This window comes from Eutrigla gurnardus (genome assembly GCF_963514095.1).
Source record: "Eutrigla gurnardus genome assembly, chromosome: 12".
Lineage (NCBI taxonomy): Eukaryota > Metazoa > Chordata > Actinopteri > Perciformes > Triglidae > Eutrigla > Eutrigla gurnardus.
Window position 1 is genome coordinate 13,106,422 of NC_139926.1, and position 144,179 is coordinate 13,250,600.

The window sequence follows — 144,179 nt, forward strand, 5'->3', positions numbered from 1 at the left end:
GCGTACGCAAGCTTTATAAATGAGGCCCCTGGTAATATTGAGCTTGAGTGGAGAGAAAGATACCTGCAGAACTTTGCTCTTGAATTAATGCTGTTTGTTTTTAACTGAGAGTATTACATGTTTTATATCAAATTAACATCTTACAATTATGACTTTGGAGATGATTTGAAAAAAGAGCTTGTTAAGTTTCGCCCCTCCCCCACTTTCAGTGCTCTCCTCGGCTCTGAACCCTCAACACAGACACTGGCGCTGTTTGTGTTTCCCTCTCTCACTATACTGTATGAATGATTCAGATCAGGGGCCTGTACTACAAAGCAGGATGTGTGCTTAGCAAGGTAACTTAGGTGGCATCCACACGAAAACGTTTTCTGTACGTAAACGCAGAAGTCTTGTGCGTTTCGCCCTGCCGTCCACATGGATCCGGCGTTTTTTGCGGCCTGAAACGACCTTTTTATAAACCAGCTCTCAGGGTGGAAAAGAAAAAAACGACACCTCTCCGTTTCGTGTTCGTTTTCATGTGGACGGCGAAAATGAAAACGCTGACGTCATCGCCCCGCCCTTCGCGTCTGACTTCTTCCCCCGCGACGTCTCGTAACAACATAATAACGGCGGCCTACGTGCTCGTAGCAGATATTCTGCTCGTCTGTATGACGGCGCTTCACGGCCACTGTATGGAGAAAAAAAACGGAGCCGAGAGAGGGGGGCAATATTCCGGGGGAAAAGTCGCAGATATGCTACTTTATTACGATGCTAACAAACAACCGCTAGCTAACTTATTGAACAATTGAAAGTAATTGTTGTACAATTTCATGAATGAAACCGTTAAAACAAAAGTAACCAAGCCGGTCACCAACAGGTGAGGGCACTGACGAATCCAAACGGCAAAACAAAACGTGCACTGTAATCACTCTCCTTTTGAGGAAAAGGAGTAAAGCCTACCACCAGTTGTATGAACATCACCGCAACGTCAGCTGTCTGCCGTCACAACACAGAATGAGGGGAGAGCACAAGAGGGAGACGCCCAGGATCTCCTGCCTTTTACACTGGAGCTGATTAAGCCAAGGTGTGGCTTAATCAGCTCCACGAGCAGCAGCCTTGGAGAACATTAGGGGGACATGACGGCTACGCCAAGCTGAATCTCTGACGCCTCCCACTGCTGCTCCGCCACACCCATCTTGGCGCAGGCGATCCACCAAACTGCCAAACTGACCGTGCGCAAGGCTGCGCGGGTCGAAACTTGCATTACGCCGGCTCCGCCACCCTGCGCCGCCCTGCGCTGCGCCACGAAACTAGGGCCCAAAGTCTGTCCTCTGCACTATTATTTTAACATGCTGCTCAGTTATTAACTATGCATTTTAGTTATTATCAGCGTTGGTTATTATTTAGAGGGTCTATTTTTAGCTATGACACTGCAAATGTTATGTATTCTGTACACTGTTTGACCTGGGTAACAAACTTCATTGCTTCATATCTTAACATGTTTGAATGACAATAAACTAAACTAAACAAAAAATATGTGAATATAACATGAAAACAATCCAACTTGATGGAACCTTGAGGTCTCCGGCAGCTAGCTTATTCATCGACAGTTAGCCCAAAACCTTCAACAATATATCAACAAAACATTTAACTTAATTTCCCACAAAACATGGGCAGCATGAGAAAACCCATTGCGAAAGTGGTCTCTTAAAGTTATAGTATATAAAATAAAATAGATTAGCCTCTGCATTCATGTAAGTAAAATCTGGTAAGTAAATATTTTAGGGGAAGCCACTTTTAAAGCACAATTATATCTCAAAATAACTCTCCTGGTCTCTACTCTATCCTCACACATAAATTATGTATACATATTCAAACAGGACATATGACCCCAGCAGGGATCTGTCATTATCTCCACCATGCAGGAGGTTGATGCGATCGGTTGTGCATCCGTGAGTGGGTGAGTGAGTATGCACCTCTGTGTCTGTCCACGACTACTGGTGCATAATTCTACAGCAAACTGCGTAATATTTTGGCCAGTTATGGCTGCACGCACCAGTAGCTAAAACAGCAGAGAGCGCCTGCTACAGTGGAAGTATAATTGTTTGCTGTGTGTTTGGCTAACAACTAACAGAATGGAAGGTGTGTTTGAGCAACAGCTAACACTGCTGTGTAGCTCTTGGCTGCTGCTGTTGGCTAACTGCTTGCAGCTAACAGAACTGTCAGTACACACAATGCTGTGCGGTGCTGAAACAACACTGCTGCTATATGGGCAGCTTGGTGAGTTAAATCTTGTTATTGTTGCGTTCATCGGCGCTTGAGTTTAAGTCAACTTTATTTGACGCTTTTCTGGCCATTGGTGTCTCGAGCGCTCACTGTCTCCTGCAGCCTATGTCATGTTTGTGTGTGACTCTCTTTGTGTAGTGCCAACACATGTCCTGTCTGTCACAGTGAGGCGACTCAGGTCTTTAGCTCCCAGAGATTCGCAGGCTGCCTCAGGTCAACTGGCTCGGGTAAATAAATCTGCTTAAATCCACACAGGAATCGGCTAACTGTGAAATGTATTTCAGAAAATTATTTGAAAAGGAAAATGATCAAATCTCTAGAATTAACCGCAAGAAATTAAAAAAAAAAATCAGCCGAACTGGTGCGTATTGGCATCCTCGATCTCTTTGACAAAGACCGTAGAAACACAAAGTTCCTTACTTGACCCCCAGATCCTGATCACGCTGACGGGCTTCACCACAGAGAAATAACTCAGAAATTTAAAAAAAGTGATTATGTCAAAACAGCATAATGTGATGATGACAATAAATTCATATGTTGCGAGAAAGACATCTGAATTATTGCTTTAACCGCATATTAAAAATACTTGATTTATGATGAATTTATTTATTTGTCCTGATGATGCTACTTTATTCTCAAAATATTCCAACTTTATTTTGAAAAATTCTGACTTAGTTCTTTCAAAATATGTGTACCTCATTACTTCCTGATGCCATCAAATCCCATGCACTGGACCCTTAAAGGCACTTCAGCAGGTTTGATTTAGACCAGTACAGGAACACAAACACACGTGTTCAGTTAAAGGACGGTGACTTTAACACTGACGGACTTCCACTGCCTGACAGATTGAAATGATGAGCAGATAAACAGTAATGTGTGACAAATTCAGCTTTAAATGAGTTTTCTCAGTGCACATGCGTGAATGGCCACAGGCACAACCATAATCATGTTGAGAGCAGGGAGTGTATTTAAGGATGCTGAGTGAATTTAATCTGTTTGGGCGTTTTTTGTCTTATTTTTTAGAGGGGTGGGGGTGGTGGATGATTTGAAACGGTTTAATTTAGGAAGCAGCTGCAGAGACAGACAGGACACGAGTATTGGTGTACTCTGTTTGTATTAATAAATAATTTATAATCCAGATTATGCTCTGTGGACATGGTGAGGGGGATAAAAGCTGCTGAAGAAACTGATGATATATGGAGCAAAATTGAGGAGATGGTGGCTTACCGATGGAGAAGGCGGTGGCACAAAAACACAGACAAACACAAATACAGGCAAACAAAGACAGACTTTCTACGAAATAAATAAAGCTTTTCATACAAAGTGGGCTTCTTTGTATAAAAGCGGTTGCCTTGGTTACAGGTGGCCGTGGTTAAGGACAGACGGCTCCAAACAGGTTGATAAGAGATGCTCAACATGAAGGCTAAATGGCATATTGGACATCTGATTTTAAGAACACTGTGGGGAAGATGTATTATCACTTGGTGGAAAAAGGTTTTTGGTCAGGCAGCCTTTTTACAGCAACTTTTAAACTTTTCAAGGCTTCTGTCTGCCATGTCTGTCCTCATTTGCTTGGCTTCTTGTCAGATTGCATTTCTAGTCTTCATCATTCACGCTTGCACTGATTGTTTTTTTTTTAACAGTGGATGAAGTACTCAGATGTTTTGATTAAGAAAAAGTGTAGAAATACTCTTACAAGTAAGTGTCTTTCTTTTTATTTGACTAATTTAAACCTGAGGAGGAACACATCAAAAATTAAATTTGTACATGGATGACACATTTAAAGTTCACACCTGTGTCCCGGTGAGTGATTACAGCTGTAAATAATATATTATATCTGATGACGATGATGAAACATTTGTTGCTGCTTATGGAATTGACTTTTCCATTCTTTTTTGGAAAATGTGCGTCTGAGACATAATGACACTGCCCAAAAGTTTTTTCTTTTTTTACGTACTGTTGGAAAACTTTCACTATAGACAGTAATAGTTGTGTTCCTTTTGTGGTCGACACATGGGGGAAAATATATTTTATGTTTAAAAAAATAATTAAAAAAATATGTTTTTGAATTGAAAACAGATAGATAGATAGATAGATAAGATAAAGATACGTTACATTCACATATTCAGAAGAACCATTCTTTACTCGTCATACAATAATAACCTACCCACTTGTTTTGAATACTTGTTAGTAATAAAGTGACCCACAATGAATAAGTAAAGTAATTACCGGTAATTCATTAAAAAAATAGAAATATACTGTTTTTCTAAACACCACTGCCATCTAGCGTTTGAATGTCCCCGTTACGTCTCGAACGTAACGTGGGGAGGCTTCCGTGACGTCACCACGTTTCTGTTGGACTCCGGTCTCCCTGGACTGCAACGGCTGGGAACTTAGCTAAACGGTCGAGCACAAGTTCAAACCAAATACTGGTCTTTAATAAGGTATGCGCGGGAGAACCATGCTTACATTTTGTTCATTTCCTTAATCACAAGTTATACAGTCGGGTATCTTCGAGCAGACATGCATACGTAGCAGCTAACGTTACACGAGCTAACTTGATTTGCTAATCACTACATGCTCCAGATATGTCTTCACGTCAGACTCTACTCAAACTATAGCCATTTAAAAACACGATTTGCTGAGAAGTTGATTACATATTTTGATTGAGCCTATAGTTACCAACCGTTTTAACTTGAAAAAAGAGATTTGTGCAGTTCGGCATATGAATGAATTTCGCAAAACGCTGTCATAATGAATAGTTTCGCTGTGCTTCACCGTGGTCACCGTCACTAACGTGTCAGCGTATCTGTTAACGCATCTGTTTGCTAACCACCTCAAAAGTGGTGTTAATCAGCAGTGGAAGTAGATTATTTACGTGTGGTGCCGGAATCCTGTCCCGGGAACCTGTATTTCCTATTAACTAATAACGTTCCGGTGCCAGGTCCAATCCGCCTGACTCACCTAACTTTGCTATTTTTACCTGCGGCAGTCTTGCAGCTGCTGTAATATGACCGCACTTGTACTGTCTGTAAATCTGTAAATTTAGAGTCAGCTGCAAATAAAACAAAGAAGAGACTGTAAACCACATTAATTAATTTGGAACGGCAGTAGTAAAATATCCAGCTATTAATCATTTCACTTGGTAATGATATGTGCACCGTATTAAACGACTCTTCTCATTCTGCTCTCTGCTCAGATCAGAGATGGCCCTCACACAAGTGTCCTCCAACAAGTGCGCCGGTGGCTTTCAGAAGGTTTTTGAACATGACAGGTGAGATCTTACCTGAGCCTTCAAGTGGGCTAAAAGCTCAAAAGTCCATATTTACAACCAGACCTTGCGTAACACACATGTGAAAGTGTGACTCCATGTGTGTTCTGTCCATGCAGCATGGAGCTAAAGTGTAAGATGAAGTTTGCCGTCTACCTGCCTCCCAAGGCTGAGACCGGCAAGTGCCCCGTCATGTACTGGCTCTCTGGTGAGTATGCATCTTAAAGTCTGAGCTTCACCTGCTGATACTGAACAGTATATAATTCAATATGATACAATTAATTTAAAGGAACATGGAAGGAGATGTCTACTGATACACTGACTCTCAACCCCAGGCCCACATGTTTCATGTTACATCTTAAAGGCCTTTCCAAGGAGTTTTTGGAAAAGGTTACATTTTCTGTGTTTTTCGCATCCATTAAAAAACGTTTGAGTGTTGTTTGACCACTCAGAGATATCGTATAAAAAAGACAAAAAACGCAAAGGTCTTATCGTTTCTCTTTAAATCCCATGAAAAAAACAATGTGTTGTTTCAACTCAATACTATATAACTTCCTCATGAACACATACAACGTATAACAATCATTTCACAATTATGTAGTTTTGTTTCTTGTTTTAAAAAAGCTCTGAAATTGTCTAACATAGCTCGTCACTGTAGCTTTTAATCAAACAAACAGGAGGAAATAATGAATTCACGATTGGTGCTCTAGTGAGTATTTGGTGGGATTGTGGGATGGAGTCCAAACAAACTGCAGTGTGTGTTTCCGCCATGAAGGAACATGTCATTAAAGTGTTTTTGATTGTTGTAAAAAAAAAAGGTTTAGTCAGATGAGATGATTGTTGCCCTTTTCTTTGTGTATTTAGCTCTCAGTTGACTCCAGACCATCATCAGTTTTCCATTCTGTTTTTCTGCAGGTCTGACGTGTACGGAGCAGAACTTCATCACCAAAGCTGGCAGTCAGGTCCCGGCCGCGGAGCACGGCATCATCATCGTCGCACCGGACACCAGCCCACGTATGAAAACACACACGCAGAGGAAAACAAACTCTTGATATATAGATGGTTTTCTATCAAAACGGTTTCCCCGACGGTTTCCCAACCTCCACCAGGTGGCTGTAACATCGAAGGGGAGGATGAGAACTGGGATTTTGGCACTGGAGCTGGTTTCTACGTCAATGCCACACAGGATCCCTGGAAGACCAACTACCGCATGTACTCGTATGTCACTGAGGAGGTGCGTTGAGTTTACGTCACCTGCCCCCCAGAAAAACTGACTTTTCAATTTTGCTTCCAGCTAATTGGTGCTCTTGATGATCTCCCTTTTTTTTTTTTTATCTCAGCTGCCCAAATTAATCAACGCTAACTTCCCCACCGATCCAGACAGGATGTCCATCAGCGGACACTCAATGGGTGGCCACGGGGCGCTCATCTGTGCCCTTAAGAACCCGGGGAAATACAAGGTACTGCACGTCTATCAGCATTTACAGTATATGTATCTCAAAGAGGATCTCATCATTCTTCATTTTAGTCAAAAATACCAAGAGGATGGTTTCATTAAATTAATTATTTCAAAACTTAATACATACAATAGTGTAGATACATTAACTGTTACAGTGCTCTGATCTTTAGCATAATAATCAAAACAACATACAGTACACATCACACTGCCTTTCTTTGTTGAAGATGTCTGTTGGCGTGTCTTAGTGTTGCTGAGCAACCAACGAATGAGTGCTTAGGTTGGCTTAATGCAAATGATGAATTTAACACTACAGTACACACATACTTGGCCACTGAAGCTAATTCTGGTGCGTTCTTGTGCGTCTCCTGCAGGCTGTGTCTGCTTTAGCTCCCATTTGTAACCCGATGCAGTGTCCCTGGGGACAGAAGGCTTTCTCAGGGTACCTGGGCTCCGACAGGGCCACATGGGAGGTAAGAGCTCTTCTCACTCTGGTTGTTGCTGCAATAATAACTAATACATTAACACTGAGCATCTCATCGTGAAAAAGGACATTCTCAAGTACAATTTTGAGGTACTTGAGGTTGAGGTTCTTTTAGAAAGTCATCTTTCAAAAATAAAAAAAAAATAAAAAAAATTCCCTTGCGTTAGAACAGACCTCTCCAAATGTGGGTGTATAAAATCAACTGCCTAAGATAAAACTTTATTCATCCCAAGGAAAATGTTGTATAGATTTCACCAACGTTTGAGACCGTATGAAACGTGTTTTAGCCGTTTGATGAGAGAAGTTCTTCAGCTTCCTGTTCTTTGTCTCTTTCAGGCGTATGACGCGACTATGCTGGCATCGTCGTACTCCGGTCCCCAGCTCGACATCCTCATCGATCAAGGCCGCGACGACCAGTTCCTGTCAGCCAGCCAGCTGCTGCCCGACAACCTGATCGCCGTGTGCTCTGAGAAGAAAATCCCAGTCGTCTTCAGACTGCAGCCGGTCAGTTCCTTTAGTCTCTGATTCTGACGCTTGCATGGATGATTTACACAAATGTCTGCACCCTGATCATCAACATGATAACAGCTAACATGCTGAGAGAAGCACCTCCCTGCGACAGGTTGTCAAGTAGGTGGCTTTTATGCCACTTTATTTTCAATATTAATCTCTGCTCGGTTTAAAACCTAAAGATGAATGATTTAGTTTAATGTAATATCAAATATAACAAATGATAAGTAAGTATAACGGATTGATACGTTATAAAATATACAACAGTTGAAACAGTCATTCTGGGAAATACAATTTAAAAATGTAACCTGCCAAACAAATTGATTGTAGCTCCAGAGGGCCTAAACATTAAATGCAAGTGTACTTATAATCTCTGTTGATATGAAGTCAAACCAAATTTAAAAATTAAATTAAGCTCAATACAACATATCAAACTCATTAAAAAAAAAACAAGGATAAAAAGAAAAACATCAGCGGTCACGTAACGTCATTTGAAGCTATATTGCTTTTTCTTGCTGAAATGGAACTCGGAAGTAAGAAGTTAACTTCACTCCACCGGTTTTTATCGTAATTATTGTTTGAAATTAACATGAAATAAAAGCCGCAACACGTCACAGGAGACACGTATGAAAAGGTTTGATTATCCAAACTGTTGTAAAGTTAAGATTTCAGAAAAATAAATGTAACCACTTTTATTCAAGTTTTGCTTTGTAAAATGAAAATGTGTAGACAAGGAGAGCGGAGACTTGGAGAGATTTGTTTTGAGTTGATGTTGTGTTTCCTGCAGGGCTACGACCACAGCTACTTCTTCATCTACTCCTTCATGAACGATCACATCAAACACCACGCCAAGTTCCTCAACGCCTGAACGGCCCCCAGAGAAGAGGACTGTTCAGGTCGCCTTCTTTAAATGTCTGCTCTCCTGGCATCAGTTAAAACCTTTGTGTTGTTTTCCTCCTGATTCAGAAGCCTTGTACTTCCTGTTGAAGCAGCACTTAACTAAAGACTCAGAAAGGAAATAAGGAGTCTTCCTGTGACCTGTGACAGTGGCCACGTGGATTCTGCTGGTTGACCTTCCGTCATCGAACAGCCACAGCTGTATTTTTCAGAATAAAATCCTCACTCATTCATTTTGGAGTTTTGTTGTCATTGAAGTTTGTTGAAATGTTCCTGCTCCTGTCCGCCATCAGAGTTGTGTTTCTTATGTAATGAAGTTGTTTCAGCTGGTAATGGATGACTTAGGTGGTGATCAGGACCCGTGTTCCTGTGGAATATTCTGGTCTGGTTATTATAGTTGGTGGTAACCCAGTACTTTACAGTACACTTGACTTATTTAATTGATATACTTGTAAAATGTAAACTTTTTTAATCACACACTATATACTTTACAATGACATTTGAAATTACACTTTGTGAAATACTATTCTATGACACTTTTTATCAGTATTTGTATGACATACTTGAGACTTTACAATTTGCTTTTACATGGCATACTTGAGCTATGAATAGTTTGACATTTTTTAGTTTATATTCTTGATAAATCCTTTATTACAGTTTCCCCCGTGGCATCGGGGCTTAGTGCTGAAGGAAGTATATGATTGAAATGCTGAGTCAAATTATTTCAGTTTTAACGTTCACAGATTTTGTACACAAAGTATTTCCACTCAGACTTTGCATTTTTCAGACAGTTGAGGTCTTTACTGATAAAGTGATGAGAAATACAGTGCATTATATACAGTATACACAGCAGTTAAGGCGACATTAAAAGGGACATTTCATGCATTTCAAATTGAGTTGCTGTACAACAAATTACACAAAAGGTTCACAAAGAGATACAAAAGGGTATGTTACATCAAAGTCACGTAAAAAATAATTTCCTCCCAGTCAGAAAAGTACAAAATTGTGAGTACAGGCCATTCCTGGACATTATTATATACAAAATAAGAGACATTAAAAACAAAAAACACTGCTTCAGCAGGTTTAATTCACCACATTTACGCAATTTACACCAGCGTCACATTTTTAGATGCTCTGGTTTCAGATTCAAGATTTAAGATCTTCTCAGTTGCCAAAACAAAAATCTATAATATAGAAGTTTAAAGTGCAGATTCTGTCGGGGAAGCAGCCGGTTTGGTTTTATTGCTTTTTCCCAAAAACACTGTGATAATGTGATCCCTACAAAAACTGTGAATATGAAATATGAGGAGATGAAGAAATTTTGATTACTAACAAGCAAATGGAAATCATCATTATTCACTAAAAACATCTATATTTTCTGACGTAACAATCCTGATATCGTTGCGTTTCCACTGTTTTCAGCAGGCATTTTGAAGTAAATCTAATTTATTTAAAATCAGGAATGTAAGACATATTAGGAAGACAGTTTGCTGCTCTACCTCTATTTGACATGTTTAAGCCACAAAGAAAAATACTGTTTTCAGATAAATGTAGCTGATATACTGCATACAAAGCAACATTGGTGTTATTATTTCACCAAGCTGCCCATAGTGTTGAAATACATGAACATTTATCTATCATGTGTGATATTATTTAGACGTTAAAGTTTGCTGCCGTGCGTTTGAGTGAAATATACAGTACATGAAGAAATAAGCAAATACATAACTGATTTTTTTCAAACATTACTACAACAGGTAATCTTTGTGATAAATAATATGTACAGGCTATAGTACATTTAAATAAAATCCTTTAGTTTATCACAAGAGAGTAAATGTTTGTTTTGGCAACTGTCAAATCGATCCAGTGGAAGCATTTATTAATTTTTTATTTTTTTTATTTTTACTGCTGAATCTTTAAGTAGCTCAAGCTTTGGATACCAAGCTGCATCATATTTACAGAAAAAGACTCTTCATCACTCATTCATACAAGCCTGCTGGTACAACAGTGTCTGACCCTTAATGTGGTTTTATTATGGCATTTAGGAGAAATGTGACCTAGTCCCAGACCTGCCAAGACTGTGTTTTTAAAGGGGCAGTAGGTAAATATGTGACGGAACCAATGAATCACCGTGCTGTCAGCCAATCATGTCCACTGTCCTCCCTGCCCTTCCTCCCTGTGAACCTCATTCACTGATTCTTGATTTGTATTAACCTGTTCAAATATCATAACAAAGACTTCCAGTTCCCTGGAAAAGTCTGAAACAACTCAAGTTGTCATTATGAGGTGTGGTGGTCCACTACACTCATCAAATCACCTATAGAGCAGTTATATTGATATTTCTATTCTGTCCTTCAATAATTTTAACTAAAAGAAAAACAACATAATTATTCTAATAATTCAGACACCAAATGCATTATTTACATTTTAAATAGTTTTGGCCAGAAAATAAGAAGAATTCCAATGTCCAGTGGTGTATGATGGGAGAATACTGACAGGACTTGGTTGTTGAACTGGTTTTCCTTAGTGATGTTGAACTATATGGTGTAATTGGGCTCTAAACATTCAGGGAAACAGTTTTTCTTTGAGCCCTGTGCTGTGTCCTCAGTGGTTGGACTGAATCGGTTTAAACTGTGATTTTTCAGTCTCTAGTATGTTCCGCTAACATAACTAGTGTTACAAATATTTGAAGTTACAGATTCGTTGGTCATTGAGCCTTAAGTCTGTTGGTCCATTAAACACTTTCCTGTCTGCAATACCAGCAGCTTATTTCAAATAAGGCTTTCAGCCTCCGGAGGACTGAAACTCTACACTTCTTCATCCACAACCATTTACAAGATGAATCTACAAACTCTCTTGCTCACAGTGAATCAAACTAAAAGTCAGCCTGAAGATAAAAGTAAATGAAGGCAAATTCTCACATTTAAAGAAACATTTTCTGCACCCTAGTGGTCAAAATAGCCGAATGCAGCTTAAAAAAAGAAAACCTTCTACATAGACGTTCCCAGCTGCTGTAGTTGTTTGATAATATCAGTGATTCATGCCATTTGTCCTAGAGGTCGATAAAGGTCAACAAGTACACACTGCCCCTTCAAAGGTCTTGGTGTCTAACGTGATCAGCATTATCACACGCCTCAAAACTGGCAACTCCGTACACACAGGCAGGAAACTGTTGACCTAGCAGGCTGTGGAATGAAGCATCAGCAGTGCATAAAATCAAACTCACCCTGAGTCACAGAATCTCTGACCTCACACAGTAGCATCTCCAGCCTGAACCTCAGACGTTTGGACAAACTCACACGATTGGTTAAAAAAAAAGGATAATTTCACTACAATATTAACTTTAAATTTACTCTATGATGCATAAAACTCACTGGTTATGAGTTGTTTTTTTTAAATCCTCACCCATCCAGTACGAGCCGGAGGTGTTGCTGCGTGAGATCTCATCCTCACCGATCCTGCACCCCGAAGTATAAAACTAATAATAATCATCAAGTGTCTCGCAGTATGGAAGGTGATCAATAATTACACATAAATCAAGATGATCTGGGGTTTACAAGCCTGCAGATGCAGACATGAGGAGTGCTTTATGACTTTGTTTCATTAACACCACACGTGTCTTGGCACATTAGAAAACCAAATCTTGTCAAGAAACATAAACAAAAGTAGTTTCACTGAAAAAGTCCTAGAAATGCCTTCGGATCCGTTTCTCTCCATGAAAACAGGTTTAACAACACGTGTGAGAGGATTCATGAGAGAAAGGGGCAAATCAAAATGACCTGGAATTAGAATCGACCAGAGAGGCTCAACAAACACAGATTAGTGTCTCCGTGGCAGATTAACACACCTGGTTCAGGGACATGCACAGAGCTCCACAGGAAGTCAGTAGAACTTTTAGAAAACAGACACAATTATACCTAAAATATATTAGAGAAAAATATTTTTGGCATATTTCGTTTTCAAAGTGTACAACAACTCAAACATCTCATCTCAGCTTCTCTTTATATTATAAATATCTTTATGTTTAAATACAAATTGCGGTTAAATTTGCCTCCCTCTATGTTAAGACTATAACGTTTTGGTTTTACTCACACGGTCCAGTAACACTTCACCTGAAACTTCAGTGGGAAAATATCTCAAATCTGTCGCTAACTGATGGTTTTCTTAAAATCTAAGTCTTTGGTCAAGACTGCATGATGTCACCAGGTGAAGTTGGTGCTACTACGGCAAGCTGGGTGGTTCAGACTGACAGCTCCACCGACTCCAATTTAATTTACATTCAAGCCTAATTTCTAAACATGTCCCTGCAAATATTAACAAAGTTTTAGGGCCACACCCACAAAAAAAATCTTGTATTTTTAAAATAAATTAAAAAAATGTAGTATTGTGAGAATAAAGTCATTATTTCAAGAAAAAAGTCAACAAAATGAGAAAAGTCATACTTGTCATGAATAAAGCCATATGTTGTAATACTTCAATCTCAAATATTATGACTTTACATTTATAAATAAATCTCAAAATACTACAACTCTCCTGTGCAATTCTGATAATCTTAATCATAGTAAAGTCATATTACAACATTAAAATGTTATGACAATAACATCGTTTTAACAAGAATAAAGCAACTTGTAATACCACTTCTTTATTTTACCAATTTAAACTCCCAAATACCACTTTATTCTCATCCTCATTCTTCTTAAAAGCATTTGTCCCTTCTCAAAGTGGCCCTAATACAAAGTAATATTTTTGGGTACCAACCAGTGTGAGAATTAAAAACAATAAATCATAGTTGCATTTATGCTCTTCACCTAACAGTTTGTGGCTCTTGTGTTCGTCCAAAGAAACGGATGAAATCAGGTTTTTCACTCACATCCCCCCCCGACACTAACACACCATTTAAGGTGAAAAACCACCATCGAGCACTGGTATGCGTCGGCGCTACCGCCAGTCTATCTGTGTGGCATCAAACTGACTCCACCCAGAGGTTCCCTCTCAACAATTAGTAAATAAATTCACTCCTGATTGCTTTAGTTCCCTTAACACAATTTTGCATCCTTAAATCTAATGAAAAAAAAAAATCACTCTGTTACTGAGAAGGATGCAGAATGATCACAGAGGTGCGCCGCAGCTTCATGGTGAGGTCAAGTCAGTGTTTATAAGCAGGTGTGTGTTTGTTGTACGTGTCGGCCGGAGGAAGCTCCACCTGTCGCCGGCGCTCACGTCAGGAGGGGGTGTTTGGAGGAGTCCTCGTCCACCAGAGCCTGCACCGTGATGCCCAACTTCACCAGGCCCTTCTCCTCCAGGATGTGGTGAGGAAGACACAGTTTGTCCTGGGAGGAGGAGCGACGGAGGAGAGAAGAAAGGAGAGTGTAGGAGCGAGGAGATGTGGAGGCAGAAAAGAGACACACAGGATTTAGACACAGAACGCTTGTAAAGGTGAAGTGTCTTTCTGCAACATGCCTGCATGCACGATTTGTAAATACCTTTAACTGTTTAATTTGGCAAGTACCGGGACTACATGCTGCCTCCAGAAGATAGCCATAGCCCACACTGAGTTAGTCAGCTTATCCTGCCTACTTGACTTCTATATATTAACAAATATAATTATTACACATAATACTACCAACATAGGATCCACAGTTATCATAATAAGTAATTATTGTTTTTTTTAGCCTTCACCAGTAAACGCAGCTCTAGCTCAGGTGGATTCATGCAGTGTCATACTTAGGTCATGTGATAACCCAGAGATCACAAAAATGTTAAAACTTTAAAGTTTACGTACAGCTCTGTGCATTTTGGAAAAACCTTTGATTAAAGGAAGAGTAATTGTATTGTGTTGCTCATATTTGCTTTCCTGCTGAGTTAGATGTGAAGATTAATGTTAAACTACAGCCAGCAGTCAGTTAGCTTAGCTTAGCATAAAGGCTGAAAACAGGAGCTAAATCAGAAAAATAAAAACAAAAATTAAATATGTCTACCAGCACCACTTAAGTTCACAAATGAACATGCTATATCTTGTTTGTTTAGTTTTCTACTTCTATCTTAAACAATGACTCCTTCGAACAGACAACATCCCTAATCTTAATTTATTACCTCAGTCTTTAACAGTCAGATATCATACACAAGTCATAAAAATAATCATCTTCACCCATGAAATCCATTCACATCAGTACAAAGTAAAAAAACAACAGCAACTGAAATTTACTACCAGAATTAATTCACAAAATATGAATAATTAAAAACAAATCCCATATCTAATAACATAAATAAACAGTTTGTGGGTTTCTCATCTTACACTGGTTTGTATGAAATAATCACCGTTATATGATAAATACAAGGGGTTTTCTGTTTCTGCAACGGCAAAGATTAAAGGCCAAGTAGAAGAAGCATTCATTCAGTTTCTGTGACATAATCCAGCAACCAATCAGCTGCTCACATGACCTGGCTAAATTAGGTTGGTTAAAGTTGCAGTGGGCACCGACACATATCCAACATTACCCAACAGAGTGAATCCACTCCTCTACACATCAAACCCTCCAAGATAAACAGCTTAAGAAGATGCATATTATATCTCAAACTTCATAAACACATCTGGTGTCTATAGCCCTTCAAATGTTTCCACAAACAGGATATATATATATATATATATATATATATATATATATATATATATATATATATATATATATATATATATATATATATGTAATATATATATATATATATGTAATATATATATATAAGGATACAGAAGAGTTGTAAAGTAAGTTAAGCAGGACCAACATAAATGAATAAAATAAAGTTCACATTTTTCTTAAGTTTCAAAACATCATACTCTAATAAACTAATCCAAATATTCACATTCAAATCAAGATCCAAAAACAAACTTATTTTATGTAATCAATAATTATTATTATATGGCTTCCGCTTTGCTCCACACTTTATAACCACATATTAGAAAAAGGCCAAATAGTCTTTGTGCAGCTCCATGATGGCGAGCCACTGAACCACTCAGGGTTCCTGTGCTTATTATGCCGTCCAGATATTCTGAAACATGAGGGCAACAATGCCAACACAACTTCAAGTCCTCTTGTTTTCAAGACTAGACGTGTGTTTGTGAAGAGGAACGCCGGGCCTTACCTTCAACTAAAAACATTTTTTTTCCAGTGCATCGGTGATAGAAGAGAGAGGCTTCAGCTCTACAGTTTGGTGGCCATATTGGAGCTCTTCAGCACTTCCATATTGTATTCTGTATTCTCAGAATAATGTGGTGGACATGTTTGATTTCTATACAGGTGGCTTATTGTGGCTGAGTAGTGCTAGCATGCACCTAGCTAACTAGCACCTTACTGGTTAGCTCTGGAGCTACTGTAGCTACTAGCTACATCACCACACTTCCTTTAACACCTTTTCTGAGAGGAAAGCAGTTCTGTGACCATTTAATGAGTGGCATGTCCTTCTTCAGAAGACGTCATGTGAAATTTAAATATACTATTAAGCTATCAAAAACAAATGAAGGCAATTTATCGATGCATTTCCATTTTGTGAACTCGGTGTTTATTGATTTGTAGCACTGTATTTAAAAAGGTAAATAATGAGGATTGGAAGAACAACAGAATGGAATCCCCCCCTACCACTTTATCTGATGTGCTGCATGTTGCTAAGACTTTCAGTGACTTCAGGAAACCTGATGCTCCACATTCGGTGAGAGAGTTTCGGTGTCAATTTATCGCAAAGACACAAAAACATTTGCGAGCTGATTTTATTCACCACTAAACAGGTGAAAAGAAGAAAAAAACACACAAGGCGTAGCTGACACTGCATTCATATCACATGGGATGAATACGATTTGTTAATAAAGTTGTTTTCGTGTTTGTTGTTGAATGAATAACTACACCCTCGGTTTCAGCCAGGCTTCTTGCAGTCAGAGGAAACCAGCAATGACAACTATTGTCCCAGAGAGTCAGCTGGAGCTCTGACAGTCACCAGAAGCACATGGGACCGGCGTTGCAGCTCTGATACAACAGTCATCACAGCACTGTCATCTGTGTTGTTTAAACATGTATTCATATTATCATCAATCCTTGAACCAGAGGTCTCCCAACAACAGCTCAGAGCCACAGAAAAAAAAACACTCAAAACCTAGAAATGTCAGAATTAAAGCTTACATCTCTTTGATAATGAGAATGTTTTCTTCTTACTGGAACATCTCTAACCCTTTCATCCTTGTTTTGGAGAAAATCTGGCACAACTATTGAGAAAATAAGTATTGTTGTATTCTATGAGAAAATATTTAATGTGTGTGTGTGCAATAGTGAGTGTAGTTGTTGTGCAATGCACACATTTGTTGACGTACAGTAATTGCTAATGAGCTCACAAAAATGTCAACAGTGAGGAATATTTTTCTTTTATTTATCTATTTAAAGTTTATTTTGGAGTGTAACTTTTCCCATGTGACATGAATGCGGGAAAAAAAAGTAGGAATAGTAGCTTGGACTGCAAGAGGGCGGGGGCTGTCGGTTGACTGACAGGAGGCTGTTGTCATGGTTACGTGAGCTCGCTCCAGCTATAGGCCACAAAGAGCAGAACTAGGCAGAGGATGTGAAGCAGGCTTGAGCTAATAAGATCCCAGATTTGCCAGGCGGGAGGCGGGGTTTGAGTGGTAACAGAAACCAATGAGGGAGTCTCTGACACCCCGGAGGAGGCGGGTTTTGGAGTTGAGATAGCCTCTTCCCGTTTCCTGTCAGAAGACGTGGTATCCAAGGCAACCAGCGACTGAACTGTGGCGCGAACCGGCTGCAGGCGGCACTGGATGATGTCATAGGGCGAACAGAGGGAAAACTAGTGCCCCCATTAGGAAGACAGGGAAAAATAAATGTTGGAAAGGAGGTGGGAATGAAACAAGGTCAGAGGGAAGAAAGGAGACAAGGGAGGCGGAAAGAGAAATAGCCAGGAAAGGAAAAATAGGCAGAGGGAAGAAAAAGAGGTGGAAACAAGGGATTAAGAGATGACGAAGATGAGGGAAGGATATGGGGGAAAAAGAGGATATGAAGATGAACCAAAGATGGGAAGAATGGTGAAGGTAAAGAATTAAAAATGAAAAAGTTCCAGCAAGAGAGAGGAAGTGAAGTGTTTGAAGAAGAGAAGAGATGGGTGAAATATTCTCCAAGAAAGGATCAAAAACATGTGGAGGAAAAGAAGATGAGGAAAGATTGAATAAATTAGGTGAAGAAGACTCAGAAATTGTAAAAAAAAAAAAAAAGAAAGAAGAAGGAAAGATGATGTTGAGAAGGAAACAACAGAGAAGGAGCGATCGTAGGAGCAAAGAGAAGTGGTGGAGAAGAAAAAAGAGGAGGAGAATAAGATGAAGATGAAAGGGGGGAAACAAAACCATTGAACCAAAAGCCACAGTTTGAAATTAAAAAGAAATAGTGAAAAACAAATCAAGCAAATGAGGGAACGTCAACAAAGAGGAAGAGGAGGAGGAAGAAGAGCAGGAGGATGTGGTGCGATCCAGCCGTAAAGTAAAAAAGAGAAAGAAAAGGCAGGAGGTTAACCAATGGACACAAAGGTCAAAGACACAAGTGTGTGTGTGAGCCGGTGGGATGAGGCGGAAGCAGGCAGGGGTTACCATGGCAACGAGCAGGAATGCTTACTGAGAGGATGGAGAAAAGTTTTTACCTCCACAGTCTCCCAGTAAGCAGATGATAATGAATAGTGAAGTGGCTGATGGGAGAGCCAGTGCAGCAGGCCAGCACGTTAGCTTGGAGAAGCTTTTAGCTCTAAGCAGCTTGCAGAAGCATCGTCAGTAAAGCATTCAGGCTGCAGGTAGCCGGCTAGTTACCACACGTCCACACAGAGGCAGGAGATAGTCAGCAAGCAGCAGCAGCAGAGATGGAGGTCGAAGGTCAACCAGTCAGTTCAGAGCAACGGCTCAGAACAGGAATCAATAAATAAGATAATATTTTTTTTCCTCCGAAAAAAAAGAGACCCCAATCTTTTGTAAATTTAGAGACAAAAACGGATTTAAGGTTACCTATTAAGATGGTGTTAAAGATGAAACATAAAATACAAACACACACAATAAAATGATCACATTTAAAGCAGCAAAAGTACCAAATAATCCTGACCGTCCCAATGATGTGATATAAATTCCATCATTCCCTGTCCTGTTTTAATGGTAGATGATATGAACAAAAATATTGGATTATAATTATTGTGGCCCAGACAGCCAGAAGTCAACATAAAATAGTCAATTATTTACAAATTAAATTGCATTTTCTTTCTTTAGCTGGTTTCCCATTGGAAACTGTACTATTCACTGTACCTGTAAATTATGTAATATTATAGTTTAATGCGCACACATCTATATATTTATATACAACAAACACAGACTGTAGGTCTCCTATCCATGATGCACCTGCATGTATTTTAACTCTGTATAATTGATGAGGATTAGCACAGCTAGCCTGGCTGTCCAAAGGCAACTAAATCCTCATAAAATCACTCATTAACACTTTATAGCTATTTTATGCTACATCAATCTTTAGATCTTACTCTCAGCTAAAAAGTGATTGAGTCTATTTACAAAAATATACAACTGTTGGTGTTCTCTCCTCTGTGGCCGGAGCCATAAAAACAGTAACTGGACAGTTTCAGGTCCTTTGCGGCTGCATTGAGTCACTATGTCTTCCTTTTACACAGTCTGCATGCTAACACACCTCTCACGCTTTGCACAAGAACAGATATGAAATCTAAAAATGTAAACATCTTCACCACACACACATTTGCTTAGGTCACTTTTGGGGACATTTCACAGACTTAAATTCATTTCCTGGAGACCTACCCTAACCAGAACCACTACTTGACCTAACCCTAATCTTAACCACTGACCTCAACTCTTTCCAAATTGGTGTTACGGCTTTCCCCCCTCCTAACTTTAAAAGTCTGTGTCCCCAAAGGTAGCCAAAGTCAGGACTCACACACACATAAACCCACACCGGCTCTGTTTCAGACTGACACTGCGGTTTCGATCGACTCCTGTCATGATGGGGGGAAGCTGGAAGCCACAGGCAGTGATGACAGTTGTGATGACTCAGCGTTAAATGTCGACATTGACAACCCCGTTTAAAAGCGATGAGAACAATAAGGAGGCAGGTAGGAATATTAAACCAGTCATGGGAGAACGAGCGGTTCTCACGTTTTATTTCAATGTAAAAAAAAAAATAGTATTCATTAAATTGTATCATTCAATTGTTCTCTACTTAAGATTATGTTTTGTGATTTTAAATTTAGTCTTCAGGCTTCTTATAAAAAGGCCTGTCAGTCAGCCTGAAAATGGAAAATAAGTGTCAGGTACCAATTCTGATTTGTGGATGAAGTAAAGGTTGAGAACGTCTGCCGTTTAAAAACATGGAACCATCACCCTTCCTCCCACATCTGGTTTGCAGTTTAGTGTCGACATCAGTGTCCTGCAACAAATCTCAATTTGCGTTTTCACCCGACTTACCGACATAAATCAGAAGATAATGTAGATGCAAACGTTGCATTGTAATTACTATTACTACTTTACCCCCCTCAGACCCAGACGATGTTCAAGAGCCTCAAGACTTTCTTGCAGGACACATTCACAGTTTCTGTTATATTTTATATATATCTGATCAACAGCTGAAGTCAGAACATGTAGACAACAAAGTGTAACTGCTGGACTACGGGGGAAAGTTCTCTGATGAACTGGGGGTGTTTTCAGCTTGTAGGTTGCTGGTTCAATTCCCTGTACCGACTCGCAGAATGTCCTACAGCACCAGTGTGTAATGACTCATCAGTTATAAACTCTGCTGCTTCATTGCATCAGACCTCTACAACAGGGGTTTTCAAACTTGACAGTGTGGCTCCATCAAGACAACAACCACCCCGATTTTCAGTGCAGCTTTAGAGATTTAGACAAAAGTTGGGGTTTTTTGTCCATGGATGTACAGATAACCATCACTGGATTACTTTGATACTGAAGAAAACTTACAGTGATTCTGAAGTGTGTCTGTTCTATGACTTCTAAGCTGATTTATGAAGGTTTATTTGTGATGGAGAGCAATTCATCTTTCAGTTTGATAAAATAATTCAACAGTAAAACTCTGCAGTCTTCTGTGTTTGGTGTTGCATCAAAAATAATAACTTGAGACATGAAAACGACCCCCAGTTCAGAGAGACCACATACTCTCGTCAGTGCACTAACAGGGCGGGGCTCTAGTTATTGTAGAAATGTCTTACCTCTGGTACACCAATCTTTCTGCAGGCGTCCAGGAAGTTCTCCACATTTCTCCTACACTTGGCCATGCTGAGTTTGGGCTGGAAGCAGAAAGTCACACAAAGACAAAATATATTATGTTCTAAACAACACTTTAAGATCCGTTATTCTGTTCCAACTCAACTCATTGAAAGAAAAAAAAAGAAATGTTGAGATCATTAATAAAAACAGGACTGTTCATGAGTATCATGAGTATTAATCTCAGGGGTCAAAGTTCAGGACTGGGACGTACCACTGCAGGTGAGGGGACGTGGATGCTGCCAACAGAGCGCGGGCTGATGTGATTGGCCAGATGACAGAGCACGACGCCATCCATCAGAGACGATCCGAGGTCTTCATGAAGGACGACCTTCAGTCTGCTCTCGATGCTCTGAGGAGGAAACAACAAATACATGTTTATATATATTTATATATAAAGAGTTATGTGTGAATTAAACATCTAAAAAGGTCTGATGTGTCTCAGTTGTTCCTGTTCAAAAAATAATGCTTGTGACTATTTTCTACGAAATTAATTATGATGTATGTTTACATGTTAAGCTACCAGGCAGGATATAAATGTGTTCAAATTAGGGGCATCTTTACCAACTGTGACATTAAAGTGATGAACTATTAATGAAACACCAATATCCCAATCATATAATATAATTATTACTCTGAAATCAGCCAGTCTCATAATGACAAAGTATATTTATGAAACTTTAAGTTATATTTTTTTTCCCCCAAGACGTTTACTGGTAACAGAGTATTTTTACATGGTAGTATTGCTACTAAAGATCTGAGGATTTCCTCCAACACTGTTAGAAGTGAACACACTACAGACTCAGAAACGACTAAACTGATTTTCTGACGTTTACAACAAAAAGACTAATTTTTAAGATTTCTCTACAAGACACTGAGAATGTGGTGAATACATTGTTTTCATAACTGGTGGACACATAGCTATCAAAATGAAGACCCAGGTTTTAAAAACAACAACGTGATTAGTAAACAGTGAAGTAAATGTGTCTTACGTCTCGCAGTTGCTCCGTGAGCTCCAGCTCCTCTCGCAGCTGCTCCATCTTTCTTCTCATGGTGAACTGAGGATCAACAGACTCCAGACTCTTGTGGCTCCGCAGGAACACTGAATCAAAAACGAGGAGGAGAAGAAGAAGAAGAAGAAGAAGGAGAAGTGCAGCGTGAGACTGACACAGCCGTAACACAGCCAGGATGAAATTAAAACTCTCACTGGCATATTTTCTCATCCAGCTCACTAACATTAATTGACAACAACTCCAACTCCGTCCCCGCCTAATTTAGATTTTCTTGCTGTGAGGCAACAGTGCCACCGCCATTGTAGCCCTAGTTGCCAATTTATCAAGTGCACCTATCTAAATCTAATGCATTCAGATACCTCTACTCTTCCATGAAGGTTATATGTTCAATTTGTGTTGACTCAAGTGTGAGATCATTTTGGAGGATGCAGTTTGTGCCGTTGTTGAACTGTACTGCGTTTCTATTACTTAGTCGATTGGTATTGATATAAATGAGTGAGAAGAGCTGCAGCTGGCTGATAAGCAGCAGCTGGATGCGGAACAAAGAGTGGATGCACATACGGTAAGCGACTTCCATCCACATCTGCACTCATTCAGTGACACAGAAAAGGCCTTTCTGCCATAAAAGATGTAGAAAGCTTATGTAAGCGCAACATTCACATGCACTCATGCAGCTCAGTGCACTTTACGCTCCGGCTTTGTCACCGGAGCGGTCATGTGGAGGGAGTCCACCTCTGTGTTAGAACAGCCTGCAGAGCAAAGCATTGAAACCTGACTGCCTGCATTAAAACCTTTGTGCGGAGACATTTTCTGTGATTATGACAACGAATCATCAAATTATTCTGATGGCAGAACATTTATAAATAATCCGAAAAAACCTGGTGCTCTTATCTTTTTTCTAAAAACAACCAAGAATTCAGCTGCCAGAGTGATATTACTTGGTGGCTGATGTATCCATGCATATCTTAGTTAAAAGTACAAACACAGTGTAAAATGCTGCTTGTAAGATTCATCAGCAAAATGCATTTAAATGGCCGATACAAGACATACAAATTGTACTGATTTTGTCATCTAAGTGTTAAGTACAGTACTTTCCTCTACAGGGAAGTGTTAGTATCAAGTAGCATTAAATTGAAATATTCAAGTAAAGTACAAGTATCTCTGCACACGTACAGAACGTATATAAAAACTATTTCAGTTGAACACAATCTGGGACAAAATAATGTCACATGCACACGAGTGGTATCAATCTAAAAAACTAACTTTCCAAAAACACGTTCTTCAAAATAACTGACTCATTTTTATTAGCTTGCATTAATAATATGATAAAAATATGAGTAGAATCATATTCTGTGATATTTAAATGATAAACAGGCTCAGAGAAAACAGTGTGTAGGAGGAGTGTGAGTAACATGCTTGGCCTCTATACACACACACACACACACACACACACACACACACACACACACACACACACACACACACACACACACACACACACACACACACACACACACACACACACACACACACACACACACACACACACACACACACACACACACACACACACACACACACAGGGTGAATCATCTCCTGTGTCCTATTTTCTGCACATAAATCTGTCTTTACAGACAAACGAAGCTGACTGTATCTGTGTATTTCCACTAAGTGACCACAGGGAGGAGCTACAGGGTCTCTAGGTGGGTTCATCTCTTTCTGCAAGGAGCAGCAAGTCTGCAGGATGAGACTGTTTTTAACACTGCTAGCTAGCTACTTCAGATGAAAATCCTTATAGCCCATTATGAGAGAAATCTCTTTATTAAAAAAATACATCTACAATCAAAATATAACAAATATTATTGAAATATTTCTGAAAGAAAATAATTTTAGCACAGGAATGTTAATTCAATTATCACCATAATTAATGAGTTGCACTGCTACACTGCATTGAAGGACTAGGTATAACTGAGGGAACCAGGAAAGATACACTCCAGTGGGTGTCGGGTCACTGTTAAATTGAACTTCACAGGAGAGGGTGATGATGTAATGAGTTGTTTGTTGGACTCGGATAATCCTGAGTGACGTGCATTGTCTAGTTTTATCTTAGGTCACATTATTTTACAAGCTGCTGGAAATACTTTCCTGCTCCCTCTGACTCTAAATGTCTCTCAGCCAGCAGCACAGTGTCAGCCTGCAGCATCTTGTTTCTGTGTCTCCTCCTCTGAAGTGTTATTAAACGGTTTTGGAGGATATTTATAAAACCCTGCATGAGGTCTTTTTTTTTTTCATCAATTTCACAAATTATTCCTAGCTCTCTAAATGTAGAAACCTGCTTCTTTTACAAGACCAGTCTGTCAGTCATGAAACAAAAAGACATTAACATGATTGCCTGCAGTCAGTCTGTCTTTAACAAACCGCAGGACAAATAACCTTTCTTGTGCTGATTAGTGACATGTGGTCTTCATGTTCTTTCCACACCTTCACAGTACACTACAGTGCACCTAGCTGCTCTGATGCATCTGACCAGCTTCGTCTGTACAGCAACGCCGCCGAGACTTATGGGTAACATAGTATTTAGAGCATTCTGTCCACAAGACGAAGACCCACAATAAGGCTTGCAGCTCTGTGAGCCTCTACTTAGGCACAGCTGTCCTTTGAGCTAAATGCAAACATCGGCAACATAAAGATGGTCACCATGACAACTCTCCAAATGTGAAGCCAAAACGTCTTCATTAAAGTATCATAAAGTAGAAGGTCCAAGTGCACATCAAATACATTTTACACGAAGATGACGTTCCTGAAACAACCAATCGCACGTCTGTGTAATATAACATATCAATTTAATCATTAGTGATGAGTGATTAGAACAGCAAGGAGAAAAAAAAAAACCCTCAACATTTTCACTTCTGTATTCAGTTTCTGCTGTTGGATGGAGCGTCTGAGGTCGGCATCAAGTGCTAAAGGCTCAATGCCCCCAAATCATTAATATTCTTATTAATTATTTTTGAATGTTTGTTTTTTTTCACTCTAATCTTCCATTCTTCAACTCATGACTTCCTGATATGGAGCCTGTTTACAGGGCTGGCCTACACCAGAAAAACTGATTATCCACACACACACACACACACACACACACACACACACACACACACACACACACACACACACACACACACACACACACACACACACACACACACACACACACACACACACACACACACACACACACACACACACACACACAGTGATGATTGGTTGTTAATGAGATCAGCAGCAGTGATGATGTGACTGTGTATGTCACCCTCCCTGAGGCCTGAACCCATTATAGACCATTAGTCATAATATTATCACACTCAAACATAAGTGCTCTCGTAGAAACACACAACACTGTTCCTATCTTATTCTGCTCTTTTCACTGAGATTATCTCAAAGACAGACTGATATATAGACATACTGCATAACTGTGGAGACAGAAGGTAAAATTGTAAAAACTAGAAAAAAGCTTACAGCAACACTAGCAATGTTTCGAGAATAAAAAGGGTGGCGCCAGAGGAGAAGCCTAATTTAAACCAAAACTAAAGCATTTTTCATCTGTTTGAAGGCCATTAAAGATTCTCAGATTCTGGTCTCAGCTGGCTATGTCTCCAGATGTAACATCCTAACATTAGCACGCTAAAGTTGAGCTCACTTAGCACACTTATTAGCAATCTTATGCTAGTTTGTCTGCATACTAATATTTAGCATAGCAGTGGATGTTCCAACATGGTAATTATGTTACATTCTCCCCTCAGTTATCAACGTGGTCAAAAAACACTGATCTTATTTTTTATTTATTGGGCATTAAATGAATCACAGACAGTAGATTTGCCTCAATAACACTTGAGTATAGATGCAGAATTACAGCTAAATCACTTAATTTTAATGGAGTCACTGATGAATAGATTCATTGACAAGAGCAAAGTAAATCCACACAATCTTTTGATTTGTTTACAGAAACGCATAGATTTATTTTGCAGAGTCACTTTCTGGTCCGATGGTCAAAGCATATAGGACACAAGTTAAGGCAGGTTTGATTGATGCTATAGTAAATGACGCTATCATGAATAAAGCTATTATGATGTACTACTGCTACATACATTTACTGTAACTCCATGTTAGCACATTAGCATATACTGTAACTGCAGTGTTTTGGTTCAGATGTTAGCATAAAGCCTGACATCAGGAAATTACCTGACATGAAAATAAAACCCAGATTTAACATGCTGTGGTTTGGAAGTTAACCGAGTCTCTAAAGGTTTGCAATGTTTTTGTAAGAATTCAAAAGAGTGTGTGAAAAGTTTAACAGCTCAAAATCACTGCTAACTTCCTGCAAGATATCAGAGCCTTTTATGGACCAACTCACTGAAACACAGCTTGCCTTGGGGAGGACACACACACACACACACACACACACACACACACACACACACACACACACACACACACACACACACACACACACACACACACACACACACACACACACACACACACACACACACACACACACACACACACACACACACACACACACACACACACAGGCTGTGATCCATCTAAAATCTTGGACTCTGTTCTAGTGGAAGTAGGATACTCCTTTAGGGACCATTATCTAACACTTAAAAAGTAGGAGCTAAAAATACACACACATACACACAACTGTGCAGACGAAACCCAGACTCATACTGTAGACGCTGCACACACACACACACACACACACACACACACACACACACACACACACACACACACACACACACACACACACACACACACACACACACACACACACACACACACACACACACACACACACACTTGGAGAGACATCAAACTAACCTAATATGGCCTCTGGTTGACTGATAGTTTGACATTTGTTGCTCACACTGGATGCACCTTACAGGCAGAAGAGTTAAGGGAGTGCGACGCTGTAAAAATGTAAACGCTGGGAAATTAATTCCAGTTAAAACTTTTGGTGAAGCAGAAGAAAAGTTTTCCAACAACTGATTTTATAAACTAATCATTTATACACACAGCTCCTCTTACACACACCCTCTATTTGCTGCTTTCCAGAATCTTTATGCTCACACATTTTGGTGAGCTTCAAAGCCTGTGTGTGTGCGACCACACTGCTGTAGTAATTAACACACACACACTGGATCTAACTTCCACCATGCCACCCCACACACACACACACAAACATGAACAGCTGGAGATGAAAGTAGCGTGTGGTGAAGCTCCTCTTTGATCAGTGTCTGCTGCTACCACACGCACACACACACACACACACACACACTCACACACACACACAGCAGTAATCGAAAACACCCCATCATGTGGTGTAAGGCAGAAAATCACACAGTGGCAGTCAAGTCCACATGGAATGGAACTTGTCATGCTGTCAGTTCACACTAGAAGAAGGCGCTAGTGAGTCACCACGGTAACGGACAAGAACGCACATCCGCTAGGCGTTTTTACACAGAGATCCTGCCATGATCACGGAAAGAAGAGCCCTCGATATGCCGCAATAGCATAAAGCACCATTTATAAAGAACTTTAGTCTGCCGCGTAAAGCCGCAACAGTGTTTACAAAAGCATCCTGGCTTTGTGGAACCAGAGAGGCCGTGAAGTGTAACACGTTGGCGTCGATGGTAGTGTGGCGCATTAAATACGAGTTGGATATGCGATTACCTTTAGCGCACCAAAACAACAATGGAAGGTGAACTTCTGCCCGTCGTGTACATTTACACGACTCTTTGCTGTACATCACATACAGCATGTTGATGATACTGGATTTCCATCATCTTCTTCTGTCTATAAGGGTTGAAGTTTGATTGTTTAGATGCTAGCTGCAGGCGCGCTAATGCTAGCTATGGCTGCTGTGCTTCTCCAGCTTTTCATTTCACGTTATAATCACTGCAGTGAGTGATGTCCGCTGTATCGAGTCTTGAATACGACTGTTTCTGCTGCTCAGACGACTGCGCGCGCAGCTTCGTGACTCGCAGTCGTCGCAGAGCCACATAAAGGGCTTGCCCTCTGGTAGCCAATAAACATCTCTCTATGTCTAGTCTCTATGCTAAGCTAACGGTCTCCTGGCTGTACTGAGAGCAAATACACAGATTTCCTAAAATGTCTATTCATTCACTAAACTGGTCATTAAACTGGTCTACGAAGAAAAAAATGGTTTGACAGAGAAAAAGCAAATTGAGTCGGTGACAAACTTTCTACATGATGATCCGCCACACAAAGAATCGAGAGATAAAAATCCCAAACAATTGATGGAGAAGTTTGAGAGTCCAGGTGTGTGATCTGACTCCGGAGCCCCCGAGGCTGGTTGGTTTAAAAAAGCGGGACCTACCGCGGCTGTGCATGCCTCCGTCGTCATGGCTACGAGGGATGTCTCTATGGCGGGGCGAGGCCTGTGAGAGGAGGAAGGGGGCGAGACAGGAAGGAGGGGGCGAGCAGGGCAGTGAGGGCGGGGCTACAACCAGGAGTTGGGAGTGGTCAGGGAGACGCAGGAAGTGGGCGTGGAGTGTGTAGTGCAGGAAGGTGGAGCACCAATGGTGAATCAAGTACAGCAAGGCAAGTCCATTCCAAGAAAACACACCCAGAAAAACACCAATAACACCCAGAGAGAGGCCCCGAAATATTGGTTAAGGAATAAAAAGGCAGGTATTTAAACAAGAGAGACACATGCAGCCAGATTGGATCAGATGATTTTACATTGAAAGGCATGCAGCAGATCAGTGATACGTGTAGTGAAAGAGGCAGAAAAACAGAAAGAAACATGTATATCAGACAATGACAATGACAATGCGAAATGATGACATGATAACACATAACACAACAGCAAAAAACAAAAAAAAGATTAGTGGCAGTTCACTTTACAGATTGACCTTGACATGCTGTTAGCATTGTGTTAGCGTCATTAGCAGTTAGCAAAATTTCACACAGTAGTAACATTCAGCAAACAAAGGCCGGATGGTTGCTAGCTCTAAAATAAATAAATAAATAAATAAAAAAAGGAGGGGAAAAGCAGGGGACTGAAGTTTGCTGTGATTTTACAGACACAGTGGACAAGCGTTAGTAGTCCATCCGTGCCTGCACTAAGTCTGGGTTAGCTTGTGTTCAACTAGCCCACGGAACTTTTCAGGTCCTCAGGTGTTCATTAAATGAGCTAAACAAATGCAAAGACCATAGTTGGTAAGTGCAGTTATGAGGTTCTTATAGCTATAAAAAAATAGACCTCAGCATTTGACCGTTCCCAAGCATTTTAGGAGCGGTGGGCTGCTGTGAACCACCCGGGGAGCAACTCTGGGTTCAGTGTCTCGCTCAAAGACACTGACATACGGACAGTAGGAGCCGAGGATTGAACCGCCAACCTTGTGGTTAAAGGACGACCCGTTCTATGTTATTGATCCCTCATGTTGTAAAAATAAGCTTCACTCAGGTCATTTGGACAGGCACAGCAAGGCACTGCAATCCAACCGGAGCTACCAACATTATAACTTCTACTCGTGATATTTTCTTTGGAAAAAATGCAACAGACTGTGTATTTTTATGAGCAACAAGAGATCAATATATGAAGTAAACCTCATGGAACTGCTTTCATAATCACACTTTTCAGAACCAGTGAATCAACCTGAAAGTCTGGTAGCTCAGGTATCTGACCCACGCTATAAGCCCTGATCCAACTCACCTGAGCGGGGCTTCAATCCAAACACCGGGCTAGAGAAGGATGGAGGTCCACTGGCTGGAGATCTGTCATGTCGCTGCAGCAACAGAAACGGAAACATCAGGTTTAACTTCTCAGTTTGTTAAGTTCTCACAAACATAATAATTCATTGAACATATGCTGGATATTGTGAGTCCTGTGCTTCATGGGGGAGATGTTTGCAAAGACACACAGACTTACAAACGACTCCACAGAGAAATGAAGTACAAAGAACACATGTGAGGAGTTCAGGGACCTGACGTTAACCTCCAAATTGGCTCACTCTCTGCCTCCCTTCTCTCTCTTCAACCATGATTCATCTTAACCAGTAGACTGATTCAGTGTTGCCACGTTTTAAGAGACTCAAAAACACCTTCAATTTAACAGAATTTAAGTGGTATTGATTTTTGCAAAGACTGTGAGATCAAAGTCAATTAGAAAATGCCCTCAGACTGCATTGCAGTCAGACTGATGACTGGTAAGACCACATCTGGAGGTGATCTGTGATCAACTCTGTCTGCCAGAAGCCAAAAATATTTCCAACAAGTTGAGCCAATACAGCAGCATCACTTCCCTCTACTCGCTGACTAATCGGGCATCTCTGACTACCTCATTAGCGCATTAGAGCTAATCACAACACATGCAGAATCGAGATAACAACAACAACGCTTCACCCCAGGTGGGAAAGGGCCGTGATAATGAATCGAGAAACAGATCACAGGTTCATACCAGGTGGAAATGGTGGGATGCCAGAAGTCAGCTGATAGGGATTCTGTGTCTTGCTCAAAAACACTTCAATAGAACATGGTTTTGTTTCTTTAAATCTATAAGTCAGCAGGTTCAAATCCTCCAGAGTGCATGTGTGTTGCTCATTTTGTCCATTTTTCCCCCCATGCAAGTCTGCTAAATGATTTGTCTGTGTGTTCACTCTCTGACTTCAGAGCATTGTTAGACCAGTCTAAGGGAACAAAGATGTGTTGTTCTCCTCATTTCCAAACCTACACTCTCCTCACTCCGTTTCTGTAAAACACTGAGTTCAGTTTGAGGGCTCTGAGCTGTAAATGTTTAGGCTGGTTTACAGCTGGGGTTGGGACATGGCTAACCTCGCTCAGCATAGAGACTGGTTGAATCTCATCCCTGCTTAAACAGTAAATGTGTGGTTTTAATGGAAATTATGTGCTGGAATTATTTCACAAAATGCTGAATTTAGTCTCTATTTTAACACAAGGTTACGATTGTTAACACATTGCTCCAGGAAGTTACAGTATCGGGGATGAATCGGACGACACACACAAACACAAAAATGTCAGTCCAACACCCCAATATTTTGTGAATTTAGTCAACAATTTGATTTAAAATAGAGCAAAACTGAAAATCCCCACATTTATCAGAGGCTGAAAAACAGCATTTTCTGACATTTTTGCATGAAAAATTACTTAAATGAATAATCGATTATCAAAATAGTTGCCGGTTATTTTTCTGTCGATTGCCTAGAGTTGCAGCTCTAAACTTGATATAGCTCATAAAACCAAAATCTTTTTGTCTGACTGTGCTGGTTGCTTATGAAACAAACAAGACACTGATTGACCTCATAGGTCAGCCACTGCAGAAGAACTCTTCACACACTGACATGCAAGACAAATGTCGATTCACCAGCCACCAGTTTATCAAAATCAACTTCATTTAAACAAATCAGTTGTTTCTCATGAACTCGGAGTGACTGGCGACACGTTTGGACTCACACGTAGCAATAAAACATGTTCTCACCCCGTTCACATGTGTAACCTGCTGCCATATCCAATGCGACACATGTGAAAGCTCAGTGTGGTTTATTTGCTCACAGCAAACAGACACACAAGTAAACGGTCAGTTAAGTGGACGACTGAGGACAGTTCAGTCTGAGGGGGGCGGGGAGGAGCCTACATCCGGTAGTCTGGTGCTACCTTTACCTTGATTGACATATGCCATTCATACTCCCGGCATGCAAGCTGGGCTTCAAACCTGGCCTTCTCTAGAATCATCTGTCTCTTCTTCTGGAACTCATAGCCACCTTCCTCCATGTGCTGCTACAGAACGCATCAAACGTTTAGGCTTTAAATGACCTCATAGTTCCGAGACTACTTACATACCTATACATACTTAATATAGGTTTTATTTTTCCAAGAACAAAGACACAATAGCACTTATTATCTCTATCATGTGAATAAACTTGGAAGAGGAATTGAAGTGCACTTGCACAACTAGATTTAAAGCCACTATGTGCAGGATCTCAAAATGTCTATTTTTGGCACCCTGCAGTGGTATCGCCAAAATAGACAATGAAACAGACAGCAATGACTGCAGATGCTTTTTCTTTTATCCTCTGCTAAATCGTGACGGCTATTTGTGTTTTTTTTTTCTGTTAAAGACGGATTCATTATTAGTTGTAGCTACTTAACATTTTTAATGAGATTTGTATAGTTTTACTCCCAGTTACATCTGAATATGTATAAATATCGTCGCTGCCGGGCAGAAACCTAGTACTTTTCAGAAAATTAAAACCTTTTTTTTTTTTTTTTTTTAAGTCAGCATTGTGTCTATATATATGGTCAGACACATGCATGTGTGATTATATTATGGATATTTTAACTAAATCAAGCTCAAATGGTGAATGTTCAGATGCGTGTTTTGTCTGCCATGGATTAGATCGGAAATCACCTCACGCCGTTTACCTTCAGCTCTGTGAGCGGCACTTCATGCAGAAGGAGGCGGGGTGGCGATATGAGGTGTTGCTGACAGTGTGAGGATCCGATGGAGTTACCAGATTCAGTCACAAGCTCTTTTTAATGCTCTTCAATGGTTAACTATTTGTAAAACCCATAGACAGAGGGAAAGAGTGACCAATAGCACTGATTGATGAAAAAAGTATGAAATACGGAGATTCCCGCCCGACAGCGGGATACATAGACAGACACCCTTCACTTGAAGTCTATAGTCAATATAAAATATGAGTTACACTAATGTGTCAAATATCACGTATGCTCATTACAGCATGTTTTGTGCCACTTCTCCACTCCACATTAAGATACGTTTTAGTTCTGCACACTGTACCTTGGGTGTGGTGACGCCGTCATCGCTGTCCTGCCCACTGGAGAGAGAGAGAGAATAAGACATTTAAAATAAAGGACACAATAACTTTGTAGACACAGCAGCAGTGACAGAACTCTTACATATTGACCATTATCCTACATGCTGACATTTGCAAAAACATTCAAACATCACTGAATTTCACTTGCTGCTTCCAAATCAAAGTGGCAAAATGTCACAACTTTTTAAATCTCAAATCGGAGTCAGTGATTAGTGATGCTAGGATTGAATCATTCTAGGAAAAGAAAAATGATGGAGGATTGACTCTTATTTATTCTCATCCAAGTGTCAGTTTAATGTGTGGTTTGGTCAGTGTCACGGCCTGCAGTACTGTTGCTATGGTTACATTCAGTTTAACACAACTTTAACACTGATTTAGAACAGTGTTTAAACTGTTGACCGGTACTACCAGACACGTGTTAGCCAATGGCAATGAATGTGTTCCATGACCACAGAATAAACCACTTATCACACTTACTTCAGTGACTCTTCCACTGTGACCATCTCAACCGGGTAGAGCTGAACTCCACACAGATCGTCCTGCTCCGTGTTCACTCTGATGAACAGCATCACAAAAACATTATTAAATTAATTCATTTGGTTTAAAAGGAAGCAAAACGTAGTATTAATAGTCGACAAAGTCATGTTTTGGTAGCATCACTCCACTCCGTCATGTTTAATTCTCAGGTGCTATACTGTTTTTCACCTGCTGGGGTCCTGCAGCAGCTCCACAGCCTCCTTCAGCTGGTTGATCATGTCAATGTGTAGCTCTGTGCCCCCTGTGACCTTTGACCTATGGTCCCAAAGACAACAACATCCAATCGTAGTGGCAATCATCAAGTGATAGAAGTTTCAAGTCTGACATATTTGATTGAAATTAATCCACAACTGCCTGAATATTGTAAACTGATCAATTGAACACATGATACAACATAAAGATTATTACCAATGTATCTTGCTTACAATGCTGAAACTCTTTTTGCTATTCACTCTTTTTCCTTTTGTATCTGCTCACATCCATGTATTATTCTATTGTGATACAGAGAAATAAACAAGTAGATGAACTCACATTTGTTCTGCTGGCCAGTGTGAGTCTTCCTCTATCCTGAGGGGTTCGTCGAAGTCTGCTGCTGTCCGACCCTGCACACACACATAAACACACATTAACACAAAGATACACCAGCACCCTGGCAGCTGTCACATGATTCATAGCCTCTCAACCATTGGCCAAAATTCAGAGACGTTGCCGTCATCCCCTGGTACACAGACTCAACAATAACAACACTGTAACAAACTCTCAGTGACTTTAATCAGTTCTTCTACACGTTTTCACACTGGAATGGATGGGTTAACTGGGATAAACTATTTTATATCACTTCTCTTTCAGCCCAATCAAATTCCACGACTTGCAAGGATGAGCTAGATTTGAGTGACCTTTCGTGAATTTTAGGCACATTTATGAACAGTATAATTGTACTGATGGCCTTTGTTTGGTTTGTTTCCAACATCTCAGATCATCTGACTGCTCATGTTTCTTTACCCTTAAGATTTATTTTTACCATTGTTACCAAATCATCAGTCAAAATGTGACTTTCTTGACGTGCAAAATGATCTCTTAAATCGACATGCATCATATTTGTAATTCATGCCATAATTCAAATGGGATAATATATATATATATATATATATATATATATATATATATATATATATATATTATATGAATATATTTTCGAAAATAAGGTCCCATGGTGGTCCACAGGAAGGGGCATGACTTCCCCTCTATAATCCGACATTTTGTTGAACCATTTGTAGTCCCAAAATAACGTCACACTGTTTCCTCCTTTGCTCCTAACAGACGTGAGTCAAAATGACTTCAGCTACAGACATTGTAGGTAAACAGAGTCAGTTTGGGGCATTTTGCTCAAACGACTGAAAGTGTTGCTTTGTCTCAAGCTCTTTATAGGCGTAAAGTTACAATACTTCAATACTCTGTTTAAACTGAATGATTCATCACAAGGTTCCTGGGATCTTTGTGTTGTCCACTTTGTTTTAGGTTTAGTCCTTATTTGGTCACAGCCGAGTCTCCATAGTGACGCATAGGCTCACTGTGATGTAACCAGCTATAACAGGACAGTCTCTCTAACTGCTGAACTGCCAAGCTGACAACAACTCTTAACTCAAAGAGCAAATTACTGATATAAAGTGACAGTTAAGGATCCATTACAACAAAGCTCAAACGCTGGAATAAAGTAGAGTAGGTTTACATAACTCTGTCACTCTGACTACGTCTTACTCATGAAGTGAACAATTTACTGCATCAATCTTTAAACTTAAACTTGCCTTGATGTAGTTGACGAAGCGAGTGCTGAGAGCAGAGTCTCTGTAGTTGAACTGGTCCTTCAGGGCTTCCGTAGGGCTCTCCTCAATCAGACGGACCGGGTCGGAGTTCGGGTCTGCTGGAATGGAGGGAACGTGAACTGTGAGTGTCTGGAACAATCATGTGGGAGTCATAGGGTTTGGAATCTCAAATAGAATGGCGGACAGTATAAATATAGTGCATTATAGAGTTCATGAATCCACAGTATTGTGCAACAAAATGCCCTTATATAGAATGAAAGCACTGGTGTCCATAACTTGTCCACTAATTTCTGCTATCCCACAATGCAATGCTCAGCTGTTCCACTTTAGAAATTATATTCTGGATTTCTTTGAAGGAGACAACAACTTCTGGACGTGTGGGCGAATAAAAACTTCAACTATGCTCATATTTGGATAAAGTGGCATTGTTTTGTTAAAAGTTGACAAGCTTTATCCACGCTGTGAAGAGCCTGTAAGAACAAATAACCAAGACAACTCGTCTTTTCACTCATCTCAGTTCAGTAAATGTGACCTTCCATCAGCTCCGACCTGATTGAGGCTGATTGAAGTCTATTTAAACTGTGTGTCTGGGGAGCTGCTGGTGTTCTCTAATAGAGTTCAACAGCCCAGATACTCACACATACTCTCTAAAAATACATTTAAAAAAGGATCAGTATATTATTATTATATTATACATTTGAATGGAACTGAGTTCTTGTGGAATTTAAATTAAAAAATGTATTTCTAAATGTTTTTGAAAAATAAAGGATTTGGCAGTAAATGGCGACTAACTGTTTTGGGTTGAGACTTCTTCAAACTAAAAAAGCTTAGAGTCTATAGTCATATACAAGGTTGTATTCAACTGCCAGTCTGCCACCACCGAACGCTCATGTGTCAGTAGCACCGTTGGTACCCGCTTTGTGAGTGTAGCAGTGAATTAATGGTACAACACCTGTGGCTACCTTGCCACTGGCTGATTAATGTGAAGGGGTTTAGCCCCAAAGTCCATCAGACTTCGGTACAGCCTTACTTTTAAGGTGGACCAGCTATTCTCATTTAAGTGAGGAGCAAAGTTTTGCTCCGTACATCAATGCCCTTCATACACCTTCATATAGTCTACTCTGCTGAAATGTCAGAAAGGTATGAACAAATACTGTGTTTGTGTCTACCTGTCAGCGAGCTGATGTGTTCACTCGAGTCGTCTTTAATGATTCCCTCCTCCTCTGTGATGTGGCTCATCGGTATGTTCAGACTCAGACTGTCTTCATCTGACGGCTGCAACACAAATGAATAAGCAACAAAAACAATTGATGAATTGCTTGAAGACACTTTTCAACTAAAAACACCAAACATTCCAGTTCCTGTGTTATGAAGATCTGCTTCTGACAATTTATAGAACAAATGTATTATTGAAAGATTAATGAAAAAATGTAAAGTTAGCTGCATTTCTAAAAACATTTCTAGTCAAACATGTATTGATGCTATGTTTGTTAAATGTAGGTTTGAGGAAGCAGCAGTCGGAAAGTAACGAAACAAATCAGAATGAAAAAACCTGCAGATCACTCAAACAGTTTGCAACCGTTTCTTTATCACATGACTTCACCGCAGTGATTTGACAACTTGATAGACTACTAGATTAATAAACGAATTTTTGCTGCTCTAATAATATATCAACCAATAACTCTAATAATAACTAACATAATCAGCATCAGTTGAGTTAGTAAATGGTGGAAGAAAAGAATAAAATGCTTCTCTTCCACAAATACTTCTTCAATTGGTGTTGCATAATTTTACTGAAGAGATAAGAAATAACTATAATAATATACTGTGCAAAATATACAGTTCAAAATAATACTGTTGATAGGAACAATATGAACTCTTAATCTATTTATAGGATGCTGATTTGAAGGACAGATAGTTTGCTGAACATTTGTTGAGAATAAAATGTAAATCAGCAGCTTTAACAAATATTATGGATGCCCATAGATGGATGAAAGAGTCTTCGTTGTCCTTAATACAATGTAACGTTAAAGTGACCTTCAAAATAATTCAGCTCTAAAGTCAATGCACTGACAGGTGAACTCGTCTGTGTAAAATAATAACATACTACATATGAGAGAACACAAATGGATATGCTAAAAGCATATAGAGGTCAAAAGACACACACATCACGCACACACCAAGTACCTCAGTAGCAGACAGTCTCTTCTCTCCGTTGTCGCTGCCGACTCCTGAGTCGCTGTCCTGCTTCTTCTGCTGCTCCATGTCCTCCACACTGCAGACACACCACACAGGTCACACACCTGACACAGTCTGAGCGCTGCCTCTCTTCCCAACACCCCCTCCCTCTCCTTCTCTCTCTCTCTTTGTATGTCAGAGCGTTCACACTGTTTCTGATTTCCTGTTCAGCCTGGCTGGCTGCTCTTATTATGTTTTTTAAACATAGACAAGAGGAAAAAAACAACCAAGAGACATACAATGTTTCCATTCACCAGTTTCTTTTTTGCACAATTGCCTCAGAACTTATAAAATATTTGTTTGAACTGCAAACAGGACAATTTATTGTGTGAATTGTTTACATGTGCTTTATTGAATACGATTCTTTAGTTCAGGCCTATTCAACTGCCGACCTGCCGGTCAGTTCCGGCCAGCCAATCAAGTTTGACCAGCCCGCCTATCAGTTTTACGAATAACTAAATTTTTCTCAGTCGCTCAGAAACCTTCTGCCAATATACCAGCCCTTCTAACTGGTCAACACTAGTGCAGGTGGTTGTTTGTTGACTTGATCCAAAAGTTTAGGTAGTGCAGAATTAAGGGAAATTTCTTTTAAAACTCAAGATTTTTTTTCAGTACTTACTTACTATACTTGATCTAGTAACAGAGCTGTTTCGTTGTAAATGGGACATGGAGGTGCTCGCCATGCAAGTTAGAAACACAAAACTGATTGCATGATCATCATCATCAAGGGAAAAGAAAGAGGAAAAAGATAGAAAAGAGGTACAAGAAGAGCGATACATTAGCAAAAAAACAAACAAAGAGGGAGAAGCTAAGATATATAGTGAAAGATTTAACCACAGAAAAAGACAGGATAATGGAATAATGGAGAGAGGGAAGGTGTGTGTGTGTGTGTGTGTGTGTGTGTGTGTGTGTGTGTGTGTGTGTGTGTGTGTGTGTGTGTGTGTGTGTGTGTGTGTGTGTGTGTGTGTGCGCTCTCCTGGAGAATAGGAACCATTTTTCCTGCCCACGTGTTGTAAGTGTTTTACGTGGGCGGACATTACAGAGCTCAACATCCTCTAAGAGCTGAGGATCTCTGACTTTTCCTTTCTCTCTGTGCTCCATTTGTCACTCTAATTTCTTCTTTTCTTCGTCACTTCTGAATATGCCTGTTTCTTCTTCACTATCAATACATCCTGCCTTCGTTCAGACCCTCAATCTTACAATCCTTTGTATCCTCATCCTGATTTGCGCATTCCTTCCTCCTTCCTCTGCTTTTTCCCTTCCACTGTTCATTTCTTAGTTCATTGTTTTCCGTTTTCATTCCGGTATTTATGTACTCGTTGTCTATTTATTCTTAGCTTGTTTGTTCATTGTCTCCCTTTTTTTCCCCATTTGTTTTCCTTATGTCTCTCTTTGTCTTTGTTCTACTAATTTTGCATTTCTACGGAGCCCCAGAGAGGCCATCCAGAGAAAATACATATATATTGAGACCACGTTTTATTACATTGAGTGCACAAGATACAACTTGTTCCCACGTTTCAATTACATTTTCAATCACAATTATCGAGTCTCAAAGTCATCACAATAGAGAACAACACAGAGAACATGACTGAAACTTTACTGACAAGTCACATCTGCACAATTTCTAGTCAACACTCGGCCTGCACCACAGCATATGAGCGCAAGCAGACTTTGGACAGAGTGCAGAGCGGAATTTTTATTATAAAAGTACCGGTACCAGTTCCGCTCCAGTACCGCTCACACCTGAAGCCCAAACCTGACCCAGAATCCTGCTGTGTCTTACACAGTCATCAACAGTATTTTCAGTCATAAATCGGCTCAATAGCGGGGGGCTTGGAGCAGTGTGAGTGCAAGCCGGTAGGGGAGAGGGAAGGGGTGTGAGGAGTATGCCCTAACTTATCTCGTGGCCACAAATTAAGTAAAACATGGGAACCAATTAACTAAAACGTGGCCACAAATTAACTAAAATTTGGGAACGAATTGTATCTCGTGCGCTCAATGTAGTAAAACGTGGCCTCAATCTATTTTTTTTCTTCTGGATGGCGTCTCCGGGGCTCCATTTCTCCCATCCATCTTAAAGTTATTTTTCTTTTAAAGGATGTTTTCCCCTTTTCAGTTTATTTCCTCCATCTCTTTCTTTGATCATCCAGCTAGATCGACTCCTTAATTTCTTTGTTCATAATGCCTATATTTGTTCCTTTGTTTGTATTGATGTGATCCTTCCTTTGTTTCTTTCATTCCTCCATCATGTTTGTACTCCTTCATCCCTCCATCCAGTAATCAGAAATAAAACATCCTCCACCAGTGTCTGGATTATGGCTTAACTCAGTCTGTCATCAGTGAAGCTCTCTGATGGCAGACAGTCTCACAGTGTGACCCAGCAGGGAGTCAGAGGACGGATCACTTTCAGCTGACTAATGGAGGATTTGGCTACAGTCTCAGAAACGAAGGAAGCTTAGATCACAGGCAGCAGAGACACTCACCACCCCTGCACATAGTGTAATGTCATTAAAACCAAACTCAATAAACAGCTTTGATGTGACGTAACATGCTTCTGGCAGCCATGTAGGAGACGAAGAACCGACAGCATGTACAGCAAATAGGATAGAAGGAACAAAGACGGTTGATTTCTGATCATGTCACCACGTTCATGCAACTTAGGACGGTTAAATATGAAGCTACAGTTAGTTAGCTTAGCATAAAGCGTGGAAACAGAGGGCCTGGCTCTGTATGAAGGTAATTAAATCCAACTGCCAGCACAGAAAGTTCACAAATTAACAAGTAATATCTGATTTGTTAGTCTGTCACTTTACACCGTATATGCAAATGAGCAATATCTCCACTTGTAGAACTCTAGGTAAAGAAATATATATATTTTAGGAGAAACTGTATTTTAGGTACACATGTATGCTTTTAGATACTTTAAAAAGAAATACATACAAGTGTGTTTGTTTTGAAAGATTTGCTCATCAACTCTGTGTGAAAGCTACAACAATAATTTACTCTGCGGCTGTAGCTGTTCTTTCGACTGTGTCAAATTGAAACGGAGCTCTTGGTTCATTTGCCAGAAGGCTCTAAGACTGATGAGGCAGTTAGTCGTCTATGTGCTGGAACCAATGTCTAGCGTTCCCATTAAGATTTACTGATTTAACAGTTTATACGAGGATAAAAACTGGTGAATGGAGAATTTGCAGAATGATGCAGAAGAGAGGGAGGGGATGGTGTCGTCCCATTGGCTGATATTTAAGTTGCCAGAGTAACTGACCTGCCGGTGGTGGGCCGTGATAGGCTGAGCCGCTCTATGACGGGTAGGTAGAGAGAGTCGGGCATCTTCTCACTGCGACAAGCCTCGATGCTCAGATACTTGAATATGTGAACTTTACCTTTTATACAGATCTGAAAAGGGAGAAGAAAGGTTAAATGATTTCCTCTGCTTCTACCATCTCAAACAAACATATCAACCTGACTGCTGAGTCACTGAACTCGTTCTCCATGTGTCTTTTGTCTTTCTGTGAGACGATGCAGGTCGGTGCACACACAACTATGATGCAATGTAAGATTGACATCAGGTGTAGCAGATTAACCGCTGTGTTCTGATATTGTTGTTATTGTGGGTTCATCATCAGCAATGATTCATGTGATTCCCATCCTGGGAGCATGCACGACATGGTTCAAATCAATATCAATATTTACAATCATCGATATCATCATATCAATGAGTGAGATTATAGGTGATCTAGTGTCCTGGTTATGTGTTGCGTATGCAAAGATCATATCTTTAATTCAGATACCTGGATCAGCTGCAGTACTGCGATAAAAACCAGGGCATGTAAACACTTGATCCAGGTTTCTGAAGATTCTTTGTTGGTACCGAACAAAGCGATCGAGAAGGTGATAAATCAGGATGCCAACTATAGACAGACGATCAGAGACCAGGAACCTGCTGTGACTACGTTTACAAGGAGATCATGTTCCTTGTAAACATCATATCTTAAACAAGATCCAAGGATAGAGATGCGCACGTAAACTCTATCACTTAAGGAAATGAACAGTGTTCCACTGTTACATGAGACTTAAAAACTTTCCAGTGTGAAGGCATGACAGCTTACACTCTCAATGGGAACGCAGCAGTATTTTATATTGACAATATTCATTTCAGGAGGTGCATAGACTGATATCTATTGCTTGTGATTTACCTGAATTTCATGAAATATCTGACCCATTTTTTAATCTAATGTACAGCTGAAGGACTGACTTTCTTTTGACAAACACTGATTCATATATCAGTTCTCCTTCACAGCACGGTGATCAGCTGCACAGGTTACTGTTGTCACACTGACTGGTCACAATGTGTTTATATGAATATAACATAACTCAAGTTGTCGAAATGTCTCGATCCGGAATGTAGCATCACACTGGAGACTTGGTAACAGTCACACTGTTGCACACAGTCCAGGTATATCATTTTGATTGGGCAACAAGCTAATTGATCCAAATGTATTATACATAACATATATATATATATCACATTATATAGTTACACTGACACGCAAGTCTGCACTGAAGATGGTCTTCTAAATCTGTTGGCTGACTAGTCAGTCAGGTCACATGACTTCCTCATAAATGTGTTTTTCCAGGTTTGAGAAATGTGTGGCAGGCTATTTGAAACCAACAGCAACAATAACACAGGAAATTAAACAAACGTGTGTGTGTGTGTGTGTGTGTGTGTGTGTGTGTGTGTGTGTGTGTGTGTGTGTGTGTGTGTATACCTGTGCAGGTGGACTCTGTAGTGGGTTGTTTTCTAATTGGAGGCACTGGAGTTGTTTCATCTTCCTGTAACACACTGGGATGGTAGACACCTTGTTACAGGAGAAGTCAAACTTGACCAGAGGAAGGCCAGCCAGGTCTGCAGGAAGAAAAGACACACAGACAGTATCAGTTAATACGTGAACACTGTTTCCGTCTTCCTGTGAGTTTTTCGATCAGCTTTTGTGACACACAGGGTTTGAGTTAAAGGTTCTATTCAAAAAAACGTTCTGTTATATTACTAAAAAATCCTTATAACATATCGATAGTGATGAATCCATTAAATGCACATACAAAAAATTATATATATAATAAAAAAAGTCATCTGTGGCCATGGCAGGACTATAAAAACCTCGTCCAATCAAAAACGATGAGTCTGAGAAAATAATTGGACGGCCTGCGTGTCTGTCAATGCTTAGTTCCTGATGCGTTTATGGTTTTTCCAAATGACCTACTCTGCCTTTAATTGTCTGCGTTGGCCTGAATATGACACTTTTTTTTCTGGCAACATAAAATATTCTTATTTAATTCTGCTAAATGTTTTACTATATTCAACTTTTATTCTGGTAATCCGTTATCATAAAGCTTGAGGATGTGGGTGCAACTCTGCTATGCAGGTCATAGATTACGAGATTCTTAAAATCTATTTTAAAACATTCAGGGAGTCAGGATTCATGAGACACCTACATGAAGCTACATGTCTAGTAAGAGTTAAAATCCTGTTGCTGAATTTTGCAAATCTACACATGTACACACCTCAAACCCCCCACATGTTTCCCACCACACAGAACAATGCAGCTGTTGTTGTTATTTTCAGAGGAGGTTTGTAATTGTTAGCAGACGAGAGTCTCACCGCTTCTTTTCGTGTAAACTTTGTTCCTCATTAGGACTAAAATACGTGGAAATAAATGCCTCTTTTAACTTTGCTCAACTGGAGTCCCTGTACAAGATCGTTTTATGTCCAAAGGGAATGCAGGTTGGGAGTTATAGTCGGTGTAGAAGCCTGCAGATGTAAATATCCAAGTACTGAAGGCTGTAAAAGGCAATGCCACTCAACTAAGTAGTTATCAGGTAAGTTATAAGATGAGAAGGAGGTTCAGGAGGGGTTTTTTTAGCGGTTTCGACCACAAGCTGTGAGAAACCTGAGAATGGAGTCAGTAAGCTTCGGCAACGAGATAATTGTTCAACACGATATTGGCTGACCTGGATAACGGTACTCGCTCATCACTCCATGACAGAACACTATTCAATTATGCAACAGATGCGAGTTGAGATTTTGTGCTACATCCGGCCTCTCTTTTTCTCTCACTTTCTCTATGCTTCACTGCATTATTATAGCCTATCAAAGAAAAGCAACAATATGCTAGCATACGTGTGATTTTTTTAGTGTAAATGTCATTCATGGTGCTGTTAGATTGCTGCTAGACCATAAAAACAGGTGTGTGTGTGGGACAGTAGGCTGTTTTTGAAAGGCTTAACCCCAATCCATTATTTAGGGCATTTGCTTTTCTTGTTGAAATGAGAAGAACACTATGATCTGTTATATGTTAAGATGCAGCCAGCAGCTAGTTACTGGAAAGAACAGATTTGCCTAACATGTATTATGGAATCAGTGTGTATCTGAGCTGTACTTTGCATCTGATTTAAAAGCTTTTTCTTTCTTTTTTTTCTCCTTACAGATATCAAAAATCACATATGTGTACATGAATGGATAAAATAGTGTCAGTCTTCCTGGAAGATAAGAACCATACTGATGGGACTTAATGCAATGTCAGTTAAGTAGATTTTTTCACTCCCATTAGTGGGTATTTTGAGTCTTTTTGTACCTCGTCTTTTATGACTTCAGTTTCCATTATGCTTTCTGCATACATTTTGGCAAATGTGCACAATGAGACGACATGCTATCAGTTTTTTTTTTTTTTTGCACTGTATCCATGGAAACCGACATCCCTCACTGGATCACATTGATACTGACTCAATCAAACATCATGATTATGAGACAAGATATGAAGTTAAAGGAGTGTTTTTTCTTCTTCTATGATTTACAAGCAAATGTATCAACTTTTAACAGTCCAAAACGTTAAGATATTCAAAATTATCATCATCATATCTGTAAATCTGACGGAGCAAAGACGATTTTTGACACACATTTCTCAGTTTCAGTGGGTTAGAAACTGAAATCAAATTTCAAAGAAATCAGACAACGACTGCGTGTGGGTAACTAACGACTGGGTTGCCGACTCACGTGTGCACGTGTTAACATGAATCCTCAGATGAATGCAAAAGACAAACAGCACAGACTGATGAGTGGGTTTGTGGGAAGAAGAAGCCATTCAGGGCCTCGTATGCTGCAGACTGCCATGAAAACAGTGTTATTGAAGAGCCCATCAATTCTGACAAAGTGATCATTAAAGACTCCTCCTGACAGTGGCTCATAATGGAAACCTCTTGTAGGCAGTAATAACATCAAGTGAGCTGCCATGATGGAGGAAGGGCCAACACCAGAAAGCATTCCTCTGGTTACAGGATAAAAATATATCCTGGACTGCAGTTTATACAAAACATGATCACTCTTGCTGTGAGGACGAATGTTTATATTTAGTCCAAAGCGTTTAATCAAAAATACATGAAACAAAACTGTAGTAAAGCAGCCACACTGGTACTGGATTGATGTAACAGTTAAAAATAAGAATACGAAGCACAAGCAGCTCCATGAGGCTGTACATTTACTCAAGTACACTTTAAGGTACTTGTTCTTTTATTGAGTATTTACATTTTATGCAACATTCATACTTCTACTCAACTACATATTAAAGGGAAATATTATAATAAATAATATAACTTTTTTATTCCACTAGATTTGTCTGAAAGCTTTAGTTATTTTCCAGATTACAGCTTGTCATCACCTTCCTGTCCACTGAAAGCCATGCATCTCCAAACGTGGTGAATTTGAAAGTCTGTGAGAACTGAATGAAATGTTCCTTTATATGTTAAGAAAATGATTCAACTTTCTAACCAAAAAACACTATTTTAAAAGCCTCTTAGATCAGCTGGAAAAGGCTTCGTCACGAAGCCAAAAACAGGGCTGACTTCCTGAGCTTGTGAAAAGTTGACTTTCTAGAGATACGTGGTTCTCACAGGACAGCGACATTACAAACATATATTGAATATTTCATTGTATATGATGCTTGGCTATAGATTAAACTCACCAAAAGTATGATGTTTCTGACATTGAGGATAATTTCCCATCAGGATGATAACCATCAGGTCTCATCTTCAGATTTGAGCTCAACACTCCCCCCTCCCTTCCCTAAACTTGGCAGACTTTAAAAACCACTAAAACAGTCCCGGTGGTCTTATGTCAGGGGCTCTCCATGGCAGCAATGTAGTCTGCACAAGTTCAACAGATATTAAATAAAAAACAACAGCCCTCCCTTTGTCAGGCTGCCTTCCAGTCTGCTCCTCCCTGTCTCTGTGGCATCAAGCCACTGAGCCGAATCAAAACTCATCAATCAATTCAGGAGATGGCCATAATAGTGAGGGACAAGCATATGTCGAGTTAAGAAAAAATAGCAATGAATCCAAACAGACTGGAGGACTCGAGGAGCAGGGATGAAGTTGGATGAATTATTCATACGGGCAAAAATATCTTCATTTCAGTGCAGTGTTTTGGTTTTGATATAAGCTTTAAGATAGAGAGCCCTAACGATATTTCTCCACACTTTCCATAGTATATAACGTAAATGACCTGTATATAATGTACATAGCCCATTGCTTCTCTATATCTTTATTAATCTAAATCCTCTTGTCTTTTGTCTGTCTATTTTTTTATACCAGTATTTTATTGTTTTTATTGTGTTGTTTTTTTTATTGCTTGTACATCTCTTGCTACTATGACAAGTGAATTTCCCCGATGTGGGATCAATAAAGTCTATCGTATCGTGAAATGGAAAAAATGATGAGAACGATAAAGATTTCAACTTCAAATAACAACGTCTGTTGTTAAAAATAATGATAAACTGAAAGCTCATACCAAGCAATCTGATTGGTTTGTAGGCATGATAAAATACCCACGTACCACTGCTATCACGTACAATTCCTTTGCACTTTTAGTATCACTGCACATCTGAGCAAAACATTTTTGTTAATGACAAAATGTGTTGTCATGGTTGCTAACTGGTAGTCACGGGGGCGGGGAGCAGGACCCCTGCAGAAATAGCACTGCTTCTGCAGCATCATGATACCGCATATTTTACTGTGAACATTATTTTTTTATTATGACAGGCTTTCATAATGCCATACTTGATGCCCATTTTATAAAAGCAATAGCTGACTTTAGATATTGATTAAACATTCAGTTCAAAATTGTTCATATGTTCACGTTCTGGTGATTTTAACTGTCAGTCACAAGGCTGCGTGTCCTCAGCCTCAGCCTATCAGCAGACAGGCAGTCAGTCTGGGTGGTGTCTCTCCAGAACCGTCACTGTTCTCTGTGTCACCGACTTATTTGGGAAATGGAGGTTGTTCTTCGGTCATACTGAGGGTTATGTGTATTTTTGGGGACTGGGATGGGTGTGGCAGTGCATACAGAGGACTCTGTGGTCTCAAATGCACCTCCCCATCTTGTATATAGAAGGGCTTGTTGGAGCCACGCTTAACTTTTCAATAGCAATCAATAAAAGTAATAGTAGTGTCTAAAATTGCCTTGTTGAAGTGCACAACCCTCTTCTATAAGATACGAAGGAGAGGTAGGAAATGGTAAGGGCTTGTTTGATCTAAATCCCACCTAAAGAGAACGTGAATGGTAAAACCTTTTAAGTCATAGTAAGAACGGCCTCTGGTGTCCAAAATCACCCAAGCAGACAAGACACGTCACGTTGTTTTAGACATTAAAAAGGACAAAGGGATCATTTAGGCTAAATGTAACCTGAATAAAGAGGCACTTCTGTCACAATCTCACCTTCTGGCAGGACGCAGAGAAGGTTTCGCCGTACGTTTAGTTCCCGCAAAGCTTTTAGTCTGCCGATGTAACGAGGCAGAGCCGTGATCTCATTGCAGCTGATGTCCTACAGAAAAACAAAATCACAAGTCATGTTCACAGCTGTTAAAGCTTCTGGATGCATTTAATTATACTTTATTTTACTATTATACTTTCATACTGGAACCTAACACCAGCCTTTTGTTTCAAAACCGAAAATTATGTTTTCACTGGAGAGCCAGATTAAATGGTTAAAACGCTCAGTCCATGAAAAAACATTTTATTATTCACAGAAACATCTGTTGGTGGATTAAAAAATATTGGATTTAATGAATGAATTAAAAAATATTGGATTTAATGAATGTCATCTGGTGCTTGTGGGGTGCAATATGAATAAAGTTAACTATTACAGTATATGAACATTTAAACATCCAATTGACAAAGACCTATTTAAGTAAAACCAGATGGTTAATCCTGCAACATATTAAAAGTATTGCATCACTTTGAAATAATAATAATTTAAAAAAAAAGGTGAAACCAGTACTGCCATTAATCAGTCTTGCTCATGGCTTTGCAAAGTTACCAGCAATGGTCAAATACCACCAGAGATTAAAGGGAGACAAGCCTTGGTAAACTGTTTTTATGTTTTAGGAATCATAGTCTGATCCATCTTGACCACCAGAGGAAAAATACAAGAAAGCAGTGGTGGAAAGTAACTATTACTGCAAGTACTGAAATATAACATTAAAACATTATAAATGTACTTTAATTTATATTCCTTTTATGCTACTTTATACTCCTACTTCATTATATCTCAAAAGGAAATATAGTACTTTTAAAACTATGTTTATTTGACAGCCTTTCAGTCTCAAATTTTACACAGAATAGTTATAATAATAGAAGAGTTTGTAAAATCACAAGTTAAACGTGTATAAAGTATAGAAGTTAAAATTAGCTCCACCTCGACCAGCTACAACATTAGTGGTAATGTTATAGTAACAACAGTCAGATAAAATAGTGTATGACACCATAGCATTATGATGACGGGGGCTATTCTGCAGCCTAATGAGTACTTTTATGTTTGATCATTTAAGAACTTAGAGTAGTGTCTTACATAGTCTCTTACAAGTAAAAGATCTAAATACGTCTGTACACACACACACACACATCAGATAGAGCATTAAGAGTCTCACCAGCTCCATGAGGCTGTGCAGCTGCCCGATGGTCTCCGGCAGGCTGACCAGCTTGTTGTTGCTGGCGTTGAGGACTCGCAGAGGTAAACCGCACAGACAGGCCGGCAGAGAACCCAGCTGGTTACGACTGAAACACAAACATCTCTCACTCATTCATATGGAGCAAATAATTCATTTCTCACTGTTAAAGATGACTTATTTTCACATGTTATCTGAGATTTGGGAACATGGGTGAATAACTACCTGTCAAGGTTACTGTAGCACATTTATATTGATGCCAGGGCCCTATTAAATAATACATGAATGATAATTTATATCAACTATTCCAAAGACATAAGGAGGAAAATGAATCAGAAAGCAAAGCCTGAACATATGAATATTTAAACATAAGTCTTCCAACGCAGCATTACCATTTAATGGAGAGATGTGAAGAGTGAATGCATTACAAAATAAATGTGTTCTATAATGTGATTTCACATTCAAGAAGTGTTTCGTGCTGTGGTGGTTTGTTTTGTACCACAGTGACAACAGAAAGCCGAACGGCGGAGAAACAAATACACTTCCCTTTTCCATGTACTGTATGTACAAGTGTGTGTGCAAACATGCAAACACATAAGATACAACAGGGAATCACACGATTTGCTTTAAATATGACATTTGGAATACAGATTTCAGACTGGTTTGGGTTGCAAAACAGAGGAACAGTTCAATGTGGATCTACAAAGTGAAAAATCTTTCAACAATAGATTTGTTGTAATAATAATAATTTTAAAAAACTAAGACATTTACAGGTTTAATATTATAAAAATTACACATTGATTTGCCTGCTGTACTTTGAGGAGAAATCTTCTGATCGGGTTTTTTGTACCTAATCCAAGATATTTCATTTGCTATATATATATTTTGTTGTTGTTGTTTGTTTTAAATACATAGCACTGCTACAGAGTTTATACTGTGTAGTGTATCATAGAGGCTCCATCTGTATTGTTGTTGACAAAAAGAGAAATTATGAATTATGTTTCCTTCTCTCGCCAACGATGACAAATTCACTGATGTGTTCCATGGCATTGACCAATAAGAGCACAGAGTGCGCTTCAACAGTTTACATGGCGAAGAGGAAGAGGAATGATGTTGTTTGTGGTGCAGGTGGAACAGTGAAACCGAGGAAAGGTCACCTTTTCTTTCTCCGACCACATACAAGCATTAGCCTGTCAAACACACCGCCACTGTTTATACTCTTGTACCCATAAGTCAGTCCCTAACGCCTCCTCCTGACGCAGATCATGACAGATTGCAATTTCTGACAGGTCCGGGACCATGACATAATCCGTCATGTCTCTCAGCAAAGTCATTTATGATTCTATTAACTGAAACCGTGACCTTAACAGACAAAATGACTGCATAGTCAATAGCCCAGCACTGGGCTACAAGAAGACTCCAACTAACTCAGCTGACAGCTGTCATTCCAGGAGCAAACAAAGAATCTGCAATGACAAAATTAAAAATGCCTGGATCACACATGACACCGATCCCAAGATTTTTTATCAAAAATTGCTAGGATTTTTCAAAGGAATCTGGAAAAGCAATAGATTTGTTTATTTTTGTACTCTGCATCTATGATAGAGACATGTACTGCATTCAGTATTCATTCTGCAGGATAAATACAATAATCTGGACTTTACCACTGTACTACATCTACTGTACTTCTGCCATTTATCTGAATTACTCACTCAAGTTAAATTTATTCTGTTCACTCATCTGTATATTAACACCTCTTGTTTGGTGCTTCCTCTCGGAGCCATGCACTTCTGCTTTGAGTAAGACTCAACTTCAAATGTCACTTCTAAGGGGAAGGTGCATATTGTCTGAAACATCCAAGAACCCAATAAATTATGACAACAACAACAAGGGCTTGGTCACTCTTCCTTTTGGAGTCTATTTTATTTGTTAAAGCTGTTTTGCCTTGATTCACTTATTGGCTGCAATGCTTTCACTTCTGGCTTCTTTGTTGGATTCTGGTTTACTTCCTATAAGCAAAATGTCATTCACTTGTTTCAAGTTCACTAAACACAAATGCATTTCATTCGACCATGAATCAGCCATGGCCAGAGTATCTCCTCTTAGATGAACACTCTTTGTGGATGTCTTGGGCCTAAAAAGGCACTTTGATCGTTCTATATACATAAATCTTACTGAAAAGAGAAAAAGCAAACCAGATTTTCAATCTCTGACTAATAGAAGCACACACACACACATAATCTACACAAACACATGCATGTGTCGCACACAGACACAATAAAACAGACACAATAACACATGCACGCACACACACACACACACACACACACACACACACACACACACACACACACACACAAATTCACCAGAAGACTGTGAACCCCCTCTGACTCAGCTCTGAAAATAACATTCAGGAAACGTAACAGAGTTTATCCAGCTGTTCTCTCACACACACACACACACACACACACACACACACACACACACACACACACACACACACACACACACACACACACACACACACACACACACACACACACACACACACACACACACACACACACACACACACACACACACACACACACACACACACACACTCAACTTAGCAGCTCTGTGAGGCTGTTAAGTGGTGCTTTGAGTTAAATGCTAACATCAGCATGCTAAAATGCAAACAAATGATGACGTTAACATCTTATTTTAGGTTTAGCATGGTAATTAGCAGTAAATAGCAGTAATAGGCTGATGAGAACATTGCTAGTTTTGCAGATATGGGGTCATTAACTGTCTCCAGCCGTTGCCATGAAACCATCGCAAAAGAAGAGGACATAACGGGATGGGGTCATTAAATAAGCTCTGGTCAAAGCTCAAAGGACGGACACCATTCAGAAAACATGAGGGAAATATGACATGTCTTTTTCATGTATTAATGTGAGGGAGGTTAGTCTTCACATCGCTCCATTTAGATCTGATGCTTTCAGCTTTCCAGTGGAAGCCATAATGCATCATGAACGTTATGAATTTTGTTTTTATTGATACAGCATCTATTCCACCAGTGGCCCTGAGAACTCAACACTCAAACATTTTCAAACGAAAAAAACATCTTCCTCAACTTGACCAAACATGCACAGCAAATAAGAAAACATTCATCAACTTGACGACAGACTAAAACATCAACTTTGGGTCACATTAAAACATGATTTGAACACCTGAGCCACAATTAGAAAAATCACTGCAAGAATATGACAACACAATGGAACACCGCCGAAGCTGCTATTGAAAAGAAGCGATGCGCCATTCGGCTGTTCATGAAAACAAATGAGATCTTTCAAAGATTTAATAATTATTTTCATATAGTCACATACTAATTTGGATTCATGTAGAGGAATATATCAGTGGACAGGGACAACCATTTAATATTATGTATTTATTTTGAACATGTACCAAATAAATTAAAATAATCAGTAAATATAGCAAACTGTTCATACACAAATTCTCATAAATGAAATAAATATTCAAAATAAATAATAATATTGTAAGTCTGAAAAGTTGTAGGAAGATTAACTCAATATTTAATATATGTCATTATTATATCTTTAGCCTATATTGATTGAATTTCAATTTATTCCTTGGTAATGAAGAAACATTTTTCAGGTTGTCCATGTTTAACATAAAATACTGCTTTATTAGACCCACGTCTGAGGCATTGGCTGGGTTACAGCTGCAAAGGGGATAGTGTAATAACAGGAGGCATCAGTTAAAAAAAAAAAAGCAAGCTAGGTCTATGATAAATAATTCAACATTTAGAAAGGAAATAAATCTGCACGGTTGAATTCACCATATTTCACATCATTCATACTGCACATAAGTGAATTGTCAGTATTGGTATGTGTGATCTACTGGCAGCAGGGTTGAAGTGACAGCAGCTGGAAGGAGGACCTGCTGTAACGCTCTTTCACACGCGGCAGGTGAATCAGCCTGAACGATCACTGAACGAGCGGTTTATATAACCTGCATGACGGTCGCACAGAGTCAAGAGTAAGGTACAGTAAGGCTCTTAATCTGCAGCGCATTGAGCTCTCAAGACACCGTACAATATTTAGAATTGTTTTCCTTTTCAAGTACAATACTCTTAAAAATCCATAGTATTAGAGTAGAGTATAACTAAAACAAACACAAAAGAATAAAAAACTGTTAAAGATGATGACAATGAGCTGTGCAACTAGAAGATACTAAAAATAGTGCAGCATTATCCCTGGACAGGAAGGCAAAGCATCCTGCCTGTTCTGACAGGACACGCTGTGTGTGTGTGTGTGTGTGTGTGCATGACTTCAAATTTAAAGGAAAACACCACCGCATTTCCATACTGAACTATGTTCTGCTCTGATCTTAGACGAGGTGATACATACCTCCCTCTCCTCTGTGCGTGCACTCAATGGCTCTTGCGCGCACTCCGCGCAGCGCTAATTTGCTAGCATGTAGCTTGTCCCAGTATATTCCTTAGGATCCAAAGGGGGGTGAAGTTAGAAGCGACCAAGCACTTCCACGTTGTCCCTATTTAAATACGGTTACGTGAGTAGTTACACGACCCAAGTTTGGTTACACAAAATGAAACATGCCAATTGTTCTAAGCGGATAACAAGGATAACTATATAGTATGGCGGAATAACAACTGGAAGCACTTCGACGTCGGCGCAGTAATATCATCACTCAAAACATGACGGGACTATATACCTTCTGCTTGTTTTCACAACCCTGTACGATGCACGTTATAACCATGATGTTTGATTGTTCACAAACTATCTTACTACAACCTGATGCTTCCTCAACTGTGCACAAACTACTACAGGTAGTGCAGGCGACGGCGTGCAGGTCACGTAGGTTCTATTGACGGAAGTAAGAGGGGGAGCGGAGTGATGATATTACTGCGCCGACGTCGAAGTGCTTCCAGTTGTTATTCCGCCATACTATATAGTTATCCTTGTTATCCGCTTAGAAAAATTGGCATGTTTCATTTTGTGTAACCAAACTTGGGTCGTGTAACTACTCACGTAACCGTATTTAAATAGGGACAACGTGGAAGTGCTTGGTCGCTTCTAACTTCACCCCCCTTTGGATCCTAAGGAATATACTGGGACAAGCTACATGCTAGCAAATTAGCGCTGCGCGGAGTGCGCGCAAGAGCCATTAGGTGCACGCACAGAGGAGAGGGAGGTATGTATCACCTCGTCTAAGATCAGAGCAGAACATAGTTCAGTATGGAAATGCGGTGGTATTTTCCTTTAAAATCCAAATGTGACTCGTCTTTCTCTCCATGGGGAGGTATAAAGACTTTCTGTCTACAGTGTTTATGGATATATGAGACAACACACACACACACACACACACACACACACACACACACACACACACACACACACACACACACACACACACACACACACACACACACACACACACACACACACACACACACACAGAGAGAGAGAGAGAGAGAGAGACTTAACCTCAGTTACAACAGAAATCGTTAAACCATCCATTATCATCATCATGATGAAATGAGATTATGATACACACACACACACACACACACATAATCATTTAATGAATGATCAATTTAAGTAGGTTTTTTAAGTAGGTTTTTTAAACATATTTCTGTATAATCTGACTTTTAATTTGCAGTTGATTAGAGGTCATATAATAATGTAATCAGAAGTGAAATACATGTTTGTAATCTATGAGTCACACAGCAGCAGTGAGCACGGAGATGACAGTGTGCAGACAGCAGTGAACACCTTGACCTTAAAACACAACCCGACAGCACAGTGTGTGTATGCGTAGGTCAGCACCAGGTGTGTGTATGTGTGTATGAGGGTTTTTTAGTTAACTTACAGTCCACTGAACACCAGTTGTGTGTCTGTGGACTTGGCAAGCTTTTCAGGTGACCCTGCAGCATCGATAGTACAACACACACACACACACACACACGCACACACGCATTGAAACACTGGAAGCGCTGCGACGGTAAGCCCACACACAATACAGTCTGCTCACATTAAAAGGACAACAACAGTGTTTTAGTTTTGCTTCACCACTGATTCAGTCCAATGTTCTGCTCAATGTCTGACAGCAGCCGCAGACCCCCCCCCCCCCCCCCCCCCACACACACACACACACACACACACACACACGCACACACACAATAGTGCAGTGAAGTGTACAGACAATCTGTACACTGTATTGCTTTGTTAAAAATATATTTGCATTGTTAATATATACATATATATGCGTCAATTTAGAGAGCAATGGTGAATGTGTGTACCTGAGATTTAAGGAGGTGAGTGACTGTAGACCGATGATGCTGTCTGGGATGGTCCGGATGCAGTTGTGATACAGGTTTAATGACTCCAAGGCAACCAAGTGGCAGACCTCTGAGGGGACATCGGCCAGTCTGTTCTTTGAGAGGTCTGCATAGAGAAGAGGGAGCAAAACAAGGAATTCAATAAATGGTTTTACAAATTCAGATATGTCTGCTTGAGTCAAACATGTTACACATTGGTGTGGAGTTGTTATAAATAGTATATGAATCCTTGAGTTAAAGCAAAAAAGGTGTTCCTGAGATATGGCGTTCTTTAGTCTCTACTTTTAGTTGTTCTACCCCCATTGATATAAACTACCTTCTCTAGAATTAACATAGAGTTAACTGAATCAACACCTCTCTAAAATGGTTTCAACAAAATCTGAACATTATGAAGGATTTATTTCCTGTATTAGATTGCATTGGTTTAAGCTTGGTGTACATAATAAACCCAGTGTATTTCAATGTGGAAAAAATAAGTTTGCTCATATTGTTACGTAGAGTAAATTAACTGACAAGACACAATAAAAAACAATCGCCACGTTCTACACTCTGCACTGCAGACTTTTCTATCCGAGGAACAAATGTCATCAAAAACAGGGAAGTCTTTGACAGTGGGGTAGAAGTTGAGCGCTCAAGGCCAGTATTGGTGACACTTCCTGCTATGGCTCGGCAATAACAATATCAAATTCAGTTAGCAACAGTCCATAAGGCCAAGAAATGTCAGGCCAATTACCCCACATTGTTCTAGTGAGGCTGTTTTGTTAAAAGAGCGAGAACCCACCAAGAGTTCATTTCCTCCACAGGCAACGATTACAGTTATGTTGTACCCAGTATTTGGATTCACGCACAAAATACTACTAACACTTTAAAATCCAAGAAGGCCTTCAAAGAAAACGCCACTTCTCACATGGCTTATTTGTTCAAATATATGTCAGAACCTCTGCCTGTAATATTTTGCATGGTGGAGTCACTTCCTGCACTTGATACAGATTACACTGTTGACAATCAACACTGCAGTTCTCTTGGAAAAATAGCCACATTTGTGTTTTCTGGCATCTCCTTCCTCAGCGAGAGACAAACAAATTGCTGAACAGGATGTCACACCATCCACAGCTTTCAATCAAACATCAGGATAAAATCACTGCAACATCAACAGTGCAGTGTCATCGCTGATGTTAAATGATTCACAGGTCAAACTATTCTAAATAGTGATTATTTGGTGACTTATCGCCATTCAGATGAAAACATGGATATCAGTTTCATCTCTCAGGGGGATCAATAACAAAGGCAGACAAAAACCTTCAATCTATGTGTTCTTTACATTGAGCTCCATGGTGGCAGAAATACAACATGTAAACCAGACAGGTTTGGAGATCTTGGAAGGTGGATGCGTTTCACTTTAACAGTTTTTTCTGAATCCTGAATACAGGATAAAAAGGCCATAGGTAAACATTTGGTTTGGACAACAATGGAGGCCAATATAGGACAGAGAGAACTAGAAAAGAACGAGGAGGAGGAAGAGGAGGTGAAGAAAAGGGAGAACATAAATCAACTTTTTCCCCTTATTTGTAGTGATAGAGTGTTATGTTCTGAATACTCATCCATACTTTACACATTTGAGTAGGTGTGTATGTGTGTTTATTACATGTATGGCAAAACGTTGCTTCCCTGAACACAAGTGTTTCATTTACTACAGTGTGTAGTTGGTGCTTTGTATGCTCATTCAAATGATGGTTCGTGTGTAACGTATGGACTCAGAAACCCAGTTTTCTAAGAGTTTTGCAAGAATTGGTTTCTTTTGCAAGGGATGTAGAGTTTTGCTGGTTTGGTTTTGGGTTTTGTGGTTAGTGTGTAGAGCTTTGCAAAAATAGCCTACAGTTTCAAAGGCAATGCCTTAGCAATCACAAAAAAAGCAGTAGAACTGAGCTGACAGTTTTTTCCTCCATCCAGTCGCTGTGCACGACTCGGCTACACACATCAGGGACCCATTTCTGTATTAGACATCCAGGGGTCAAACTGATGTTGGAATTGTGTTACAATTATTACATTTTTGCCTAAAATCAACCATGCAAGAGAAAGATTTTAGGGCTGCAACAACGCATGCTCATCTTCATTATTATGATCATAATTTTGTAACTTATTAATTGTATGACTTTTTTTTTATTTTCTCTGCTTATTATTATACCTCTACCTTCAGAGAGCGCAGAACAACGGGTGATCGGGTTTGTTTTCTTTGAAAACCAGTCCACAACCTTAAGATATTTCGTTATGATATAAAACCGAGGGAAGTAGCAAACTGTCACATGTGAGCAGCTGGAACAAGAGAATATTTGTTGTCTATATACTGGTCACCAGACCCGACTAAGAAGTGCAGCAGTGATCCCGTCAGTAAAAAGTGCAACATGGATATTCAATCACTGCACATGGACATAACAGGCAGTGTTAATTCATGGGTCACAGAGTCACAGGAAGTGCTATTTAAAACAACGTGGTTGAGAAACAAAGAGCTTGTCAGTGCCGCTTTCATCCTCCGAGCAAACAGCAGCGGTCTGACTCAACTACCGGCTGCAAACACACTGCTGTTACTGGCAGACTGAGTGTGTATGTGTGTGTGTGTGTGTGTGTGTGTGTGTGTGTCTCTGTGATGTCCAATATTCATTAACAATGTAGACATACAACCGCTAAAATAATACAGTGCCGATCACGAGGTGGTAACCCTCCTAAGTTGACCTTAATTACTCACACCGCACTATGTTGGCCAGGCACACACAGGAAACGAGAGATGCTTTAAGGACACATCAACCTCACAGTCAGACACACATCTGTCAGGTTGCATTAACATGTGTCTACACATGATGTCATGTGAGACGACGCAGGTGATGATACAAGCCTAAGGACATGTAACCCATGACACACATGCACACACTACTACTATTACTACCTTTAGTACTACAGACCAAGCCTGATTGATACATCAGCATGTTGAATATGGAATTATTATATGGCTATTTGCATTTTTCTGAAATAAAAAAATGTATAATGAATTGTTATTACGGATACAGCAGTGTGATCTGCTGCAAGCCTTTTCAGCTCTGTAAACAATAACAATAGCGACTAAAGCTGTAGTGTTTGGAAATAACTGAAAAGGTGGGCTTGGATTTTTTTAGGTGGGGTTTTATGTAAACTCTGTGTTCTGTGAGGCTAAATAACTGTTGTCAAAAAAGCAATCATTTGAAGAGAGCAATTTAAAAGAATCAGTCCCCAATCAGAAAGGGCTGACATCAAGGTAAAGCAGCTGTGGATGGCAGCAGCAGCAAAAAGAAGAAGAAAAAAAAATCAATATTAGTTTTATATATAGCGTATCAATACGTTAATTATTTTTTTTTCACCACTTTACCTTGCCATCAGACAACCCTTTCAGACAGGACTGAAGTCAATAACTTTGTGGTAGAGTGAAATATATTCAAGTAACCATCACAATTTCTACATTGTAAAACACAGGGTTTTCAATGTTTACTTTTGGATACTGAGAAGCTACATAATTATATTTAAAAAAAGGATAATGAATAATTAAGTTAGTTTCCACATGGAAATAAGAGGTAAAGAGAAACAAGAGGTGCTTTAAGTGAGCAGGAAGTAAGCATCAGTTCCCTGAGGGAGGAGGCGGTGACCACACATTTAAGTGAAAAATTATGTTTTTGTGGTTTGTCTATGCGAGTCAAATTAAATGTTCACTAACCCTAGCAGCACAATGGCACAAAAGGTTCTCATTGTGATGCGCTTCTTGTGTAATGTTTAATGTGATGTTGTCGCTCAAATGTGTCTACAACAAAACATCAGAACACTCAAACATAAACCAGTTTCTGTGACAGTGAGTCACTAGGTGGCGTAACATTGTCACAGAACTCAAACAGCCAATTCTAAATTGCAGTCACACAATGATCAACTAGTAAAACATGAAAATGGAACTACAGTCAGACTATATATAGTCCAATAACGTTAAAATGTTAGAATAAAATATACTTTGAAAAGACAACAACAGCTGCTGCTGTGATGGAATCAAACGTCTTCCGGTCCAGGACTGTGTTAGGCCTTCAAACCACCAACCAACCAGCTCCTGTAACCTCCGGGGTTCTTCTATAACTCATCTCTAAATGTCTGGCGTGTTTCAGAGGACAGGAGCTGAGAAGAAGGCAAAATTCCCTCTAACTTGTTTCAACTTGCAGCATCAGATATACGAAACTGAGCTGGCAGTGAGCGGCGTTTCAAGGTTTCAGCCTCTGTGTTATTCCTGATCGTCAGCTGCTGATAAAGGTCAACCATGAATGAGGATTAATGCCGAGGCCTTCATATTGACAACAAATACTGCTGCCTACACTTCATTGGTGAGCACACAATGTGAACCAAACTCAAGGTCACTTAACCTTTGAAGAAGAAATAACGAAAATGCTGTGGTTGAAGCCCTGTCATTCTCTGCTGCATTTTAATGTCATTTTTCAGCCTTTTAGGTTATTTACTCGTTTAATAGTTGTTTAAATTGTATGTAAAGCACCTTTAACAATCTCCATCTTGACCCTGCTAGCAGGTAACAGCTAGAAAGTACGTGAGGATTAACAGGAAACAATGAGCTCTGAATTATTTTCACAAAAACATTTCTTCAGACCTGCAGGCAACTGAGCAGCTCAACATGAGAGAAGTTCATCATCTTTATGAGGGAAAGGGCTGAAAGTACTGATACTGTAAATACAAAGTACACCATGTGAAGCAGGCGTGGGGCTTCCTGTGTTAATATCAACACTCCCTCTTATGAGACAGGAAGTGATCTCATCGAGGTCACGAGGTGGGTCAGTGCAATGTTGTCAAGATGCGACCTTTGACCTCTATAAGAGGAAAAAGGAGAAGAATGCTCAGGGGAAGACACTGTGGAGTACCTCCATGTAAACAACGACAAGGTTTCATCAATCATGGCTGAAATTATAAGTGTTGCTGCTTTGTACATGTTGTAAAGTCCCAGATACGCCATATAATCAAACGGTGTCCCGTCTGAGTTTAAAGAGGTGCTTGGTGAGCTGTGTTCACTGTGGATAGCAAGACACGTCGGCTGCTGTACTGTACTGCTAGCATCCCTGAGGTCAAAGGTCATGTCATCATTTTAAAACACCTGGGAGAAAGTGTTTACTGTCATCTAAAGTAGAAAAAACTAAGTATAAAACGCAGAGCCAAAGAAACTGGAAATCACTGCAGCAGAGTGGTGAGTATGACATGACATGACATTTTACATCATCCATGCTTGGACAAAATGTCACATTTCAGTGCTTCGTGGTTTGATTCTGCATTAAAAAAAACATAATACAGTGTCAAACAGTGTAAAATTAGTTTATCCAGATCCAGTAACAATCTCGTGCAGTTTCCATGACAGACAGCAGATCAAATGTTTGCTGTGTTATAAAAGCAGTTAGCTGAAGTGGACAAAGACAACATGTGAGCATTGATGGGAACCACAACAACTTGTAGTGTACAAACACAGAGTGCAGGAATGTGGAGGCTGAGCAGCTGAGACACAAGAATGTTTCCTGCCTACTCATTAACACAGAGCGCCGTCATCTGACAACACGACAGTAGCGCGGCGGAGGAAGCAAGCAACGGAGAATGAAATGATTACATTGACATTAAAAATTCAAGCTTCGGCAAAAATGTTTTGTTTTTTTACATGAGGAAAACAAAAGGAACCGGTCAATTGAATGTTAACACTATGAAGAGCTCAAACTGTTCACCATCACTGTGGGTGTGGTTATAGAGTGGTGTGGGACTGAGTTCTAAGACCTGGAAATGAGTGAGCATTTTTGTACATCCGTCTTGAAGTCGTTGGGTTTTATGAATAGGTTTTTGGTTAGATTCCTGAAATAAGATATGGTTAACACAGAGATTTTTCATTTTGTCTGCGATAAAAATACGCCAGTAAATACCCCCCTTGTGAATTTTGAGCTTTTACATGGCTTTAGAAAGGCGGTTGCTAACAAGTGGCTGAATGAGACTACACAATGTCACCACACCGACTTCACAGACCCGTTGTGGATACTCGTTTATAGTCTAGCCTTAGCTTTTTACTTCAGCATTCACGCTTCAAAAGAATCCTAAAAGTAGTGGTCATTTGTGAAGATTATCTTGCTGAACAAAATTTGTACATATCAAACTTGTGTTTGCCGCAGAGCTTATTTTCTGCACTCCGTTGTTTAGGCCGTCACCATCAACCACCAGACAGGACGCCGTTTGATTACTCAGCATATCTGGGACTTCACAACATGTACAAAGCAGCAATAGTTGTTATTTCAGCCAAGAAACCTTGTCAATGACTACATCAACAACACAAATAAAAAACAAACACGTTTGGTGTGAACACACCTTACATAGTGTGTGTCTGTGTGTGTGTTGTAGTTGCATCCCCTGGTTGTGCAGGAAAAGGAGAGACTCCTCCCTGCATACAGTAATGACAGGCTTCATCACACACACACACGCACGCACGCGAGAGAGAGAGAGAGAGAGAGAGAGAGAGAGAGAGAGAGAGAGAGAGACTCAACCTCAGTTACAACAGAAACCGTTAAACCATCCATTATCATCATCATGATGAAATGAGATTATGATACAGGAGAGAAGGAATAATAGGAAAAGACAAAAATAAAGGAAATAAGGAAAAGAAAATTAAGCCAAAGAAACGTGTTAAATGTGTGAAGGTTTTAATGGCTGTGTGATAGAAAAACAAACCAGATGTGGAATCAGACTGCGCTACATGGGAACGTTGGACAGTGTGGAAGTGCGTGGGTCGGTGGATGGGCTGTTCTTGGCAGTGTGCTCACCACATGCTGACTACAGAGGAAAGGAGCCGGCTCTCAGACGGGCGGAGTCCGTCCAGGATGCTGAAGGTGCTGCTGGGAGTAAAAGTTGCTGCTTCGGACTACGTTTGTGCTGCTGATGATGATAATGATAATCTACTTTGCTGCTGATGTCATCAATCAGCTCTGATATGAAACACTGGTCTAAAAAAGCAAATACAATATCAGGAGTAGAGATTAGATTTCTATAAAGCAGTAATAACTTTTCTAATGCCACTTTATAAAAGACAAATTGGATAAAAATGTTAATATATATGTAAAAGTTAAAAGCTCAAACTGCATAGTACTTTTATTTTAAACCTTAAACTGTATGAAGACTGTATGACATCTATTATACATTTTCATTTTCATCAATTTCATTCCATATGCAAATAAATATTGAGCTTTACTTATTTATTTTTTTTATTTACTGTTTTCCATTTCATTTAAATATAACTGACCTCCTTGCAGTCATAACTGAGCACCACAGGGCACCAAAACATTGCAGTGAAGTACTGACTTCTAAGTGTGTTTCCCACTCTCAAAAAGTTTGTGAATAAAGTCAACATAAGGTTCAAGTGTGGCCATAACTGCACCACATTAAACATACACACTTCTTTTTCTTCTTCCTTTTTGAGAGTTGACAATGTACAGCTCTAAATTTACCAAATGTTTTTATTATGTTTACCTTCGGAAAGACAGAAAAAAAAAGGAAGGATGATACAGGATGAAAGAAAGGATGACAGCAGCTGAAGTCACCATGACGACCATATGAGACTTCCGGCATGGATGTCTGTGCAAACATGCATGTGTGTGATGTTGTATGCATCAGCGGTTGCACAAATATGTGTGTGCATGAGTGGGTAAGTGTGTGTGTGTGCACGCGTATATGTGTGCGTGTGTGTGTGTGTATTTGTGGTTGCAGCAGATGGACGTGGGTCGAGAAACAGGTCACAGAATTCCTGTGGGACAACGAGCCATTCCTACATACACATTCACATAGACGCATTCACAAAATAACAATAAATACACACAATATTTACTCTATACAGTCTGTTTAAGGGAGAAAACACAAAAATGCGCGCACGCACACACGCAGACACGCAGACAGACACACACACACACCAAATTGTTTTCTTGGGCAACTGGAACATTCCTCAAACACCAGAAGGAGATTCATTTGACCTCAGACAATGATCTCAGGTTCACGATGTATTTCAACTTCAAGCAACTAGATATAAAAATGGATCTAGTTTGAAATGCATTTCTAGACTTTTTTCAAGTGATATCCAGTGAAACTGAACATCCATGATTAGACTGCAAACAGTTCTGCTAGTGCTAATAGTCTATTCTAAATCCTTTTAAAAAGGTGCAAATTGGTCAAAATGTAAACAAATTGACAGAAAAACTCACTTCCTGTCGCATTATTGGAACTGTACTGCTTCGCATTTGGAGTGAACACTTAGACCTTAACACATTGTTGGTTTTGTGCTATTCATGGGATTTGTTGGAAATAAGAAATATATATAATATCAGCCTAATTCTTTTATCAGCAAATCAGAATTTGTTGCTTCCTCTCCTCCCATCTCGTTCCCCTCGCTCCATTTGTCTGCTGGGTTTTGTTCTCCAGAACAACCGACACAAACTCACTGTTGCATAACATAGAACGAGTAGTTCAAGTGAACATCCACCCACACATCCACTCACGTCTCTCTCTGAGAACAGCGAGGCCTCATGTAGAGCAGAGTCCTGACAACAGCAACAGCAACAACCAGAGGGGTTTAATTCCCCTTAAAGGACAAGACAAACACAAAGAAGAAAACAATCTGTGTGTTTGTTTTCTTTGTCATAATTCACTCATGACACAGCAGAGAACAATGTTTGGTCTTCCTGCTGCTCAGTTGCTTGTCCCAGTTTCCTGCCTCCTTGGAAGGGAAAGTAGGACGAGAAGAAGAAGAACACCCAGAAAGATCAGTCTGCCTCTTTATCTCTCTCTCACACACACACACGCACACACGCACGCACACGCTTGTCTCCATGGCGTTGCTTAATTAAGTTGTCACAACGATAATATGATACGACAGAGGCAGTTAAAATGACTGCGCTTGAAGATTTGCAAATTAACAACAATCCAATCCAAACACGCACACACTATGTAGGTTAGCAGAGCTGGGGCGACCTGTAAGTAGACAGCATGATACTTAACGGCATTTTCTAACGCTTCAAGTCAATTTCTTACTTCTGTGCCTCCTTAGGAGAAGCAAAATAAAACCAACCAAACCGTACCAGCTATCTAACGTTAGAGTGTTTGATGGTAACGGAACCGTACCATTATAGTGGACACAAGCTAACCAGTCAACAGCTGATGTATGCACTTACAGTTAGCGAGCGGGCAATAATTCAGTCAAAACTCTGGAAGTTCAATTCATGTTTCCACGGCTGTATCACTAATGTTAATGTATTTATTGACTTACTCCTCTTCCTATGAGGTATAAAGCTGTAATAATATTTCCTAATCACATTTTGTCTTGGACAAATGTCGTTCTCTTGTCCAGCATTGTGGACTCTATGCAGAATCATGTTTTTGACCAAATGCTACTTTTTACACGTAGAAAAAAAGATTTCAATTTAACGAGATTGAAAATAGATTTTGCATTTGGAATGGTCCATATTTATTTCTGGACAGCTTGGGTTTGATTTTGGGGTAGTTCTGGGAGGATGATGAGAAAAGTTAGCTGAGAGCCCTGGGGCCCGTTCCAGAAATCAGGCTCAACCAACTCTGAACCTAACCCTGAACTCTGAGTCAACCAACTCTGAGATGGGCAACTCTGACTTTTCGGTTCCAGAACAGCTGTTCTGAATGAGTTCAATCAACTCCGAGTATGTAAACTCTGAGTTACGCGCATGCCTGCCAACTCTACAAAGCCATCATCAATGGAGCTCCGATACTACGATTCACCATGGCAACCGGGAGAGCGTTATTAGATATTACTGAGTGTTCATGTAGAAAACAAGCTCATCCTTAGAAAGCGGAGCAACGTAACTGCATCAAAGTAGAGATAGTTGGCGTGGCAGACAGTTACTGCCCAACTTGATACGTATAACTGAATGAAACAGTCTATTGATCTTAAGTTGATAAGTCTTTATTTACAGCCCTGCGGAGCAACTCTATGGTGTAATGGTTAGCAACGCTGCCTACGGTACAGGCGACAGGGGTTCAACTCCCGTGGTTCAGAAAGTAGCGCAATGAAAAAATAATCATTTTCAAATAGGTGTAATCCCACAAGCACAAAAAGAAAGTGGCTTCAGCTGAAAATTAAGCATAAGAATATTGCACAAATACGTAGACTGAGGCATATGGTTTTAATCATTTTTCACATATTAAACAGTAAATATAAGCGGCTATTTCAACAAAGAAATGTTGAAATAATGAGTTGGTTCAGATTCCGGAAAAAGGCAGAGACATTATGGGGGAAACTCTGGGTTTGTTGAAGCAAACCTGCCAGCGAGCAGGTTAGGTTCACAGAGTCAGTTACCATGGTAACTGACCTAAAGGTTGAGTTCAATCTCTTTCTGGAACGGAAAACTCAGAGTATCCCTCTTCTCAGGGTTAACAAACTCAAAAGAAAACCTGCTTTCTGGAATTTGTATTATGGATAAATAGATGAGAACAACAAGAATTGAAAAACCTCTTCAGACTGAGCTGAACTTCAGCTGAACTTGTTCTGGACTACTAAATAACTCTCACGCATGACAACTATTTTTCCATTTGCTCATTTTCTCTCCCTCTAACTCGCCTAGACAGTCCTGAATCCAGTTTTAGAAATCAAAGATGTTTTCAATATTTCATGAAAACAACAGGCAGCGACTGGATCAGAAGACAGTCACTTAGAATCACTACACCACATGTATTTATTATTGTATTTGCCTGAATATTTCCATAGTGATTGAACACAGTAAATGAATCAGCACTGTTGTAAACAGGAAACTGGGCTGATGTGAACGAATCCTCTCTGTTTTCTGTTGCTCTCCTGAGCAGAGCTTCCTCACCTGTTGACCCCGCTGCTGTTTACTGCAACCTTTACTGCAATGTTGGTGATCATGAAACTGAAACTAGTCTACGGCTTTTCTCATTATCGCAAAGCTTTATCTCTCAACACTCAGAATGGCAACTGATGAAAGTATCGAGGTTGACAGATCACCCAGCATGTCCTATTGCTTTCTCTTACTTTCTTTTCGCGTGTATTTGTGTGTGTGTGTGTGTGTGTGTGTGTGTGTGTGTGTGTGTGTGTGTGTGTGTGTGTGAGTGTGAGTGAGAGTGAAAGAGAAAGAGAGAATGGGGGATTTCTGTCTGACCCAGTGACCAGACATGGATTAGTAGTAATGTAGGTTTAGAGGGTTGGGGGTGATTATAATGAGAAACACTACTAGAATATTGATATTCTACACAGAAAATGTTTTAGATGGACATTCAATTATGATTTACAGGCAGCTGACATGAGAATGCAGATACTGTACACAGTTACTGTTTTTTGTGCAATTTTCTATTTATTCTACAAATTTTATATATAATTGACATCATCATTAAAATTTATGGAACTGTTATTCCATATCATCCAGTGTTTGTGTACTGTAGAGTATGTTTACCAGAACAGAAAAGTGAGTGTATTTCTACAGCAGACACAAAAAGCAATGCAAGATTAATTTCCATAAAGCACCACACCAAAAAAAAAAATGTAACAGAATGAAAAAAGAGGACAAATAAAAATGTTTCCTGAAAAATTAAAGTATCAACCTTGCTTTAAAAGGGGAATGGGTGGGGGGGGGGGGGGATCAATGATACTATAGCAAAGACAGGATGGCAAACAGACAGAAAGAGAAAAGCAGCGTGAGAGACAGAGGGAAAAAATGTCCGGTTTAAAAATAGAAAGACAGAAAAAAGAACCACAGAGGATGAAAGGAGAAAGAGGATGAAAGGAGAAAGAGGAAGAGAGCAGGCAGGCATAGACATTAACAGGATTAGAGAGGGGGAGTTTCCTCAAACTGGCAACCCACCAGGCACACTATCAAAACCACCCTGCTGCTGACACACACACACACACACACACACACACACACACACACACACACACACACACACACACACACACACACACACACACACACACACACACACACACACACACACACACACACACACACACACACACACACACACACACACATCCAATACAAAAACAAGACCCCCACCACTGACCCACATCTTTCTCTGCTGTCAGCATATCACTAAACTGTGTCTGTGTGTCTGTGTGTGTGTGTGTGTGTGTGTCTGTGTGTGTGTGTGGCCCCTGGCACGGCTGCAGGGGATGGCATGCTTGCACCAGCGACCACCCACCCCATTGCCTATCAAACATAATTTCTGGCACTGTTTTAATGCGATTCAGGCTAATGAAATCTTTAAATTTAAAAAAATGTAATTCTTCGGGGGGGGGGCCGCATCAACTTCTTTTGAGCCAACATCCTTGAAAAATAGCATCAGAGAAATAGATAAAGACGAGACGAGATCGACACGGGAATGCAGGTTATTTAAGTCAAGTAACACGATAAAACTACTTTTTTTAACCTTGTGAAAAACATAAAATGAACAAACCACATGGAGTCTTTTGTTTACTTTCGGTGTTCCTCAGCAAAAAAACATGCAAACTTGAGATAAAGGTGTTGAATGTTTTTACAGTCGATATTATATTTAATTTTGCGCATTGTTCATGCCAATGTTTGCTATGTGTTGTTCCATTACCATCAGCAACTCTCCATCAGTGGAATAGCATCAGGAATGTGTATCGCATTGCTCACACATGTACTTGACCCACTCATAACAACAAAAACTCAACTGGTCTTGACAAACGCTAGCAAAGCTACTAGGTCAACTGAAGATGATGACGGCTGGACGGATTTTACAGATTAGTTATCAAAAAATTAAAAAAAACATCACCCCAATGCAGTTAGCTCCTGAAGGTTTCCATTGTATATAAATAATGGGAAATATATGTCTAGACATCATTACTGAAAATGCAACAAACTCAATGACCACAATACCACACACACACACACACACAAAATAAAGCACAAAAAAACATCTCCAGTCTCACACCTGAGTAAGAGAGGCTGCCAGACACTCATGTTGAGATTACATTTGAACAGATTTCACTTAATGCCACAGCTTTATTTATGTGGATGTGGATATATTTAGTGTGTGTGTGTGTGTGTGTGTGTGTGTGTGTGTGTGTGTGTGTGTGTGTGTGTGTGTGTGTGTGTGTGTGTGTGTGTGTGTGTGAGCATATGTGAACGCTTATTTATGTATTCTGGCATGCGCTTCATGGTGTATTAGGATAAGCCTGAAGGAGAGGGGTATGGAAAGTGTGTGTGCTTGTCACGGTGAACCAGTTATGGCTGTGGATGTGTGTGTGTGTGTGTGTGTGTGTGTGTGTGTGTGTGTGTGTGTGTGTGTGTGTGTGTGTGTGTGTGTGTGTGTGTGTGTGTGTGTGTGAGAGATGTTTGGCTCCATTATGATGCCAGGGGGATTTAGGTGGGAGATAGGTGTGTAGGTGTGTGTGTGTGTGTGTGTGTGTGTGTGTGTGTGTGTGTGTGTGTGTGTGTGTGTGTGTGTGTGTGTGTGTGTGTGTGTTGGGGGTTAATTTGGCCTACATTTGGGAGGATGAGAGACTGCTCCTGTTTATTTATTCAAAGGGATTCGGCGTCTGTCAGGACAGCCTCCGACTGCATCTCAGACTTAAAAACACTGAAGCTGCAGGACACGGTGATGTCATGGTGTATCTTGAATATAGCTTTATCACACAGGACAATATAATTTCTTTGTTCTACACATTTTGAGATTATCATAAAATGATCTCTTTAAATGTAACCAATGCACACCAATAGGCGATTGTTAACTGAATACTTTTGCTGTTGTCACGTGGTATTTTTAGATAATCTTTTATATTCTGAGGATTGTTTGTTTAACTATAGCGTTAGTAAAAAGCATGATTTGAACCTACTACAAGAAAACAAATCAAAAGGGATTATGGGTAGAGGGAAAAGAATGCAGATCCTAGTGTACAGAAAGCCAAAGTGAGGATTTCACTGACGCTCACATTCACATACGCTTTTTAAGGTGGAGGAAAATTATAACATAATACACAACTCTCCAACAAATATGTTACTTAAATTCAGTGCCAATAAACAAACCCAGTTTACAGGCATGCCAGCTCAGTAAGGCTATACTTCAGCTGAATACTAATCGCATGCTAACCTGCTCACAATAAAACATAAACATAGCAGACGGTAAAACCATAGCTGATAGGATCACATGAATATCTGTACTACATTCTGTGGAAATGGCTAATCCACCCAACTCGAGTGTCCAACTAGTCCATGTGCTGCAGATACGGGTTTACATCGCCAGAGAGAAGTCTGCTCTGTGGTCTTTGAATGTGTGTTTGTATTTTCTGCTTCACAGAGCAGCTTCAGAAAGAAGATTTGATCTGTGCAGAGTGCAGCCGCAGATGGGAAACACGGATAGGAGGAAAAAGCCACAAAAGGCCTAATTTGGGCACAAATACCCACACGCACACAAGATATGACCTCATCACATCAGTGCTGCAATGACTTTTGAGCTGTGAGTGAACAGTCGGCCTGGAGTGAATGATTATTTTTAGAAGGTGGAAAGAAAGGAAACATCACAAACATGATGTCATTTGTGATGTCATCATTCAGGTTTCAGTGTGTGAAGCGATGCCACGGCCCGCGGCCACAGTCTGACTCACCGGTGTCAGGTATCAAAAGAAAAGACCACTTCCTGCAGGGCTCAGTGATCATGCTCAGCGTTCAGGTGTCCCACAGTAAAGTCAGGACCTCTTCCATTTGTCCATCTTTTTGTTTGTTTTTTGTTCTAAACTAAAAAAAAGTTATTGACTTTGGGAACAGTCATTTAACAAAATAACTAAAGGTCAACTTACTTAGTTTCTCTGGAACTTTCAACTATATATCTCAGGCTTCATGGGGTTTCAATCCACCCTCACCCACACAAATATGACAACCTGGGCTACATACATTTACAAGATATACAAAGACACCAAATACCTGCAAAGATCTCTATTTATATCATTAAGCATGAAGCAGAAACCATGCCAAAGGTTGGTCATCTGTAGCTGTACCTCATGGCTTTGTGGGGATGTGGGTGTCCTTGCTCTCTGACAGGAAACTATCTGAGCTGTTGCCTCCTGAAAACAATGTGGTGGGGAGTGGCCATTTCCTGTCTCTGTGCTGGTGTGAGGCACCACCTCACAGTGTCATTATCGACAATCACAACCCCACCCACCTTCGAGATAGCTTTAGCTTTGTCCAGAAATGTGAATTTGGACAAAATACCTGCAAAAGTTAGCCAGTTAGCAAGAATTTGTCACTGCGAGTTTTGGCATACTAAAGTTAGCATTCAGCATGTTAAATCTCATGAATTCAATCGAACAAACAGTGGCTGTATGATATCACTACTGCTACCATAAAATGACAAAAACATAAATAAATGGTGCAGAAAAAAAATCAATCATCATCAAGCATCATCATCAAGCATCAAAATAAATAAAATATTTCTACAGAATTTCAAATGGTGGCGAACAGTAGCAAGATAGAAATATAGAAACTATTTTAACAGCCAACATGAGAAGAACAACTGACCATCTCCATTCGGATCTATATGTTGCATTATATGCTATGTTATAGTAGGCTTCTGTACTAATCTAAGCTGACAGCAGTAGGTCTTCACTATGTCCCAATTGTATTCTATTATTTTCTATCTCGATCCAATGTGCTCGTCTCTGAAACCATTAACTGCTCCATTAACTGCCTCATTAACTGCTTCACTAAAGGATTCATTCACAATGCATGAAGCAGAGGCCCTCTGCCCCTACAGCATTCTGTGAACTTAAACTGAAGGTTTAAGATGAAGATTAAGGTAAGGGTTCATGTTTAAGTATGTATTTATGAAGCCAGAGGTCAGGGTTCATTTCAGGAAATAACGGGATTGTTTTTGGTCCGATTTAGTCTAATTTTAGAAAGTTATTCAACATCAAACTCAAAAGCATTTTTCTTTTTTTATGGTCAAATTGTAAAAATGGTAAAAATTTCAAAAAAGTTTTCTGCTTTATGACACATCCAAAGAAATGCTCGGCTGTAGTTAATGTGATTCATTTCAGTTTCCTCACAAGTATAAATAAGAGGGTGTGAACTTCTGTCCCAGCTGTCTTACATTCAGGTGTGGTGGGAACACTGAGCGGATGGACCCTCCTCTCACCCAACACCACACCACATTCCTGGGAATCCACCGCTTCCTCTTTGTGTGTGTGTGTGTGTGTGTGTGTGTGTGTGTGTGTGTGTGTGTGTGTGTGTGTGTGTGTGTGTGTGTGTGTGTGTGTGTGTGCGCGCACAGAGTGTAAATTAATTGGAAGGAAGAGCATGAGGTAGAGGAAGTGAGGGTGCTAAACTTTGGGCGGTGCATCATGCATCCATCCACACACATTTAAAAACATGCTCTATTCATATATCTTTGCATCTGTCTAAGTCCCGACATAACAAAAAACATGCTTGGTTGTGTGTCTCTTTGAAAAGAAGAGACACTGGATAATGTGAGGTCTGAGGCCTCATGGTCTTGTATTTTGGTTCGGCACGGCAACAAATCTTTGATAACCGTTAGTGGGAAAACTGTTAGTGGGCCCCAGGGGATGAATACTGACTCACATAAACCTCTGACCTCCTCGAGTCGAGGTATATAAAAACATTGTCCCAATGACCATTTAATCTGCTGGTCGGTTCCTGTGGCATAGAGCTCCATTATAGTCCAACAACTAATGGAAAACTGTTGCATTGCGTGACGTGTTCCCTTACACACCTGCTGCCCCAAATACTCATTAGAGCACCAAATATGGATTAATCCACCGCTGAAAATAGCCCCCAACAACTTCACTATTTCCTCCTGTTTAGGTACTAAAAGAAAGACCTTTTGCTATTTATTGAATGTAGGTTCATCCTGTTTGGTCCTAAATACCACACAGATGGGGAAAGGAAATTTCAGCCACGGGAACAGGAGTCAGGAACAGAAATTGATGGTTGTTCTGTAACTTGTGTTGCTGTTGTAGCTACTATGCATTATAGAGCAGGGCGTTACTGTTAATGTGTCTTTCCTCTGTACTCTAACTTACAGCTGAATTCCCTGTGAGAACCTTCTATTAAGACGAGCAAGACTGCAGCTTGCCTCAACAGGTCAATATAAGCCATCAAAGCACAATTACATACACTGCATACAATAAAATAATGATAATATAATAAGAGATAGTCTCGTCAAGGCGGGAGATAACCAGCGCTTGGACCAGGAGCTGCGTTGCATCCTTTGTGAGGAAAGTCAGAATCCTGCAGATATTGTAGAGGGCAAATCTGCAGGATCGGGCCATAGCAGTGATGTTGGGGGTGCAGGATAGTTGGTCATCGAGGATTACACCCAGGTTCCTCGCAGTTGACGACGACAATACTGTGATGCCCTCAACAGTGACCGACAGGTCCATGCGAGGGCAGTCTTTCCCCGGGATGAATTCAGGTTAAGCTTGAGGTGATGCACGGTTGTCCAGACAGAGATGTCTGCCAGACATTCCGAGATGCGAGTTGCAATGTGAGTGTCGGAGGTTGGGGGAAACGAGAGGAATAGCTGGGTGTCATCTGCGTAACAATGGTAAGAGAATCCATGTGATACAGAGCCTAGAGATCTGGTGTAATGAGAACAGGAGCGGTCCTAATACTGAGCCTTGAGGGACCCCCGTGTCCAGAGAACAGGGTGTGGACATAGAGCCATTCCATGTGACCTGAAAGGTGCGATTTGTCAGGTATGAAGTGAACCAAGTTATAGCAGAGTCAGTGATGCCAAGTTCAGCCAGGGTGGAGAGGCATGGTTTGGCGATTACAGCCGAGAGAGAGTAGACTAACTGGTTGGAAAGCACCTTCCTTCACCTTCCTGTGCTAAGTTAATATTCTCCATTTTTAAGGATTCAGTGCCTCCACCAGATCACTCTCTCAGCATCTGTTCCAGATAGATTCTAGTGTAATTATACAGGCAGTAAGTACTAATAATACTAGAAATGATCGATTACCATAGCAGGACTTTGCAAAATCAGAAGTCAGTTCTTACAAGTTCAGTCTTGTTTTGGGCAGATATTCAGTTTACTACAATGACATAATACACAGAAAAGCAGCAAGTCCTCACATGTATAAACCCAGAGCATAATAAGCATGTTTGTTTGATCAAATGGCTTAAACAATTAATCAAATTTGTTGAATAATTCTGAAGTATCTACAGTATGAAACACTAGAGTGGCTGACTCATCTGGATAAATCTACCGGGTAAAACCAGGGGCTGCTGGTAAAAGTGTGTAGTTATATTTTATACACTTGTCAAATATTCACAGAACAAGAAAAGCAAGAAAACCAAAACAAATGACAAACAATTAAACTGAATAAAAATATACTTTTGGCAAGCAGATTTCTGATCCACTTGACCGGTAACATAAACAAAAAAAACGCCTACGTTGAACCCTGAGGGTCTGAACTTCTCCCTTGTCAGATAAATATTTCTGTCACTTTTCATGTAAACAACTGAGTGCAACAGCACAAACGTCCTCCAGGAGAGACTGTCTGAAAAATTGTTATCTACATATCTAAACAACGCCCACCTCTCTACGACCAGCTTTTCTCCACATGTTGCTGTTCACCACGGCTATATAACAGTCAGACAACACGTCATACACATTAGTCCTTTTCAAGCATAACCTGGCCTTTATCTTCAGATTGTGGTGGGAAGAGATTTAAGGAAACCAGCTCCAGTGTATGTTTCACTACAAGTTGAGACTTGTGTTGCTGCTTATATGAAACAAGGCTGAGGATGTGTGCATGCATGTGGTGCATCTAACAAACTGCACTTGTATGGATTAAAATTTGTGTGTGTGTGTGTGTGTCTGTGTGTGTCTCCACCATGTGTCGGGATGACTCAGTCCGTTCTTTCTCATCTACTTTCATTTCATGGGGGTTGATCACACCTCTCGTGTGATCAGAGACAACTCCATCTTCAACAGTAAAGAACCAACACACACTTCTACAACCATCAGGCCAACATGCTAACGATTCGATGAATCAAGATGATGTCGTCCTTAATTAAAGTGGCAGTCTGTAAGATTCCGATACATTGCTTCTGGCAGCCTCTTTGGCAGCCTCTTTGGACTCACCCCCCCCCCCAACAGTGTCGACTGTCTCTCATATGCGTGATGCCTTCAAATGCTCAATACTGAAAGGAGGTCCGTCGTTTTCCCTCGTTCGCAGTCACTTTGCTTCTTGATTTCTTGCCCTTCTTCACTTCGATTGTTTTTTTGTTTCTTTTTCTTCGGCCTGGAAATGGTCTTCTTTCTCTGGCTGTTGATCCTCCATTGTGAGTCAGCAGGTAGGGTACCTGGCTGCGCCGGTCCAACACTTTAGACTAGAGGGAGCCTGACTCAGAAGTTGGAAGTTACTGATTACAATGAAACGCAGCATACGCTTCTGTGAGTAAGTCCATCTGGGAAGACCAAAATTTTGAATTTTGTGCGGGAACGTCACCACAGACACAGAGATCCTATTTCGGGGAAAAGCAGCAAGTACAAGCACTTTCATTTGTGGGTCATATGATCAATCACCATTGTTTTAACTCACTCTTTGATAGATAGTAACTTAAAAGACAATTACATAGATGAAAATGTTACGGACTGCCACTTTAATGACAAGTTCACTTACAGTGTATGTCCATCACTGAATAATAACGCTGAAACGTCTGAGCAGGTCAGATTTATTAAACCTAATCCCCCTCAGGGGTGCAAATGTCTGCATCGCTGCATGTTTTGCATTCAGAGAGCTGCTACACTGATGAAAATATGCAAAGCTACAGGAGAGTTCATTTGAAAGCTTCTGCTCATTCAGACCTGCACTGAGTGTCTGTCTGGAAGAAAGAAACCACTAGATACATTTTGTGTCTGCAATTGTGCAGAAGAAGGAAAGATTTATGAGAGGAAACAGCAGCTGCATATTTTCTGTCAACTCCACAGGAAGATATGCAAGCTAATCATTTGTTTGGCCCGAGTTAGAGGCTAATGTCTCACATTTTACTGAAAAAACGAAAAAGTGAAAGTCATTTATTTCCTGACAATGTTCCCACTGTTCAATCAGACACAATTAATCCATTTCAGCAAATTTGTATACACTGACATTTCCTCTTCCTACAATTTGTGGTCTGACACAGAACGCCTTGATTGACATATCGCACAAATCTAAACACAGAAGTGTTAGCAGGGTCTTTCATTGAGCCTCATTTTAAACTCAAAACAATGATGATCTGACTCATCAGCATCTGAACAAGTGCCACAAACTCTCAAGACACAAGACAAATGTGATACCGTTTGTTCAAATAAAATGAATTCTAGACCAACCGCCATAAGACAAGGCATGGCTAGTAGGAGGCAAACAGGAGATGCAAATCATCATGCTTTGAACGCAGAAAGCTACAGTTTTACCAAAGTCTCATCTCAATAAATCTCTCAAAGTAATCTTGCTAAGACCATTAATCTTATTAGTTAATGAATAATTCCCAACTTTCATTGAAACATCGATAACAAATCACCATTTATCAAGCAAAAGCACATAATAGGACATTTAATCAGTAGATGGGATCAGCCCCAACAGGCTTCTGTAACAAATGTGAAATAAACACATTTAGCACCACAACTGCAAGAAATATGTTTTACATCCAAACGCCAGCAGACACGAGACCAAAATAAAAAAAATCCCCAAAACTCCACAGCCATACCACGGCTGAGAAAGTACCTTACAGGCAAATACTATGCAAGTGGCAAGATCATGTACACCGTTGAGCAAGGCAGTGCTCAAGTGTAACGTTGAATGAAACAGAAACCCTATTGTGTATTTTCTGGACAGAAGTGCTTAAAGACATCTGTTATCCAAACCCAAGTAAACCCTGATCCAGTGTGCCGTAAATCAGTCGAACTAAACCACACAGCCTCTGAACTCGTACTCACTTCACCCCACGCTGCTGCTGTGTGCTTCTGTAGACGTGACCCACTGTGGTTATGGAAGCCACATTTCTTTTTTAAGCACACACAAAACAAAGTTACACAGAGTGAAATACAGCGACATAACGTCACTGTGACTTTCCAGTCCAGCTGCAACGACGACTGACCTTGGTATTCATGCTGCCGTGAAGAGAACAGACTTCTTCAGGATACGTGATGGTCTCGGTTTTGTATGATAAGATTTGGAGATGTCTGCTCCCAGCCCAACAACAACAATGGAAGTGAATGGAATTCAGTCTGCGGCGCTGACAGCATTGAAAACTTTGTCAGCAGCAGCATCTTTTTCTTGTGACCCGTTTATTTGGGATCCTTGAATTTATCATTAACCAGTTTGTGTTTATGACACTTACTGTTAACTTTTTCTGGTGTTGTGTATACTTCGTTCTTTAGATTTTCTTTTATTTGCACTCTTTCCTACTTTGTACTGTGAATGCGTCACAATTCCCCTCGTCATAAATAACACTTAATCTCATTTTGGCAGTGTGCCTGTAACTCTTGATAATCCACAGAAACTAACTGTCATCCATTCATTTTCACTTTTCAAGACCATTTCTGACCTAAAACAATCAGGTGACTTTTTTGAAGCACAAACTCACTTCCCTTGACCACCACTGTATGAGAATGGAAGCAGAATTCTCAAAGACCAGAACTGTGTGCATGGATGTATACCACAAGAGCTAAGTAAGAAGATAAATGGGCCTTTAGTTTGTTCATTTGAAGCAAACTGACACTTTAAAGTATGATACTGCTGCTACCGTCATGTGACCATCCTGCAGTCAAGCCACTTCTGATTCATCCGTGAATATAGATCCACATGATGCTGCAGCACATCCTGAAAAGTCCTGCTGACTACTACTTCAATGAATACCGACTACTAATTCTATTTATTCTACTTTTTTGCATTAAACCACTCTAAACTCACGTGATAATGGTTTCAGTTTTGAAACAGTATACATTATCTCAAAAGGATCAGGAAGCAGTGGCTGCTTGACCGCGCACACCAAAGTTAAAGTTGTGTGAAATGTTGTTGCTGCTGTCCTTTAAAAATACTTCAGTATGTGCTCCTCTAAATTAGTCGACTATTCATCTTCTACCATCCATCATTGCAGGCATTCATTCATAATATATACCAGCTGAGTTTATCCTGTTCAGAGGGGGGTAGGGCTGCATGGAGGACAGGTACGGTCACTACAGTGCACCTGGACAGGTTTGTCGCATAACACATTCATGTCAAAAGACAAAACAACCTGCAGAGTTCAAACCTTGCCAGGCTAAATCATGTAAAAGGAGAAGAGCCAATCCAGTGCAGTGATAGGGGGTGCCTTTTACCAGCTACAACATTGAAGTGAACACATTCATGCACCAATAATAATAATTATAATATGATCAATAAAGTTTCATCTTAACCACTAATCATGTATCATCATTTGTTGACTATATTTAGCATACAATATATGCCTCTGAATTGTAGTGGAGTAGATGTGTAACATATAGCATAACATGGAAATACTCAAGTTAAGTACAAGTAACTCCTTTTTCTGTAGGCTACTTCTAGTATTTGAGTAGTTATTTCAACCACTTTTCAACCACTGCCACCACTGAGTGGTGTAAACTATGAGCCTTTAAGCTGTCTGCTTGTAAATAAAGCAGCACAAACTGAGTGTGGCGGTGCTCTCCATGCCTGTTTACAACTCTAAATGAATTAAAAGGGAAGTGGTGGGGAATTCCACTGAAGGCCCACTGAACAGTCAGATCCTGCTGATATTTACTGCAAACTGGAAACTTGAGGAGCTTTTTCCCTGAGCAACAAGACAGGTGACATCCAGCTGAGCATCCGGTCCAGGTGAAGCAAATGCTGGCGATGTAGGAAGTGTCGGTCAGATTAAATTCACACACCCTGTAACAGGCATGGCCCACGAGGCGGAGACCCCGCGGTAACACCACCATGGTTTGCAGGTTCGTCTCCCAGTATAGTACTTCTGGTTTTAACCGACTAACTAACGGAAATGCCGGCGTTGTAGGGGAAACGTTACAACGGTCAGCGAGGACCACGCCGCCGCACAGAGTCGTTACCGCCCAGCACCGGGGGGGCATCGGTGGGCGATGTTTTTTAAGCTAACACAGGGAGAGGTGCCAGGGAGATGCCTACCTGCTTCCACGGTATCCGTCAGGTCGTGGTTTGCGGCTGTCCGGGGGAACTCCTTTAGTTTTCGGGAGCTGAGGTTGAGGACCCCGCTGGCCGCCGCCTCCTCCAGCGCCCGCTCCAAGCCCCGATTGGGAGGCAGGTTGGCACTGCCGATGTGACTCTGGATCGACGGGGAAGAGCTGAGCTGGGAAAGAGGAGGACGAGCCGACTCCGGTCCCAACGTCGCCATAATGCGCCACCTCTCCCCTGTTCTCCGCGTGCGTGTGTCTGTTATATCCGAGGGAGGGAGGGAGAGAGAGTGCGCGCGTGCAGGGCTAGCTAACGTTCGGGCAAACAGCGGGACACCGACTTCTTGGACGAGCTCGTATCGCGCGTTCAGTTCCTCTTCGATTGTCGCCACCGCGTCCGCCTCTCTGTCAGTGTAAAGCGTCAAACATTAAGCAGCGGCGCGACATCCGGTCGTCATTTTTCAAAATAAACTATATTCCATTAAGGGAACATCGTTTAGAAAAAAAACGTGAACTCATTTGTTTTGGCACTGGTTTGTTTTGACATTTAACTTTATTATTTATTATACACACAGACCTGTGTATTTATGAGCAACCCGATTAGTGTGCAGACTTCTTCTCATGTAGAAAAAATGGCGTTACAATATTACCGATAGCTAGAAAGACTAGTCAACTGGTTTTTAGTGTTCAAAGCACGTGCGCACTCACGCACACACGCATTTATGTCTTGCAAATAATGTTCTTAATTGTTTCTTATTCTCGTACGAACAGAAGTCTCAGATACATTTTTTTATCTTTAAAGTAAACTAAACTGAAAAGGATGACTGGTCCATTTCCATGACGCCCTTGCATCTTTTATTATGAAGACAGGCCCTCCATGTTTCCGTTTTCACTCTGATTTTTATTTTACTTGACGCAGCTCAGGAACTGCGGCTGCGCACCGGACTGTGCAGCTGCGAAACAGCAGGGAAACGAAAACAGCAGTGGATACCTAACTAAACAGCGACATCTGCTGCACAGAATCAATGGATGCTGATTTGGGTAGAAACAAAAATGTTACGGAAGCTTTTCCCACAGTGTTGATTCATCCCTTGGTTAGGGTTAGGTTAGTTAGTTTATTTCACCTGGCCCCCAAATCCTATTATTGCCCACATATTTGTTGCATATGCTGCAGAATGAACAGCTGTTGCAGATTAAAAACTGAGTTCCATATAAAAGCAGATCTACTTGTTCAGATGAAGACTGTGGAAGAGGAGTTGTGTCATTTTTCATCAGTTTGTTTGTTTGTTTGTTTGTTTTTTCAGCAAAAGAAGCCAAACTTCTCAAGAACATACTGAATTGAAATTAGGATTATGAATAACAAACACTTAAAACATTACCAGGCATCTAAATCTAAGACATCTAAGGTACTAAACTAGATGCAGCATAAGCATTTTGAACAATAGTGGAAAAAAATGTTGGATATCATGCAATGAAATCCAAAAATGTTGTCCGTTTGCTTTCCTTTTTTAAAGTTCTATAACCTTTGTGAACTTTGCCAGTATAATTTATATGTATGAATTAGTCGTTCATACATCCAATTGGCATGTCCAATAAAAGTTGATACTTTAAAATCAGCCTGGATTCAGAGAGGCAATATACTTTACTCAGATTTACTACCATCTGAGTATGCGTACATAGACATCTATCTCTCTCTGTGTGTGTGTGTGTGTGTGTGTGTGTGTGTGTGTGTGTGTGTGTGTGTGTGTGTGTGTGTGTGTGTGTGTGTGTGTGTGTGTGTGTGTGCGGTGAGAGAGCTCCATTGGAGAGCAGGAGTGCTGAGTCAACCATTGCGTAACAAGCTTGGATCAGCAAATGCATGTGTGGATCACTGATTACAGTATGTGTGCCAACACAGGATTTTACTTGTATAGCCTACTTGTGAGGACCTTTATTGACATTATTTACAATACATCTCACAGACTAGCTCTAGTATTAAACCTCATTCTTAACACAACCCTGAACTACATCCTAACTGCAACCCCTTGTTGAAAATGTGAAGACTGAACAACACTTTCCCATGAAAATAAAATGTTCTCAAAATGTCGTCACTTTATTTATTCAAAATGTATTTCCAGACATACTTTCAACGTACATGGTCCAAGGTTTCTTTGTATGTATTTTTATGAGCAGTATGGGCGATGAGCTGTCTGTGGACGGACATATAGATGCACACACTCATTCACTAAATCTCATTATCTCCTTAGGAAAATAACAAAATGTAAAGGCGTTTTAAAGGGAGATGACGTCTTGATGTTGTTCCCCTCAAGTGTTCTAATGTAAGTGTGTAATAACGCCAGTATACTGTCAGTGTCAAGTTTCCTCTCAGAAAGGTTGGATCAACGCCACTACTTTTCTTAACATGAAGATAAGTAAAACCCACTGATACTTGACTATGAACTTCCTCTTTCTCTTCTGCTGATGTGAAAGCCATCAGTGCACTGAACTGAGACACTTTAATATTTGCTGATAAAAGCCTCGTGAGTTCATACTTACTGGTGAGAGGAGATGCACTATTATAACCTTTCTCCATTTTTTGTTATCAAATTCTATTTTTCTTTACTTTGTTTTTTATGCTCTTCAGCATAATCATACTGTTCTCCACAGGAAGAAATCATCAATCAACAGTTATGTAATAAAACACATCGGTGGATGCAGAATTAATAAATTGCCTGCCATTAAAAATATTTCAGATTAAAAAGGAAAATAAATGTCAGTAGCGACATTCTATTTCTAACAAAATGTCCACGTTTTAGGACATCTCTAATAATTATTTATATCGTGGAGTACAACAACAGCCTTTTGCTGTACTGACTGCTCAACCACAGAAAGTACAAACCACTGGTAAATACAGGAAGTGTTGATAACCAACCGCCTCTCTTCCTTTTAAGAGTCATTTCAGTCCAGTCGGCATCTGGCAGGTTGCTGTTTCAGTTTAGAAGTGGACAAAATGGTGAGTGGCATGTTTATTTTGGTGATTTTAAGATGTTTGTAGTTGTTTGTGGTTTAGTCAGAGGTGCTGTTCTCCATAGCACTTTGCTTTTAGGAAACATCTTGGTACTTCACAACATTATCTCTAACAATCAGTCTACTTCTGGACTCTGAAAGTGTGAAGTAAATCCACCTCGAGAACTGTTCTCAGTCCTCAGTCTTTAAAACTCTTTCATTTTCAAGTAAAAATCTTTCAAGTTTTGTTACTGTTGATATTGTCCAGATTTCTCTATTATAATTTTAAAAATTGTGTTTTTTTATTCTATTTTATTACATTTTTAAAGTGTTTCTTCTTTTTTTGTTGCTATTTCTTATTATTAAGATTATACAGAGGACTGAATTCCCCAAATTAATGAAATGATTAAACTAGACTAACTAAAATTAGCAAAGGATAAAGTGGATAAAAGTGATTGGTAACAATAGTAAAGGAAGGAAGTCAACGTTTATGTTCTGCAAACTATTCACAAGTTGATTAAACCCATCCAAGATTCAAGTCAGACTACAATCAGACTTCTTTTGACAGGACAGTTTTAATATCTCTCCATTGTGTTTCAGAAGGAGTTTTACTATAAGATTTTACTAGCAGGCATGTTGTCAGATGTACCAAAGTTGAGGTTGAAAACCAAAAGCAGAAGTTTACGATCATCCAACAACCTGTTAGAGGAGATCCAAATGTCACACGCACAAACTTTTTACTTTACTTTTTCATACGATTTCCTGAAATATTTAGTAGCCCAAGGGAGGGCACACTCACCTCTGAGAAAAAAATACTGATAATGGCAGGATCGTTTCCTGACGTGCTGCTCCACACTGGGATAGATTTGTAAAAGTGTGATTGCAAAAAATTGTCTACAAGCTTTCAACTCCCAAACAAAGAAATACGCTCTGATTTGTTTCCAGTGATATTCTCTGCAATACCTTCATACCAGTGCCCATAAACACTACCTGTCTGAACTCCTCTATTGCTCAGTGTCGTGGATAAGGGCAGTAATCTTCAGACTTTGACTCAAAGTTGTTTTATGATCTTGATCAGAATCTGTGAACGACTCTCGGGAACTGCAGGCAGCAGCGCTGATATGAAAGGTTGACAAGCTGTCATCAGTAGTGATCAACTAGCTGAAGAAGTGTTTGGGTCATTTTGGATTCTTTGATTCAATCACAGCTTTACTCACCGCCAAATGTGGTTGTAGTTTTCTCATCGCTGAAGAAGCACTGTTGCACCACCGAGTATGAACCAACACTGCTGTCATTGGGAAACGTGTCTCTCCTCTGTACAGATGGGAAGCTGTGAGGGCATGGCCTTCTCGCTCCACAGATCCAGATGCAGCTGGTTTGTGGACTCTGCCGAGTCACCGACACCCGCAACTAGATCTCCCACAGCAACAGGTGAGATCCACCGTGCTCTGTCTACAAAGCTTTGCAGCACCTGTAGGGCTTCTTTAGACTGCAGTTACACAGGAAGCATCAGGTGTTGCATACCTGGTGACCATGGGGAAACGCTGATCAAAGATGATCCACATTCAAAGCCTGTTCCTGGGACACGTTTCATTTGAAATATCTGGAAGTGCTATTAATCAAACAGCAGAAACATCGCTCTCATCCCTCAGCAATGACAGTCGATGTGCATTTGAATTTGATTTCCATCTCCTCTTTCTCTCAAAAAGCTGCTCCACAAGAATCTTCACACCATTCCCATCAGCCACCTGGTTCAGGATCAGTGCCACTTCTCCTTCTGTCACCAGCCGAAACTAGTGGAGGAGAAACAAACGCAACATTTTCTCATCATTCACAGCAAAATGTCACAAATCGAACACATCAAGAGGACTTCACGCATCTCCATCCCTCCCAGTTCAACAAACACCCCGGCTCGGCTGTGCACAACACTGACGAAGCCCATAATGGTCATGCTGATGACGGCGAGGAAGGAAGAAAGGCCAATAAAGAGGAGCCGTCTCTTCTGTGTCCCGAGGACAAAATGTTCCATCTTCCCAGGAGCAGTCCGGTCATCTCCAGACGGCACAGGTCCGTCTCCTGGCATGGAGAGGACACCAGCACGTCTTCCCCATCAAGGTAACAACAAAACAACATAGAAAATACTCTCTATTCAGCTAATATTATCTCATGACAGATATCTATTTGCACTTTCTGTATTCCCCGAGTCAGGACAAAGGCAGCACTCCAGAGGTCAAAAACATCTGGAATAATAAAACCACATAAATGTTCAAACATAAACCAGCAAACTTTATACAAACAACTATTTTTTAAGTCAAACCAGCTCACACCATTTAGTAACAGTTCTGGAGCTTTTGATTGTAAATGATCCACAGGGTTGATTTGACACCACCACTAGATGGCGCCACAGTAACGTCTTTTTTTAACCTAACTAGTGTGACTTCAACTGACTGGTGAAATAACACATGGGTGGAACTGACTATAGTGTAAAGGATGATGCTTGTGCTGTCTTTGATATCGGCTGTCCTGTATGTTGTGTGTGGGCAATGAGGAAACAGCAATTTAAAAGGAAAATGAAAAAGGCTGTTTTCGATTGTTTGTTTGTGTTTTTTAGATTTATTTTTAGTATTTTAGAAATAAATGTAAAACGGGCAGCACACAAATGTATCTTGGATGAACAGCAAACTGTCATCAAATCCAATTTCTGTTGCTTTCAGCGCTGAAGTCATTTTAAGGGAAGCCCCGACAGTAATGTTACTATCCACAGCTGAGTCATGGGGGGATTTCTTGGGATGCATAAAATATAATGTGAAGTGGGCTCTGGTTTGCAGTCTTTTGAATCGAATAAGATTACAGAACCATATATAAAATGTAATTTACAGAGAGGGGCTCAGGTAAGAACTGGCACTTTACTGTAATTGAAGCAGATATAAAGTATTTCTGAAGAGCAGGTTTTATGAGATTTTCTTGTAGCTTGGACTCCCAGACTCCTGCTTCTGGTTTGCTGTCTCTGGATCGGTGTGGGTGCCTGACCGTCACCAGTATTAAGGATCTGGAATCCAAACCCAGCTCCTGTCGCCACCCAACTCCTCTCCAGGCGGACAAGAAGCCAGGCTGCATCTCCGCCTCGTCGCATCCGAATGGCCTCCTCAGTGCTGGGCTGCACCTTCTCTTCAGAGCACAGCAGGGATTGGCTGAAGGGCTGACCAGCTGTGAGGCCCCTCACTCGTCAGGTAGGTTTAATCATTACAGGTGGACATCATTACAGACCCAGCATTATCCCACTAGAATCTACTCTTGTACCATTACATTACATAAATTCACTTGTTTCAACTTGGATTAAACTATTAAATTAAGGTGTACTCTGTTTGCATGTGCTTTGTCAGGCCTCTCGACATCAATACAACGCAGCAAAGACAGAAGGTGCAGTGGCATCCCAGAGTTCTCCGCAGACATCTGTAAGGACAGTTGTGAGCTGGACCAGGTGTGTTAGTGCAGCCCGATAACAATAGTTTCATGCTTTTGGTACATTATAGATGTAAAAATGTAAAACCCGAGTAAGATGATGTACCTGGAAAATATGACAATTTCAGGTTTTGTTGAGTTCAGTGTGTTAGACGCAGGTCACATTGTGACATGGGAAAGATCCATGTTTGCTATCGGACTCACATCATTAAAATGATCATCATGTCTGTCAGTATGTCTATAATGATGACAGAGATGTTTCACCGGTGGCTGTGTGAATGATGTGCAGGAGAACGCCCATTTCATTGTGGTGGACATGATGCTGGAGGTGCTGGAAGGTGTAAAGTGGACTCTGAGCTCCGATCATAGGACTTCCACGAGGGGGGACACACCAACACATGGACACGAGCAGAGCTGTAAGGCATGCAGACGCACACAGACCATGCAGGAGACGTCACGTACAAACACACACTCCCCTTACGGACGCACACACCAACACACGCAGGATGAAGAGGAGGAGGAAGGAGGGAACGCTGAGGCCAAACATCCGCCAAAGACTTTCTCCATCCTCTCCACTGACAGCGGATTTGAAGGTAGAATTATTTTCACTGTACATTTACGTATAACAAAATATAAGAGAAAGCTCAATATTTTCTATGTGATTTTGAAAAGATCTGAGTACTTCTTTCAACTTTTCACTTTCTCAGTCACATATTTGTAAGGATTTGGGGAATTTGTGTATTAAAACATGTATTAATGTGTTACCACAATAACATTGTCATATGAGTAAGGGATGTATTACAACTCCCTGAAGAAATTATTCACTTTGCATATAACTACATTTCAAAATATCGTATTCTGTGTTTTGATTTCAGACTGCGGAGTCAACGCTTCGCTGACACGGACAGATTCCCCCAGAAAGTAAGAAAAACACACAAATGACTACATGTGGATCCAAATCCATACATTTGTTTACATTGTGTTGGTCCTGAGTCAATCTGTGGTGTCCCATGATGCAGTGCAGAGTGGCTGGCCCAGCAGCTGGTGCTGGACTTCAGGAGGAGCTGGCTTCCTTCCCATGAGCCTCGCCGTGGACGGCAAAGCCTCCGGAGCTCGCTGCAGGAGGTGAGAACACATTAATATCACCCATGAAAACGGCTTTATGTGTCACACTTAAGGGTGCCTTATGCATCAGAATCAGCTTCTTTGATGCTCAGGCTGATATCTTTTACATCTTTGCAGCATACTTTATTACATTATTATTATTGTTATTATTATTATTTTTTTTTTTTAAATCCAAATTTAGTGATGGAACTCGGTACATAAAATTGGCCAACAATTGATATGAGCTCCAAACATTGATGGAGCTTACATGATTTCCTGACATTTCACGTAGAAGCACCAAAATGCCCCCAATAGTTCACTTCATGGAAGAACATACCTTAAAACTAATCTGGAATCCTGTCAGCCTTTGTTGTAGCAGGTTAACATGCTAGCAGTTATGTGGGGGATCCCTGATTTCCAAGGTATTGCATTTAAACTTCCTATACCAAACAAAAGAGGAAATAAAACAAAAGTGTTTTACCGTTGCTTTCTGGCAGCCCTTTGTCTCGAGTCCCCATGCCATGACAGCCAATCTGGTTGTTGTTCTGTTTTTGCCAGCTGCCAGGTAATGGAGGTGTGGTGGTGGGTAGCAGCAGCCTGGCAGAGGAGATCAGACTGAGGACCAGGATGAGAGGGTCTCTGAGCTGGGCCCCACCCAGCTTCCAGATCATCTTCACTGTTCAACCAACGCACAGGTCTTCATTTCATCTGACCACTCTCAACTGAATACAAATGCAAAGAACAGAATTTAAAAAACGCAGCACAAGGAGAACGTTATAAACGCTGCGATAGACAGACATTCACAAATTACTGCTTCCTCCTCCAGACGCAGTGTCGTAGTGGCTCAGCAGCACTTCCTGTGTGCAGGCTGTGGGACGAAGGTGGAGTCCAGTGAGTATTTACGGTTCACAGAACACATTTAGCTGCAGCAGAGCAAAAACTGTGAAGTTCACCCACAGCTTTCTTTAATAAGAATACACATTTGTTATTTGCTTAACTAAAGCACGTGGACACAAACAGGCTTCAGAATGTTGTCACACAGTAAAATTAATCAGAATTAAAGTTGATCATGAGTTCTGCCACCAGGGTACATCAAGAAACTGCGGTATTGTGAATATCTTGGCAGGTACGTCTATAATTTGTTATCAATATATATGCCGGACAAAGGGGTCTTTGAGGCTAAGCTGAATGCTATGTTCACATGAAACACAAAGAACAGTTGAGGCTGTTGGGAATGTCATAAATCAAAATATTGGACAAACTCACACAAAAATGATGATCTCCTTATGAGTTTAACAAAAACAATACATCCCATCTTAAACTAATACATTTTTTGTACTTAGATCATTAATTAATTCTGATTCATTTGCCAGGTATTTCTGTGACTGCTGCCATAGCGGCTCCGAATCTGTGATTCCTGGTCGACTTCTCTCCTGCTGGGACTTTGGCAGGTAATAGAGTATGACTAACACTATTATCCACAATAATAAGCGCTAATATCATTATTGCTACAATTACAGCAGTAAACATTGGAAATGTGAAGCTGCTTCAGGAAATATCACACTGGGAAGAGAAATCACTCAAATACATTCATAATACAAAGTTGTACTAATGGTTTTGCCAACCTTTTATTAATAACACCTACAGCATCAATATTTAAAAAGGAAGTTTTTGGGAACCAATAAGTGAAGAGTTCAAGCATTACATGAAAATGGTATTAAAAAAAGATATGAACAAGACCAGAGCTTTGAGATACTAAATCTGTCATATAAATATTATTATTGCAGATACCCTGTGAGTGATTTCTCCAAACAGCTGCTGGATTCCGTTTGGGATCAGCCTCTGTTTGACCTGACCTCTGTCGGTAAGACGCTCTACAGCAGGGTAAAAGACCTGGACAAGTTCAGGGTGAGTCAAAGACTGATTTATTATTATCATTATTATCATTATTATATTATATTTTATTATATTACATTTGAATGCATACCTTTTACTTGTAATGGAATATTTGTTTAAATGTGTTGGTACTGAAGTACATTATCAGCGTACTTCTTCCATCACTGGCAAATGTTATCTTTTTTTCAACTTTTAACACCCACCTGAAATTAAAATGTATTTCTTTGTCCCTAATGATTTACCTTTCTTCCTTCTTTATTTACTTCCTCCCCCTCCCCCTCTCCATCAGGAGCTCCAGGAACAGCTAATGGGCATCAAGAAGCTGCTGACAGCCTGCAGATTATCTGGAAGGTAGATAAAACATGTATTTCACAACCACTGGAGTTAATATTAATGTAATACTGTACTTTAAACTACAGTTTAAACTTCAAGAATCAACCAAATGTACTCAAATGTATCACATTCAATTTAATCTTGATTAATAAATCGACTGTATTGAAAACGTTTTACTTTGTTGATACGAGAATCAAGTGGTCGTATCAACAAATACACGGTGGCAAACAGCAACGCGTGTTTTACATGCAGAAAACGTGTGCATTCAGAGTAATTGGAGAGTGGTTTTAGTATGTTTCTGTGTGTTTGTGTCTCAGGGTGATGGCTGAGCTGGAACAGCTTCCTGCTCACCTGATGGAGCAGCTGCACCTCTTCTCCATGGATGACCTCCTGAGGGTGAAGAAGGGTCAGCTTGTGCCACAGGCCAGAGCAGTGCTGCACTCTGCCATCGACCATGTTGAAAACTGTGAGGTCAGTCTGAAGCACCGCCGGAGGTGGCGTGATCTTTCTTTAAAAGTACATTTCTAATGCATTATGTTATTATTGTTCCTCATTTCATCACCACAAGCCCAAATATAAGTTTTTTCTGGGCGAAGCCAAAGCAGGAGATCTTAAAGTGATGGTTCGGAGTGAAATGCACCCTAGGTCATTTCCACCATGACATCCAGCCAAATACCCCCTCAGAAGCATTTTTAGCAATGGTCAGCATTGGTCAAGATCACTTGCCTGATAGCTTCTATCCTCTGCTGCTAACGCTACCGCTGCGCCAACGCCACTTCCGTGTTTACCCAAGTGTTGACAAGTGTTGACCTGATAATACAAGCATTTATAAAAATTCAGCGAAACTTTTCATACTCTCGCATCAAACTCACGTGACGGCAAGAGCTGGGTAAACGCAGAAGTGGCGTCGGCGCAGCGGTAGCGTTAGCAGCAGAGGATAGAAGCTATCAGGCAAGTGTTCTTTTAAATAAACTCCCGGTGTACTTACAAACTTTCAAATGCCTCGTTGTGAGAGTACAGACCCTATGTGTACTACTGCAGAAGTTTGGTAACATTCCATGCATTATTAGTGGGGTCATTTACATGATATACAAAATGTACCATTAGCGCCAGTACTAAGCCATTCAGCTGATAGCGGCTATCTTGACCAATGTTGACCATCGCTAAAAATGCTTCTGAGGGGGTATTTGGCTGGATGTCATGGTGGAAATTACCTAGGGTGCATTTTACTGGCACATGACTTGCAAACAGCAATGATAAAGTCCTGTCCAGATATCTGTATTAAGATTACTGTTGTACAGATTGCATGGCAATCCAACCATCGGGATGTAAGAGGATATGGTCCGTAATAGCATGAACATTCAGCAGGAAAACATACCTTAAGAGCAACAGTGCTATGATCAGAGTGCTATAGGTAAGGTTTTTTTTTTTTTTTTTTTTTTGCAGTTGCTCCAAGCAGGTGTATTTTCAGGTACACTAAGCATCTAAATAAATACATCTTACCAGGAAAATAATAGTTGGGGGGCCCTTGTAAGAACAATAACTAATAACAATATACTTGTTTGGGCATAGTCTGAGCTATTAGCCTGACCAGTGCGCCACATTCTCTCCCGCCCGTCTTCTCACATCTTTCCCCCTCAAATACATGTACATCACCTTTGTTTTAGATTGGTCAGTTTTACCACCACACCTGTTTATTCCCTCTCCTAAAAACACCTTCCACACATGTTTTTTTTTTTATTCTTTAGATACCTCCCCTTCATATTTCACTGCCGTACATCTCCACACGCACCGTTAGCTATTTTGAGTAGGCTACGCGTTTTGTTTCACAGCCATACCTTGTCCATTATCATGTAATCGTTGTTCTTGTCCGTTCTGCGCCGTTCAAATCACAAAGACAATACAAACGTTTAGATAACACTCACGCTCACGACAGACTTGAACAAACAACGTGAAACAGACTCTCTCTCACACACAAGCTACAAACTTCTCAAATGCTGAGGCTACTTCCTGAACCGCATAAAATGGCCGTGTTCAGGGTGGTATGGCTGTAAGCGAAAGGAGCTGACAGAGAAAGGCCCTTTATAGATGTCCATCATCACCACCATCACAACTGTGTGCCATTTTTGGCAAAGGAATGTGTCGCTGCATTCTGGAGAATATTACCAATTATTGTCCTCCCTTCTTTCTTTCACACAGTTGTGTTTGGGCCGAGGTTTTATCTGTGAGTTCTGCAGAGAAAGAGAAATCATCTTTCCCTTTATGGACATATGCAGGCGCTGTACAGGTAAGATTACTTTTTAGATAAATTATGCAACTATAATAAAAACACAAGCTTGAAATCCGTGGATACCAAAGAGACTGAATATGCACTGCGACGCAGAAGCAAAATAAATTATTGCAGGATTAACAATTATGTTTTAGTTTCATGTTTGAGTTTTTTTATTCAACTGTAGTGACTGGAAAGGGGGTCCCGAGGCAGACAACTAAATACAGACAGATTCAAAATAATTAGGACCACATGCTGGCAACTACAGTTTAAAACCCATCTCCCTCCAAACACTGGTGAAACCACACACTCCGACGCCAGCACTTGGCTCCTCCACTTCAGCTGGCCGGCTGGTTCTAGCACCTCAGTGGTGGAACGAACTCCCGACCAATGTCAGGACAGCAGAGTCACTCGCCATGTTCCACAAAAGATTCACCTGTTCAGACTTCACTTCCGTGATCTGTAGGCGGGATAAAGAGCGAGAGCTGCTACCTGTCTGCCTTTCTCATCTTCTCTCACTCCCAAGGGTCCTAAAGCCCGCCATTTTAAGTAATTTAGTTTTCTGCCTTGACGTGTTTCTTTTTAGCTGTAACTACATTTAAAAAAGGTAAAATTGGAAGGAAATAGTTTCAAGTCTGCATTTTGTGGAAAAAAATACATCCTTCATTTCAACTGGCACTAATGTAACGGATGTCAATAGAGCAAGATCCATACAAATTTTACAAAAAACGATTGGAAAACAATAAAATGGCGCAGCAGTAACTTACCCTCACCAAACAAGGCTGCAGTGTGAGGGTCAGTTGGAGTTACGGAAGCTTAGGAGGTACAGAAAAGGCGACGTATGGCAAAGTGGTTTCTGCAGGAAACATTGATTAAAAATAACGATAAATTAAAATAACTCATTACGATAAAATTCACACATACTCAACAATCATTAAATGATAAATAATATTGACAAATACAAATTGGAAATAAAAATTGATAAAGTGCATTTATACTTCTGTTCCACTAACATGAGGCTTTATCAGTCTGAGAGTTAGTCAATTTGGTAGCATACCTTTCTATTTTTCTCTCTCTTTTTTTACAGTGTGCAGGGCCTGCTTTCACAAACACTGTTTTGTGGAAAAGAAGTGTCCGAAATGTGCACGGATCCAATCACGGAAAAGCCTTCAGACAGACCCATGAAGTGATATCTGACAAATGCAACTTAGCACAACTCTTGATGATTCAACTGCATTGCCTTGGATGCAGATTCACCTTTGAAGAAAAGCTAACTGATGCAGCTCTGTACCTGAATAATACCTTAATGTCTAAAATCAGGGAATACAAAGCCCCATTGTTTACATCAATCTTAAATATTTAACCTGTCCTGGGGAAAGTAAATTGGCATGAGAGTGATTCTTTATCTCAAGCCATACAGTAGGACACCTCTGTGCAAACCCCATTTCATGCCTATATAAGTGTGAGCAGAGTAACTCAGGTGGTCTGCAGTGACAAGCTCTGGACCTCTTAATATATCAGGTGTTTATGAAACATATTAGTGTTTATTTGTTGTGATAACTTTTTTATGCAGTGAAAATGGTCCTTTCCTAATGTGATGCAAACAAAAATACAGAAGCCTTCTATTAAGTTAATTCGCACACAAAACCAGGGACGTGGATTTTGCCCCTCCATCACTTACATTGAAAACTTGTATTTTTCTGTTTACCATGACAAATAGGCCTCACTAATACTGTATTTATGACAATAAAACATGAACCCTAATAATGACTGAATATTATTTTGGGCAAATTCACAAAAGGATTGCATGTCTTTTGAAGCTGCTGGACCTGCACTAATAAAACTCTCTGCTCTTGTGTTTAAATTAGATGGTGTACACATTTTGGTGCAAAATCACCCTCATTGCCAAAACATGATTGTTCCTTAAATGTTGAGCAATACAATGTGAAAATGCCACCGACCGCAATAGATCAGTGTCAATATCTTGCATTTAACCTCTTAAAACAAACCCCAAATGCCAATGGACCACTAAAAACCCCACAAGTAAAACAGGAAATGGCCGAGTTACAGTTGGTGCGTTTTTTATAATTCCCTGCTCATAGACCATAATTACTCTAAGAACTTTTACATTTGATTTACTCAATTCAAATAAGTGTTGTAGAAGCCATTAACTGAGCACCTGCTTTCAGGACAGAATTATCTGGCTCGAGTGAATCACAGCAGCAGTAGTAGAGATGCCCCAGATAAGGGAAAGAACCTAGGATTACACAGGAGAGCTACTGTATTCCATGTTCAAGCAGTTATTACCCAACTCGCTTTACATTGCCAATATGTGACTGCTCCCATACATGGTGCAGCTCAAGTACAAGACAGTCAACTTCAGCACAATGTTGTGAATTAACCCAAACAATTTTACAAGATCCTGAGTAGATGACTTGAGAAGACATGTTGGATTTTACTTTTAACCCATTTAAGCTTTATGTGAAGCAACTGCTCATTTGGCTAGACTGTTAGCCAATCCACAGTACAGCGGCAACATGGCAAAAAGACCAAACTGAAGAGCATAAAACCACTTTATTTCTCTTGTGGAGTTGTCCAGCCAGGTCAGGTCTGAAGGTGCACAGGATCTGGAAGAGGAGAGATGCAGAAAGATAAATATTTGTGGGGGGGGAAAAAAAAAAAATCTCCAGAGTGTACTAGTTTTATTACCTTCCAGATGCTCAAAAGCCACCCTTGGCTGGCGCGTGGGGAAGACGCTTAGAGCCGCTCATGGCAACTGGCATATATGGCAACTGGACTTCAGGAGTGTAGCGGGTTTGGGAGAACTGGCTACTTCCATGTTGGTAGCGAGAACGGGATCTGTATGCGTAGACTGGCTCCAGGTCAGACAGATCACGGAGTACAGGCTCAGAGCCTTCCGCCACAGCACCTTCATTATAAAACTGAGTGTTTCCACCATCCGTGGACCCGGAGTTGGCGTAATAGAGTCCAGTGCCTACACCTGCGTTACCATATCCACCATACCTAGCATCATTCCCAGTAGATGCTAGGCTGCCATAGTGCGCTCCATAGGGAACACCAGCATTGTTAATTGAGCCGGTTGCTTGGGAACCAGAGAAGCTACCACCCCAACCTACAGAGCCTGGCTTGTTGTTGGAGTTCTGAGCAGCAGGGAATTGCAACAGACTACCAGAGGTACTGGGAAAAGAGGCACTACTGTCCAGCCTGCCAGCATTTGGGTTGTTAGAGCCAGAAGTTGACTGCCAGCCCACGAATCCACTTGGTGCAGGATTGCTTAAGCCTGGCGAGATAGAACATATGTCAATTCTGTTTTGAATGGTAATAATGTGACAAAAGATATGATATGGCTCCATTATTTGGACTACTAATATTACCTTTTGCTGCAGGAAGACAGGTTACACTGCTGATCAACAGGCATGAAATCCATGACACTCTGCAAACATAATCAGTGTTTCGTTCTGCCAACTGAGATAAGACAAGTCAAACAACAAAGAGGAAACATCTGATAACTTACCTCAACAGTCCACAAAGAAAAGCCATTGCGTTAACAGTAGATGCAACACGATGCGTCTGTGTTGTCTGAGCACTCCTTATATATGATCCTCCCAACCCTGCTAATTGATTGCTGATTGGGAGCAGCTGCTGGCCAGGAGGGATGAGGTGTTGCCTGTCCAAAAATTAACCTCACATATTGGGCCCTATTTTCGTAGACCAGGCATAGTCAGCACCAGGCATAGTCAGCACGCAGCGCACCTGCGCCACGCCGACGGGGTGTGTCCGCCTGGTAGTGATGGTGAGATGAAGCCTCATGAAACATCAAAGCCAGATGAACCACCAAAGTGGTTCGACCCCAGAGCTTCAAATATGTACGCTAGGGACACCTAGTGGTGAATGAAATTATGAAGAAAGTAAAAGAGTTTCCAGTCAACCTAACATAAGATGTTTGCTATATGTGCCGATCCAACATCAAATCATTTGAGAATTAAAGTCATCTTGGTGATACATGTGTGTGAGTGTGCCTTTCATAAACAGTTCTGAACTCAAGATAGAAAATAAGTCATTTGGTCAACCACAGACTTGGATTTGAACCTACAACACTTTGATAATGTGTCTCAGTCCTTAGACACTACACCACCCGAAACATGAGATAGGAGTAACTCTTATAATGATATATAATAATAATTTGTAATAGATGCATGGGGGTGGATCGTTGTAGCTCTATCCTAGATTGGAACCTGCAACTCTTTGACAACAAGTCCAACTTCTTAACCACTACACCACTGCCTCTTTGTAATATGGCCAGCAGTGGTAATAATTACAATAATGATGTATAATAATAATAATAATGATAAAGTGATATATTAGTCAAAGTGGTAGGCCTACACTGCAATTCCACCTTGGATTTGAACCTACAATGCTTTGATAATGTGCCCATTTTTATAATAATGATGTATAAGAATATATAAGAATAATTAATAAGAATACTGATATGCCCACGAGTTAGTATTCGTGTATGAGGCATTTTTATAGTCATAATGTCCCGCCAATTGTAAACCTGTATCACCGCGGTACCTGTATCGCGAAAAAGTAGCCCGAAACGAAGCCTCGCTCGTCATATGCTACGTCATTTTGCCGAGGTGAATCAGATCTCGACACGGAGCTTCGTTGGGGGAGGAGCCGAAATTCTCGACACATGCCTCGAAGCCTCAACGCAAACCATAACATCACTACCGCCTGGACTTTGCGCAGGCTCGCCTCCCGTCACTCCCACCCGCACAAGTGGGAAAGAGGGAGGAGAAGAAGGCGTGAGTGGGAGACGATAAGGAGACGAGGCGTGGACTGGGATTAATACAGCCGATTCAGATCTTCACCAATCAAATGAGCTCCTCTCCTCACCTTTAATGCGTTAGGGGAGGTTCAGTGCAAGTTTCGTCACTTGACAACCCGATGACGGAAGCAGCTCTTAACAATGCCGATATTATAAAAAACACGAGAGAGAGAGGGAGATGTTTGGGTCCGAGAGGCTGAGTTTCCGTTACGCGTGCCATCCGCCTTTGATCTGACGTCAGATGTGACGGGACAATCTATATAGATATAAATTCACGTGTTGATTCAATTAGTTGCATTAAATAGTGTTTGTTGTGATTATTTATTGCATTTAAATGTGCCTGGAACTGTGGAAACCTGCCTGTGAGGTCTCGGTGATGTGTGCGCACTGCGCGCCGGTCAGCCAAACTGCCACTCCGCCAGCTGTAATTCGCCTTGAATGAATGGACTTTATTTGCGCCTTGCGCCTTGCGCCGAAAGTAGACCAGGTTGGAGCTGGAGGGCTTTCGGCGCAGTCTCGGCGAGGCTTTTTGCCACGAAACTTCCGCTGCACCAAGCTGAATCTGTGACGCCTCCCCCTGCTGCGCCGCCACACCCATCTTGGAACAGGCGATCCACCAAACTGCCAAACTGACCGTGCGCAAGGCTGCGCGGGTCGAAACTTGCATTACGCCGGCTCCGCCACCCTGCGCTGTGCCACGAAACTAGGGCCCTTAATGTCTTGGGACGTTCACTACATGGACCGTTATATAAATCCTAATTTTAAAGAGCAAGTTCATCCAAATATTTTTTTTTACTTCCCTATATGCAGTTTTGGTTTTCTCTGGTATGTCTGTCTCCACCCCAACACAGTGAATTCAGTTGAATAGAACCCCCCATCCACCTTTGACCTCATAATCAATCACTTTATTGTTTTGGATGGTGTGTTTGGCTAACGTGTAAAAAAAAAACTTGTCTCATAGTTTTGTCTTTCGGAGACTGAAATTCAAAAACTCCTAAAGCAACCCAAATGTTACTAGGAAATTAAACTGGCTCTGTTCATGTTTGAAATCATGAATCAGAAATCCTGGGCCCGTTTTCCCGATAACGTCCATTCTTAGTGCGCTACGAAGACTCCTACGTTATGACTTACCAAAGTTGTTTACCTCTATAGTCGTGGTTCCCGAACGGTCTCTTAAAACCCATCTCCCTCCAAACACTGGTGAAACCACACACTCCGACGCCAGCACTTGGCTCCTCCACTTCAGCTGGCCGGCTGGTTCTAGCACCTCAGTGGTGGAACGAACTCCCGACCAATGTCAGGACAGCAGAGTCACTCGCCATGTTCCACAAAAGATTCACCTGTTCAGACTTCACTTCCGTGATCTGTAGGCGGGATAAAGAGCGAGAGCTGCTACCTGTCTGCCTTTCTCATCTTCTCTCACTCCCCAGGGTCCTAAAGCCCGCCATTTTAAGTACTTTAGTTTTCTGCCTTGACGTGTTTCTTTTTAGCTGTAACTACATTTAAAAAAGGTAAAATTGGAAAGAAATAGTTTCAAGTCTGCATTTTGTGGAAAAAAATACATCCTTCATTTCAACTGGCACTAATGTAACGGATGTCAATAGAGCAAGATACATACAAATTTATGACTGCTATGGTGTCTGAAGCAGTACTTCGTTTACAAAAAACTATTGTAAAACAATAAAATGGCGCAGCAGTAACTTACCCTCACCAAACAAGGCTGCAGTGTGAGGGTCAGTTGGAGTTACTGAAGCTTAGGAGGTACAGAAAAGGCGACGTATGGCAAAGTGGTTTCTGCAGGAAACATTGATTAAAAACAACGATAAATTAAAATAACTCATTTCGATAAAATTCACACATACTCAACAATCATTAAATGATAAATAATATTGACAAATACAAATTGGAAATAAAAATTGATAAAGTGCATTTATACTTCTGTTCCACTAACATGAGGCTTTATCAGTCTGAGAGTTAGTCAATTTGGTAGCGTACCTTTCTATTTTTTTCTCTCTTTTTTTACAGTGTGCAGGGCCTGCTTTCACAAACACTGTTTTGTGGAAAAGAAGTGTCCGAAATGTGCACGGATCCAATCACGGAAAAGCCTTCAGACAGACCCATGAAGTGATATCTGACAAATGCAACTCAGCACAACTCTTGATGATTCAACTGCATTGCCTTGGACGCAGATTCACCTTTGAAAAAAAGATGAAGACTGATGCAGCTCTGTACCTGAATAATATCTTAATATCTAAAATCAGGGAATACAAAGCCCCATTGTTTACAACAATCTTAAATATTTAACCTGTCCTGGGGAAATTAAATTGGTATGAGAGTGATTCTTTACCTCAAGCCATACAGTAGGACACCTCTGTGCAAAACTCATTTCATGTCTGTATGTGTGTGAGCAGAATAACTGCCACTAAAACATGAACCCTAATAATGACTGAATATTATTTTGGGCAAATTCACAAAAGGATTGCATGTCTTTTGAAGCTGCTGGACCTGCACTAATAAAACTCTCTGCTCTTGTGTTTAAATTAGATGGTGTACACATTTGGTGCAAAATCACCCTCATTGCCAAAATATGATCGTTCCTTAAATGTTGAGCAATATAATGTGAAAATGCCACTGACCGCAATAGATCAGTGTCAATATTTTGCATTTAACCTCTTAAAACAAACCCCAAATGCCAATGGACCGTTAACCCCACAAGTAAAACAGGAAATGACTGAATTACAGTTGGTGCGTTTGTTATAATTCCCTGCTCATAGACCATAATTAACTCTCCATTTAGAATTTTTACATTTTCATTTGATTTACTCAATTCAAATAAGTGTTGTAGAAGCCATTAACTGAGCACCTGTCACTGCTTTCAGAACAGAATTATCTGGCTCGAATGCATTCACAGCAGCAGTTTTAGAGATGCCCCAGATAAGGGAAAGAACCTAGGATTACACAGGAGAGCTACTGTACTCCATGTTCAAGCAGTTATTACCCAACTCGCTTTACATTGCCAATATGTAACTGCTCCCATACATGGTGCAGCTCAAGTACAAGACAGTCAACTAAAGCACAATGTTGTGAATTAACCCAAACAATTTTACAAGATCCTGAGTTGATGTCTTAAGACATGTTGGATTTTACTTTTAACCCATTTAAGCTTTATGTGAAGCAACTGCTCATTTGGCTAGACAGTTAGCCAATCCACAGTACAGCGGCAACATGGCAAAAAGACCAAACTGAAGAGCATAAAACCACTTTATTTCTCTTTTGGGGTTGGCCAGCCAGGTCAGGTCTGAAGGTGCACAGGATCTGGAAGAGGAGAGATGCAGAAAGATAAATATTTGGGGGAATTAAAAAAAAAAAAAAAAAAAAAATCTCCAGAATGTACTAGATTTATTACCTTCCAGATGCTCAAAAGCCACCCTTGGCTGGCGCGTGGGGAAGACGTTTAGAGCCGCTCATGGCAACTGGCATATATGGCAACTGGACTTCAGGAGTGTAGCGGGTTTGGGAGAACTGGCTACTTCCATGTTGGTAGCGAGAACGGGATCTGTATGCGTAGACTGGCTCCAGGTCAGACAGATCACGGAGTACAGGCTCAGAGCTTTCCTCCACAGCACCTTCACTATAAAACTGAGTGTTTCCACCATCCGTGGACCCAGAGTTGGCATAATAGAGTCCAGTGTCTACACCTGCGTTACCATATCCACCATACCTAGCATCATTCCCAGTAGATGCTAGGCTGCCATAGTGCGCTCCATAGGGAACACCAGCATTGTTAACGGAGCCGGTTGCTTGGGAACCAGAGGTACTGGGAAAAGAGGCACTACTGTCAAGCCTGCCAGCATTTGGGTTGTTAGAGCCAGAAGTTGACAGCCAGCCCACAAATCCACTTGGTGCAGGATTGCTGAAGCCTGGCAAGATGGAACATATGTCAATTCTGTTTTGAATGTTAATAATGTGACAATAGATACCATATGGCTCCATTATTTGGACTACTAATATTACCTTTTGCTGCAGGAAGACAGGTTACACTGCTGATCAACAGGCATGAAATCCATGACACTCTGCAAACATAATCAGTGTTTCATTCTGCCAACTGAGATAAGACAAGTCAAACAACAAAGAGGAAACATCTGATAACTTACCTCAACAGTCCACAAAGCAAAGCCATTGCGTTAACAGTAGATGCAACACGATGCGTCTGTGTTGTCTGAGCACTCCTTATATATGATCCTCCCAACCCTGCTAATTGATTGCTGATTGGGAGCAGCTGCTGGCCAGGAGGGATGAGGTGTTGCCTGTCCAAAAATTAACCTCACATATTGGGCTCTAGTTTCGTAGACTAGGCATGGGGTGCAGTCGAATAGTCAAAAAATACGGGTGCAGTCGAATAGTCTTTTTTGCTTAGGAAGGTTCCTAACTGAAGAAGTGACCCGGAAGTAAACAAGTGGCCGCCATGATAAGAGCCGTTCGGATTCTCTAAATGCAAAGGAAAGGAGCTCCAATGCTTCCTTTCAGAGCTCCTTCAGCATAGGATGCAACGGACCTTCCTATGCGAAAGGAAAGGAGATTACGCCGACCCACAATTCTTTGCGAGAGCAACATTTAAAGATATGTGCATTTGCATATTTAACAATGACTTTCATGCAGACATGTAGTAGTTGGAATTGTGTTGATAAATGTGTGTGGACAGTGATAATAATTTAATTATAATTTTATTTATTTCAATCATGTTACAATGTTTGACAAAAACGAAACTAAAACCACAAATGAAATGTAAATACAGCAAACGGTCAAACAGGAAGGAGGAGCTGCTGGACCTGAAGCCGGTCAGTGAACCAGCTGTTTATAAAACCAACATGTGGAGAAGTGGACGATGCGCTTTTTGTAGTCCATTTTTGTAGTTTCTCCAGTGCAGACGCACATCAATCGCCGGTGCCGATCATCAGCTGTCAATCATCAGCGGCCGGGTTATAATGACGTTGCTTAGTGAAAGTCCGGTCGGATTCTCTGAGCACCGCAGTAGACTTTTCCTAAGTCCTTTTGAGTTCTCCTATCGCCTTTCCTTAACCCCGTGACGTTTTCCCCAGAGGTCAAGGAATAGGAGTTAGGAATAGGAGTTAGGACCTTATTTTTTGACTATTCGACTGCACCGTAAGGTCCTAACTCCTATTCCTAACTCCTATTCCTTGACCTCTGGGGAAAACATCACGGGCTACGTCATTATAATGCGGCCGCTGATGATTGACAGCTGATGATCGGCACCGGCGATTGACGTGCGTCTGCGCAGGAGAAACTACAATAATGGACTACAAAAAACACGTCGTCCACTTCTCCTCATGTTGTTGGTTTTATAAACAGCTCGTTCACTGAACGGCTTCAGTTCCAGCAGCTCCTCCTTCCTGTTCGACCGTTTGCTGTATTTACATTTCATTTGTGGTTTTAGTTTCGTTTCTGTCAAACATTTGTAACATGATTGAAATAAATAAAAGTATCATTAAATTATTAACATTGTCCACACACATTTATCAATACAATTCCAAATACTATATGTCTGCTTGAAGGTCATTGTTAAATATGTAAATGCACATATCGTTTTGTGGCCGGAAGATGTAGTGGCCCGCCATGCCTCTGTACGGCACTGCGCCGGGGTCTCACTGTGCTGTTCGCTGGGCGGCACCATGCGCACCTATATAGGCAGGTGCCCCACCACACCTCTTCCTCTCTCCCTCTCTGTTGGATGATTCCTGGTGTGGTGGCTGCAGCCTGGCGTGGCGGAGCAGCCCGTGTGGCGTGATAGCGTGGCCGCCAACGTGCTTCACGGTTGTCTAGAGGTAATGCACTCTGCCAGTATACTCTCTCCATTCCAGTGTGCAATTGGCGCCGTGTGCACACTGGTGACACCGGTGTTTGTGTGTGTGCAGTTGGCTGTTGGTGCGGAGGGACGGATCGCCCCGCTTTGAGCCCGGGGTGGTTGGCGTCCGGTCCTCTTTGCGAGTCGGCGTTGTCTGCCTGGCTGCAACAGCTGGCACCCGACTCTCGGCTGACTGATGGCTTAATACCCTTTTCATCTTCCTCCTCCTCGTCAGCGAGACTGTACCGTTGCCCGCCGGTAGGTGAAGGTCCCGTTTTTTATGAATGAAACTCACTTTGAGATGATTAATATATTCACCAAAATTGTTAATATAACTCAGTTGTGCCCTTTTTGTTAGAGGCTGTCAAGGTGCCTGGCCTGTCACCGGCCACCACCCCCAAGTACGGCTGCTGCTGTTTTGGATGCTGGTTGATGTGCGTTTTGCGCAGCTACTGACTGCAGCTGTTCGCTGCTGCTTTGCTGCTCTGGTCCCTTCCTCGTTTTGATGTATTTTGTTTGGTTTCCCATTTTCACTCCTTAATCATTTAGTTAGGCTATTTGTTGCTTTACGTTGTCTTAAGAATTTGAATCTGTTTTGTATTTTGTTAATATCATTTGTTTTGTTAATATCATTTGTTTGGTTGGATTTCGTTATTGTCTTTGTGGTCCTTGTACTGTCTTTTTCTTCCAGATTGTGTTAATTTCTTTTGTTTATTTGACAGGTGCTGTGGCCCCAGGCAGCAGTTCACTCCTTTGGTGGTGGGTTTCTTCATATTCCTGATTTGTTTGCTGTGTCACAGGTGATTTTGTTTGGTGGTAGACCCCCGTCCCTCGTTTTGATCCCTGCTGCCGTGGTAAGCCCAGTCCTGTCTTTAACCTTGTTTAGTTTTCCTTTATTGTGTTATTGTTTTTTTGGGTTAACTTTGTTTGGTTATTTAATAAATCTTTTTGTGCACTGAAAACGTTCTCTGCCCCCGTGAAATCTTTTATTGAACCTGTGTCCTGCGTGCTAATATCAAGTGAAAGACCATATAGTAAAATAGTAACATCTTCTTTAATAATTTCCTGGGGGTGAAATTCCCCTGGGTGGCGTTGTTATGGCAACTTATTGAACCACTCTGCTACAGTTTGTTTTCATGAACGGCCGACGTGTGCGGCACTTTAAGGGCCCTAGTTTCGTAGACTAGGCGTAGTCAGTGCGCAGCGCCACGCCGACGGGGTGTGTCCGCCTGGACTTTCCAAGTTTCGTGCACCGCGCAGGCTCGCGCAGGCACACCTCCCGTCTCGCCCACCCGCGCAAGTGGGAAAGAGGGAGGAGAAGAAGGCGTGAAGGTACGTGTCCACAGGCAGCGGTGTTTCCCCGTGTCCCATTCATTGTCTATGTGAAAAGCCGTGCAATGCATTCTGGTAGCGTCGCGGCGAATGTCGAGAGACAGCGCGCGAGTTGGCTGCTCCTCATTTGCCTAAAGTTGAAGTCGAATCTACTTTATGCTAATCAGAGGCGCCGGGCTCGACTCGCCGCCTCAGGAATGCTCGCGAAAATCTTCTAAACTGAATGTGGTCGATCTAAAATAAAGACAGATTCAGCAACTGCATAGCTTATTTCTCGCTTAAAATGTTTTCAGAAACACCTTTCGGTGAACTATTTTCGTAAAATAAGAGAGAGTTTCCAAACGAGCCGCCATGTTGGTCTGCGTGAACTCCGAAGCAGACAGGACAGCAGTGAAATTGTTCGTCCTATCAGGTGCAGCCATTAAGTGTGCGCGTGATTGTACGAAGGAGAGCGCCTGTCAATCATCCTCTAGTGGCAGCCCACCAAGCGTGCAATACTGGGAAGCGGCGCGTCCATTTGCGTTTAAAATCGCCCCTGTGGACACGTACCTTCAGTGGGAGACGAGGAGGAGACGAGGCGTGGACTGGGATTAATACAGCCGATTCAGATCTTCACCAATCAAATGAGCTCCTCTCCTCACCTTTAAAGGTACGTGTCCACAGGCAGCAGTGTTTTCCCGGGTCCCATTCATTGGCTGCGTTTCGGATCGCATGCATTTGCGCCTATGCATGCACGAGACTTGAGAGGATCCGCCGTAACTCGTCATAAACACGTCAAGTTCCCACCACGTCAAGTCGGACACAGGTGCACTTCACGGACCTTTTTTTTTATTTTTTTGTTTAAACTTTATTAATAATTATAACATAACAAAAAGTGTTAGTGGGTAATGCTATGTAGAGTCGAGGTGAAGTCTGAACAGGTGAGTCTTGAGCCTTTTGCGGAAGATGGCAAATGACTCTGCTGTCCTGTCGGGAGTTCGTTCCAGCACTGAGGCACCAACAGAGAAGAGTCTGGACTTTGCTGAGCGACATTTGTTCGATTTCAGCGATGGTGGTACCAGCCGGCCAGCTGAAGTAGAGGAGCGAAGTGCTCGCTTCGGGGCATGAGGTTTGACCAGTGTTTGAAGGTAGATGGGTGCCGTTCCATTGATGGCCCTGAAGGCCAGTGTCATCGTCTTGAATTGGATGCGTGCTGCAACAGGGAGCCAGTGGAGGTCATGGAGGAGGGGGGGTCACATGGGAGAATTTGGGTAGATTGAAGATAAGGCGTGCTGCAGCGTTCTGGATACGCTGCAATGGTTTAATCGCAGAGGCTGCTAGACCTGCACCAATAAAACTCTGCTCTTGTGTTTAAATTAGATAGTGTACACATTTGGTGCAAAATCACCCTCATTGCCAAAATATGATTGTTCCTTAAATGTTGAGCAATACAACGTGGAAATGCCACTGACTGCATTAGATCAGTGTCAATATCCTGCATTTAAGCTCTTAAAACAAACCTCAAATGCCAATGAACCATTAAAAACCCCACAAGTAAAACAGGAAATGGTCGAGTTACAGTTGGTGCGTTTGTTATAATTCCCTGCTCAGACCATAATTAACTCTCCATGAAGAATTTTTACATTTTCATTTGATTTACTCAATTAAAATAAGTGTTGTAGAAGCCATTAATTGAGCACCTGTCGCTGCTTTCAGAACAGAATTATCTGGCTCGAGTGCATTCACAGCAGCAGTTTTAGAGATGCCCCAGATAAGGGAATGAACCTAGGATTACACAGGGGAGCTACTTTATTCCATGTTCAAGCAGTTATTACCCAACTCACTTTACATTGCCAATATGTGACTGCTCCCATACATGGTGCAGCGCAAGTACAAGACATTCAACTTCAGCACAATGTTTTGAATTAACCCAAACAATTTTACAAGATCCTGAGTAGATGTCTTGAGAAGACATGTTGGATTTTACTTTTAACCCATTTAAGCTTTATGTGAAGCAACTGCTCATTTGGCTAGACCGTGAGCCAATCCACAGTACAGCAGCAACATGGCAAAAAGACCGAACTGAAGAGCATAAAACCACTTTATTTCTCTTGTGGAGTTGGCCAGCCAGGTCAGGTCTGAAGGTGCAGAGGATCTGGAAGAGGAGAAATGCAGAAAGATAAAGATTTGGGAAAAAAAAAAAAAAAAAGTCTCCAGAGTGTACTAGTTTTATTACCTTCTAGATGCTCAAAAGCCACCCTTGGCTGGCGCGTGGGGAAAATGTTCAGGGCCACTCATGGCAACTGGCATAGATGGCAACTGGACTTCAGGAGTGTAGCGGGTTTGGGAGAACTGGCTACTTCCATGTTGGTAGCGAGAACGGGATCTGTATGCGTAGACTGGCTCCAGGTCAGACAGATCACGGAGTACAGGCTCAGAGCTTTCCTCCACAGCACCTTCACTATAAAACTGAGTGTTTCCACCATCCGTGGACCCGGAGTTGGCGTAATAGAGTCCAGTGCCTACACCTGCGTTACCATATCCACCATACCTAGCATCATTCCCAGTAGATGCTAGGCTGCCATAGTGCGCTCCATAGGGAACACCAGCATTGTTAATGGAGCCGGTTGCTTGGGAACCAGAGAAGCTACCACCCCTACCTACAGAGCCTGGCTTGTTGTTGGAGTTCTGAGCAGCAGGGAATTGCAACAGACTACCAGAGGTACTGGGAAAAGAGGCACTACTGTCAAGCCTGCCAGCATTTGGGTTGTTAGAGCCAGAAGTTGACTGCCAGCCCACGAATCCCCTTGGTGCAGGATTGCTGAAGCCTGGCAAGATGGAACATAAGTCAATTCTGTTTTGAATGTTAATAATGTGACAATAGACATGATATGGCTCCCTTATTTGGACTACTAATATTACCTTTTGCTGCAGGAAGACAGGTTACACTGCTGATCAACAGGCATGAAATCCATGACACTCTGCAAACATAATAAGTGTTTCATTCTGCCAACTGAGATAAGACAAGTCAAACAACAAAGAGGAAACATCTGATAACTTACCTCAACAGTCCACAAAGCAAAGCCATTGCATTAACAGTAGATGCAACACAATGCGTCTGTGTTGTCTGAGCACTCCTTATATATGATCCTCCCAACCCTGCTAATTGATTGCTGATTGGGAGCAGCTGCTGGCCAGGAGGGATGAGGTGTTGCCTGTCCAAAAATGAACCTCACATATTGGGCCCTAGTTTCGTAGACTAGGCATTAGATGGTTTTACAGAATTCAAAGGAGAGTTGGCATGATGAGAAACACGGGGAGAACCAGGAGAGAGGAAACAATAATATCCAGGCTACGCTTTGGTCACACAAGATTAAACAGTACATTATTTAAAATGAGAAAACACAACTCAGGAAGATGTGAATTTTGTCAGGAGGAAGAAACAATAGAGCATGTTATGCTTTATTGTCAGAAATATGATGTTGAGAGAAGAGAACTGGTTTTTAATCTCAAAGAAATCAAGGTGAATTATGAATTACGGGATATATTACAGAGAAGTACTGGGGAAAAGTGTTATCGCTTCTTATTTCAGTACCTAAGAAGAACAAAATTGCTAGAGAGAATATAATTTTGGATATTATTATTTATATTTTGGTCTCTCACCTTTTTTCTCCTTTTTTTTATTTTTATTTATTTTTATTAATAGAATGTAGGAAAGTCCCGGTCCACACTCCATACCAGTAGGTGGCGGTAATGCACCAAAAGTTGTTTGTCAACCGCCAGAAAACATCACAAAGAAGAAGAAGAAGAAGACTAGGCATTAGGCGCGTTTCGAATCATGCATGCACATGCATTTGCCTCGCAAAACCAGGCATTCTGGGAAAAAAACGTCAGAAATGCTGGTGATAACTTCCCTTTGCGACATGTCACATGACTTTAAAAACTTGCGGTATCTCCAGGATACCTCCCTCCGCATGCTTTTCTGTGCAGATGGTCTCAAATAAGTGTGGACATAAGACACTCCCCTCAATGTTGAAAACAAGCTAACTGATGCAGCTCTGTACCTGAATAATACCTTAATGTCTAAAATCAGGGAATACAAAGCCCCATTGTTTACATCAATCTTAAATATTTAGCCTGTCCTGGGGAAATTAAATTGGCATGAGAGTGATTCTTCACCTCAAGCCATACAGTAGTACACTTCTGTGCAAACCCCATTTCATGTCTCTATGAGTGTGAGCAGAGTAACTCAGGTGATCTGCAGTGACAAGCTCTGGACCTCTTAATATATCAGGTGTTTATTTGTTGTGATAACTTTTTTATGCAATGAAAATGGTCCATTCCTAATGTGATGCAAACAAAAATACAAAAGCCTTATATTAAGTTAATTTGCACAGAAAACCAGGGACGTGGATTTTGCCCCTCCATCACTTACATTGAAAACTGGAATTTTACTGTTTACAATGACAAATAGGCCTCACTAATACTGTATTTATGACAATAAAACATGAACCCTAATAATGACCGATTATTTTGGGCAAATTCAAAAAAGGATAGCATGTCTTTTGAAGCTGCTAGACCTGCAACAATATAACTCTCTGCTCTTGTGTTTAGGTGTACATATTTGGTGCAAAATCACCCTCATTGCAATGAGCCTCATTGCCAAAACATGATTGTTCCTTAAATATGCAGCAATACGATGTGAAAATACCACTGAGCAATAAATCAGTGTCAATATCTTGCATTTAACCTCTTAAAACAAACCCAAATGTCAATGGACCATTAAAAACCCCACAAGTAAAACAGGAAATGACTGAATTACAGTTGGTGCTTTTGTTATAATTTCCTGCTCATAGACCATAATTACTCTAAGAACTTTTACATTTGATTTACTCAATTCAAATAAGTGTTGTAGAAGCCATTAACTGAGCACCTGCTTTCAGGACAGAATTATCTGGCTCGAGTGCATTCACAGCAGCAGTTGTAGAGATGACCCAGATAAGGGAAAGAACCTAGGAGTACACAGGAGAGCTACTTTATTCCATGTTCAGGCAGACATTACCCAGCTCGCTTTACATTGCCAATATGTGACTGCTCCCATACATGGTGCAGCTCAAGTACAAGACATTCAACTTCAGCACAATGTTGTGAATTAACCCAAACAATTTTACAAGATCCTGAGTAGATGTCTTGAGAAGACATGTTGGATTTTACTTTTAACCCATTTAAGCTTTATGTGAAGCAACTGCTCATTTGGCTAGACTGTTAGCCAATCCACAGTACAGCGGCAACATGGCAAAAAGACCAAACTGAAGAGCATAAAACCACTTTATTTCTCTTTTGGGGTTGGCCAGCCAGGTCAGGTCTGAAGGTGCACAGGATCTGGAAGAGGAGAGATGCAGAAAGATAAATATTTGGGGAAAAAAAATAAAAATCTCCAGAGTGTACTAGTTTTATTACCTTCCAGATGCTCAAAAGCCACCCTTGGCTGGCGCGTGGGGAAAATGTTCAGGGCCGCTCATGGCAACTGGCATAGATGGCAACTGGACTTCAGGAGTGTAGCGGGTTTGGGAGAACTGGCTACTTCCATGTTGGTAGCGAGAACGGGATCTGTATGCGTAGACTGGCTCCAGGTCAGACAGATCACGGAGTACAGGCTCAGAGCTTTCCTCCACAGCACCTTCACTATAAAACTGAGTGTTTCCACCATCCGTGGACCCGGAGTTGGCGTTATAGAGTCCAGTGTCTACACCTGCGTTACCATATCCACCATACCTAGCATCATTCCCAGTAGATGCTAGGCTGCCATAGTGTGCTCCATAGGGAACACCAGCATTGTTAATGGAGCCGGTTGCTTGGGAACCAGAGAAGCTACCACCCCTACCTACAGAGCCTGGCTTGTTGTTGGAGTTCTGAGCAGCAGGGAATTGCAACAGACTACCAGAGGTACTGGGAAAAGAGGCACTACTGTCAAGCCTGCCAGCATTTGGGTTGTTAGAGCCAGAAGTTGACTGCCAGCCCACGAATCCACTTGGTGCAGGATTGCTGAAGCCTGGCAAGATGGAACATATGTCAATTCTGTTTTGAATGTTAATAATGTGACAATAGATATGATATGGCTCCATTATTTGGACTACTAATATTACCTTTTGCTGCAGGAAGACAGGTTACACTGCTGATCAACAGGCATGAAATCCATGACACGCTGCAAACATAATCAGTGTTTCGTTCTGCCAACTGAGATAAGACGAGTCAAACAACAAAGAGGAAACATCTGATAACTTACCTCAACAGTCCACAAAGCAAAGCCATTGCGTTAACAGTAGATGCAACACGATGCATCTGTATTGTCTGAGCACTCCTTATATATGATCCTCCCAAACCTGCTAATCGATTGCTGATTGGGAGCAGCTGCTGGCCAGGAGGGATGAGGTGTTGCCTGTCCAAAAATTAACCTCACTAAGGCTACGTTCACACCGCAGTTACAAGTGACCTGAATCTGATTTTTTCGCTCATATGTGACCCATATCTGATTTGCTTTTGACAATGTGAACAGCACAAGTCGCATTGAATCTGACATTTTCTAATCAGATTCAGGCCACATTTAAATGTGGTACTGAATCGGATACGTATCGGATTTTTTTGAATGCGACCGCAGTCTGAACAGCCAGGTCGCATTTAATGCGACTTTGACGTCATTCTGACCCGCGCTGCACTGTTTTGTAAATGAATGACAAATAAAGTTGATTGAAAAGCGGGCGGGAGCCAAAACAAACATGGAGGACAGCAGCAGTGAATTTTCTTTCTCCTCTTCCTCCTTCGTGCAATCACCCGCTCACAAATTTGCCGGCTGCCGCCACACACTGTTTTTAGCATGAAGCCATACAGTCCCACGTTACCGGTTGCCGTTGCCATGTTCGCTTCCGTAAACACCGCTGTGGCGTGATGTCATCAATGATCAACTGCGCATGCGGGTCACTTCAGGAGCGTGAGCTGTTTACACAGCAATCCGTAGACAGGCCGCATTTAAAGAGGTAATGTGAACAGCCAAACAAAAAATCGGATTTGAGCCATAAATCGGAATTGTGCATTAAGACCTGCGGTGTGAACGTAGCCATATTGGGCCCTAGTTTCGTAGACTAAGCATTAGGCGCGTTTCGAATCATGCATGCGCATGCATTTGCCTCGCAAAACCAGGCATTCTGGGGAAAAATACGTCACAAATGCTGGTGATAACTTCCCTTTGCGACATGTCACATGCATGGCCGTAACTAGCTATGAGGTACCTGAGGTAAATACCTCGGTTAATATTTCCTGGGATTTTTTATAAAAATATTCATTTTACAAAAATAAAATATGAAAATCGAATAGAAAGATCACAAATTATATTAACCGCTACAGCCGACAATCAGGAGTTCCATCCATCCATCCATTTTCTACCGCTTATCCTGTATTTAGGGTCATGGTGGGGCTGGAGCCAATCCCAGCTGTCATTGGTCGAAGGCAGGGTACACCCTGGACAGGACGCCAGTCTATCGCAGGGCCGACATGTAGAGACAGACAACCATTCACGCTCACATTCACACCTACGGGCAATTTAGAGTCACCAATTAACCTATCCCCATCCTGCATGTCTTTGGACTGTGGGAGGAAGACGGAGAACCCGGAGAGAACCCACGCTTACACGGGGAAAACATGCAAACTCCACACAGAAGGAACCCGGCCGACCCGGGAATCGAACCCAGGACCCTCTTGCTGTGAGGCGAGAGTGCTACCCACTACACCACCGTGCAGCCCACAATCAGGAGTTGTGTTTCTAAAAAAAAAAAGTTGTGTTTTTGCATATGAGGCCTTGTAACTTTAGCCTTACACGTCACGCCGCAGCGCGTCACTTGTACCAGCACTGACTGGACATGTTTTGGTTTTGGGGTGAAGAAGAAGAGATTCTCCGCGTGGGATGACCTGAATGAGAGGTAAGGAACGAACATACTCTATGATAATTATATATATTTTTAAATTTTTCCTTTCCTCCCACACAGACAAAAGAAAATACCAAAAAGACCCGGGCAGAAGAATACCTTAGACCGATTTGTTAAAAGATGTAAGAACACGGAGGAGGACAGGGATGGACGAGAGGAGAACAGGAATGGAAGAGAGAACAAGGACAGAGGAGAGGAGAGCAGGAATTACAGACAGGACAGGGACGGAGGAGAGGAGGACAGGAATGACAGACAGGACAGGGACAGAGGAGAGGAGGACAGGAATGACAGACAGGACAGGGACGGAGGATTAGACAGCCTTTGTAAATAAGAATTTGTCACATTTGCATTAACTGATCATAATTCTGTCTGCCTGTCTATCTGTCTGTCCTTTTTATTTACTTTCAGTGAGTTGAACCCTCTGGAGACAGGATCCAGCAAGGCCTCCAAAAGGTCAATATATACAGTATGAGAGTGTCAAAAGTTATTAAAAATCCAGTCAACAACATTATGTGATTGTGTATTTGTGTAATTGCACAGTTTAAAACACTATTTATTTTACTTTTTATTCATAAATAAGTGCTCAAATTTTTTTTGCTCGCGCTTTACGTGCTTGCATGGTTTTATACCTCACTAGTTTCATAACCCTGGTTACGGCCCTGGTCACATGGCTTCAAAAACTTGCAGGATCTCCAGGGTACCTCCCTCCGCATGCTTTTCTGTGCAGATGGTCTCAAATAAGTGCGGACATAAGACACTCCCCTCAACGTTGCCCTAGTTGGTTAGAATTACCACGTGGTATTTCCCACGTGAGAAAGTTCCTCAGCCTCCATCAACAAGGGGAGTTCAAATGCCTCGGCTCGAATTCGTCAGCGACGAAGAAAGCCAGCGCCACTGGGCAGGCCATATTCTTTGTGCAAAATCCGTGAAGTTTCCCCTGGCTCAACAGTTTTTGTTATGTATATAGTTATTAATAAAGTTTAAATAAAAAAAAAATAGTCCACAAGTGCACCTGTGTCCGACTTGACGTGGTGGAAACTTGACGTGTTTATGACGAGTTCCGGCGGATCCTCTCAAGTCTCGTGCATGCATAGGCGCAAATGCATGCGATCTGAAACGAAGCCATAGTCAGCACGCAGCGCACCTGCGCCACGCCGACAGGGTGTGTCCGCCTGGACTTTGCAAGTTTCGTGCACCGCGCAGGCTAGCTCAGGCACGCCTCCCGTCACTCCCACCAGCGCAAGTGGGAAAGAGGGAGGAGAAAAAGGCCTGAGTGGGAGACGAGGAGGAGACGAGGCGTGGACTGGGATTAATACAGCCGATTCAGATCTTCACCAATCAAATGAGCTCCTCTCCTCACCTTTAATGCGTTAGGGGAGGTTCAGTGCAAGTTCCGTCACTTGACAACCCGATGACAGACGCAGCGCCGCCGCTCCCACCACGCGCATCACGCGCTGTGCGTGCGTATCATAATAATAACAATGCCCATATTATAAAAAACAGGAGAGAGAGAGGGAGATGTTTTGGTCAGAGAGGCTGAGTTTCCGTTACGCGTGCCATCCGCCTTTGATCTGACGTCAGATGTGACGGGACAATCTATATAGATATAAATTCACGTGTTGATTCAATTAGTCGCATTAAATAGTGTTTGTTGTGATTATTTATTGCATTTAAATGTGCCTGGAACTGTGGAAACTTGCCTGTGAGGTCTCGGTGACGTGTGCGCACAGCCAAACTTCCACTCCGCCAGCTGTGGTTCGCCTTGAATGAATGGACTTTATTTGCGCCTTGCGCCTTACGCCAAGAGTAGACTAGGTTGGAGCTGGAGGGCTTTTGGCGAAGTCTCGGCGAGGCTTTTTGCCACTGTTGGGGTTGTAGCAGGAGCAGATTTGGTTATCAACAGTTAATTATTAATGTCAATATGATTATCGATATTAATGATTATATTTAATATATTATCATGATATAATCATGAATAAACGGGGCACCACCCTGGGATCAGGGAAAAGATAACCTAAAACTGTATTCGGTCTCAATATAAAGGTTTTATACTCACATGCCAATCATCGTGATCATTGACATGGAAGCATAAAACAATCTAACAATTAAGAAGGGCGTGAAATTCAAGCACTAGCCTTCACAACCTGCTGTTATCCAGTGACATATACACAACAAGCACAAGAGACCGCTAGTTATAATATAATAAGATTTATTAAAATCAGTAATAATGATCACAATCAATAACACTGCAATTAACAAAGCCTTATTACCTAACTACCTAACACACAAAACTAAGCTAAACAGAAGGAGAGACACACGTGGAGTGTGTGTGTGTGTGTGCGTGTGTGTAGAGAGAGAGAGGGAGAGAGAGATATGGTCGGGCGCGACCACCAGATGGAGCTATACCTCACAGCGTTCAGGGGCGGAGCCACTGACGTCAGACAGGATCGCGAGAGGGAGAGAGCGAGAGAGAGAGAGAGCGCGAGAGGTGGAGCTACGTCCTCAACGTCCGGAGCTGGAAACAGCTGGCGGAGGATGTGTGTGTGCGGTGTGTGTGTGTGTGGGTTAGCGGGACACAAACAAAAAGAGAGAGAATGTGCGAGTGATATTCTGAGGCTCAGAAGGCGTGCCGCTATCACACGGGCGCGCGTGAATGAACTGGCGTTTATTCCGCGAGACTGGTCTTTTAACTGATAGTAGAGGCTTTCTGAGCTCGCGAATATGGCGGAGGTTAGTCGAAATCACTGTTACAGAAATCAACCCAGCTGCGTGGGTACACGATCAGCATTCAAATACAGCAGCACATGAACAAACGGACTCGGCGGTCCGCGATCAGAACTTAAAACACGTTAGCAAGAATCACAAGCATATCCTACACTATCACTTATGTCTCTGCCCAGACTGATAGCCTCTTACTGGTATCGTTGCGTAAGCTGCGAGTCCGTCCTGGCGATGACGGCGTTCCGTAACGCGACGGTAGTTCGTGGGCCCCGGCGTCAGCGGGTGTCGAGTTAATCTCCCCCTTTGCCTGGCATCAGTGCCTGCCCCAACTCGCTTAAGGCCTGGAGGCCAACAGAGAACGCTTGGACAACTCAGCTTGCTTTTTACTGGTTTTATTTGTCCCGATTGGGACTCAGCAACAGTAGCAGTAGTAGCAGCGGCAGGTTGATAACCACTGGCGTCTCTGAGGTCTCCATGCGGTGACACCACCAAACACTGTCTGTGTGACAAAGGAATGACGCACCTGTTTCTGAGCCTACTTATTACTTCAGCCCTATTTCTCCAGCCTACCCTACCTGCATTTAGGAGTCTGGCCTGACCCTGACATCACCCCCTGGTGGGGAAGACACACATAGCTCCAAATAAATTCGAACCATTAAATAAACAAGTGTATTTCTTTAAATTGCCTTCACACCTCCCACTTGACCTCCTGGTTACTAAACCCAAGGAGGTCACAATCAGCTTCAATGATCACACTGTTCTTCAATTGGGAGCAGGATCACGAGGCGTCTAACATCCCTGTGAAGAACTGTAGAGGGGGTCCTCCCAGGGGGTTTCATGCAGTCTTTCCTGGGTCCATGTGTTTTAGTGGAAACTGGGCAACTTGGGGAAGTCCTCACATTTGCATCCTTCACGATTCCTTTCTTGTCAGTGTTTACACTAACAACTCTTCCCAGTTTGTACTGACCCCTCAATGAATTTTGGTCAGCCAGCCACACCACGTCTCCCACTGCAACATTTCTCTCCTTGGTGTGCCATTTACTCCTTATGAAGAGGTTAGGTCCAGCCAATTCACTCCACTTCTTCCAGAACTTGCTGACTTCTTCTTGGATGGCTCTGAGTCTTTTGTACGGGTAGTTTTCAAATTGGAAATTTCCTGGATCTCCTCTCATGCCAGTCCATCCCAGTAAAAGAGAGTTAGGGCTGATGTATCCTATAGAGTCCTCTTGACATTGTGCTCTTGCATCAATCGGCCTCTTGTTCACTAGGTTCGCAGCCATGAAGAGGAACGTTTGGAACTCTCCCCACGTGAAGATTCCATCACCACCGAGGTTGCTTAGTGCTCTCTTTACAACTCTGACTGCTGCCTCTGCTGCCCCATTTCTGTGAGGGGGGGCTGCTGGGTGTATTTTCCAAGACCATTCTGTCCCATGTTTTGAAGCTTTGTCTTCAACTTCAGGCTTGTCAATTTTCTCCAAATACTTATGAAGGTCTTCAAGTGCAGGTTTGGCCCCAACAAAGTTTTTGCCAGGGTCAGACCATAGCTTCCTTGGGTGTCCCCTGAGGGCTGTAAACCTCTGGTAGGCAAGAAGAAAACCTTCAGATGACTGGTCGCTTGTGATGTCAGTGTGTACTGCTCTTGAAGCCATGCAGCAGAACACAATGCCCCAGATTTTAAGCTTGACCCTCTTTTTCACCTCATCTTTCACCTCATAAGGCCCGAACAGATCCATTGTGGTGAATTCAAACGGGTTTGCTGGGCTTGACCTTTCAGGTGGAAGGTCACTCATGACTTGCTTGCAATGCTTTGCTCTTATTTTCCTGCAGATGACACAGCTGTCCACCACCTTCCGTGCTAGCCTTCGACCTTTCACAATCCAAGCCATTTTCCTCGCCTTAAGCAATGTTCCTGCAACTCCTTCGTGATTTGCTTTGTGAGCTTCTCGTGCAACCAAGGTGGAGACCCATGAGTTATATGGCAAGATTGGAATAGCCTTTTCATCCTCTTTGAACACTTGGATCCTTCCCCCACAGACTAGGAGTCCAGACTCGACATCTCGGTACACTGTCAGTCTGTTAAGAGCCGTGTTTGGGAAAGATGTATCCTGTTGCACAGATAAGAAGAGGTCTCTGAGTGCGTCCGTCCTTTCTCTTACAGCTAACACAGCCCTGTTACATCCCACTTGCCTGCTGCCTTTGTGTCTCAATTTCAACCACTGCTTAGCTGCTCGCCAGACCCAGGCAATTGTGTCAACTAGTTTGGGCAGACTGCTGAAGTTCTCCACTTTCACAAGGGCCTTCACAACCTTGCCAGCAGGGGCTCTTCCTTCCAGTGCGGTTGGGCTTGTTGTGGACTCCGGCTTGACCTTGGTTTCTTTTGTTTGGCTCCTGGTAACTGCAGAGGTAAAGGCTTTCTTTTGAAGTCTGTTCACGCTTTCCCTGGCTCGGGCAACAACTTCCCCAGCTGACTTCACAGGCCAGTCCTCCACAGGCCATTTTAGGAATTCTGGTCCATTTTGCCAGACAGCGTCCTCCTTCAAGTCCTCAAGTTTGCCTCCTCGTGTTATGATGTCTGCCACATTGTTTCCTCCAGGGATCCATAACCAGTCCTCCACTGGTCCGGTCCTCTGGATTTCACCCACACGGTTCGCAAAGAATGTTTGGTACCCGTAGCTGTCTCTTTGGATGGCACCCAGGACTGTTTGACTGTCCAAAAGATGTATCCACCTTCCCATTTCAATGTTTCCATGCCTCTCAAAGTATTTATCTTAATCTGCTTGCAAAGACAGCTCCACACATTTCAGCTTTGACGGGTTCTCCTTTCTGATCAAGAGGTGTTAACTTGGCTTTTGCTTCCACAAATCTCACATCGGCCCCTTGTGTTGTTTCCCACCTTAGGTACATGACAGCACCATAGCTTTTGTCACTGCCGTCGGAGAAAGTGATGCCCCATGGTCTTCCCTTCCAGCCGGCTGGTGTGAGACTCCTACAGAACTTGATTTGCCTAAGCTCGACATAGTCCTCAAAGAGTTGGATAGCCTCTTCTCTGAGGTTGTCTGATAGTGGACTATCCCATGTTTCTCGGGTCCGTTTTCCACCCCCTCCTTCTTGGAAGGCTTTTCTCACTAGAAGGGCCCCCCTTTGCTTGACGGGTGCTGCGAATCCCATTGGGTCATAAAGTCCAGCTACTTGACTGAGGAGCACTCGTCTGGTAAGTGGGTTAGGTGTTTCTGGCCCCACTTCCTCTTTGAGGAGGTTCTTACCAAGTCTCATTTTTTTCCTCCTTTTGGAGAAGTTGACTGAAGTTAGCACGTAAAGCACGTCTTCTTCCGCCAGGTATCCGACACCTAGGGCTTTGTTGTCGTCGTCCCTCATCTGGTTTGGAAGAATTATTGTTTTACCTTCAGGCTCTTTTCCTTTCAGGGCTCTTACCGCAACCTTTTGCCTCCCACTTTGCCCTGACAGAATCCACGGTTTGAGGAAGAAGCCTCCGGCTGCCAGGATTTCCTTCACTCCTTGTGTGATTTTGTCCAGCCCTTCTAGGCTGTTGTGAGAGGTCAGGATGTCGTCTACATAACTGTCCTCTTCAACAACCCTGCGTTCCTCCTGCGAGTGAGCAAAGTGGGGTAATCTTGCAGTCTCTCGTATTGCTAGCTGAGCTATGCACCCAGCTGGTCTGTCTCTAATATTGACTCTGGTAATGACATACTCCCTCATTTCTTCATTGTCACTGTCTCTCCACAAGAATCTGTGCAGGTGCATTTCACGCTCCTCTAGCCAAACCGAATTATACATCTTTTTGATGTCACCAAGGGCTGCATACACACCATTTCTGAATTTCAGTAGAACAGCTCTGATTGGGTTGAGAACATCCGGTCCCTTCAGAAGCAGATCATTCATGCTTAGTCCTCGAAACCTCTGGCTGCTGTTCCACACTAGCCGCACAGGAGTTGTCACAGAATGAGGGTTTGGGGCAATTAAATGGCTCACATACCACACAGGTCCTTTCCAGATTCTCTTCATATCAGTAGTGAGTTCAACAGCAGCACCTCTTTCAATCATGTCGTGAATCTGGGAAGCATATGCAACCTGCCACTCTGGATCTTTCTGCAGTCTCCGCTCTGTCCTTAGGAATGTGGCCATTACTGCGGCCTTGTTATTAGGAAGGGAGGCAGGATCTTCTGTCCAGGGGTATTTTGCATCCCAATGTGGAGACGCTGCATGAGCATCCTCAGTGATGTAAGTCAGACCTTGTTTGATGATTTCCAGTTCCCTCTCCTCTGCTAAAGTCATCTCCTTTCCTCCAGGTTGACATTTTCCACACCGGAATCCTCCACACCTGGGCTCGCATGCTGCTCCAATGCTCTCCCACCTCCACCAATCAAGGAAGTCACGGGTCGAATTGGCTGTGAATTTAGTGGCATCGGTCAGGTGCTGGCATTTTTGCAGTGTTTTCTCTGGTGCTGGGACTTTTGTGAGTTCCTCATATTTCACGGCAGCAGTCCTCATAGAGCATGCAAAGTGGGTCTTCGATGTATAAGCAGCCAGTTCTATGTTCTCGAATAGATCAGGATGGGCTCCACCAACCGTCTTTCCCAGTGGACTCTCCCATAGGACGAGATCTCCGACAACTTTGGCCCTTTGTGGAGCGAGTCTTCCTTCTCTATGGCTGATCAGAAGTTCAATGTTGGTTGGTCTCCTCATTTCTTCCAGCTTTACCTCTGGGAAGAACTTCTGTAGCTGCTCAGCCTCAACACCTTTATGCACATTGGCAATCTCTTCCAAGCCATAGCAGACAAGTTCATGAGCTTTCTCACCTCCATTGGGGGTCCTTACTCTGACCCTGAGGATATACCTTCTTGTGTTCACCTTCATGACCATCCGGCCCACGCCGTGCACTACCAAGGTCACTTTTTCACTCTGCAACCGTAGCCGGTCAGCTGCTTTATGGGTAATATAATTTGTGTCTGATGCAAGGTCTATTAGGGTTCCAATCTTTTGGCCGGCGTTCGCAGTCACCTCCATCAGCATCATAATCACAGGCAATTCACAGAGTCCATTCCTCTCTAACAGCGCGGATTCAGTTTTGCTGGTGCTGGCCGATGCATTATTATTAGTGAAGGCTCTCTTGCACTTTTCTGCCATCTCAGGGGAAAGTTTGGACAGAAACTCTTCCTGTTCACTGGTCAAACTGGTCTTCACAGGACTGCTTCCCTGCTTAGTCGATCTGTCCCCCTGCTTATTTCTCCTAGCGTTTACCACGGGGCAGAGGAAGTAATGGTGATTAGGAGAACCATCTCTGTTGCAGTCTCTGTTTCTACAAAGGTAAGTGTCTCTGCAGTAATCATCTTCCTCATGACATCCAAGACATCTTCTGCAAGCTTTGATCCTTTTTAACACAGCGGTCTTGTCATGCAGGTCTAGCGTTCTGAATTTCTTGCAGAAGAAGATTTTGTTATGATGCCTTTCATCACCACAAACAACACAGCAGTTCTCCATCTCTTTCTTCGCAGCTCTTGTGGTGGCATATTTCTTTTCATGTCTCTTTCCTGTTTGATAGTCAGACATTTCAATTTTCTCACCACCTTTTAGCTGCTCAAGTCTCTCAAGCATCCCCTCCTGCTTTTTTAGAAACCTCAGGAGTGCATCGAAGTGGTTTTCAGGAGTGACATCATTGCTTGGTTCCAACATGAATATCAACCAGTCCTTCTTGATCGAATCAGGCAATTTGCTCTCAATTGCTTTAACCACAAGCAGATTCTTCATCGCTCCAGAATTTCCCAGTTCTGTCAGGTCTGCCAGAGCTTTTTTCAATGGTCTGAATCAGTTCGATGACTCTTCTTGGCTGGTTGCCTCTCACAGGTGGTAGCTTTTCTAATTCCTCCAGAATCTCTATTGTTATCGTTGACGTGTTCCCCTATCTGTTGTCCAAAACTCTGAATACTTCTTCTGCAGTTGAGTATGTTGACAATCTGAGGTTAATTGATATTTTCTCATCAATACTAGTCATGAGTTGGATTTTCTTTACTTCGGCTGACCCAGATGGCTCACCTTGTTTCTGGAGACTCACCCAGTCCTTCTTCCATCTGTAATATTCTCTTCTGTTTCCATTGAAGGTTGGCAGAGCTGTGGGCTTGATTCTGACAATTGGCGTAGCTGGTAGTGGTACACTCTGTCGTCCACCAGAAGCCTGTGACTCCTCTGCAATCCTGCGTGTCGTGGCGTATTCAACCTTCCTGAGTGCAAGCCTGTTCCTGGTCGCTTTAAGGATCTTGATTCTGCCATCTAGGTCCCTTTTTTCCTCTCCAGGGATCCATCTCTCCCATGCTGTCAAGATACTGCAGGCATCTTTTATCCTCTTCTCCATGAGATTTAGGTGCACTTCAAAACCCTCAAGGTGGGTTCTTTGAACGGGAAAGTCACCGGCTGCTTCACCATTTTTCTCTGCCTCGAGTACTGCAGTCGTAACCTCCTCTTGACCATATTTTAACCACAAGTTGGATTGCACAATGTCTCTTACTTTTTTAAATCTTGACTCCACGTCACTAGCTGTCTTTTCTAAATCAGCCTCTTGCTGCTCTCCGAGAAGGGGCTCCTCCTCTTCTTCTTCCTTTGTTGTTTCAGCCAATAATCCTGCTCTATAGTCATCATTGGCTTTATACACTTCCTTTAAATGAATGGACAGTTTGTTGAACTCCTCTTTTAGGTCTGCTTCGGCCATACTTTCTGCCTCTCTGCTGAGAAAGTTGGCATGTCTCGTGAAACCGGCTTTTGCCGTGGTCCTCTCAATCTTGAGACGTTTGACCATCTTCCCCAGGAGGTCTTCAGCCATGTTTGACAAGTGTCCACCTTAGCGTCTGCAACTTAATCTCTGGATCTTTGAAGCCATTTATCCTCAGGTCCAGGCTGCAGCGGTGGTTATCAACTGTCGAGTTAATCTCCCCCTTTGCCTGGCATCAGTGCCTGCCCCAACTCGCTTAAGGCCTGGAGGCCAACAGAGAACGCTTGGACAACTCAGCTTGCTTTTTACTGGTTTTATTTGTCCCGATTGGGACTCAGCAACAGTAGCAGTAGTAGCAGCGGCAGGTTGATAACCACTGGCGTCTCTGAGGTCTCCATGCGGTGACACCACCAAACACTGTCTGTGTGACAAAGGAATGACGCACCTGTTTCTGAGCCTACTTATTATTTCAGCCCTATTTCTCCAGCCTACCCTACCTGCATTTAGGAGTCTGGCCTGACCCTGACATCACCCCCTGGTGGGGAAGACACACATAGCTCCAAATAAATTCGAACCATTAAATAAACAAGTGTATTTCTTTAAATTGCCTTCACAGCGGGGGACGTGATCAGTCGGCTTCGTCCAGACGAGAGCGGAGCGGGTTTCCTCTCGTTGATCAAACTCAAATAAAGAAAACAGTTGGTGTTTCCTCCTTCCACGAGCGGCAATATAATCGCGGCTTGGCGATTTAGTCAGCTTACTTCAGACAGCGTCTGGTAGCTGGAAGGCAGGAACCGGCTTGGTTCCTCTTGTTGCAGCGGTGCGCTGCAGGAGGGGTCGCCTCCCGTTGCAACGTGGTGTTGCGCCGGTTGTAGGAAGAGACGCCAGAGTAAGAGTAAGAGTAAGAGAGCGTTCTCCAGGCAGCTTCGGTTTATAAAGCTCACGGCTGCTGCCGGGGACCCCCTGGGGTGCCTGCAGTTGTCAGCCAATAGGGCACCAGTTGTGTGACGTCACATTTCTCACCTGGGTGAGATGTGAAACTAAAATGGCGGTGTAGTTTTTAATCCCCTTTGTCCCTTTGTCCTGGCCGCATGTGTAGGCTTTGTAGGCCGCATTGTGTAGTCCTAACGGTTAGGTCCCAACACCACAAAACTTCCGCTACGCCAAGCTGAATCTGTGACACCTCCCCCTGCTGCGCCTCCACACCCATCTTGGCGAAGGCGATCCACCAAACTGACTGCAAAACTGCACGGGTCAAAACTTGCATTACGCCGGCTCCGCCACCCTGCGCTGCGCCACGAAACTAGGGCCCTTAATGTCTTGGGACGTTCACTACATGGACAGTTATATAAATCCTAATTTTAAAGAGCAGGTTCATCCAAATATTTTTTTTTACTTCCCTATATGCAGTTTTGGTTTTCTCTGGTATGTCTGTCTCCACCCCAACACAGTGAATTCAGTTGAATAGAACCCCCCATCCACCTTTGACCTCATAATCAAACACTTTATTGTTTTGGATGGTGTGTTTGGCTAACGTGTAAAAAAAAGACTTGTCTCATAGTTTTGCTCCTCCACTTCAGCTGGCTGGCTGGTTCTAGCACCTCAGTGGTGGAACGAACTCCCGACCAATGTCAGGACAGCAGAGTCACTCGCCATCTTCCACAAAAGATTCACCTGTTCAGACTTCACTTCTGTGACCTGTAGGCAGGATAAAGAGCGAGAGCGCTGCTACCTGTCTGCCTTTCTCATCTTCTCTCACTCCCCAGGGTCCTAAAGCCCACCATTTTAAATATGAACATTGCGTAGTAGATTTACTTTTAAGTGAATTACTTCATGCACCAAACTTTTTTATGCAGTGAAAATGGTCCTTTCCTAATGTGATGCAAACAAAAATACAAAAGCCTTCTATTAAGTTAATTTTCACACAAAACCAGGGGTGTGGATTTTGCCCCTCCATCACTTACATTGAAAACTGGAATTTTACTGTTTACCATGACACATAGGCCTCACTAATACTGTATTTATGACAATAAAACATGAACCCTAATAATGACTGAATATTATTTTGGGCAAATTCACAAAAGGATTGCATGTCTTTTGAAGCTGCTGGACCTGCAACAATAAAACTCTATGCTCTTGTGTTTAAATTAGATGTGTAAACATTTGGTGCAAAATCACCCTCATTGCAAAAACATGATTATTCCTTAAATATGGAGCAATATGATGTGAAATTGCCACTGAGCAATAAATCAGTGTCAATATCTTGCATTTAACCTCTTAAAACAAACCCAAATGCCAATGAACCATTAAAAACCCCCACAAGTAAAACAGAAAATGACTGAATTAGTCTGTGCGTTTGTTATAATTCCCTGCTCAGAGACAATATTTACTCTATTAAGAACTTTTACATTTGATTTCCTCAATTCAAATAAGTGTTGTAGACGCCATTAACTGAGCACCTGTCGCTGCTTTGGGAACAGAATTATCTGGCTCCAGTGCATTCACAGCAGCAGTTTTAGAGATGCCCCAGATAAGGGAAAGAACCTAGGATTACACAGGAGAGCTACTGTATTCCATGTTCAGGCAGACATTACCCAACTCGCTTTACATTGCCAATATGTGACTGCTCCCATACATGGTGCAGCTCAAGTACAAGACATTCAACTTCAGCACAATGTTGTGAATTAACCTAAACAATTTTACAAGATCCTGAGTAGATGTCTTGAGAAGACATGTTGGATTTTACTTTTAACCCATTTAAGCTTTATGTGAAGCAACTGCTCATTTGGCTAGACCGTTAGCCAATCCACAGTACAGCAGCAACATGGCAAAAAGACCAAACTGAAGAGCATAAAACCACTTTATTTCTCTTTTGGAGTTGGCCAGCCAGGTCAGGTCTAAAGGTGCACAGGATCTGGAAGAGGAGAGATGCAGAAAGATAAATATTTATGGAAAAAAAAAAAAAAAAAAAAATGTCTCCAGAGTGTACTAGTTTTATTACCTTCCAGATGCTCAAAAGCCACCCTTGGCTGGCGCGTGGCGAAAATGTTCAGGGCCGCTCATGGCAACTGGCATAGATGGCAACTGGACTTCAGGAGTGTAGCGGGTTTGGGAGAACTGGCTACTTCCATGTTGGTAGCGAGAACGGGATCTGTATGCGTAGACTGGCTCCAGGTCAGACAGATCACGGAGTACAGGCTCAGAGCCTTCATCCACAGCTCCTTCACTATAAAACTGAGTGTTTCCACCATCCGTGGACCCGGAGTTGGCGTAATAGAGTCCAGTGTCTACACCTGTGTTACCATATCCACCATACCTAGCATCATTCCCAGTAGATGCTAGGCTGCCATAATGCGCTCCATAGGGAACACCAGCATTGTTAATGGAGCCGGTTGCTTGGGAACCAGAGAAGCTACCACCCCTACCTACAGAGCCTGGCTTGTTGTTGGAGTTCTGAGCAGCAGGGAATTGCAACAGACTACCAGAGGTACTGGGAAAAGAGGCACTACTGTCAAGCCTGCCAGCATTTGGGTTGTTAGAGCCAGAAGTTGACAGCCAGCCCACGAATCCACTTGGTGCAAGACTGCTGAAGCCTGGCAAGATGGAACATAAGTCAATTCTGTTTTGAATGTTAATAATGTGACAATAGATATGATATGGCTCCATTATTTGGACTAATAATATTACCTTTTGCTGCAGGAAGACAGGTTACACTGCTGATCAACAGGCATGAAATCCATGACACTCTGCAAACATAATCAGCGTTTCGTTCTGCCAACTGAGATAAGACAAGTCAAAACAACAAAGAGGAAACATCTGATAACTTACCTCAACAGTCCACAAAGAAAAGCCATTGCGTTAACAGTAGATGCAACACGATGCGTCTGTGTTGTCTGAGCACTCCTTATATATGATCCTCCCAACCCTGCTAATTGATTGCTGATTGGGAACAGCTGCTGGCCAGGAGGGATGAGGTGTTGCCTGTCCAAAAATTAACCTCACATTTAATGTCTTGGGACGTTCACTACATGGACCTTTATATAAATCCTAATTTTAAAGAGCAGGTTCATCCAAATATTTTTTTTAAAGTGCATCTTCTTACTTCCCTCTATGCAGTTTTGGTTTTCTTCGTCCAGACAGTGAAATATCTTTCTCTGGGATGTCTGTCTCCACCCCAACACAGTGAATTCAATTGAATAGAACCCCCCATCCACCTTTGACCTCACCATCAAACACTTTATTGTTTTGGATGGTGAGTTTGGCTAACGTGTAAAAAAAAAACGTATCTCATAGTTTTGTCTTTCGGAGACTGAAATTCAAAAACTCCCAAAGCAACCCAAATGTTACTAGGAAATTAAACTGGCTCTGTTCATGTTTGAAATCATGAATCAGAAAATCCTGATAAAAAATGTAAAGATAGTTTTGTAACATCGTCTGTCATAATTAAATAACACTGTAGTGAGAATATGTGTGTGTTCCTTTGGTGACAGTACAGTATAGTGAGGAGGAAGCACTGAAGCACATGTAGGCAAAAGCTCTGGTAGCTCAGTGAAAGAATTGGGTGTGCAGGCTGTATAACAAAGTAGTCCCTCAATCATCCTCTTACACTGCAGTTACAAGGTTGTTTTCTCACTTTCAGAAAGGGGACTGTAACATGTAGCACTATCTCGACATATACACTATAAACATAGATAGATGAACATATTGTTTACGCTCATATGTCATCAACTTTAAATGTGGAAGTGCATCATCTCTGCTTTGTTCACAGCCTGTTTTTGATGCACCCAAGTGTCCAGAAACTCTGTTATTGCAGGTTTAAGTTAACATGGTAATGTTACATTTGAATACTACTTTCAAAATAAAGTTTCTCAAAACAAAGCTATTCTCTTTTGAAAGAGTTTGTGTACCCATCACCTGTCAGAACCAATCCCTTTGTCATTGTCTTTTTTCAAAGTGCATCCAAACATGAGCTAATAATAAGATAATATTGTGATTGTAAGTCTTTCTTGTTTAAACCAGGAGAATCTCCTCTGATCTCAATGTTTCGAGTTCTGCACCTGGCTCCATATTTAGACCAGATGCTGGATGACAGATGCTTTTACATGTAAAGTAACAACACATTAGATTAAAGCTCCTAAAACAACTTAAAACACCTACATTCATCATACTAGCTTTATAAAATTGACATTCATCAGAAAGTCCTTTTTGAAATGATGCTTATTTTCATTAAGAATGCCCTTTACAGAAGCAGATAAATAAATGTGTTTTCCTCTTTTGTTGTTGTTGCAACAACCAGCCAGTGGATAAATCATTATGACTGAAATATTGAGAAACTCTCTGTAGATTTAGTTTCAAGTTTCAATTTCTTTATTGTAATGTTACAGGAAATGAATCGTTGGCAGGGAAAATCTGCCTCCAACTCCAATAATACTCCAACAATTCTCACATATGTATAACAAAAAGTAAAAAAAAAAAAAAAAAAGTTAATATTAGTTAAATAAGCTGCATAAGTTAAAATATAGGGATGAATATAACATAGCCAAAATATAAATTCACAGCAATTGTAAAATGAATTAATTGTAATGTAAACAGGGATGAGTAATATGCATAATTCTATAAAAAAAGCATATGAACAAATATTGTTAAACATAGAAACATGTTATTGTGATTCATAATACTAACAAACTTAATTCCAGTGTGATTTTCAAAATTAGATTATTTTAATTGAGCAATAAATATACAATGCAGTTCTTTGGTGTTAAATTAAATTTTCACCCCTTTTCTGAATAAGGCACCAAAACAAGAAAGCTCCAGTTCAGAGAATTACATTTACATGTAAACATCTTCTGGTGGGGTTAATTCATGTATATAGTTAAAGTACACAATTTTATGTTTTACTATTTTATATGATATAGACACATTGAGGACATTACAAGGAGAATGTAGTTTTTTAAATATAACTTTTTCTCATTAAAATTACTTCACCAATTCCTGGTTTACAATAACTGCATTACATGCAGGAGTAAAACATAAACATTTCCATTTAGTCATACATGTTATGTTGTTGGTTGATGTTTAAGAGAAAACGCTTAGTTAGTTAGTCAGCATATATATCGAGACATGCATTCATCAGTCGTGTAAAGCCCATTGAGATATTCTGCAGATGTTTTCCAGGAAAACCTTAATCCAGAGATCATAATGTATCATAAAGCAGTTACTGGTCTTTTAGACTCATTTAGATGGACTACTCAAACTCAATGGACGAGGTAATTTTATTTGAACATAAACTAACCCCCAAATCCTGTCTCGTATTTTGGTCAGTTTAAATCCATATATCAGAGGATTCATCATAGGAGGAATGAGCAGGAATTCTATATCGATGAAGTTCCGAAGGCTTGGATGTAAATTTGTGGCGCCGAATCGCATATTCATCAAATCAAAAACTATTGCGACAAGGAATGTGACTAAAGAGACTAAATGGGGCACGCATGTCTGCATAAACTTTACCCTGTCATCTTTGGACCTTGCACAAGTTCTAATAATATGCATATAAGTCCACATTATGAAAAAACCATGAGACACGTAAATGACGATAGTGAAATATGCAGCTATGTTGTTTGAAACGGTATTTTTGTCAGTGCAAGCAAGTTTAACAATGATCCAGTTCACACAAAACAGTCTCTCAATGTTTCTGCCGCATAACTTAAGTCTTGACGTCAGCAGAATATTGATGGAGAAAATGAGGAAAGGTGTTATCCAGGAGAAACATATGAGCTGAGAGAGCCTCCTCTTAGTCATGACAGAGTGGTAGTGCAGTGGTCGACATATAGCCAGATATCTGTCGTAAGCCATGACTGCCAGAATGGATAAATCACAGCAAGCAAACGAGTACATGACAAAAGCCTGCAAAAGGCATCCTTCATATGAGATTTGTTGAGAAGAAGACAAAAGATCTGAGAGGAATTTGGGGTAGAAACCTGTGGTGCCATAAAGTCCATTAATACAAAAACTGCACAATAAGACGTACATGGGTTCATGCAGGTTTTCATTTAAAATGATGATCAGGATGAGTGAGATATTGAAAAATAAAATTGCACAGTAATACAGTAAAGTGAACATGACGATAGTTACCCTGTAATTATTTGTCTCGTTGAACCCCACTAGAGTGAATGTTACAACAGAAACATTATCCATGATCAGAAGACTAATGCTCCCACCTGTCATACCACCAAATTCTACTTACCCTGTCAACGAATGGTTACAGAGTAACAGGTGACACCAGCTGTGTGCTGGTCTCCCTCTGCACCTTCTATTTTAAAGCTCTAGTCTACCATTTGAAAGGTCTGAAAAAAGCATACCCCCCCCCCCCCACCCACACACACACTCCCCTCTGTGCTCCTCCAAGCTCGTATCGTTCTCCCCTCAGAGCCTCCCACCTCCCTCTTATTTTATGAAAATAGTTCACCGAAATGTGTTTCTGAAAACATTTTAGGTGAGAAATAAACTATGCAGTTGCTGAATCTGTCTTTATTTTTCAGTAATAGTGTTTATTACAGCCATGAATGATGAAACATTATCGGTGTAAATGCAGCGGGTGCTGGTCGGATTTCTCTCTCACCCCGACTGCAGTACGTCCCCGATCCCAAACTGCTTGGCGATCGCTCGCCACTTGTCGCCTCGCAGCAAAAGGGTCCCGGGTTCGATTCCCAGGTCGGGCCCGGGTTCCTTCTGTGTGGAGTTTGCATGTTCTCCCCCTTGTAAGCGTGGGTTCTCTCTGGGTTCTCCGACTTCCTCCCACAGTCCAAAGACATGCAGGATGGGGATAGGTTCATTGATGACTCTAAATTGCCCGTAGGTGTGAATGTGAGCGTGAATGGTTGTCTGTCTCTATGGGCCCTAGTTTCGTGGCGTGGCACAGGGTCTTGCGCAGCCTTGCGCACGGTCAGTTTGGCAGTTTGGTAGATCGCCTGCGCCAAGATGGGTGTGGCGGCGCAGCAGGGAGAGGCGTCACAGATTCAGCTTGGTGCAGCGGAAGTTTCTTGGCAAAAAGCCTCGCCGAGACTGCGCCGAAAGCCCGCCAGCTCCAACCTGGTCTACTCTTGGCGTAAGGCGAATTACAGCTGGTGGAGTGGCAGTTTGGCTGACAGGCGCGCAGTGCGCACACGTCACCAAGACCTCACAGGCAGGTTTCCACAGTTCCAGGCACTTAAATGCAATAAATAATCACAACAAGCACTATTTAATGCAACTAATTGAATCAACACGTGAATGTATATCTATATAGATTGTCCCGTCACATCTGACGTCAGATCAAAGGCGGATGGCACCCCATATAACGGAAACTCAGCCTGACTGAATGAACACATCTGAAACTTGGACCTCTCGGACCAAAACATCAGTTTCATCCTGGGAAAAGTTTGGCCGTCTGGCGCTGCTGCTGCTGCTGCTGCTGCTGTCTTCTGTCCAGCGCAGAATTCCTTTATAATGCCCCCCACTACCGAAAAACCCTGATTTAGGGGCGCGCAGGTGGCGGAATGGTTTGAGTGCATGCCATGCATGGTACACATACGCCACCGACCCTGGTTTGAATCCTGTCCGAAGGTCTTTTGCTGCATGTCACACCTCCCTCTCTCTCTCCTGTTTTTCATATCTATCCACTGCTAATAAAATGCGTCTATGCCTGAAAAAATCTTTTAAAAAAAAATACAGCACTTTTGGGGATCGTGTTCTGCTTGTGCGCTGGTCTCGCACCTCGGCAGCCTGCAACTTTGCCGCGAGCTGGAACCGGAGTTGGGGCTGCAGCTGGTCTGAGTGGGGCGCGAGGTTCCGGTGTCCCACCGTTCTGGTGTTGGACGGGGAATCCGGTGCAGCTGTGGAGCGCAGATGATGAAGACGGTGATGATGATGATGAATGGCCTGGCCGGTTCGTGTAGGCACCGGGTTTTCGCCACCATTATGTCTACTGCTGTGCGCCCTGACCCTGTTTTGTGATACACATGCCTAAAATGTGCCTACAATTTCTATAGTGATATAATATCAGCATTATAATTATTATGACAATACGCACGCACAGCGCGTGATGCGTGTGGTGGGAGGCGGCGCTGCTTCTGTCATTGGGTTGTCAAGTGACGAAACTTGCACTGAACCTCGCCTGGCACATTAAAGGTGAGGAGAGGAGCTCATTTGATTGGTGAAGATCTGAATCAGCTGTGTTAATCCCACTCCACGCCTTGGGCCCTAGTTTCGTAGACTAGGCTAGTCAGCGCGCAGTGCACGTGCGCCACGCCGACGGGGTGTGTCCGCCTGGACTTTGCAAGTTTTGTGCACCGCGCAGGCTAGCGCAGGCACGCCTCCCCTCACTCCCACCCGCGCAAGTGGGAAAGAGGGAGGAGAAGAAGGCGTGAAGGTATGTGTCTACAGGGGCGATTTTAAACGCGAGTGGACACACGCTTCCCAGGATTGCACGCATGGCGGGCTGCCACTAGAGGATGATTGACAGGCGCTCTCCTTCATACAATCACCCGCACAGTTCATGGCTGCACCTGATTGGACGATCGCTTTCACAGCTGTCCTGTCTGCTCCAGAGTTCACGCAGACCAACATCGCGGCTCGTTTCGAAACTTTCTCTTATTTTACAAAAATAGTTCACCGAAAGGTGTTTCTGAAAACATTTTAAGCGAGAAATAAGCTATGCAGTTGCTGAATCTGTCTTTATTTTAGATCGACAACATTCAGTTTAGAAGATTTTCGCGAGCGTTCCCGAGGCGGCGAGTGGAGCCCGGCGCCTCTGATTAGCATAAAGTAGATTCACTTCAACCTTATGCAAATGAGGAGCGGCCAACTCGCGCGCCGTACATTCGCCGCAACGCTACCAGAATGCATTGCACGGCTTTAATGAATGGGACGCGGGGAAACACCGCTGACTGTGGACACGTACAGAAGGTTCAGTGCAAGTTCCGTCACTTGACAACCCGATGACAGAAGCAGCGCCGCCGCTCCCACCACGCACATCACGCGCTGTGCGTGCGTATCATAATAATAACAATGCCGATATTATAAAAAACAGGAGAGAGAGAGAGGGAGATGTTTTGGTCCAAGAGGAGTTTCCGTTACCGCCTTTGATCTGACGTCAGATGTGACGGGACAATCTATATAGATATAAATTCACGTGTTGATTCAATTAGTTGCATTAAATAGTGTTTGTTGTGATTGTTTATTGCATTTAAATTCGCCTTGAATGAATGGACTTTATTTGCGCCTTGCGCCTTACGCCAAGAGTAGACCAGGTTGGAGCTGGCGGGCTTTCGGCGAAGTCTCGGCGAGGCTTTTTGCCACGAAACTTCCGCTGCACCAAGCTGAATCTGTGACGCCTCCCCCTGCTGCGCCGCCACACCCATCTTGGCACAGGCGATCCACCAAACTGCCAAACTGACCGTGCGCAAGGCCGGTCGAAACTTGCATACGCCGGCTCCGCCACCCTGTGCCGCCCTGCGCTGCGCTGCGCCACGAAACTAGGGCCCCAGGTGTCATTCATGATAGCTTTATAAAATGTATGTTCATCAGAAAGTCCTTTTTGAAATGATACGCCCTTTACAGAAGCAGATAAAGAAATGTGTTTTCCTTTTTTGTTGTTGTTGCAACAACCAGTCAGGGGATCAATCATTATGAGTAAAATATTGAGAAACTCTCTGTAGATTTAGTTTCAAGTTTCAATTTCTTTATTGTAATGTTACAGGAAATGAATCGTTAGCAGGGAAAATCTGCCTCCAACTCCAATAATACTCCAACAATTCTCGCATATCCATCCATCCATTGTCTACCACTTATCCTGTATTCAGGCTTGCGGGGGGGCTGGAGCCGATCCCAGCTGTCATTGGGCGAAGGCAGGGTTCACCCTGGACAGGTCGCCAGTCTATCACAGGGCCAACATATAGAGACAAACAACCATTCACACTCACATTCACACCTACGGCCAATTTAGAGTGACCAATGAACCTATCCCCATCCTGCATGTCTTTGGACTGTGGGAGGAAGCCGGTGAACCCGGAGAGAACCCACGCTTACACGGGGATTCTGAACATGCAAACTCCACACAGAAGGAACCCAGGGCCAACCCGGGAATTGAACCCGGGATCCTCTCGCTGTGAGGTGAGAGTGCTCAATTCTCACATATGTATAATAAAAAAGTAAAACAGTGCATAAGTTAAAATATAGGGATAAATCCAAAATATAAATTCACAGCAATTGTAAAATGAATTAATTGTAATGTAAACAGGGATGAGTAATATGCATTGCAAATATAAAAAGCATATGAACAAATATTGTTAAACATAGAAACATGTTATTGTGATTCATAATACTAACAAACTTAATTCCAGTGTGATTTTCAAAATTAGATCATTTTAATTGAGCAATAAATATACAATGCAGTTCTTTGGTGTTAAATTACATTTTCACCCCTTTTCTGAATAAGGCACCAAAACAAGAAAGCTCCAGTTCAGAGAATTACATTTACATGTAAACATCTTCTGGTGGGGTTAATTCATGTATATATAGTTAAAGTGCACAATTTTATGTTTTACTATTTTATATGATATAGACACATTGAGGACATTACAAGGAGGAAGGAGAATGTAGTTTTAAACAGAGCTTTCACTCATGAAAATGTCTTCACTAATTCCTGGTTTACAATAACTGCATTACATGCAGGAGTAAAGCATAAACATTTCCATTTAGTCATACATGTATTTTCAACATGTTATGTTGTTGGTTGATGTTTAAGGGAAAACGCTTAGTTAGTTAGTCAGCATATAAATCGAGACATGCATTCATCAGTCGTGTAAAGCCCATTGAAATATTCTGCAGATGTTTTCCAGGAAAACCTTAATCCAGAGATGTATCATAAAGCAGTCATGGTCTTTTCTTCGACTCATTTAGATGGACTACGTGAGTAAACTTAATGGACGAGGTAATTTTATTTGAACATAAACTAACCCCCAAATCCTGTCTCGTATTTTGGTCAGTTTAAATCCATATATCAGAGGATTCATCATAGGAGGAATGAGCAGGAATTCTATATCGATAAAGTTTTGAAGGCTTGGATGTAAATTTGTGGCGCCGAATCGCATATTCATCAAATCAAAAACTAGTGCAACAATGAATGTGACTAAAGAGACTAAATGGGGCACGCATGTCTGCATGAACTTTACCCTGTCATCTTTGGACCTTGCACAAGTTCTAATAATATGCATATAAGTCCACATTATGAAAAACCCATGAGACATGTAAATTATGATAGTGAAATATGCGGCTATGTTGTTTGAAACGGTATTGTTGTCAGTGCAAGCAAGTTTAACAATGATCCAGTTCACACAAAACAGTCTCTCAATGATTCTGCCGCATAACTTAAGTCTTGACGTCAGCAGAATATTGATGGAGAAAATGAGGAAAGGTGTTATCCAGGAGAAACATATGAGCTGAGAGAGCCTCCTCTTAGTCATGACAGAGTGGTAGTGCAGTGGTCGACATATAGCCAGATATCTGTCGTAAGCCATGACTGCCAGAATGGATAAATCACAGCAAGCAAACGAGTACATGACAAAAGCCTGCAAAAGGCATCCTTCGTATGAGATTTGTTGAGAAGAAGACAAAAGATCTGAGAGGAATTTGGGGTAGAAACCTGTGGTGCCATAAAGTCCATTAATACAAAAACTGCACAATAAGACGTACATGGGTTCATGCAGGTTTTCATTTAAAATGATGATCAGGATGAGTGAGATATTGAAAAATAAAATTGCACAGTAATACAGTAAAGTGAATGTGACGATAGTTACCCTGTAATTATTTGTCTCGTTGAACCCCACTAGAGTGAATGTTACAACAGAAACATTATCCATGATCAGAAGACTAATGCTCCCACCTGTCATACCACCAAATTCTACTTACCCTGTCAACGAATGGTTACAGAGTAACAGGTGACACCAGCTGTGTGCTGGTCTCCCTCTGCACCTTCTATTTTAAAGCTCTAGTCTACCATTTGAAAGGTTTGAAAAAAGCATCCCCCCCCCACCCACACACACTCTTCCAAACTGCTCGGCAATCGTAGCCGGATGGCTACTATTGGCTAAAGTTTGGCTCAAGTGAAAAATCGTAGTCTAGAGCTTTAAGATGCAGTTTTTTTTATTTATTTTTTATTTAACCTTTATTTAACCAGGAAAACATCTTATTGAGATTAAAAATCTCTTTTTCAAAAGAGTCCTGGCCAAGACAGGCAGCAGCACAGATTTGGTAACAGACAATCATTTAAAAACAACAGAGAACATACAAATAGAGCCACAGTTAAAACAAAATTGTCCCGGGCATTTTCAACCGAGACTGGCCCACCAGGTATCGATGGAAAGACAATGAAGCCTATGAACAAACTTTTTTGTGACAATGCTTGTACACTGTCTGGCATGCCCCTCGGCTGTAATTGGTCCAGCCCAGAATCAATCATGACTTAGGGGCCGATCTACCAGTTTTGTGTACCAATAGCAGTGTTTCCCACAGGATTCTATCGTGGGGGGTCTTGCGATCTTCTAGGGTCCGGGGGCATGTGTGTAGCATATTCTCACAAACTGCTGGTACTAATACAAAATGTTGACATACTAAATGGGGTTGAGGAGTTGAAGCATTCAAGAAAAGATGAAAACAAAAATGACTAAAACACAGTGCTGAGCCTTCCAGGGTTCCCTAATTAGTTTTCACTGAGGGCCAAATTATGCCCAGGTTGCCAAGTCGAGGGCCAAATTGTCTGTTTTTTTTCATTGGATCACTAAACATTATTTTATGTGCAAATGTTATTATTGTTGCTGCTATTATTTGAAGTATTATTATTGTAATGATTAGTACTACCAGTGGTAGTTGGTTGTAGTAGCAGATAGTAGTCATAGCCTGTGTTGAGGGACAGATAAAAATGTACGCTTGAATGACGTCCAATATCAACGATTTATTTATTTGAATGCCCCTGGAGAATATTTTGATCAACAACAAAAAACAACAGCACTACAGCAAGTGGTGCACAAGAGGAAAAAATATTATATAATAGTGGAGTTAATGATTTTTGTTTGCAGCGTCTTGCTTTTGTCTTGTAATTTGCAGACGGTCCCTGTGCACTCGCCCGGCTGCCGGCTGCGCATAGAGATCAATGTTCTCCGTCCAGACTGGACGGCTTATTTATGTAAAAAATCGGGGTTTTGGTCCTTGTAGCTCGTAGTCTATGATATTACTGTGGGGAAGAGGCATCATTTGTGTTTGAAAACGTTTCTCTTCAGATTTATTGATCCCGAATCTGTGAATATATTTCCAACTTTACAGAACTCTTTATTTCAGCAGGTTATTGCATAGTGTCACTGGGTCCGCACGGGCCGGACACTTTGCTCTTGCGGGCCGGATTTGGCCCGCGGGCCGCTAATTGGGGATGGCTGCTTTATACTATTAGTTTATTATGACTATTATTATTATTAATATAAGTGGGTGACTATTCCTCAGCCTTCCTTGGTGTTTAGGTGTTGACATACGCGCACGCACTGTCAAACTCGCGCAGCTAAGGGGGGTCGGCGCGGGGGACGCCTTGCCATGGCGACGGGGGAAAACAGAACGTTGATGAACCAAACCAGCCGCGAGGATTTCCCCTTATAATAAGCGCTGCTGCCCTCCTGTTTAGGTCTATCATTAGAGCCGCTAGTTAAATCCATTAAATGTGTGGGAAACACTGAATAGATATCATGACTAATACCATTAATAACACTAGTACCATTAGTAAAAAAAAAAAAAAGGCTCGGCCCAAAATCGCCATCGGCCCTTCGGACAAATGCCTGAATTGCCCGATTGTCTTTAGAGGATGATCACCCAAATAATTAAAAATAGGCAAATTAAGTTGACCTCACAAATAAAGGTGTCACACTTTTGATGAAACAGGCATCCAGTCCTGCCTAGAGTGTTAGTGTGTGCGTGTGTGTGTGTGTGTGTGTGTGTGTGTGTGTGTGTGTGTGTGTGTGTGTGTGTGTGTGTGTGTGTGTGTAGCATATGGAATAGATTTAAAAAATGTTTTATCTGCACTAATCGAAGATGCCAACATTAACATGTTTTGAAAAATGACCATAAATACAGATGATAAAACTCCAAAAAAATGAAGCATGAAAAATAATTAACTGCCAAAAACTGTGATGTTAGAACAGAAAACACACTTGCATCCCAATGTGGCCATTTTAAAGAAATTAGAAACAAAGTTTGTACATTTGTAAAATGATTGGAGCATTTGCATTTGCTCACTTTTTAATCCAGCACTTACAGTATAGTATGTACATATGTGAGATTTGAAACGATTTGACCTTATAACAAAAGGTTTTCAAACAAATCTGAGCCTGAAACAAAATCAATCAATCAATCAGTCATAACAACAACATTTGTTAAGGTTTGGAGGTTGTTATTTATGAGAACATTTGTACACCTTTTCAGCAGTTGGATATTTTATGATGCAACTGTGATAAACACACACAATAGATGATGATGTACTAGTCTAGAGATGTTTACCACCCAAAAACTGTATAATTCGGTTTCTTATTTGTGTCAATTTCAAACCGTATATCAGGGGATTGACCATAGGGGGAATAAGGACAAATTCTATAGCCATAAAATTCTGGGCACTTTGTGGTGCATTTGAGCCAAACCGCATGTACAACAAATCAAAAAACAAGGACGTAACTAAAGTAAGTAAACACAATAAATGTGGCAGACATGTTTGCATGAACTTTGTCCTGTTCTCTTTGGATGTTCGGCATTTTCTGATCAGATTTAAATAAGACCACACAATAAAAACTAAATGTCCAAAATAGAAAGTATAATTAAAAGCAGGAATGGCAGTGTTTGCTATGGAGGAAAAACAAGCAAGTTTACCGATCAGCCAGTTAACACAGTAGATCTTCGGTATGTGTGAGCCACATAACCTTGATCTTGACGTTGTCACTGAACCCATGAACACCAAATAAAACGGTACAAGCCAAGCAAAGAACACAAACACACAGACTCTCTGTGTAGTCATGACAGAGTGGTACACCAGAGGGCGACATATAGCCACATATCTGTCGTAGGCCATCAGCACTAGAAGAGAAACATCAGCACTAACTGAGGAGTGCAGCACAAAACCCTGCAGAAGGCATCCAGCATAGGAGATGACATGAGTGGTGGACAGAAGATCAATTAAGAATTTGGGGTAAAAGCCTGCAGTCCCATAAAGTCCATTGATGCACAGATTACAGAGGAAGATATACATGGGCTCATGAAGCTTTTTGTCCACAATGATCGCCACAATTATGGTTAAATTCACCAGCCAAATCACACAGTAACACAATAAAGTCAGAATAAAGAGAATTACTCTGTAATTATTTGTCCCGCTTAAGCCCGACAGAGTCAACATAGTAATCACCGAAACATTATCCATCATATTTTAGCATTCAGAGTTGTTTTAGATGTCGATGCCATAGAGAGAAGAAATTGCATATTCATACCCCACTGAAAAGGACATAGCGCTGTGTCTGTCCAGCAGCTTTAAGCTTTGATATCAGTTTATATACTTTAAAGCCAGTCAGAGGTAATGAACCGCATGACCTCATTGAGCTTTAGCTCACTGATTGGATTGTTTGATCCATGCAAATACAACCTCACAGTAATTAGGTTTAATATATATATATATATATATATATATATATATATATATATATATATATATATACACATATTTATATAGATATAAATACGTGTATATATCTATATTATATAGATATATAGATAGATATTTATATCTATGTATATATACATTGATATATACTATGTATGTATATATAGAAATATAAAGACAGTTACTACGCAGAAACGGTATAATTCTGTTTATTTGGTTAAATTTGAATGTGTGTATTGATGATGGAGGCAGGGGCGCCGCTAGGGATTTTGGGCCCCATGACAAGAATCTTTACAGGGCCCCCCAACACAGCAGCGAAATTTTTTGATGCTATTTTACATACAATCTGTGGCGCTGTGTGACACCACCGGTGCGCTACCTGCAGCTGATCCAGTGGACTGAACCATTTTACGTAAATACAGGGGGGGAAGGGGGGCCCTGCAGGCGTTGATGTTTCCAAAACAAATAAAGTTATTTTTACCAGGACATGGAAAATAAAACATTTGTGATTATATGTTAGTTAATAACTTAGTGTCATTATTTTTCTGTATTATAATTTCATCATCATTAGGGGCCTCTCTGGGCCCCCCTCAATCATGGGCCCCTAGAATCCGTCTCCTTTACCCCCCCTTTTCGGCGCCCCTGGATGGAGGTATAAGGAGAAATTATATTTCCATAAAATTCTGGTCATTTTTATCAACCAAATTGCATGTAAAGACGCAACAACACACAAGCCAGAAAACATTGGAGAACTATCCTTGCTGGCTAACAAATTTCAAATATATATGTACACTGATCAACAATGGAATAGACTGTTTCCCCACCCTTTAAGTCTACGATCTTCATGTTTAGAAACTGTCAATGTGAGGCAGTTACCGGTTACATGTTGGTGAAGATATTGGGCCCTAGTTTCGTAGACTAGCCGTAGTCAGCGCGCAGCGCACGTGCGCCACGCCGACGGGGTGTGTCCGCCTGGACTTTGCAAGTTTCGTGCACCGCGCAGGCTAGCGCAGGCACGCCTCCCGTCACTCCCACCCCGCGCAAGTGGGAAAGAGGGAGGAGAAGAAGGCGTGAGTGGGAGACGAGGAGGAGACGAGGCGTGGACTGGGATTAATACAGCCGATTCAGATCTTCACCAATCAAATGAGCTCCTCTCCTCACCTTTAATGCGTAAGGGGAGGTTCAGTGCAACTTCCGTCACTTGACAACCCGATGACAGAAGCAGCGCCGCCGCTCCCACCACGCGCATCATGCACTCTGCGCGCGTATCATATTAATAACAATGCCGATATTATAAAAAACAGGAGAGAGAGAGAGAGGGAGATGTTTTGGTCCGAGAGGCTGAGTTTCCGTTTAGCGTGCCATCCGCCTTTGATCTGACGTCAGATGTGACGGGACAATCTATATAGATATAAATTCACGTGCTGATTCAACTAGTTGCATTAGTGTTTGTTGTGATTACTTATTGCATTTAAATGTGCCTGGAACTGTGGAAACCTGCCTGCGAGGTCTTGGCGACGTGTACGCACTGTGCGACGGTCAGCCAAACTTCCACTCCGCCAGCTGTGATTCACATTGAATCAATGGACTTTATTTACGCCTTGCGCCTTACACCAAGAGTAGACCAGGTTGGAGCTGGTGAGCATTCGGCGAAGTCTCTGCGAGGCTTTTTGCCACGAAACTTCCGCTGCACCAAGCTGAATCTGTGACGCCTCCCCCTGCTGCGCCGCCACACCCATCTTGGCGCAGGCGATCCACCAAACTGCCAAACTGACCGTGCGCAAGGCTGCGCGGGTCGAAACTCGCATTACGCCGGCTCCGCCAACCTGCGCTGCCCTGCGCTGCGCCACGAAACTAGGGCCCATTATCTTATTAAGGCTCAGTCACTTTACATTTTTTCGTTCATTACAGTTTTTCTCAGTCGCTTTGGTGCTTTTCTCACATCGCTATTAACATTTGAACAGCAGTTAGTGCATTTCTCAAAACAATTAGTGCAAACTGCAAAACCTAGTGGATAATCTGCAAATGCACGTCACTTGCTCAAAATGGATAGTCCATTCCTCAAAATCAAGTATTCATCAATGAAACTGCCAGTGTCATCAAAATGAAAAGTCTTGACACCATCGTGTAGCCCGGTGGAAATTTAGGAAGATTAAAGAGGGAAATATGTTCAAATAAATAAGTTAATTGCATAATAAATAGCAGTTAAGATTTACAAAAAGTTTAAATTCATGGTTAATAGATGTCATTTAATGTTAAACAATAAAGTTAAAATCATTCAGTAAAAAGAGTGAATACTGGGTAATGTTATTGGTGTATTGAACTATGCATTTAATATGTTAATTATTTGTTGTTTCTAAATGTCTGTAACTATGTTTAACAATGCATGAAAGTACAGGAAGAAATAGACACACAAATGTTTGTGAATGTATTTTATTTTGAAAGGTGTGAGAGTGAGCCTATGACCTGTGGTAGAAAAAAAAATAACGAGCTAGCGAGAGAGAACATGGGGGAGACGACGCCTGGAAGCGCGGTGTAAAGAGTGGAGGAAAGGAGACTGTCCAGAACGCCTCTAAAGACTTTGTGGTGATGTTGCTGTCTGGTTGGGCGGACTGCTCAACTTAAGAGAAGTGAAGCTAGCGGCTGAACAAGTGGCTATTAGTTTCCACGGACTTTGCTAACCGGCTAGCGGCTAGCGACTCGTATGGCAGAGCCTGTGGAACAGCGTGTGTGGAGCTGCGGACGATGGAGCCGAGCCACAGCGAGATCGACAGCGATGCGGATGACGGAGTCGAGCCACAGTGGGTTCGGCAACGGCGTGCGTCTTCTTTTCCTCTGGGTGGATCGTCTCTTCCCCTCTCTTCCCGCTTCGGCCATTCTTCAGTGCGGGAGTGTTAAGGCGGGTCCACACCGGACCGAAAATCGGCGTCTTTGAGAGAGTCGGCGTTCATTTCAGCCAATTCAAATGTGTAATCCGCCATTCGAGTCGGCCATATTAAGTAGCCCGACTTCATTTACCGACGCGAGTCGGGCAGTCGGTGCGGTGTGGACCCGCCTTTAGGGTTCAACACCTCTGGATTACGGTACCCCTTCTTTTCTTTTGCCCTTGTGGCGAAGCCGCCATTTTGTTTTGAGGATGCAACGTGCCCGAGCTGCAGTCAGGCCTGCATCGGTCGAATGGTATATTTGAACAATTGAGGTTTCATTTCATTTGCCGGCTATTTTATTTTCATGGGGCCCATTAAAGTGTCATGGTGACATGTATTATTTTTTGAGAATGTCTTTGAAAAGTGGATACCTGCTGTATATAATTTGTGAGTAAATAGTTCATTGTTTTATCTACACTAAACAGTAGTGGTCACTGAGTTAATATTTAAAGTTCATTAAAGGAGAAATCCGGTCATTTTTGACCCCATTTCCGTTGTCCTCAGGGTCATCCCGACTTATTAGAAGCAAAAAACCTGACAAAAATTGACGTTGCCTAGCCCGAGATCTGAACCTGCCTGGCAGCCTTCCAGACTCGCTCCAATGCTAACCATTGGGGCAACTTGTATCTGCTTTCCTGGGCCTCAGAAAACAATTCAAAGACCTATGCAACACAGGTTGGGTCCGTACGAGACACCAAAACGACATAAATATGTGTGTTTTTGCATGGAGTTACTCACCTCAAATCACCCTGTAGACATTAGCAGTAGATAGCCGAGCGCCTGTCGTCCCTCCCAGTCACCGCAGAAACGAAAACGTTTTCCACGTAGTTTTGATTTTGTATCCATAAAGAAACAACCGAGCAGTGCAGTCGTCATGTCCGTAATAAATCCATGAAGCTGTTACGTCCATATGTATGACTATGTTACAACATAGCAACGATAGCTTCAGCTAGTAACGTGCCGGGCGCTCGTCCGTCCCAGTCACCGCAGAAACGAAAACGTTTTCCTCGTAGTTTTGATTTTGTATCCATAATGAAACGACCGAGCTATGCAGTCGTCATGTCCGTAATAAAGCCATGAAGCTGTTATGTCCATATGCAGTGTTTCCCCTAGAATTTTTTTCAGGCCCGGTGGTACCCACCGAAAAAACCCTAAACAGACGAGACGCGTGGGATGGTGTATTGGTGCAGTTGGATTAAGTCAGGTGGCACAGCAAGCAGTCTGCAATTCTACAATTATTATATTTGCATTCAACATTTTTGTTCAACCAGAGTGTATTCAAGGTTTTCAAGGAGTGACTTATTAAGGTGCCGGTTGATGGAAATGATCCAAAATTAGGGGCCGGAAAAAATATGGCTGGAATATGAGAAGCATCATATTAATAGCTACAGATACTGTAAAACACTACAACGACATGAGTGCATATATTGTCTTATTTTATCAAGTAAAATATAAGTTATAGGTTTACTCAACAGCCTAATAGTTCATAGAAATTCAGGTAGAAATAGGTTAACTCAGAGTTCCACAGCTTATCAAAAATCAATCCTTATTTTATTAACATTGCATTCACACTGCTCCAGCCCAAACGGGCTTTGGCCCGTTAGCCGGTTGTACATACGTCATTACGTCCTAATACTACACACGCATGGCTTGATGTTGTTTTTAAGGAGCGCCGTCTCTGCATATATTTCTCGACAACACTTGACCTGCATCAGCGAATGCGCACACGAGTGGATCTGTGCGAGCAGGCAGCGCGAGGAAAGCGAATTTTGGACGGAGACACACAGCGGCATTTTTCTTATAAATGCACCGGTCCGGTTCTGGTACCGGTCCGGTTCGGGTACCGGTCCGGTTCCGCTCACACCACGAGTCTGAAGAGTGCAACAGCTTATCAAAATACAGTGTCAACTTTCCGTGTTTTCAAAGTAGAAAGCGACATCGTGGTGGTTTAACGAGGCAGAGCGGCATCAGAACAACATCAAGCGCGTAAAGTACACGGGGAAGAACGTAGCGGGAGCGCGCGGCAAGGATTGTTGCGGCCTCGCGTCTTGCGGAGCAAGTCTACTGTGCTGCGCGGAGGTTCTCCTAATGTAAATGATTATTGATTCATGAATGAATTGATAGGTGGCTTATTTTTGGCATATTGATTTTTTTTTTTTTGGCCTGGCGGTAGGTCTCCTTGGACTTGACCGGTGTGTGTCCTGTCTTGGCGTGGATCACCTGCAGGAGGCCATCACCGACGAAGCCTGCATAAATTGTAGCATTATGCCGAGGTCAGTAAGGCTGGCCAGGCTGGCCCAAATGGATCCACTATCCTGCCTGCCTTCATTCCAGCCTGAGAGGGTGGATTCCTGTCGGGGTGCTGCAAAGAGGCGGTCTGCCACACAGGACGGGGATGGTGTCCCCGCAGGAAAACGGCGGAGGAAGGCAGACTACCAGCTCTCCTCTAAGGTTGACCGTATGGCTGCTGATATGGAGGAAATTACGGCACTTCTTCTTAGCCTGCAGCCTGCTGGGGGGATGACACATGCTGCTGTTGCGGCTGCCCAGGGGTCACCGCTGCCACCGGACGACGCTATCTCCATTGCAGCTTCATCTAGCCAGTTTAATGGTTCCCAGGTCGGGTTGACGACTCTGACTGCACCAGGCTCCTCACATTCTTCAGCCTCGGATTCACGGCGAGGATCTGATGACTCCTCCATGGGGGCAATCATCCGGGCTGCCCTGGCACGCCTGCAGCTTGACGCTCCGAGTCAAGAATAAGCTCCTAGCGCTTTCTACAGGCGCAACCCCCCACCGGTGAAGACTATGGTGCCGCACTCTCCTGATTTTTTGAAGGAGCTGCATTCCTGCTGGGGAGACACGTCAGCCCTCACCAGGCCTGGGTCGGATGAGCGAGCCTTAGCTGCCATGGAGGGTGCTGAGGCAGTTGGTCTTCTCCACATGCCAGCGGTGGAACCTGCGATTGCTGCCCTGATTGTTTCTCCAGAGGAGGCAATGAAGTCGGACCCCAGGTGCCCTTCTGCCCAGTGTAAGGTCACTGATGTGACGTATCGAAGCTGAAATCGCGACACTCAGATCCACGAACCTGTCTCGCGCCACGAGAAGGCAGAATCGCGACACAATTTCCGGTCCAGATCAGCACTATGAGCTGTAAGTAACACCACATTAACACCGCAGCGGTCGTTCGCTAATTCTCCACCGCTGGAGTAAAGACGAACCGCTGTGTAATTCACACAGAAAGCAGCGCAAAAAGTGTTGTCTGCAGAGCTTACAACACGGCAGCGTGCATCGGCCGCCTTGGAAACACCCTCTCCCACTTCCTTTTGGCCCTCTCATCTTCCCTGCAGGATGCTCAGGTGGATGACTCCATCCGTGACATCTGCGATGCCTCACTGCAGACTTTTGCCTGTCAGTCGAGAGAGTTGGGTCGACTTATGTCGACGCTTGTCCACACGTTACAGCGTGTATCGTTACAGCCCTACTGAGCCCCCATTTTTGCAGATAAAAGACTTGTATCACTTCTGCCTCTATCTCTGGTGTTAGCTTAAACATTCTACAAAATATGGTCTCTCTTAGATGATTAGTTTCACAGATATTAAAGCTAAAAAATGGAAGTAAACACATCTTTGCCCAAATTCAGAGCCATATTCCAAAAAACTGACAAGTATCAGGTCCAAACTTACTTTTTTTGAAAGATCATATTCTTGTTAAAATCATATAAAAAAAAGGGTGTTTTGCCTCATTTTGTCCCAGTGATTTTTTAAAATCCTGATATTGGTGGGATTTTGTTGGCCGTTTTTGGTACTGCATGTCCTAATAGTCTACTAGTAAACATCACAGCAGGGCAATTCAATCGTGTCTTTAACCATTTACCAAAGACTTACATGTGACTAAATGCTACTGATAAATTTGGCCTTATGAAAACATTAAAATGTAGCACAGTTGTAGTTACAGAGGCAATTAGTCCTTGAATGTGAGTTAAACATGCTGAAAGCAGCTTTAAATGCCTTAAACCATGAACAAACAGCATAATATTGAAGACTGTACATTTTGTCATACTTTAAGTATATAAATTACACAACCAAATCAAATAATAATCTTAATTTGAGCATAAAGATTTTACATTACAGTACAAAAGTCTCCAAAGTTTCATATTGAATAACTATGCTCAATATGTGAGTTGTGTGTATGATCAGAAATGGTGGATAGGAAGTATCAGAGATGTTTCAAAGCAAGATGAAGATGTACTGGTTCAGTTCATGCACCCACATGGCCCTGCCAATAGTTTCTACTGGCTAAGAAGAGAAGACATGTGCAATTTCCCACTGCAGCATAGCATTGCAAGACTTGACGTTCCCTCTACAGAAACTGGTCGCATGTATGCCATCAAAAAAGATGAGCACAACAGAGCAGAGATGTACATTAGACAATTTGTAAAGTGACTGACAAATTAATGAATGTGACGAAGGAATTGGATCTAAAAGATGAAAAATGTGTGATCCCTCATAGTGAGCATAGAGACAAACTGTTATTCAATATCAAACTTTGGAGACTTTTCTACTGTAATGTAAAATCTTTATCCTCAAATTAAGATTATTATTTGATTTGGTTGTGTAATTTATATACTTAAAATATGACAAAATGTACAGTCTTCAATATTATGCTATGTTTGTTCATGGTTTAAGACATTAAAAGCTGCTTTCAGCAAGTTTAACTCACATTCAAGGACTTATTGCCTCTGTAACTAC

General features: G+C 41.6%; 6 protein-coding genes and 1 long non-coding RNA gene across 16 annotated transcripts; 2 read left to right on the top strand and 5 right to left on the bottom strand.

The window, feature by feature from the left end:
• The first annotated feature begins 4,614 nt into the window (after window positions 1-4,614).
• esd (esterase D/formylglutathione hydrolase) lies at window positions 4,615-8,951 on the top strand. Its single transcript, XM_084022503.1, has 9 exons — window positions 4,615-4,709; window positions 5,465-5,539; window positions 5,656-5,744; window positions 6,452-6,550; window positions 6,646-6,770; window positions 6,877-6,996; window positions 7,367-7,465; window positions 7,813-7,980; window positions 8,774-8,951. The coding sequence occupies exons 2-9, from the start codon at window positions 5,472-5,474 to the stop codon at window positions 8,852-8,854; spliced, it is 849 nt and encodes a 282-aa protein (XP_083878629.1). The 5' UTR covers window positions 4,615-4,709; window positions 5,465-5,471; the 3' UTR covers window positions 8,855-8,951.
• A 705-nt stretch (window positions 8,952-9,656) lies between these two features.
• On the bottom strand, window positions 9,657-78,679 carry lrch1 (leucine-rich repeats and calponin homology (CH) domain containing 1). Of its 8 annotated transcripts, none has more exons than XM_084022308.1 (20): window positions 78,287-78,678; window positions 55,020-55,164; window positions 48,677-48,803; window positions 47,466-47,571; window positions 42,469-42,605; window positions 40,965-41,095; window positions 37,649-37,736; window positions 36,631-36,736; window positions 35,444-35,556; window positions 34,170-34,240; window positions 33,807-33,893; window positions 33,579-33,656; window positions 33,065-33,101; window positions 31,924-32,040; window positions 29,960-30,032; window positions 28,619-28,741; window positions 22,195-22,304; window positions 21,417-21,554; window positions 21,148-21,225; window positions 9,657-14,210 (listed from the first exon to the last, which is right to left on the bottom strand). In XM_084022308.1, exons 1-20 carry the CDS (start codon window positions 78,510-78,512, stop codon window positions 14,097-14,099), a joined length of 2,205 nt encoding a protein of 734 aa, XP_083878434.1. In that variant the 5' UTR covers window positions 78,513-78,678; the 3' UTR covers window positions 9,657-14,096. The 8 variants fall into 8 exon arrangements, with proteins under 8 accessions (XP_083878434.1, XP_083878432.1, XP_083878428.1 ...); XM_084022306.1 differs by having other exon boundaries at window positions 35,444-35,559; window positions 78,287-78,677; XM_084022302.1 differs by lacking the exon at window positions 9,657-14,210 and adding an exon at window positions 17,074-17,721 and having other exon boundaries at window positions 78,287-78,679.
• A 2,553-nt stretch (window positions 78,680-81,232) lies between these two features.
• Window positions 81,233-93,006, top strand: rubcnl (rubicon like autophagy enhancer). Its single transcript, XM_084023236.1, has 17 exons — window positions 81,233-81,283; window positions 82,599-82,707; window positions 82,986-83,391; window positions 84,247-84,506; window positions 84,660-84,757; window positions 85,028-85,331; window positions 85,614-85,659; window positions 85,758-85,863; window positions 86,401-86,537; window positions 86,669-86,733; window positions 86,929-86,968; window positions 87,216-87,293; window positions 87,630-87,750; window positions 88,028-88,089; window positions 88,389-88,542; window positions 90,271-90,358; window positions 91,428-93,006. The coding sequence occupies exons 1-17, from the start codon at window positions 81,281-81,283 to the stop codon at window positions 91,523-91,525; spliced, it is 2,175 nt and encodes a 724-aa protein (XP_083879362.1). The 5' UTR covers window positions 81,233-81,280; the 3' UTR covers window positions 91,526-93,006.
• LOC311022157 lies at window positions 92,839-97,591 on the bottom strand. Of its 2 annotated transcripts, none has more exons than XR_014598090.1 (4): window positions 96,334-97,591; window positions 93,736-93,794; window positions 93,050-93,641; window positions 92,839-92,967 (listed from the first exon to the last, which is right to left on the bottom strand). It is a non-coding gene; the product is annotated as an uncharacterized lncRNA (long non-coding RNA). The 2 variants fall into 2 exon arrangements; XR_014598091.1 differs by having other exon boundaries at window positions 96,321-97,591.
• A 9,783-nt stretch (window positions 97,592-107,374) lies between these two features.
• Window positions 107,375-108,683, bottom strand: LOC311022103 (uncharacterized protein). Of its 2 annotated transcripts, XM_084023135.1 has the most exons (4): window positions 108,650-108,683; window positions 108,510-108,568; window positions 107,824-108,415; window positions 107,375-107,745 (listed from the first exon to the last, which is right to left on the bottom strand). In XM_084023135.1, the coding sequence occupies exons 1-3, from the start codon at window positions 108,673-108,675 to the stop codon at window positions 107,835-107,837; spliced, it is 666 nt and encodes a 221-aa protein (XP_083879261.1). In that variant the 5' UTR covers window positions 108,676-108,683; the 3' UTR covers window positions 107,375-107,745; window positions 107,824-107,834. The 2 variants fall into 2 exon arrangements, with proteins under 2 accessions (XP_083879261.1, XP_083879260.1); XM_084023134.1 differs by having other exon boundaries at window positions 107,375-108,415.
• Window positions 108,684-122,796: 14,113 nt separating this feature from the next.
• On the bottom strand, window positions 122,797-126,978 carry LOC311022423 (olfactory receptor 4B13-like; the record flags this gene model as incomplete). The annotated part of the gene is made up of 2 exons (XM_084023665.1): window positions 122,797-123,377; window positions 126,039-126,978. 2 exons carry the CDS (start codon window positions 126,976-126,978, stop codon window positions 122,797-122,799), a joined length of 1,521 nt encoding a protein of 506 aa, XP_083879791.1.
• A 5,019-nt stretch (window positions 126,979-131,997) lies between these two features.
• Window positions 131,998-136,240, bottom strand: LOC311022425 (olfactory receptor 1D2-like; the record flags this gene model as incomplete). Its single annotated transcript, XM_084023671.1, has 3 exons — window positions 131,998-132,021; window positions 132,156-132,389; window positions 135,971-136,240. 3 exons carry the CDS (start codon window positions 136,238-136,240, stop codon window positions 131,998-132,000), a joined length of 528 nt encoding a protein of 175 aa, XP_083879797.1.
• Between the last annotated feature and the right edge of the window lie 7,939 nt (window positions 136,241-144,179).

Bases quoted from the DNA above. Each gene is read 5' to 3' on its own strand.
- lrch1 (XM_084022301.1), bottom strand. From the start codon at position 78,512: ATGGCGACGTTGGGACCGGAGTCGGCTCGTCCTCCTCTTTCCCAGCTC. The intron at 32,041-33,064 runs GTACAGTGTGCA...TGCGTTCTGTAG, and splicing joins ACGGCGTCACCACACCCAAG to CAGCACATGGAGGAAGGTGG. The intron at 22,305-28,618 runs GTAGGTCCCGCT...TTTTTGATTCAG, and splicing joins CGGAGGCATGCACAGCCGCG to TGTTCCTGCGGAGCCACAAG.
- rubcnl (XM_084023236.1), top strand. The intron at 86,969-87,215 runs GTACGTCTATAA...TTCATTTGCCAG, and splicing joins TATTGTGAATATCTTGGCAG to GTATTTCTGTGACTGCTGCC. The intron at 90,359-91,427 runs GTAAGATTACTT...CTTTTTTTACAG, and splicing joins CATATGCAGGCGCTGTACAG to TGTGCAGGGCCTGCTTTCAC.
- esd (XM_084022503.1), top strand. From the start codon at position 5,472: ATGGCCCTCACACAAGTGTCCTCCAACAAGTGCGCCGGTGGCTTTCAG. The intron at 5,540-5,655 runs GTGAGATCTTAC...CTGTCCATGCAG, and splicing joins AAGGTTTTTGAACATGACAG to CATGGAGCTAAAGTGTAAGA. The intron at 6,997-7,366 runs GTACTGCACGTC...CGTCTCCTGCAG, and splicing joins AGAACCCGGGGAAATACAAG to GCTGTGTCTGCTTTAGCTCC.
- LOC311022103 (XM_084023135.1), bottom strand. From the start codon at position 108,675: ATGGCTTTGCTTTGTGGACTGTTGAG. The intron at 108,569-108,649 runs GTAAGTTATCAG...TTATGTTTGCAG, and splicing joins TTGCTTTGTGGACTGTTGAG to CGTGTCATGGATTTCATGCC. The intron at 108,416-108,509 runs GTAATATTAGTA...CCATCTTGCCAG, and splicing joins CTGTCTTCCTGCAGCAAAAG to GCTTCAGCAATCCTGCACCA.